A 144,179-nucleotide genomic window follows, 5' to 3' on the forward strand; every position below is an offset into this window, starting at 1 on the left:
TGTATTATTAGACTAAACCACAGCCTGACTATGATCTGTGTGATACATAAAGTCATCTGACATAGACCTAAAGATCAAGATACTGATCCTGATGGAGAATTCTGAAAATAATTTTAAAATTAAATTGGAAGGGAAGGACATGTGAGGGTTGTTTTAAAGTTTCTTTTCTTTTGTGTCTTACTCAGCTCTTGGTTTTAGTCCAAATATATTTGCTGAGGACTATCTTCTCTGGTCCTATTGATAACCAGTTGTGGTCATTCTTTATTAAACTGTGGTGGATGTAGGAATGTCTGCAAAGCCTATAAAGACCTGCACCTTGGAGCCAAGCTGACATGTCCTCATGGGCTCTCATCTACTTTCCTTCTGCTTCATAAACTTCAGTAGTACTGAAAAGCACTGAACTCAGGTCACAAAATTGCAGTTGGGCCAGACACAAATACCTCAAGCCCCTGCAAGACCTTCAGTGACTATCAGTCAATGCCATGGGTGTTTTGAATCTCTTGGTTACCTCTGCATGAAGTGCTCAGGAATGATTTGTGCTGCCACTGCCAACTGTTGTGGCTGGGAAACAGTTTGACCTAGTCATGCAGCCCAGCAGCTCCTTCTGCCTGTGCTGGCACCTGTGCATAAAACAGGTGTCTTTCTACCTAGAACCAGACTTTGCTGAGCTTTGCTGTATGTGTAACATTATTTGTGAAATTAAGCTTTCTATCTCTGAATTAACCTAAATCTTGGCATACCAGCTCCAACCCTAAAAAGGAGGGTTTTGATTTCCACACCCACCCTCCTCCCTATGATATGCCATTAACTTGTAAGTTCACTTTGTTGCAGGATCTTGTGGCCACCAAAAATTCATGGGGTTTGAGAGGATGAATTGGTGGAGTGGTGCCAAACACACATAAAGCCACTGCTGGCTAAATAATTCCCTGAGCTGCCAATAGAAGAGTCTGTAAAGCTTCCCTTTTTGGCCTGGATCTATACCTTCATATGCTGCAGCTAAGCCCTGTATTCTGGTGTGCTGCCAGAGTGGCAAGAGGCATGACTGGGGAGGTTGTTTCTGGGTTAATGTTTAGCCTAAGCTTGAGCATCTCGCCCAGGGTGAAGGTGAGAGCTAAGGGGCAAGGCATTTTTCCATGGGAGGATAGCAACAACACGCTGTAGCAGGAACTATACCACAGTGCTGAGGTTTCTTTTCCAGTCTGCAGGCTGGGCAACTTCCTGCCATCATCACAGACACAAGACCTTGGGCTTGCTCTCTTCCCATTTAAGAGCTCACTTGTGGCCTGAGATGATGCTGAGATTTCTCCAGCCATCTTCCAGTGCTAAGAGCTCCTTTACAAAATATTAGCTCTGGTTGGTCTATGGACATGCCAAGTGCAAGAAGACAAACCACTTTCCCATGGCCAAGCCAGTGCTGCAGCAGATATAATGCCATGCAAGATATTTTAACTTCTTTCCTAGAGTTCAGTCAGAGACTGGAGATGCTAAATCATGAGATTATCCATGTGCTTTCTGTTCAACCTCAGGAGCTCTCCCGAGGGGAAAACAGCACAGTGGTTGGTCAGTGGAAGAGAAGGTATTGCTAACCATGACACGTTTGGGGTGAGAGGTACCATACTCTGCTGCAGCTAGATGTTTGCTTTGGTCACATGGTCCACTACCTTTGAGATGAAGTCCTTATTTCTCCTTGTTATTAAATGACTGCTTCCTCTGAAGTACAAAGTCTGTCTTTGAGACTCCAGCTCTTGGATCAGTATCTGCTCTGGCTTTGAGCTTAATTTTTATGACACAGAACCTCTGGCACATTCTGGTGTCAAGCTGTTGGAAGCTTGGAGACTTGAAGCAATATCCAGGGTAAGCAGAATTAAATTTCAAGCCCCCTTGTAATACCAAAATTGTCCAGATTAAAACTTTCTAACACAGTTTTGAGTATTAGAAAGCAGCTTTCTTTATCACAGTGTTCTGGTCACTCAGAGAATTCTTCTTCTAAGTAAGTATGCCCTGGGCATTGGGTAAATGCTCAAAACTGAGTTTTTAATCATACACGCTGATGACACACTCGTTGGCTATCCCTGCTTACTTGATGTATGTGTGTTTATTTTACATAGTTGCACCCCTTATTGGATGTCCCTAAGCTCTTCAGGGTTTGTCTTCAATGTCCAGTATCCTCTTTAGGTGGCTGTTCCTCAACCCTCATTTTGAGTAAGTGCAATATTGTTGCTTTGCATAACTTCAGCTTTGTCAGCCTTGCAAAGCTAAGCTGGCATCTTATGTTTTGCATGAGTTTTTTTGTCTACTCCTCCAAGACTACATTGTTCCCTTTATTTAATAAGAGTAAAATGTTCTGGTCTACCGTCCTTATCATTTGGGAAAAAATAGTATTCAGCCCAACATTACAATTCCATGCTGAAAATAGCGCCTATATGTTCTTCTTTTACAAAATCATTTTGTTAATAGAAAAGTATTGTCTATGGGCAGCAATTTTGCAGGGAGGAAAAGTACCAAAACAAAATTAAAACCAATTTATATTTTTGCTGCATCTTCTAATAACATTTATCAACATCATAAAAACTCTTGCACCTTGATGGGAAATGCCAATGCCACAAACTCTGAAAAGGCTTCCAGTTTTGCTCTAACATTGCAATGGTGCTTTAAATCAGTCCCAAGCTGGGTGTTGTGCCCTCCATGCCCACCTGCAGCTGCGTACATGTGGCACAGTTAGTGATAGTGTGCTGCATGGGGCTGGAAATAATTACAGGAGGAAAAATAGGAACCAGTGAAGTTTATTTAAAGATTAAGCTAATTGGTCATAACTAATTAGCAGCTTCCTGCATGTGTCCATGCGGAACTACCAGAGACACGTCAGGACCCTTGTCCTCTGCAAGCAGGGATAAGTCAGAGTTTAGTGTTTGCTGCAGTGTCTCCAACTTCTGCTGCTGGATCTCAACAGAAAGCACAAACATGATGGCTGCTGGAGGCCCTTTACACAGCATAAGGGTTGTATGGGAGTACTCTTTCCCAGAAGCCACTTCTGTGGACACAGGCTGTCACCAGGGTCGCTCAGCCAGACTGTTGCTGCTGGATGACCAGTTGAGATATCTCAGGGAACACAACAGAGATAGCATTCACTCCAATCACCAAGGACACCCCAGTCTCAGCCACCCAGTTTAAGACTGCAAAGGGGACTGGGGAGTCCCAAACCATTCACTTTGTCAGCACCTAAAACAGCTCTCATGAATGGCATTTGCACATGTATAGCATAGCCAGATGCCTACAGTGGGCAGAGCTGTAGGTAGAAGAAATCTTTCCCCCCAAAGACCTTAAACAAATCTGTCTTTTTCTCCCTGTCAATCCTGCATGCAATTTTCTACAGCTTACTCAGGGCTGTAGCACAACATGTGTTAAAGGAAGCACTGGAAATCCTCTGTGTATCAGTACCTGACCTCTCAGTCTTGTACAACTCTATATAGGCAACATGTGAGCACACACTGCGAGGATCCTGAGGGCTACCAGAAGTCATCTCAATTCTCATAGGCAGGGCAGGCCTAGGACAGCTGCTGCACTAGCATCCACAATTCATGTCCGCAGAAATTCCTTCCTGTGCTCCATCCATGCACATTGCTTCTCAACAGTTGTCTGGTGTGGGACTCAGATTTAGTCAAAGAAAGAAAATGAGAGTTTCTAGCCTGGGAAAAAGCTGAAGAAAAATGTAAATAATTCTTTATCTCTCTTGTTTTTCACATTATTTATAGTTAAGTTCTATCACTGTATGTCAAGCACTTTGCATCAATGCTGTGGGTTGTTTTCACTTCAGAACCAATGGAGTTAGTCCTCACGAAGCTCTGTATAAAAGAGCAGTATATTTTGAATAAATCGGAGTTTTACTTTCAGCAACCTTCTAATCTAGTCAGAGTCTCTTCATTCCCATCCTTCCTCAACAGCAACAGTCTGGTGGTGTATCTGCTGAAGTGCCTCAGTCCCCTGGAATGTCCCAGGCTAGCACCTGGTGGCAAAGGATAAAGATCACTCTTAGTCGTTGCTGGTTCGTTCTGAAATCCTGCTCTGCACCCTTGAAGAATTCAGTGTATCTGGTCTTTTCACAGGCATAATTTTTCTTCTCCACAAGAACTTGAGATGTCCTGACAGGCATGCTAATGACATAATCACACATGCAATCTCCTCTTTTACTTGAGTTGGGGACTGTAGTGAGGAAGTGGTCACTGGGTTGGTGGTCATGATCTCCCCTTGATTGAATTACCTTTCAGCTAAGGACATACTTCCTGCTGCTCTCTCTTGGCATTGTCAGCAGTTCTTACTGTTCCAGTGATTTCAATCCTGCTATGTTGCCTGCTGTTGCTTTGTTTGAGAGTGTTTGAGACATTTTTTTGGAAGCGTTCATGAGGCCTTTACCCCTTCTGTCTTTGTCTACATCTGCTAAGGTTGATATACAGCTTCTTGATAAATAGTACTGTGCCTTGAGGAGTTAGTAATTGGCAACAGCATCCACGCTGTTGTTTGGGCATGTTTGCTTTTCTTTCTGTTCCCTTACGCTGATCTGCAGCATCTCACTTGTGAAGGACATTGAGTCTCAGTCTTGTCACAGCTCCTAGCTCAGCCCAGAGCTGCCTCTGCTAGCCAGTGAGTGATGGCAATAAGGTATATAGATGAGCTACCTGTCTCAGACCCTGATTAATCAGACAGGACCAGAGCAGTGTTAGCTGAGGAGGTGACCTGGCCAAAGAAACCTCCTCTGCTATTTAATCTTGGTTGCTGCTGTCTGCTTACTAAGTTCCTCATTCAGGGCACTGAGGAGGTTTGCAGTGCTGCCAAGCTACTAGCTGACCCCAAAGTCTGAGTGTGAGCTCTGTGAGAAGCTTCCTAAACCCATATGCCATCAGTAAAGGGCCTACAGCTTTGGGGCAGTGTCTCTCCATCTGCCAGGGACTGCCGAGACAGCCAGAGGCTGCCAGCTAAGCCTGTCACATTAAGGCTGTTGCAGGGGTGTGTGCGGTGTTCAGAATGAGCGGTACCTGGTGGGACACTGAGGAAATGGCACAGAGCGCTCAAAAGCTCTCTGAGCTTATTAATGCAAGGTCTGTGGTACTCGTTGCAAGTGACGGCAACGTTCTGGTGCCGGCAGGTCCATCTCGTAGGAGAATCACGCAACCACTTTTCACCTCCGGGCCTCCGGGCACATGGTCGGGGATCCACCTGCAGCGGTGATGGTGACGGCGAATGGCGCATGTCGGCCCGGGTGGGATGGCTCTAGGAGCCCAGGGTAGCGGAGAGACACTTGAGCACCTTGCTGTGTTTGCGGAGGGGCTCTCTCCTGCCATGGCACCAGGACAAACCCTCGCTGGCCACGGGAGGTTGCGCCCAGGGGCCGGGCACAGCCGCGGAGCTGATGGCCCCGGGCAGGCTCCTCGGAGCTCCACGGGGCAAGCGACAGCGCCCGGTGCCCGCCGGCACCTCCCGGCCGCGGGGCGCGGCGCGGGGGCGGGCCGGGGCGCGGCGCGGGGGCGGGCCGGGGCGGGGACGGCGGGCGGGCCGGGCCGGGCTGGCGCGGCGCGGCTCCCGTGCGCACGTCCAGAGCCCCGTCGCCAGCGGCAAGGTACGAGAGCGCGGGCAGCGGTGCGGGGCGTGGGGCCGGGACACGCGCGGGCAGGGCCGGCTCGGGCACCTGTCGCAGCCGGGGCCCGCGGAGCCCGGCGGTGCCGGGGAGCGGGGCGGGGAAGCTGCTCTGCCCGCTTCGCGCCGGGGGTGCCGCAGCTCCCTCCGGCCCCACCCCGCTTTGTGCGGAGCTGGGGCCGTCGCCGCGGCCGCCGGGGCACGGCCGGCCGGAGGATGCCTTGGCCGCCCGGTGCCCGGGCCTCGGGCATCCCCCGCGCCTGCGGGGGGAGCGGGGCGTTCCCGCTGGCCGCGGTCCGGGCAGCCGATGCTGGTCGCGCCCTCGGCGGGCAAGAGTCTCTCGCTCGCCGGTAGCGCCAGGGCTATTCCTGCAGGAATCTGCCGGCGGGATTTTCTGCGCGGGGTGTGGCGGACTGGCAGCTGGCCCGCGGTGAGAGCCCTCCGACCCGGGGTCTGCAGGCGGAGTTGCGTGGAGCAACAGGGCTTCTTGTCAACCCGAGCCATCCTGCTGCCTAGTCGGGAAGGCTGCGTCTCCTGTCAGCCCTGCTGGTTAGTGCCGCCGGTGGCACGATTTCCCATCTGAATAACTTCGCTTATATAGAAGCCTCACCTATGGCTGTGTGTGCGACGGGTTAAATTTGGCCTTTTTTGCTGGAGTTGTGGGGAATTCGGGTGCTTGATGTCAGGGTAGGTTACATCTTGCACAGAGCGTGATGACAGCCACTTCAGTGTCTCTCTGGCACCGGGATCCCCTGGTAACACTTCCCCCTGAAGGAGGAACTGGCACCCTGAATATTTTTAGGCAACACAGCTTTGAAGACTGCTTCTTCCGTGGGTCTGGCTTTGATGCCGCAGCTCTGTCAAAGGTCAAGACAGGCTGATGCAAAGGAATGTGTAACAGACAGCACTTTGCAGACCGACGGCCCGGTGATGCCAGCTATGTGCACTGGCCTCACCGGGCCAGTGAACACTTTGCAGGGAGTGGTGCTCTCCTTGTAGTGCTCTGGAGCATCCTGTCTGTTCCTGATTCCCACGCCACCCTGCCCCAGCCCTTTTCATTTATACTTTCTAAGAAGACACTGTGCTGCAGTCCTTGTAAAGGGTACTTACCTGGACAGGCTTAACGTCTTTTGGCCCCTTGGATGCTCAAGGGAAGTGATTTCTGCAGAGGATTTAGGGAACATTTGGGAGAAGGCTGACTGATGGTTGCCTTTAAGCTTCTCCAGTGCAGGCTTCCCAGTGGATTAACAAAGGAGCAGCCTGTGTAGCCCTGCCGTTCCCTTTGTTCTTCCTCTGGCTGGTTGTGCCCTCTTTGGAGAGCTCTAATCTCTCCTGGTTTGATCAGAGATAGGGAGTGACTGATGGAGACACAATGGAGTTCATGTTTTGGTTGTGAGCATTTCAGGAAGCTCTAGAGCTTTTGGAGGCAGAATAGGGAAGAGCTGGTTGCTTTTTAGAGACAGGAAAAATATAGGTGTTTTTATCTGTGCTGCTATTGTTTGGTGAATTAGCATTATGACATCTATTATTATAGCTTCGATGAGCTGTATTTCAGATTCATACAATCTGTTACTCTGTAGCAACGAATCACAGCCCATTATCTCAGTAGAGTTGCCTTAGACTGGAAACTTGAGACCCAGGTACTGGTGATGTTTGGACAAACAACCAGACAATTCTGCTTCCTGCACTCCCAACTCTGCCCTAATCTCCTCCTGGTCCCTCTTCCTCTGAGGCAAAGCACCTAAGCATGACTTTGCCTATTTTGCAAGTCCAGGGGTAAGGGAAACCACTGTGCCCTGTGTGGCAGCTGCGCCTGCCTGACCAGCAGCACTGATCACCTCCATTCCATTGATCCAACTGGCTCCTGGCTGTGTCTGTGCAGGAGGTGGATTTCCTGGTAGAGTTCAGAGTATCTCTGCATGTTGTATATTTCTCATTCTCCTTTTCGTCCTGGGTAATTTCTGCTTGTCTTTGAAGTATGTTGGTTTGTCCCTTCTGAGAAAATTTCTCACTCTGCAAATGCCAGTAATGGATAATATTTTCATGTTTCTGTGTCTGCTCCATTTGTTAGTAGCTGGATAATGAGTGGATTTTCTGTTGCCTAGGTCTGTGAGTCTCTTTCTAGGTGGGTTGGCACCGGGCAGGCTGCTGACTCTGGAACAGGTTTATGGTGCCTCTGCAAGGGCAATTCTCTCTTGCCTGTGGGCTGTCTGGACTACCGGATACCTAAATGTGATGTGAGCTGTGTTTTGGGGATGAATAGTTGAGTACAGAGGAGGTCCCTGTGCTGTAAGCTTCAGGTGCCCAAGCACTCACTGTTAAAGAGGCTTAGGGAGAGAACTGAAAGTTTTGGTAAATCCCAGAAAAAAGGTGATGCTTTGAGTGGGAGACAGTTGCCTTGAGGCAGGCTAAGCTAGATTGTATGCATGACCTTGCAGGCTACTCATAAATTGTGGTCAGTTTGCTGCCTCTGACTTTTTAGTATTCCTTGATCCACAGTGGCTGCATAGCATGAAGTCTTCATGCTACCTTATTAGGTCCTGAGTTCCCCAGCAGGGATTTTGATAGGAAAACTGTTGGGGAATAGGATGTGACAGAGTATGACAGAGACTCTGTGAAGAAACATTGTGGAGGGAAAGTGTCTCAGATCATTTCCCCACCATCCATTCTTGCCCGGTTCAAGGGGACTCAGCCGGTCCCTGACAGCCACACCCTGTTCTCCGTTCTCATAGGAAAGTTTGTTTGAAGTGTTTGCTTCAACAAAAAAGCCCCACAGAATGCCAGCACCTTATCTGAATGTTCCTGACTCCCAGTTATAAACACCAGTGATTTTACAGTTGGCCAGTGGGCTGTCTGGGTGGCTGCTGGACCTTGCTACTAAACTGCTACTCAGAGCCAAGGGCATCCCTGGTTAGGCTGGACAGCAGCTGTGCTTTGAAAGAATTGTTTCTGGCCATCTCTTGATGTGCAGCAGGAGCACAGACAGTCTGGTCTCTTGCTCCTGTGGCAAGAAGGCACCAGAGTGATGGTGTGGTGAGCTGTTTCACACGTAGTCATTACATGGCTTCCTGTAAGTGCATGTTTTTAAGCTGCTCTGGCTGCAGTGCTGACTGAGGCAAGCCTGCAGCACACTGCAATTATGCTGACGCTCCTCCTGCCTCTCCTGAGGAGAAACAGGAAAGACCTTTACATCATCGACGCGGCTGTATTGGCTGAGAGATTTTGATACTCGTAGGGTTATACTGGCTTGTAAGTAGAAGCTAGACTGGCCTAATATTTCCAGGGATTTCCCCTCTGTGGTATTACAGGCTTGCCAGCAATTCCTCATTTTGAAAATACACCCTGCAGGGCTCTATTAGTGCAATGCTGATGCTTATTATTTCTAAAGCACTTTGGAATTCAAAAATAGGACTTTCTGACCCTCAGCCAAGCAAAACCCTTTCTAAAGCTTGGAGACATACCACTGCCAAGAGTAGGACCAATGATAGTGTGCAGCTCCAAGCCCTGTTCTCTCTTCCCTTGTTGACCTATTCCCTGCTCTGCTTCACTCAGTTTCAAATTTTCTGGAGCAGTGCCCAAAGTTTGGTGTCTCTCTCACTCTTTCTTCTGAGCATCCTTCAGGGCTCTGATTTATTGAAGAGTTTTCTTCCAGTCTGGTGAATAACCTGCTCTTTATCTCTGTGCCAAGAAACATGGACCTACCTGCAGAGAGTGCAGATGACTGCACTGCCTCTCTCCCTCTGTGGGACGAAGTCACCTAGGAAAATGATAAGGAAGACAAAGTAGAAGAAAATCCCAGCAGTTGTGGTATTTTATATACCTGAGATTTTATATACCTGAGATTAAGACAAAGTTCATGAAAGTTGATAAGATAGCTTCCAGGAAAGCAGCAGAGGCCAAACTCCATCTTTTTCTTCCTTCTGCAGTTCTGGTAGCTGTGCAGGAGAGGAGGCAATGCTGGGGGAGAGCTCCTCCCAGAAAAAGATGACTGGGCAAGGCTATCCATGTCAGAGTTGCATTAATACAGGAAATAAGAACCTTGTGGCTTGAGCTTGTACATAAAGTTGAGCAGGGACAGTCAGAAAAAAAAAGGTGCAGGGAGTGGCCAAGGCAAATACTGGGTTTACTCCCAAGAGCTGAAATTAATCAGTCCTTGCTCTACAAATACCATGATTTAAGCTTGCCTTCTAGACCATATGTTAAAAGGGCTGAACTCCTCCTTGGTAAAGTCTGAAATTTCTGGATCTCATCTCAGGTTTTCTGGGAATCAATGTAGGATGCATGAGAAGTGCTTGGTGTACAAGTCCCTTTTTCTCAGACGTGGCTCACTCTGTGGGCTGGGATATGGACTGATACAGCAGGCAAAAAAGAACAAAGGTCTGGGAGCAGCAGATCTCTCTCCATACTGTCCTACTCCAGCCTCACCTGGATCTTGCTTAGCCATGGAGTGTTAGCATGTAGGACGTTTGCCAGTCTGCCAAAAGGGCTGTCCCTGAATGCCCCCCAGTGTCACACCATTGATCTGTGCTGAATCCTGTTGCACCACAGCTACTCTGTGCAGTTTTGTTTTCTGAGCTGCAGCAAATTTGACTCTGCCAGTGCTATTCAGCTCTCAGCCACCTTTCACATGGTTACACTGAGGTTATTCAAACCAGTTATTTAACTAGTGTTTCACAGTGTTTTCCCTAACCAAGAACACACAAATCTTGAAAAATACAAACAATATTGCCTTAGAAGAGCATAGCTACCATTTTGCCTGAATTGCTGGCACAGTTGCAGTGCTTGTTTCTAGGAAGCCTAACACTGAGGTTTTTAGGAACACCACCTGTAATGTGAATGATGCCAGGAAAGACCAATCTTCCTTGTCGCCCTTGGTTTCTTCTGTTCTGTCTTCTCCATAAAAGGATCCTGTGTTGGCAACAAAATTGTAGGGTAATAGGCACAGAGAATCCAGACAGCTCTTTAATTGCAAGAGAGAAGTAGAAGTAGTCAACGATTGTCTTGCTAACATCTACTTAAATGTAATTAATTCATATTATTTTTCTCTGCCATTTTCTCTAATTTAATTTGAATACCAAAATGCACATGTAGAGGAACAAAAACAAAATCAGAATAGCATTGCTCTAAGTTCCTGCTCTTGTAATGTTCAGGTTCTTCTACATACAGAGGCTCATTTCCTTGCAGTCAGGGAGGATCACACTCTGTCTTCTGACCCCTCCTGTCTGTGGTCATGGTTGCTTTGCTTTGAATTTGCAAAAGGCTTTATGTCAGTAACTGATGCTCGAGTCTTAATTGAAAAGATTGATTTTGCTAATGATAGTCTGGCATCTGACATGTTCCACAGAAATCAATTGGAATTCAGTGTCTCACAGTTTTAAAAAACATGCCATTTATTTAAAGGGTTAATAGGGATTGAAGGGTTTGACTCCATAGTCCCTTGCATCTATTTGAAGCTCGTGCTCCTACCATACATTAATCTTCTTGTGCAGTAGTTCTGGGTGTGATGCATCCTGCCAGGCAACACTAGTCTTGGAACAGAAAAACCCAACCCCTCTATGAGATTTTATAAGTAAAAGCTCAAGTATAAAGTTGACATTTTTTTTCTTTCTTGGTCTCCAGGTTGTATTTTGGTGAACTCTTGGTTTCTGTGGAATTGAAAAGATCAAAAATTGCTTCTGTCTTTATAGATAATGGATTATTCAGTTGGGCTGACAAACCACAATGAGAGCCAGTAGCTGGAAGCAGAAGTTATTACTTGGCAAGGTAATAAGGCAGTTTTGTTTTTAGTAGCAAAGAGGAGGAATTGTGGGAAGAGCTTCTCAGGATGATGCATAGCTAGAAACTTGAACAGGATGCTCACCTAAATAATGTCACTGAGTGCAAACAGCAGTGTTCTCTGGAGGTAGATAACATCTCTCAGTCTGCCATTAACCAAACAACAGCTACCTGACCTCCTGCAGAAATTTCTTTTGTCCAGCTTGTCACCCCTAAAACATCTCCTCTCACGGAGTAGACCATACTTGTCTCCTCTCCAAGCTCTCAGCATGTTCTGCTGGGCTTTGCCCTTAGGGTCCCAAGGTGGTATTCTTATTCCATAACACAACAATTAACTTCCTCTCTTGAGTTATCTTTTATTGTTGCTGGAGGGATGACAATTTGAAGGCAGGAGTCCTCTAAGCCAGTTTGAACATTGACCGTAAGTGGAGGAAGATTTTATTGTCTGTGTTGACTTGAGATCTGGAGTGGGTGGGGTAGGTAATTCATCCTCATGGAAGAAGAGCACTGTGTAGGACCAGTACCTGCTTTTGTAATTGGTTTGTAATGACTGACTGAGTTCACAATTATCCAGACACGGGCTTAGCAGGATGGTTTTCTTGCCTTTAGTACCTCCACCTCTAGAGATTTTCAGAATTCACATGAATGAGGCTGTGAAAAACCTGGCTTGACTTAAAAGCTGACCCTATTTTATCTAGAAGTTTGTGCTGTGGACCATCTGTGGTCTCTCCCAGCCTAAATTTGCTTGTGGTTTGGTCATGATACTGGAAATAAACTCCTGGTGATGATATTAGGAATAGATGTTTCCCTAAGTTAAAGCAAGGAAACCCACAGCCGAAATCCACTTGGAAAGTCTGTCTTGGTCCTTGTGTTCCATGTTTCTTTCCCAATGTTCATGATTCATGTTGGACTCTGATGAGTGGTTAAGAATTCCCAACTTTCTCTTCAGCACACATATCTGCTTAATAGATTGATGAAGAAAAAAAATGAAGAAAAAATATCAAAGGATATTCTTGAGTATCTTTTGGTCATCCTTGAGGTTGAAAAAAACCCTATTTCACTGAAGCTTATCTTGCTCTTATCTTGGGGGATCTCTTTGTTTTGCAACCTTTGATTTGGAGTCCAGTTGTCTGTGGGCTGTTACTAGAACAGGGCTTCTTAAGCCTGATAGAGTAAATGCATTTAATGTGTAAAGAGGGAACTGAAGTGACAATTTCTCTACCTTCTCTTTCCTTCAATTTTGAGAAACTAGTTGTTATTTTATGTATGATTTTGTATATTTCAGAAGAGTTTTACGATGTCTTACCTATACTTCCTTCCCTGACATAGCTTGCAACATGAACTTCTCTGTGACTTTGTGACAGCTTACCTTACATATATTAAAAAAAATAGCAGCATTCGTACTCTTATTTCTGTCTGTCTTGCAGTCAAGCTCAGTTGTGTGAATCTGGAAGATTAATATCACTAGAAGTGTTTTACACACCTTTTGTTGTTGTGGGGTTATGCTTCCACTGGTGCCACTGCCCACTGCTAGTACAGGCAGATGACCACACAGGGGTTTTACTCTATTAGTCTGGAAATCTGCAAGTGTCTTCAACTCCTGCAGAAAAACAAGACTTCCCCATGAAATCCAAACTTTTATTTTGAGCTGTTTCCAAACTAACCCTTTCTAAACTTTCATATCTATCTGTGTTATTACCTGCTGTCCTTCCTTCGCCTGGAGTTATCTGGCATGACAGTGTCATGCAGGGCAGGTGTAGCACTCACTTGCAGTCCTTGAGCCTGTTCAGGGAGCTCTCTGTCGGACTCATCCCACTTGCTGTTGTCTCTGGCTAAGCTAGGAGCAGTGTTGACTCTCCACTGGCTCTGACCAGTCTTCAGAAGTTTCCTGGAGCCTGAAGGCTATCTGGTACTCAAAAGCCTTAGATAGAAATATAATTTCATGAATGCATGTAAGATATCCACAGAAAACTGCATGTTCAGATAGCTGCAGTGAGGCCCACTGTGTCCTACCCAGTGCTTTATTTCTCACTCTTTTTCACACAGACAGTCTTTGTTTTTGCTGCCTAAGGCATGGAAATAGCATCCCAAGCTGCCTGGACTGCATCATGTCAGGAATTCAGAATTCTGCTTTAATTCGCATCCAGATTTTAAGGGTTGTGCTACCTTTTTGGTTTTTTTTAAATTTTTTTCCTCCTTCCTGCTGTACTGATTAAGAAAAAAAACCAAAACAACAACACAACTGTCTGGATACATTTATAATGCAACTGGATCTTCAATGACTTGTGCCAGACTAGCTTCCTGCATTGAGGACCTGGTAGTGCAGAAAGGAATGCAGACAAGGACAACTGTTTAGCTTGCAAAAGGTATTTCTGAAATGGGATATGACATAAAGCTTTTCACATATGATAGTATGATGGGATGAAGAGTTCAGATAGGGAGTGATTATTCCTCTGTTTATCATTGCCCAGGAACTACAGGATACAGATAAACAGTGGAATGCATTGACACAGGATGTTGGGGATGTGGTTCAAGAAAAGCCATTAGATGAATCTGCAGGCAGAAAATCCATTAGGGCTGGCTAAACAGACAGATAAGCCTTTGGTTCAAAAAGTCAGTGAGGCACAGATGCCCAGAGCTGCCTTAAAAGCATAGAAAAGATCAGTTTGTTGGCGTGTATATCAGCTATGCTGGAGAAATAGGCTGGTATAGAAAGCAGCAGTGGTAGAAAGAGAGAGAGCTTGTAGCAGGGAGGTCTGCTGGGAAATGGAGGCACTTCCAGGGGTGCTCCTGTGTGGAAGGGTTGAAGAGAAGGCTGGTGCATTGGGACAAAGTTGGAAGATGATCAAACTCATACTGGTGGAGATACGTGAAGAGGTTGGCAGGAATCAAGTATACTACAGTGAGGGAGGAGAGGCTGATCTTCATTCCTGGGAGGTGTGAAGATGGAGAGGTGTGAAGAATGAGACTGGTCACAGAGAAGAGCAGTGGTAATGAATCAAATGATCAGAGATTGAGCAGCACCTGTAAGCAATATAAGAGTGCAATACTTGGAGGAGAAAATAGTCTATATGAAGACAAGTGAGGCTGAAGGCCAAACAGAGAGGGATGTCTGCGCACAGTGACTCACCTGTCTACTAACTGTAACATCTATAGTTCAAGAAAAGCAGATCAGGAGTGTGAAAGAAGTGATACCAGGACATCATTTTATATCCACAGGCATTTTGGATGCTTTAATTTGACTCAGCTGGTTCCATAGCAGCTGGAGAATACTGGGTCCTGATCCTGGAATGATTTAATTTCAGCTGGAGGGAATCCTGTCTGCATGTTCCAAGATGGCTTTGCAATGCAAACTGTAGTGCAGTGAATGGCGGCAATAAAGAGATTGGCTCCAAACCCATGCTCCAAGTCTGAACCAAGCAATACTCTTGTACTTGTACTGATGGAATAGTTTCAGAGTGATGGCAGTGGTTTCCAGAAATTGTATATTTGCCAAGCCCAGTGGGTATGAATGAATTGGCACAGAATCTCTTTTCCCTGGCAGGGAAAGCATGGGTAGTCTTCCCACTTAGTCAGCATCAATCAAAACCAGACTAAAACCAAAAAGCAAAACTCAACCTGCTACTGATGCTCTAAATGATGAATTTTAAAATTTATGACATATAGGGTACCATACTCACAATGGGGTGACATCAAACTGGAGACCTGTCCTTAATGAGCTTCCACAGGGCTCCATCCTTGGCCCTTGGCTCTTCAACATCTTCATTAACAACTTGGGTGCAAGACTGAAAGGAATACTAAGCAAGTTTGCCAATGACACTAAATTTCAGGAACTGTTAATTCCCTTGAGGACAGAGAGGCCCTGTGGAGAAGCTCTGATAAAATAGAGGGCTGGGCAACCACCAACAGTATGAAGTTTAACAAGGGTAAGTGTTGGATTGTGCACTTAGGATGAGGCAGCCCTGGATGTGTGTGTACACAAGGCAAGGGGGACAAGAGACTGGAGAGCAGTTCCATGGAATGGGACCTGGAGTCCTGGTCAGTGGCAAGCTGAACACAAGTCAGCAGTGCCCTGGCAGCCAGGAGGGCCACCCGTGTCCTGGGGTGCATCAGGCACAGCATTACAGCCAGGCAAGGGAGGGGATTGTCCTGCTCTGCTCTGCCCTGGGGCTGACTCACCTTAGTGCTGGGTGCAGTTCTGGGTGACACAGTGGACAAAAGACATTGAGCTATTGGAGAGTGTCCAGAGGAGGCCAATGAAAAGGGTGAAGGGACTTAAGGGGAAGCTGTGTGAGGAGCAGCTGAGGTCACTTGGTCTGTCCAGCCTGGAGGAGACTGAGGGGAGATCTCACTGCAGCTACAACTGCCTTGTGAGGGGAAGAGGAGGGACAGGCACTGATCTCTTCACTCTTGTGTCTCACTTGTGGCCAGTAACAGGACTTGAGGAAAAGGCCTGAAACTGAATTAGGGAAGGTTTAGGTTGGGTATCAGGAAAAGGTTCTTCACGCTTGGTAGTTGGGCAGTGGAACAAGCTCCCCAGGGAAGTGGTTACAGCACTGTGTGACACCCCTTGGGGCCCCTGCATGGGAGACCCCTAATAAAAGGTTCTGTGCCAGGAGTGAGAATGGGACATTTCAGTATTCATGTTGCTGTTTATTTTTATCTTATCAGAAGTTCTGCATGCCATCTACAGCAGACTTAGTGCAGAAAGAGAAAAAAGCAAAAAAGGTCCCAAGATGTACAGTTTCAAGGTCTTTTAAAGCTGTTTTATCCAATTAACTCTTAAAATGTACCATATTTCTACTTATCTACCAATAACTAATTATTTGAATGCCATGCAACTTCTGCATTGCGGCTCTCCCAACTGATCACTCTGTGCCACCAACACAGCAGAAGATGGAGTAGATGAAGAAGAAGGAGACAAGACAATGCCCCAAATCTTCCATTTTGTCTTCTATCTACCTGCATGTGAGAAAGCCAAAACTCTAAATTTTTCACCCTGTGATAAACTATACTATTATCTATTTCACACAGTCATAGATCTCAATCCATCCCAAAGTTTTGAAAATCTTCTCCATGGACGAAGGTTAAAAGCACAACTTTCCAAGGCATTGTCCTGAGGAAGGCTGTGAGAAGATCAGAGAAAAGAATGATAAACAATTCTTATCTTCATTTGCTTGTTGTGAACATGTGTAATGTGTTATGGAGATTTGTTTACCAAAACGTATTTTGTTAATTGGCCAATGGTGATGGCATTTAGATTGATGGACCAATTGGGTCCACTTGTATTGTGACTGTCCATAGGGGCGAAGAGTTTCCTAATAAGTATAGTACAATAAAGTGATAGGTCAACCTTCTGAGAAACATAGAGTCAATGCTAATTATTACCCAGCTGGGGGCCTGTGACAACAGAGTTCAAGAAGTGTTTGGACAATGCTCTCACATGGAGTAACTCTTGGGGATATCCTATGCAGACACAGGAGTTGTATTTCAATAATCTGGATGGATCCCTTCCAACGCAGTATATTCTATGATTCTATGATATGGTGGAAGGAAGCATTGGCTGTTGTGCCTGTGACACCTGCATTTGCCACTCTCTTGCTGGCTTGTCATGCTTCATATAAGTGGCACCTGCTGTTAAAGAGCTCAAAAGTGTGTTGGAAGTTTTCTGGAAAACAAACAGATGTCAATTCTGACTTAATCAGCCACTCAAAGAGAAAAGTCTCAACTTGAATCATAATTCCACAGGCACTGCATGGGTATGGGAGAGTTTCCCACACTTCTCTTCTGTGTGGGCCCCTCACTATTTTTTGCATGCAGATGATGCTTTAAGGAAGGTGGAAGAGTTCTGCAGCTATGGGTTTCAGAGAATACCTCTGATGCTGCCTGCTGCCTTTCTTCAAGGAACAAGCTTTTTATTCCTTGTTCAAGGAACAAAGTCCTACTGTCATTGCCCTCAGAAGGACAGGGACCATTTCCCTCTACTTCTGGCTCAGGTCTGAGAAACTCTCAGATGGCTCTTCTCTGGTCTATGGTAGTAGGTATCTGTGTCCTTTGCTGCCAAACCCATTTGCTAACAGAAGGATACAACTTCTGGGAGGGCAGTTACAGAGCGAGACTCTCCTTGGCACTGACAATGCAATAAGAAGACCAAGAGTACAAGCAGCAGCTGGAGGGAAGTAGGTCAGACATTAGAGAAAACTTCATCCCCAGGAGGGCAGTGGGACCAGGCAGGTGGAGGCCATCATCCTTAGGGATTTTGAAGGCTCCACATCTGTCCTGTTTTAGAGCTATAGGTAGGTTGACTGTGAGGGTTTACTGGAGACCAGAGAGGTGGGGTCTCCTACACTGTGCCCTTGCATGGTTGTGCTTTCCTTTCCAGACAAATAGGAGCCTGGTTAGTGCCCCCCAAACTCTTTAGCAGTTTTCATTTCCCCAGGCAGTTTCAGAGCTGAGATACAGACTTGGTGTTACTGGCTGGGGTTTCATCACATTGAATCCTGTGTACACAGCTTCAGCCATGGGAGAGTGCAGTACATGACATTACATTAGATGTAAGGGCTGTATATTGAGATATTCAGGTGAAGAGTGTAACCTCCAAACCTTGACAGAACTCAGAAGAAACATCTGCTTGTATTTCCACTGTCTCACTGTCCTGCTGGACACCTCAGGTTTTCTCATGTATCTGTGTCCTGTCACAGCCACTGCTCAGGTAGGCAGAAGTTTGAGAGGAAATCTGGCTAGGCCAGCCCAATAGATCCCACTTGGACTCCTGTGGGCACATAACCAGGATTTTAGGATTCCCTGAAGATGAACAGTCTTGAACCCTTGAACCAGTGATGCTGAAGGAAAGCTTTTGCTGCAAGGAAAGCCTTCTGTACAGTAGCCTTTAGAAGAGACACCCACTCTGCCAGTTGTCTGCAGACCTCACAATAAATACAGGAGGGACCAAGTGTCCCTGTCTTCCCAAAGAACAGAGAAGGTTACTGAGAACCAGCTGCATCATTTTGTTGGGGAGCTGAACTTTGCTTTCAGAAACTCAGAAGCCAACTTGGCCTTGAATAGCAGGAAACTTCTTTCAGTGAAAAAGGAGAATGAAAGCATGGCATTCTGGTTTCAGGAGAAACTGCTGAGCTTTGCAGACTGTCTGATGATGAGTTTTTCAAGGTTGCCCTTCTGACAAGAAATGTGGCAATGTCCCTGAAAGTGTATAACTTCCTTTTTAAGCTCAGTTTTTGCAGGTGTGGGGTGGGGGGCAGAAAAGGCTTCCAGTTTTTATTTCTGTCTGAACCAGGATTGCTTTATTTGCTTTTCTTTTGTAATGAAGCAGGATCTTGCCAGCATATAAAAGGTCTCTAAGGTGGAATTTGCCCCTCTTGTTGAATTCAGAAGCACATTAGTACTCACAAGGAAGTTGATAAGCAATAATATTTTCTTTGCTGCCCAGGTAACCAGCAAAGTGAAAGAGGGTATTGTCTCTGGAGAATGCAGGCAGGTTAGCTTTATCTTTCTGTACACAGGCTATCTTGGAAAGCTAGAGGCAAATCGGAAGAAGGCGGGGCTTATCCTCCAGAGAGGCTGGCATTGCCCCATCCTATACTTCAGTAATACGGCCTCCTTCCCTTCCTGAGAGCTCTGATAAGTCTAATGAAACTGAGCTGAGATTTGGAGTTGTTTTGGCTTTTGCTAGTTTCCACACTCCCCTGATCCACTATGATATCTTGTAAAGGCCATGTTGACTGAAGGCATTTGTGTCCTCAACTCACCATGTTTCTTTCTGTCAGAACTTGCAGAGTATGGCACCACACGAGGCAGAAAAGGGAGTGGTAAACAGACAGGTAAAACTGCCAAAAAAGGTGTTACCACTGAGTGTGGAATCATCCCTGGGGTATTCCCCTGTGCCTTCTGGGATGTACAAACTGACTGAGCACAAGCGTCTTCACAACACTGAAGGGTGGTCTATATGCTTCAGCTTGATTTATAGCTGACATTGGCTTAAAACTATTAAGAAACTTTTCCTGTCACTGGGGGTGATTTGTGATGTTTTGCTCCCTGTGCCTGAGTGAGTGGTGTGAATCTTCAAGACGCAGAGTTCCAGGTGCTGATGACAGTGGAGTAAGAGTGATAGTGCCTCAGGCTCCCTTGCTCCAGGGTGAATCACTTTGGTTGCTTATGGGAAGAGTGATGCTTGTCAGGCCACTGCAGGGAAGTCCAATGACTGGCAACAGACCCTCCATGGGTACTTTCCAGCTCCTGGGCTTTCTGAGCATGCTGGAGGCTTCAGACTGCTTTATGCCTATAACAAAGGTAAAACCAACCCCCCATGAAATTTAATAAAGATAAAAGTCAAGTTCTGCCCCTGATATGCAGCCTCTCCCTGCACTAAAAGGAGTAGCTCTTGTGAAGGCTATGAGGGTCCTGGTGGGCAGCAAGTTTGACCAGAGTCATCGGGGTAACTGCAGGGCAACTGCAGCTTGTGCTTCTCCACAAGACTCCAGATAGGCATGTTTCCCAAGGAGGCCAATGGGATTTCCATCCTCATCAGTCTTTCAAACTCAGCTGGACAGTCTAAGTAACCTGACCTCCCTTTGTAGTGAACTTTGCTGTGGGCTGAGGACTGGACTGACTCAGGATGTCCAGAAGCGCCTTCTGGCCTGAGGTTTTAATGTGGGCCTGTGTGATTTAGTGTTGTAATTTCTCTTTGCTTCTCCCACTTGTCCCAGGGAGGCTCAAGTACACATTTGGTGTCAAGTACACGTTTGGAAGTGGCCACAGCAATAAAATAAAGAACAGGTGACATTCATCCAGTACTTAATGATGTGCACTTCAAAATGTTCTGGGGGGCTCTACCCAAAATACAGTCTTATAGTCACCAGATCAGGTTACAGGAGAGCTTGAGCCTCTTCAGAGCTACCGGAGGCTGTGGTCTCTGCCAGTTTTTCTCTTTGCTTTCTTCACCGTTCCTCCCCATTGTTGCTGACTGTGCTGAGATAAAAATAACCTGGCTGAGCTATTTTTATGAGGCACATGTACTCCCTTGTCCATCTCCCTGCTTTACCAGCATGGCAGAAGAGCACAGAAGAGAAGTACTGAGCAGTGGGGATGTGGCAATAACATGAACAGGTATCACCATGAGGGCATTATTATGCTGGATGCCATTTGGTGTTGCTGCCTGCCTTGGGGAGTGCACTGTGGTTTAAACCTGTGACTGAACACAAGTGTAGCTGGAAAACTCATCAAGGAAGGCCACAGAACCTTGTCTTGTGAAGAATGGTCATTTCATTCACTCCTGGCAGCCCTTGCGGCCCCTGGACATATGTGCTTAAAATTATTTTGAGGGCCACAACACTTGGTGTATCTCCTAAGGTAAAAAAATCTTCACAATATGCATTTTGCCAGGTCTGGGACCTTGGCATGAATTTGGCCGTAGTTGGGCAGCCTTGGTTTCCATCATTAGAAAGGTGCTCTGAGACAAGCAATGTGGTACCAGCTGGTGATGATGTTTGTGGGGTGCATGGCTGCAGTGGGTTTCTGGAATCTTTCTGTTCAGCACAAGCTGGGTCTCTACGCAATGTTTGCCTTCCCTGGCCTAGGCCCATCACTGGGGGAATGCAAAAGTATTGAAATGCCCTTTTGCTTACAGTCTGAGCAGAAGATGCCTGTATCAGCGGAGAAGCCACTGTCCCATATCTCCTGAAGCTTTGTCCATGCAGCACCCTCTGCATAAACTGTGACCTACTGCCAGTGTGGGGAATGGCTGGCATGTCTCCTGCAAGGACTCACATGAATCCTCAAGTCCTGCCCTGGCCAGTGTGCACCAAAAATAAGGGGCAAGAGGGGCTGCTGTGCGCTCTCAGAGAAATTCCTGTTTTGTGGATGAGAGAATCAACACATTTTTTTAGTTTTGAGTGGTTCCTTCACCTTCCTACTTCATGTCCTCCTTACTTGCGCAATGTTTAATCTAGAGCTGTTTGTTTTCCAAAACAATTTACCAGGGCACCATATTTAAGTACCTGTGCCATGCTGGAGAACTGCAAATATTTTGGAGTTATTTAGAGCTGGGTTTTCTGATGAGAGACAACATCTTTAGAATATATTGTTGTTTGAGATCTTGCTTGCTGCTGTGATTTTGTCCCTCACCACTTCTGTGGATCCTGGTCCATCTGCATTGGTGGCATGCCTTTCCTCAGGTAGCCAGTAGCCTGCATGATGTGCTGCTGCCCGTAGTGACAGAAGCAGTTCCCATAACTCCTAGTGGGCTTCCCAGAAGGGACCTTTGTGCTTCTGCAGAGGAGCAATGCTCAAACCAGCATTGGTGATGGACATAGACAAAAACACCTCTTTCCATCACCTGTTCTGCTTCTGAAAATACAAATTGGAGTATCTGACTGAAGCTTGGTTTGGTGAAGGCCCTTTGACCCTTCTTCATTCTGAGGCTGCTTTATAGTTCAGGAGAAGGATGTGGTGTGTATGTATGCTGTGTGTTCGGTGTGGCCGCCATGTCCCTCTTGGGAAGGGCTGGCTGCTTTTGGGATGAGACATGTGTCTATTTCTGAAAGCGGACTGAAACCTTAGTCTGAGCTCCCTTAAGCTGAGCCCCGGAATGGTGGGTGTGGATCCTTACTGAACAAAAGACAAAGAAAGGCAATTGATAAAATCGAGGCCCATCACAGGATGGCTGATTTAAAAGGCTGGTTCCCAGCTGGCCGATTTAAATGCTTCCAGCTTTAATCGCAGATAGGGTTGTTTTTCCAAGGATATGCCTCTGAGCGGCTGTAAAAAGGTTCTGCTGCCTGATTGAAAGGCGTGCTGAAAGGTTTTTATTTGCTACTGTGGATTGATTGGAGTACAGATGCTCTGGAAGATGTGCTGCATTATTCATCTGGTATATACCACATTGTTGCAAAAAGCTAATGTACAGTCTGGAGGCTGTGAGGAATGGTAGGGTCCTTTGTGTGGTTTTGTTGATTCTAGAGAGCCTGGACTGCTCTTAAGCTTTTTTTTGAACACTGAGATTGATAAAGCAAATCGAGGAATGTGACATCACTTAGTTAATGGTTCTCCACCTCCTTTCTTGTTTACAAAAACAATTTGCAGCTTTCTTTCTTTTTTATTTTTTTATTTTTTTTTTAATTTGGAATGCATTATTCATACAAAACTGCTTGCTAGGCTGGCCCTGTTTGCAAGACTTCATCAGTAACTCAGTTTTCTTGTGGCACCAGCTTAAACTGCTTCACTGTCCTGGCTCAAGTGTCTGCTGTAAGTGTGCCACTTTGGATTCTCCGTTAATGCAAAAAATAATAATGCCTTACCCATTAGATTCCCACTGCTGTACACACTGCTGGGTCACCCAGCAGCAGCAGGGCTATGGGACACAGGTCCTGTGTTTCTGCACACTGGCTGCAGTGGAAGACCTCAGGAAGAGTTCAGCATGCAGTGCTGTGATACATGGGCCCTGTTTTTTTGTGAAGAGGTGAAACTGCAGCACATGGGGGCAAAACTGCAGTGTGTGTGCTTGTGACTGACTGGACTGCCTGAGATCCTGTTCTGGAGACTCAATACACAGAAGCCGGCCTGGGACCGTGTGCTTTTCTGTAGCTCTCTTTGCTGACAGTTAACAGCTGGCTGTCAATTGACATGTTCAAGAGCATGGTCTGATGGTTAGGTTCTCCCTCTGGGGACTCTGAACTGATAAATCTCACCTCCAAGGCAACATTTGCTTCTCAAAGATTTTACTTCTCAGACCACAGTTGTGAAAGAGATATGGCCTCAATGCAGAATCCACCTGCCCTGCATTAGGTGCAACAAGTCATGAGCCAAGAGGTGAAAGCCACCAAATCAGTGTTGTTTTTTTCTCTTGTAACAATAAACCTGTAGCCTCCGAGCTTCTAGTGTTGTTTGAGATGACACGTGCAGATGGTATTTAAAGCTCTGGGTTGCTTTATAATCATATGGTCTGGTTGACCTTGGTTCCAAAGGAATTTATTACAGGTAATTTCCCCTTGATAGTGTTATATCACAGAAGTGGAATTTGGATGGCAAGGTCTATCTAGGGGTGTATCACCTACTGCATTGCAGATATGCCTAGGAGAGTGTCCGTGGCTTTGAGGGGAATCCAACTTAAGTGAGAGGCTCACAAACCATTTGGTGTGATAAGTTTGTGGAAAGCAAGTCCAGAAATGGTCTGTTCTTATTTGTCATCTGAGCCAGAAGGTGGTATCTGGTGATGAAATTCTGAGGGCTCTGATTTTGTCTTGAAGCAGCAACTCAACACATACTGTGATAAACCAGGAAAACTGTTTCTTATGTGTGTTTCTTACAAATGTTTGAAATTCTTCTTTGCCTTCAGGGTTGCTTTTTTAAGGGTGTACTTGTAGTCTGTCTTTGAAGGTGGAAACATGTGTGGGTGGATTTTGAAAAAAAAAAGCAAACTCAAAAATGTAAACCTGAGAGCATTAAATTAAATTAAAAATAGTGCCTGGATGAGGGTGGGAGCCAGCAAACTAATCTATAACATGGGGGTTGGAAATGGACACACCAGGGAAAGTGGATTGCCAGTGTATGGCACGGCTTCTGTGTGCTTACGGCTGTGCTCTGATTGTGCTGCTAAGTGCAGGGAAGTGACTGTCAAACATGCTGGACTTAGTGATTACTTGCAAAGATAATGCATAAATTTTCTGAAGAGTGTTCTCAGGGAACAATTCCCCACCCCTTTACTGGGCAGGAGAAGACAATTCCTATTTTGAAATTAAAGAGCTATAGGAAGAAGAAACAAAAATGGAAGTGATAGTGTTGTTTGCTCAGCTGTAAAATGGGAGCTATAGCTGGTCTCTGGATTTCTAGAGCTGTTGCTTTTCATGTACTGCAAAGGACAGACATCTTTGCTTATCTTGTTACTAGCACTGGGCTTTCCAGGCCTGTTTATGTGAGGAATACATTTTCAGTGCAAGCTAAAGCCTGTAATTATATTAATACAATCACATCAGTATTGCTGGTCCTCCTTGACATGCAGAAAGGCAGCATAGGACAAGTTTCTTGCAGGCAGTGTTGTGTAACAGGGATATCTCCCATCTTTTTCACACTGAATGAAAACAGAAAGTTCTGGTCTACTTTCACTGTACCAATTCAGGATCCTCACCCAAGAGATCAGTGGAGATTTCACAGGGTCACAGCATGGCTGAGGGTGGAGGTACCTCTGGACTTCACCTAGTCCAGCTGCCATCTCAGAGCAGGTTCAGGGCTTTGTCTAGTTGGGTTTTGAGTGTCTCTGAGACTCCACAGCCTGTCTCAGCAACCCATGTCTGAGACAGGCAGAGTGTGTGACCACCTTCAGAGAGTCTAAGACTTCCTTTTTACATTTAACTTTCTGATTAAGCTCAGGCTGAACAGCCTGTGGTTCCCTAGATCCTCTATCTTGCCCTTTTGAAAGTAAGGATAACATTTACAGTCTTCCAGTCCTCAGGGATGATACCCCATTGCCATAAGCTTTCAAAGAATTCCAGGAATGACCTTGCAGGAGCAAGGGCCAGCTTCCTCAGCTCTTGTGGGTCCATTCCATCAGGCTCTTGTCCATATTCAGTCTGTTTAAATGTTCTCTGACCTGATCTTCCTACAGCAAGGGTCAGTCTTCCTTGCTTTCGATTTGATGGATCTCTCAGGGCTCCAGGGTGCCTGAAGGCTGATCTCAGCAGTAAAGACGGAGGTGAAGAAGGCATTCAGTGCCTCAGTCTTTTCGGTGTCCCTGCTGCTTTTTCCTTTGCAACAAACTTCCTCATGTGTGCTTGGAACTGCTTTTGGAGACACAACAGTGTTACAGTGAGTATTTATACTATCTGCCTTCTCAGGGCAAAATAAAAGTTTCACATTTCCTTTAAGAAAGGAGCTGAATAGCTGGAGGTCTGTTGTGACACCTGCATATTCCTAGTGCATCAATGAGCAGTCTTCTTAGTACCAGAATACTGGAAGGTGGTCCATGGAGTACCATTGCCAGGTGATGGAACAGATAATTTGTTAAATGCTTGTCTCAAAGATCAGTTCTTTGTTCTCCATAGGGACAGCAGTGTATGTCACACAGCCTTACCCAAAAGCTTTCACAATCCAAGGAAAGGAATGCTTAAAATGAGAAGGGACAGCATGGCCCTTTCAACACAAAGTTTGGATGGCTGTATTGAGGGCTTGGCCTTGATTTGTTGTTGTACATTCTCATAGGAAGATCTCATTATAAACAAGTTGTCACTGAGCAGGAGAGGACAGGAGAGAGGAGCATTTGCCTTTATGATAAAGACCTTCCTCATGGGGAAGCAAGAGCTGCTAGTAGGTTGAGATGAGGGTTGTCTCAGACCAATGGAGCAAAAGCATGTCTTGTCAAAGCCTCCACCCACTCTTCTACCACCCTGGCAGTGCAGTAGTTCCCTTAGTATTTTGAGGGATCTCCTCTAGTTTCTTTGCAGGTTGAACCAGGGACTGCCTCTCCACTTGCCTGGTGGTGCATAGGAGTTGCTATGTTTGAGTACACCCATATAATTAGTAACTTTGTGCTTAAGAGAGTCACAAGCCCAACCTCACAATCCTCACTGGCTGCTGGTGGGTCCCCTCTGGAAGCAAGAGGCAGGTGCTCCTACAAGTACTCCCTGCTCTGCTGGTTCTCCAGGTCATGCATGGAGAACATGGGCAGAAGTCTGTGAGGGTAGGTCAACTTAAGAAAGGTGGTGCAGGGCACCAGGAGAGTGAGGGAGTATTCCTTCTGAGAATTTGCAAGGTGCCGCTGGAGTCAGCTGCAGCCATCCTGGCATGTCACTGAGGATGGCCTTTCTTTTAGCCAGAAAGTTAACTTGCATGTGTGATAAAGCTGTCCTTTACTGCTTGCTTCAGATGAAAGGAAGAAGAGGAGGATGGGATCATGATGAGGTCTGGTTGAATCGCCTTGGTCTTATACTGGTATGGGGATGAACAAATGATGACTGGCCTGTTCTGCAGTGGGCTGACTGCTCATGCCTGAGCCTGGTCCATGTTTGCACAGGTCTGTCCTGTCTTCTTGGGATGAGTGCATGCTACTGGAAAAAAACTACACCTTACTACCATACTTGATTTAGCAAGAGCGATGTGTTTCCCACTTTGCTGCTTCTAATTAAGCCCTTTTCATATCCATGCTAGCTGGTGGCAGATGAGGACACATGGGATGGGAAGTTGCACTGATTGCTTCCACTAAAAAGTGACACCATACTAGCCTAACAGACACCTTTCTCATTGCTTCCTTGCCTTGTGATCACTGTGCTTCTATCAGGGTTGCAGCCAGTAGCCCTTTCTCTGTGAAAGGCAAGAAGAAAGGGTGAGGAATGCATTTGGAGCTGTGTGAGGTTGAAGATATTAAAGCGGTCTGGAAGCAAGAAGTACCTCTGCACACTGTTTTTTCAATGCTTGTCTCTTTGAATTCTCTTGTTTAACCACAGGGACAGGGTTGCAGTACCAGGTCCTGGGGAGAGAAATCTTTGCCCTGTGAAAGAAGCATTAATAGCATAATTCAGAGTAAATACAATTATGCGATGTATTTGTGTTTGCCAAAACTGTCCCAGTCCAGCTGTGTGGACCTGGGACTTAGTCGTCTTAGTTGATTAGTTAGCTGCTAAAAGCAGACATATCTCAGTGAAGGTGCTTATATACGTCTTGCTAATCTGTCCCATGCAGGTGACAGGGCCTGCTGCAGGACTTGTAAAACTCATTAACCTTGCTGGCAGTAGGTATGTGCTGCACTGCACTACTTCCCTTATCAGAGCTGTGCCCTGTGCCCTGATGCCAGCTAGTAAAAGCAGAAAGTTTTAGACCAGCCTGCTTAGCAGATGTTCCTCTGCTGAAATTCATGAGGAAGCAAGATGCAGCAAGAATCACACCTCTCTGATCAGGAGAGGGGGCAATTGTCTACTTAAACCAGAGAGACACTGAAACCAGGACCCTCTGCCTGTGTGAAAAATGCAGAAGCCTGGTTTGGGAGCAAGTAGCACATATCTTCCTGCTTCAGCATGTCTCTTGTGGGGACAGTAGAGTGAGGAGAGGGGAATTACTTTCTATGGAACTCTCTTGTACAGTTTGCTCTGTATGGAGCCATGTAATGAAATTTGCAGTGCATGTAGCTGGGTCTCAGGCAGAAAACCAGCAGTATTTCATGTTATATTCATTATTTTATATAAAATGATGTGTTTAACTGTTTCCTTTCTACAAGTCCTGGGGTACTGGGACATAGCTTGGTGTTCACTGTGAGGCAGTACTGAAGCTGAATTCATGTACATATTTTTCTTGTCATCTGGATGTCATTGGCAGAGACAAGATAGCTGAAAGGGCTTTTTGAGTCTCCCAGAGTTACTCTTCTTACCTTTAGGCATCAAGTTACCTTATTCATTTTTGGAGAGGAATGAATGATTTTTGAGAGAACAAGTGGTGTGGAAGAAAAGTGGAGAGGAGGAGAGAGATTTTAGCAGAATAGGAGAAGGATAAGATGGATGAAACTGATGGACAATTTCAAGAAAGAAGGAGAGAAGGCACCAGAGAAAAGAATGGATCTATGCAGATTCTGAGAATGGCGATGATTCTTATTTCTGTTTGGTTTTATTACTTGGAGCTGAGTCCAGGTAAAGATTTTATTTCATGGACTGGTGGTACAGGACTGAGAAGAGGATGTGTGTCTTTTCAGGAGTTTTCTAGCTATATATCCTTGTGCCACTTTCCATCTGCTTTATTTGCATGAGGTTGGAAGTTTGAATCTCTTGCAGTTTCTCCTTGGGTGGTTGCAAACAGTTCTCTCAAGACTTGCAAGGCTGCCCCTAAGGGTTTTTCAGCCATAGAAACATCACTTAAAAATTATTAGGCTGAAAGGGAACAGGCATTACCAATACAATACAAGTTTAGCATTCCAAACGAGAAGGTAAAAAGGAAATGAAGTTTTAATGGCATTCGAGATTAATCATTGTAACTTTCAAAATCCTCTTTCTAGCATTTGCATTCCTTCTTTTCTCCCCTTTATCTCTCTTTTGACCGTGCATACAAGAGAAGGAATGAAGACAGAGTGTATTTTTTCTCTGTTGGTCTCTCTGCTTTTCAAATTACCTCTAACTTTCAAGGGATTGAGACCTCTGAAAAGGTCTTTTGATTTGATCAAATTCTCTTGATTCCCTGGGAGTAAGGACACAGGAGAAAGAGAGTCCAACCTGTCAGGCTAGATCACTTGAACATCTGAAGTGCTTTTTACAGTGGAAGGTAAGAGGTACAGGCAGAGTTTGGAAACCTACCTATGAACAGCAGAAACAGTACTTAAACTTTTTTTTTGGTAGTTGGTCATGTTCTTTCCCTGAGAGTGCACTGGGACTAGGTGTCCAGAGGTTTGGTTGGATTTCATCCTGTGTCTCCCAAAGGCAGGGCAACTTTTATGCAGGAACACCATACAGGCCATGTGGAGAACAGGTTTTGAAGAGAAGGGAGACCTCTTGCATGAAGCTGTGGGAACATATGCAGACAGAACCATTATTAATTCATTGGCATGTGTTTCTACTCTGCTCAGAGGTGTACAGCACAAGAGAACAGAAAACAATTGTTTGGCCTGAGACACGTACCATGTGCATGATGGATCTGTGCAATGGAACCATTGTGCATTATGAACTGGAAGGCTCTCAGCCCAGGTGTTCTGAGGAGTGTGAGCATAGCATTGTGGGTTTGGATGGGGAAGGGTACAAGTTTGTCTCTTCAGGAGATCCTGTGTCAGATTCCAGTCTCTTGAAGAGCTCTGTCTGTTCTTTGATTGCTGCAATAGTGTTTCACAGATTTCACAGTTGCAAGGCACCCACAAGGGTCATCAAATCCAGCTCTTTAGTGAACGGCCCATATGATCCAGAGATCAAGAGCAGACTGCCTGCAGTCTGTCCCCCTGTTGCTTACCTGAAGGCTGACAGAACGGGAGAGCTTTCTGTTAGAATTTACAAACTGTTATTTGGACTAAAAATACTGCATTGGCTTGAGTGCTGCTTCTGACATTCACACAGCTTTTTTGTGCCCTGCATCCATGCCAAGACTGTAATACAGTCTTGTGAGAGACACACAAGACTCATCTAATATGATGCTCTACAGGCAGCGATCTTGTGCTCGCACAGGCTTAGTTTGTATGAAACAAATGAAAAAAACTTTGAATATCTTACAGGTGATGTAGTAGAATACCTGTTTGTGTCACTTGCGTCAGCTGTGAACCTTCTCCCTTCACTGCCTTGAATCAGTGAAACAGTGGCAGGTGTTGGCATGGGGAACAGAAGGGGTTAAGGAATTGTGCCTGGATGGATGATGTGGGGTGGATGCATGCTAGGTGCGGCCAGGACCCTGCTGTGCAGGAGGTATGGAAAGAGTGTAGTTCATGTCTGGAGCTGGGTCCTTCAGGCGATGGGTGTTGGGATGGGCCATGGGAAGCTCTGGGCACCAAGAACAGCTCTCTGCAAACAGGAAAATGGTTTCCAGCCTGGTTAACTTGAAAGAGTTTCTGGTGCCAGAGACCTAAGGCACCTTCTTGAAGGAGCTTCACATGGCCTTGCCAAGAGCAGAAATTTCTTGTGCCTACTGGACTTGTTCAGCTGCTGTGAGTTCTCCAAGTGTCATTTTGTACCACTTTGAATGCTTTTATGTATCCATTTCCTTCCTTTATGTGTGATCTCTGCTTTTGAAAGTGCCACCCCTTTTCTTCACATTATCTTCAAGTCTGTATCTGGTTGGAGTGGTCTTGTCCCTCTACAAGTCCTTTTTTGCAGTCTCACAGAATTGATGAGATTAACCTCAAGGAAATAGGGCCCACTTGTTTTTACAATGCAGTGGAAAAGATTTCAGCTCAAACTGCATCAAACAAACAAACTGAAATTAAACTTTTGGCTTTCATCTACCATTATTCCACTCTTAACAGTAACTCTCAAGAGTGATATATTTGGAAGCAGCCACTCTGGCCAGTTAATGTTTGGAATCATGGCCACTGCTTAATCACTTTAAGTGCAACCCAGCTCTTTGTACCATAATGAAGCAGGTTGTTCTGAAGTAGCTATATCTGATTCAGCTACTTTGTCCCTGAATGTTGGAATTTGAAATTTTGTCATTCAGCTGCTTTGTCCCTGAATGTTAAAATTTAAATTTTGGCATTAAGTGCTGCAACTGAAAATTGCTTAAAATTTAGATACGGGGTGCACTTCTGAGCGAGTTAATGCAGCCAGGATGAGTGGGTGTGTAGCCCTGCCACACTCCGGACATAGCAGACTTATTGCATGTGAAATTAAAATTATGATCTGATTTCTCTCCAATCTCTGCTAGTCTGTTTTCTGTCCAAATCAGGAGCAGCTGTAGCTCTGTAATCATTGCTAGGCTTATTGAATCTTCCTGGGAAATGCCAGGAGAGATTAATGCCATTCTCTCTCCCACTGCTATGACTGATAAAAGTTTTACTGCTCCCTAATTGGAAACTCTTTGATACAGTTAAAACACATTGACTCTCTTGTCTCCCCAAGACTTTGAAAGCAGATGATTTATCCTCCTTGTACCAACTTGTTCTGTGTTTGAAGCCTACCATCATGGCTTCCCTCCTTCATCTCCGCCCCATAGCTTTTAGGATTTCTTAGCAGATCTCACACCTCTGATCACTGGTTCATCTACCTCTGCCCTGAATTCTCCTCTAACTCTCTGGCACGTCCTCAAGAGCAGTGCCCAGAGCTGATGTCTTTTGTCTAGTGTTCATGTTGCTGGTGATCGAAACACAAACTGAACAGAAATCCCAGTGCAGGTCAGTGTAGTGGAGTGTGAGCATGGAACATATATCATCCTTTTGTCTGCACACTTGTTTCATGTAGTTTCTCTCCTGGAAATAAAGACAACGCATGCCATGACTTGGTACTTCAGCACAAAGCCAGTCTACCTCATTTCTTGCTTGTATTTTCAGAATAGGGAATATGCCTGTAAGGAAAGAAAATACATGGAGAACATCCAGGTTGGTGAATGGTGGGATTGCTCAGCCTTTCCCCTTGTATAAAGTCACCAACAGAAATCGTCATCAACACTAAGCTCATGGTTGAATTGGGATGACACTCTTGGCATCAAAAGAGTCACGATGCTGAGCCCTTGGGGTTCATTTGGCAGGTAGGGTCCTGGTACCTGCTAGTCCTGCTCTGGGCACCTGGGAAGTAGAAAATGAGTCACCTTCCTGGCAGTCAGCAGCGGAATGCATGGAAGTTCTGGCTTCCATGTCTTCCGGTGCCATCATAGCTGGAGATGTTCACAGGTGAATGAGGAGAGCTCTTCTTCATAGGTGCTTCTTTCCTGGGGTGACACAGTCATGCTACCTGGTTGTGGTCCCCTGGGTGAGCAGAGTGAGAGATCTTATTGACTCCAATTCCCCTCCTTCCAGATTTGATGTGACCCCTGTAATTTGTGCTCTTTTTAACCCACATCAGATACTTACTATAATCTGATTCTGCTCAAGTGCCGATTCTGTTCTGGTTTTTGGATTGGTTTTGTGATTGGTTGTTATTGTGGTCTTTTGCTTGTTTGTTTGCTTGTGTTTTCATAATTCCCATCCTTTCACACATTAATTTTCTGCTCAGAGTAAGAGAAATCAGCTTGTGGATGGGGCTGAAGGTGCCAGATCACAAGCAGTCCAGGATTGTGTGCTGGAGAGGTCACTTCCTAGCAGTGTGTGGAGCCGCACCCAAGAACTGGCATTTGTAGGAGATAAGGTGCCCAACAATCTTCTTTCAGGCCTTTCCCAGGATGTAAGGAAAATAATTTCCTGGTTTGCTCCTGGTACTGCCAGGGATATCAAAAATACTAAGAATATCCAAGGTGAGAAATGGTAGAATAAAGCAATTACAAAGTTTTGAGTTTTTACACTATTGGGACTGACTCTGCTGCGGTGAGTCTTTCACAAAACACTGTGGCGCCAGAGTAGAGGGTACTCTTAATTTGATCTGGATTAAGCTACCATAGGTCTGTGTTTCTTCAAACATATTTAACTTCTTTCCATGTGGTTATTTTCTCCAAAACCAAGATAAATTCATCCAGAATTCACAAATATCATGCATGATTTGTAATGGGTTGACCCGGGGTAGATGCCATGCACTCACCAAAGCTAGGCACGCACTCCTCTCTGCACATGGACAGAAGAAAGAAAACTTAGTGAAGGTTTCTGGGTTGAGATTAAGGAATGGGAAGTGGTCATTCATCAAATAGTATAATGGGCAAAACAGGCTCAACTTAGAGACTTTAACTGAATTTATGAATTATGAAACTATTAATTATTAACAAACTCAGAGCAGGAAAAGAAGAAGAAAATAAACTATTAAAAACACCTTCTCCCCCACCCCTCCCTCCTTCCAGCTCTACCTCCTACCCCAGCAATAAAACAGGGAATGGGGTTATGGTCAGTTCATCATCTGAGGCTGCTTCCCCTGCTCAGGGAGAGGAGTTGCTCTCCTACTGCACCTGGGGGTCCCTCCCATGGGAGACAGTTCTCCATGAGCTTTTGACATGGCTCCATCTCATGGGCACCAGTCCCCCTCAGACTGCTGTGGCGTGGGTCACTCTTCCATGGGGTGCAGTCCTCCAAGGACAGGCTGCTCCAGCCTGGGGGCAGGGCCCCTCTCTCCACAGTCACAACCTCTTCCAGGCATCCACCTGCTCCAGTGTGCTCCATGGGGTGCAGATGGATTTCTGCATCCCTATGAATCCCCAGGGGCTGCAGGGGCACAGCTGCTTCACAATGGGCTGCACCACAGGCTGCAGGGGAATCTCAGCTCCAGTGCTTGGAGAAGCTCCTGCCCCTCCTTCTTCACTGACCTGGATGTCTGCAGAGTTGTTCTCACATGTTCTCTCTCTGCTCTTCTCTGGTTGCAATTACAACTCTGAAACCCCTTTTTGTTTTCAATTATTCTTAAATATGTTATCACAGAGGTATTACCATAATTTTTAATTGGCCCAGCCTTGGCCAGTGGCATCTTTGAAGCCAGGAATTAGCTCTGCTGGGCATGGAAAAAGTTTCCAGCAGCTTTTCACAGAAGCCTCCCCTCTAGCCCTTTGTTACCAAAACCAGGCCATGCAAAACCAATACAATGGTGCAGGCAAATCTGTAATCATAGGGTAAGTGGGATGTAATCAGAAAACTGGGAACATGCTGGCTGATGGTGAAGCATGTGTTCAGTTCAGTTGTACAGGCATATGCCTGTTCGGTTGTTCTGATATTTCCTCAGGACTAGTAAATATGCCACAGCATGGCTCTCCTAAGAATGTATTGAAGTGCTGCAGACATCCATAGGCTTCACAAGCCTTCTAGGAGCTCACTCCTTTGGCAAGGGCTAGGACATTTGCAGTCATGTTTTTCAGATGAGTAATGAAAAGGTAAGTTTTCATAAACAGCCATGTTAAAGAGTGAGAGCTAAAGCAGAGCAAAGTCACTTCAGTGCTACTGCATTGTATTTCTGAAGACAAGTGGTGGAACTGGAGTCTGTCTTTAATTGCCTATTCTCTTAGAGGTCCCACAGCCATTTTGACAGTCCTGTTTGGTAAGCACCAAAGAGCTGAGCGGGCTGTGCTTGAGGGTATCAAAATACCTCAGTGGTTTTCTAGGCACCCTTTCAGGTGCCAGAAAGAAAAGTCTCTCTGTTCTGAGTACTGGGCTGAGATTTGCTATGGCTTTGCTTTTTTATCTTGTAATTTCAGACCCAACTGCTGAGCTCTGTCTTAAAAAATAAAGAGATAACCAATCAGCAGATTCTTGGTTGATTCCCTTCTGCTCTTCCTTCCATAACCTGTTGCTGACTGTATTTGGTACATTAAGCTTTCATGAAGTTTACTTTGCTCTGTAGTTGAAACTCTTCTCACAATCAGATCTTCTTCTCAGAGCAGTAGTATTCTTCTGGTGTGAAGACCAAGCAATGCCTACAATGAGAGGCTACAGAAATAATTTTAAACTGTATCTTGCAGCTGTACCTTGCTGTATCTCTTATTATTTTGCTTATCTCTTGAATTATCCTATTTACCGAGGCAGAGGAGCTACTTCCTCTCTTCATGCCAGCTGTGAGGAATTCTGAAGCACATGGGTGTATTTTACTCTATTTTGTGTGAAGTACAACATATTATTTCATGAGATAGTGTTTCCAGTGCTAGTGATGCCTTGTGAAGGCTGACCTAGAACAGAGACTGATGAGCTAAAGCATAAAGTAGGTATTTATTAAAAGGCCTCCATAGATCCACCTTGGGCAGCACAACCCAAAATGGCCACAAAAATGGACGACTAGTCACGAGGTCATTTATAAATTCTGGTCCATCAGCATATTGGAGCTAATTGTCCAATTACAGCTCTAGCCCATGGAGTCATATCCTTGTTTTCTTTCTTCAGTCCACCGTTATTTATGCCCTTGGGCCTGAGATCTGGATTGGCTGTCCTTAGGTCCCTGGCTAGAAAAGGAACTGTTTTGTCTATGTATTCTGTGAAGAGAGCTTACTATCCCATAATATGAAGCCTAGACTTACACAGTAAAGCAGAACAGAATCTGAAAAATATAAAAGCTAAAACCTGAGGGATCACGAGGGTTGCACATCTCAATACTCTGGAAACGCTGTCCAGCTTGAAAAAGCTGGTATCCAACCTGTAAGCAGGGATCTGGGAAGTGCTTATAGGGATCTTTGTATCCTTCTCCAGGAATTCCTTCTCCAGGCAGCTTCAGGAAAAAAATCTACTTAGTGTTCTTTTCTGGGAGAGGTGGTAATGAATACCAGAAAGTCCCAGGATTTGTTCCCTGAGAGCTGAGTGAGAGGATACTGCTAACTGCAGTCAGGATACTGCTAACCATCAGCTGTATGGTTAGAAGTACATGAACTACCAGTACTGTAATCTGCACTGTCTTGCTCTATGCTCGCTCCATCCTGGTTCTCCCCTGCCCCACAGGGAGAATTAGTTAAAGATCAGTCTATGTGCTGGCACCAGAGGCCTGAGCAGCAAGTGAGGAACATTTTCTGCCTCTTTGACCAGAAAGAGGACCCAGACCTCAGTTCCAGCAGCCTCTTAAATCTGCTGTCCATGTGCGCTGCCCAATGTACACGGGTGGTCTGCATGCCCCTGCTGTGGCCACCCTGGCATCTTGCTGTCCCACAAGCAATGAAGTGAGCTGGGGATCCCTCAGGTCTGGCTTAAGGCCTTACCCAGTGCTGCACACACAGGATTTTCAGGTCCTTGGGCTCTGTCCATATGGGCTTACACAGCTCAAATATGGCTGTGCAAGGGAAGACCCTCTGCACTGGGGCTGATCCTTCAATGCAGGGAGAAAGCTCATGCTTTAGCTTTTTAGTCAAAAAACATCCACAGAAAGCATATTGTTAAGGGACTGGGCAAAACATTAAATTTTCAGACATTATAAAACACACAAATATGCCTTTTAATTATTCGGAGATGATAGTGCCTCTTATTGCAATGTAAAAGCAATCCTGTCTTACTAACAAAATATTGGTATATTTTTTGTCACTTCTTCCCCTTTCCCCCCCACCCCCTCATTCCTTATAGTTACTCTAAGTTACGTTTTCAACTGTTTTGAAAATGGTTGCCTGTCCAAACAGCAGTTTTTATGAATGAGGAAGAAATGTGTTGTCATCCTCTTCCTGTCAGAGGAACAGGTGAGAAAGCTGAGCCTGTAAGGCATACTTCAGGTTTATTTGTTTTATTGGGTTGAAAGTCTGCCTTGTATGGGTGTGCATCGTGGTATGTTGCCAGTGGCATTTTTAGGGCAGTACAAGAGAGATCCAGAGGCCCTAAAATCACAGGATCACAGAACAGTTGAAATTGGAAGTGATCCCTTGAGATGATCTCATCCAATCCTTCTTCTCAAAGCACGTTCAACTAGAAAAGTTGCCCAGGACCATTCCTCCAAGGATGAAGACTCCATAATGTTTTGGGTAACTGATGCCAGTGTTGGATAACCCTCACAGAGAAAAAGTGTTTTATTGCATATAAATGGAGTTTTCAGAGTTTCAGTTTGTACCCAGTGCTTCTTGTCCAGTTGCTGGGCACTGCTGAGGAGAGTCTGATTCTGTCTTCTCTACTACTGCTCTAATACTGAGGTATTAGTATGCATTGATAAGATCCTTCTGAGCTTCTCTAGCTGAAGAGTCCTGGCTTTCTCAATGATTACTCCTGTGTACTTGGTGAATCCTTTCTCCAGAAGGGGCTTGAAACTTCAGACCCACAGTCTCTCCCAGCTCGAAAGCAGTGTAGGTAGAATTACCTCGCAGCCAGGCAATTTAGTTCCTTTTGGAAAGATAATAGTCCTGCTGTAAGAAGTAACTGCTGCATACTGCTGCATCTGGGCAATATAGTGATTCCTCCCCCCATCCTGATGTGAGTAAACCTAACCACTAAAACTGTAATGAGCACTGAAATTGTTTGAGAACACTGCACCTCTGGGGCTGTTTGGGGAGTTGCATATAACCTCAACTTGCTTTCTGCCTGTGAACATCCCTTCTTCCTAGATCAGCTTTCAGGATTGCTGCTTTCTTTTTCAAATAACTTGCATTTCTTTGTTTTTGTTTGGCACTGGTAGCTCTTACTGTATAAAAAAACCTTTTGCATCTAATGTTTTCTGTGGAAGAGGTTTATTCAGCTAAAAATATGGATACATCAGAGTTAACATAGGTAAAACATGCTAAGGTAAAAGAGAGCAACAAAGATGACTATGAAAGCAACTGGTGATCTGCCAGGACTCTTACAGGAATGTGTATTTGTCCAAGGTGGGGTTAGCTCTGAGCTGTGTCAGCAGAACTGGGAGGAGGCAGGAAATATGATAGAACTTGTGTCCTAGAACTGTTCACAGCCCAAATCTTCCAGTGTGACACAGGATGTGAGCTTTGTGGAAACTTGGTATTGACCAGAGTTTGTAAAGCTCCAGTTTGACGGCCCAGCATCGAGCCATATGGTTCCTTAGCCTTTGATAGATATCTCAAGAGGATGCAGTATCATGCCAGCAACATGGACATTTTGGTTTAAAATTGTTTAGCTTGTCAGGTGATGATGCACTTGGCTTCCTGCCATTGAGTGCATGTATGCTTCCCTTAACCCTTCAACCATGTGAGTGAGCTGTCTAAGCCTTGCTGTAGCTCAGAAGCTCCTTGGTTGGGTTCCCTTGTCAAATTGGAGTATTGTTGATCCAGCATCACTGATAATACTGTTCACCAAATGCACATTAAAGCCATCAATATGGGGCAAAATCATGCCCTTTGCCAGTATTTGCCTATATTCCCAGCTGTTGTGTGAGGTGCTCTTCCACCCATAATCTTCCTGCCTTTCTTTTCATTTCTACATTTCTTTTCATTTGGGTAGTAGGATCTTCTCACTGCACTCACTGTATGCCTTTTACTCTCTAAATCTTGTGGGATCTGGATTTAATAGTCTTAGTTACCTTCTCTGACCAACTCTGCTAGTTTCCTATTTGAAAATAGCAAGTTGAAGGACAGGATTGTACCCCTCTGCTCTTGTGAGACCTCACCTGGAACAATGCATACAGTTTTGGTGCCCCCAGCATAATAATGACATGGAACTGCTGGAGCAAGTCTAGAGGAGGGCTGTGACATTGCTAAAAGGACTGGAGCACCTTCCCTATGAAGACAGGCTGATTAAATTCGGGCTGTTCAGCCTGGAGAAAAGAAGACTGCATGGGAACCTCAATAGCAATCTTCCAGTATCTGAAGATGGAGAAAGTGTCTTCATCAGGAAGTGCAGTGGAAGGACAAGGACTAATGCATACAAACTGAAAAAGGGGAAACTTAGATTAGATCTTAGGAAAAAAATCCTTTCCTGTGAGGGTGGTGAGATACTGGAACAGGTTGCACAGAAAAGCTGTGGATGCCCCATCCCTGACAGTGTTCGAGGCTGGTTTGGGTAAGTCCTTGAGAAATCTGGTGTCGCTGCCTGTGTCAGGGGGGTTGGTACTAGATGGTCTTCAAGGTCCATTCCAACCCAAACCATTCTATGACTCTGTGGCTCTATGATTTTATGAAATCAGTTAAATAAGTTCCATTAAACCTCACTGCTCTCTGTGAGAAGGGATTCTTGTGTTTAGCACACTTTGTGTGTTGCCAGAACCCCCGGCCTGGTTCAGGGGTTCTGTGTGGTGGTAATGTCTCTCCTCCAACCTGTGCTTCCAAAGGAAAACTCTGCAACCTCTTGTTGTTTGGTCTCAAGGCAGTTTATTGTTAGTTATCTAAAAGATTGTCTTCTCGGGCTGCGGCTGCTTGGTCAGCGGCCCAGGCAGAGGCACACACACACTGACATCCTCTCTGTCTGCTTCTCTCTCCCCACCCAGGGCTGCTGCTATCTTTTTATGCTGTATTATGTATTACATGTTTACAGCTTTTCCCCAATATCTACTACCTATGTTATAAGGTGCTTTTCTACTCTAAACCAATCCATAAATGCCAGCATCACCAAGAACATGGAGGCAAGGAAGAAGAAGAAGGAAGAACAGGATCGGCCACTTTCCTGCATCTTAAAATTTCTGACCCCCATGTACAAAGTAAAAAACCCCCTGTACAAAGTAAAAACCCCCCTGTACAATACTAAAAAATTTTCCCTCTGCTTTGTAACTACTTCTACTGTACTATCTAAGCCTTTGTGACTGCTTGTTCCACCTCCAAAGTTGGTAACTCATTCCATGGCTCAAACTCAAAATCACAGCTGTTTCCAGCTGCCTGCCAGGGTCTAAAATGCTTCTGACCAAGGCCTGGAACCTCCAAAAATGTCTGAGGGGCATTTTGAGTTCCAACAATGTGTCATTTAAACACCATTTAAAATGCTGTCTGTCAGAGGGCTGTAGTGCAGTTATAAACCAGACACGCAGAACATGATTGTCTGTGGAAAAAACATGAACAGGTGACTTTAACTATACCTATGATCTGTCCAACTTATTTTTTCTGCTCATGTAAGCAAAATTTAGATTTAGATTTAGACTGGCTTGTTCACTCACCATCTTTCCTGCTTTCTATGTGCAGGATGTTGTATTTTTCATGCTTTTTGAACTCTATCGTACCAGAATTCATCTCCTCTTAAACTTGCTGCCATGTGGCCCTGCCCCAGCGATAGAGACTGCTGGCACATACACAGTCCAGCTGGCTGGTGATGCTGAGAGCTGTCACTTCTTCCCTGCACTCTCCTTTCTCCATGAGAGATGTGCAACAGGGTTATGGCAAAGGGGCGAACACGTGTCTACAACTTGATGGCTGAGGTTTGGTGTGAGCAGCCCAAGTGGGGAGGGTGAGCCTGTGGTGGGAAGAGGGGAGTGGGGTTCTGCAAGCCTTGCTGGGATGGCCTGTCCTTATGCTTTGGGACGTTGTGTGTCCTTGCAGATGTCGTGGCACCCACAGTACCGCAGCTCCAAGTTCCGCCATGTATATGGCAAAGCTGCCAGCAAGGAGAAGTGCTACAACTGTGTGCCCATCACCCTCAACGTCCACGACAACCACTTCTGCGCTGTGAACCCCAGCTTCATCGCGGTGGTGACCGAGTGCGTGGGCGGTGGCGCCTTCCTCGTCATTCCCATCAAGCAGGTGAGCTCCCCAGGGCAAGCTGGCTTTTGAGAGTGCTTCAAGAGACTGGAGCAGGGACAGGCTTTCTAGGGAGCTAGATCGCAGAGGATAGTCAGTTAATGCTGTCGCTTGAGTTGCAAAATGATGGAAGAGGCCCCAGTTGCCCTAGCAGTTGACTCCTGTCATTTGTGTCTTTATATGTTTTTGCATTGCTGCTTGCAGATTTTTAACACGTTGCTTTATTTTACAACTCATTTGCCTTTCTTGAATAATCAGCAGAATATGTTGTTCAGATGTTTATCTCCTGTTCAGATTTTATCTTCAATTGCTCCCCCTGGGAGAAACTGCAAATCAAAAAGTATTTAGTGGATAAAGGGGGTGAAACCAGAAAGGTGTTTTAGTGACATGGATTTCACTGTGACCAAAGGAGAATATGGAATGTTTTGTTCTACCATATCCTTTGTGAAAGATGGAGACACAGTTATCAGGCATTGAAGGTCTCAAACTTCAAGCAGTGATGCTGTGAAGACTTTCCTTTCAGAAACAAATCTCATGTATATGAGTTTTCATGACCTAGGATCTGGTGAGAGGGAGCAGCTGGGCGTCTGATGTTTATTGCTTCAGTAAAATTAGGCATGCACTGTTGTGGATTAACTTCAGTATGAGATTATGATCTCTCTGGAATCAGGACAGAACAGATGAAAGGCAAGACTTCAGCCTTTAATTAAAAGTTAATTGATGGTGTTATTGCAATGCCACTTTTTCAATATATATTTGCTAAGGAAGAAAGTGAACTGGTTGTGCTTGAAGAACCTAGCACAGTTTCTGGACATTCTGGACTTTGTTAATTCATTCCTTCAATGCCAGTACCCTGTTTTTCTTGAATGGTTCACTTCTGCCCCAGAAATGATGGTCTGTTGAGGCTCAACAACCTGTCTTTATCACAGAACTTCATCTGTAGGCAGACAGCTGTTGACTGTGGGACGTGGTGTGGGACTAAGCTCTCGAAGTGCTGGCAAAAGTAGCTGAAGGTGTTTGTACTGCTTACTATTAATTTTTCTGTCTTCTCACCTCTTCTCAGCTTGGCTAGTCTTTGTAGTAATTTTTCCTTCTTACACCTGCTCAGATACTCCACCCAGTTTTGAAATATTGCTTGCAGAAATGAAAGGCACAGTAGAACTAAAAAAGATACAGAAAAGGATAATTAAAGTATGTCATTGAAAATGTGAAAGTACGTCATATGAGGAAAGACTTTGCAGGTCAGGTCTCAGTCAGTCTAGGAGAAAAAGCAAGATGTATAAAGCTGTGAGGAGAAGAAGTTTAAGAAGAAACTCTTTTTGATTTGTTTGGTGAAAGGGCCAGGGAGCAGACTTAACAGCAGATGTAAATGCTGCTGCAATTCAGATGTGGGGCTCACTGTTCTGGATGCTGATGAGTCTTGAAGAATTAATGACTTCAAAGTGGAGCTATGGACAGGAGTTGGTCCCTTGAGAGTTAACCTTTGGTTGTGAATCAGAGAAATTAGGTGCTTCTCACAGCTGTTCTCTGAATAGGGGTTCCTGACCTGTGCTGGCGGGTAAAGCAGCCTCAGCCTTCCAAAGAAAGGGATTCCATGAGTCAGGACCCGTGATACCAGCTATTTTGTTTCGTCTGATACACTTCCAAAGTGGTACCATCTGGTGCAAAGCAGAAACTTTTGACTTGTGCTTCTGATGGTGTATTTTTTTGTGACTGCCATCTCTTGCTGTGAAGGTGAGCGTGGCAGACAGTGCACTGGACACCTGGCTTGTGGCCTTGGCTGCCAGGGCACAAAGGCAGCCTGTTCTGGAGAGGTGTCTGGGACAGTATTGCCCTCTTAAAATGTACAGCTGACTGGTTATTTTTCACTGTATTCACGGGAAGCAGACATATCCCAAGTGGGACAAAGTGTGGAGGAAGAGCCCAAGAGACCAAGAGGCAGGATGACATTTGGTCAAAGCAAGAGATAGTAGCCAGGACAGGAAAAGCTACAATTGCTGAAGAGGATAAACAACCTGTTCAGGGAGCTGCTCTTGTCCCTCTCTCCAATGAATTTTTTAGTTCATTCTGCATGTGTTGCTGCTAGGGGGGCTGCCTGTCTAAGGATGACCTTGAATGAAGCCTCAGCTTTGCTCTGTTTGACTGCACCTCTGTGCTTGTTTGTTGTACTCCTCTCCTGTTGAGTCACAGACACCAAGGTCTCTCATCTCTCCTTGAATAAATACCACTTCTTTTCTTCTGTACCAGTCTTCTCCAAGAGCCTGGGGGTGGGGCAGGGCTAGGGACAGTGGCATTATGTAAAGAATGAGTTCTTGTCCCTAGATACTATCCTTTCAGCAGGCCTTTGCACTCAGCCTTATAAGAAATTAGTTGAATATTTGCCATCACTTTGGAAATGGTCTGTTACAGGGTGTGTCAGTGACATCCTGGTGAATATGTGCCTCTGAAACCAGGGTGGAAGGGCAGCACATCTCAGCAGAGAGGGAAGGGGCTGCCACAGTCAGGCTGACTGACTAAATCTTACATGTTCAAGGAGACATGAGCTCAGGGACTGTAATTGAGAGATCAGCTGCTTTCTGAGAGATCAACTGAGATATCACAGTGTGGCCTGGATGCAAGGGAAGTGCACACACAGCATACCAAGGAAAGATCTTGATTGGGAGGGAAATTTTGTGGCCTTCCTTTGAGAGACGAAGTCCTGCCTTTTTCCTTTCCCGATGACCAGACTCTGTTGAGGCCGCATCTGTCTCTCCTCTGCACCAAAAAAAACCAGTGAGAACGAGGTTCCAAGAGACAGGAGGCTATTTATGCCCAGGTCTGCAATCTCCATTCTTTCAGCGTGTCAGCACCAGATGTGAAAGGGAGGATATTTGTGGCTATGCAAGCTTCATAGACATAAACTCCCCTTTCTTTCTCATGGTCTGTAGAATGAAACTGATGATGACCCCTCTGGCCTTGGGTATCTGACACTTATGTGAGTGCTGTACTGGAGCCCTTTAGGGGAAGAGGTGGGGCTGGCCGACCTCACAGTAATCTACCCTGCACAAATCTGCTCGGAGAGTTTTGACACATGTTCCACTGGAAGTGATTTTTGTCAGCGAGCTCCAAGCTTTTCAGAAGTGCTATAATTTTAGAAAGGGCGTGGTTGAAAACTTATTAATTTTCAAGCTCTGCAGGCAACTGTGGAAGTCAGGAACCACTTCATGGAATGGCAACACATCTAGTTACTGAAATAATTTTTGAGCTGTGGGATGAAATTTCCTCCAGCAATGAAGATCTTCACTTCCACATGCAGATGTGCATCTGAGACCAGCAGCTCTAGCTTTATGTCATATATCTTTGTTGGCTCTTGGGAGGTTAATGTGTGGTGAGTCCTGCTCTTGTCCCAGGGTTTGCAATGGGGCAGGTGAGATTGGTGGCTGGGAGAACAAGGGGTCCTTTTCCAAAGCCTGCTGAGGAAGTGGGAGTGGGGTAAGAGAGCTTTGGAGGATGGGTCATGCAATCTGGGCTTAGGACAACCTGGTAGTCTCCCAAAATGGAGTGAGGAACAGACAGTCAGCTAGCTCTGGGAGGGGACAGAATTCCCTTAGGGATCAAGGGAACCCTGTGGATCCAGCTGTCCACCCCTTTCAGCTGTCATCTTAAAACCAAGCTCTGAAGCCTACTAAAGGACACTGTGGGTGGAGGAGTGCTTCTTATTAAAGGCCTTTTATCTTTCTTCTGCCTTCCCAAATCTCTTTGCATTGTCACTATTATAAAAGGGAATTGTTTCAGACTGTATTTTAAAAACCACAGTCTTTTACATTTCAAAGCCCTTTGGATGTTCAGTTTAAAGCAGGTTAGTCCCAGTTTATGCAACAAACTTTCCAGTGAAGCCAGAATAGTTACACGCTGGTGTCCTGTTCTGTTTTCAAAATTGCTAAAACCCTCCCAAATTTAAAAGCTGGGAAAATTATGTCCTATCCACAGCCTGGTTAGGGGCAGCAGTGATTCCCCTTGGCTCTTCTCTCCTAAGGCCCACCTCTGGAGAGGTCTAGGGAGTAGTACACCTACAGAAGTGTCTGCTTTCTAGGAGAGCACACATTTGGAATCATTTTGGTCTACAATTCTTCCAGGTAGGAAGCAGAATTTGGTAAGCACTGCCAGCTTGCCATCATGTCTCCCTTCTTAGGTGACTGACTTTTGCTTTTGAGCTGATGCCTGGGGTGGGTCAGGGGGCTCCCCAGACTTTTACTGCTTCTTACAGAGGGAAGCAAGCGTTACTTCACTGTTAATAAAATAACAACCACCCTTTCTACCACTTAAATATTCAGACTCTACAGCAGAGACCGTGCCGGCAGTGCGGGTTTATTCAATGCAATGCAGCCCCCATCTGGCACAAGGCTCTCAATACACCTTAGGGCACTTGGTGAGGGATTTGTGCGGATGCAGTGCACATGCCACCTAAACATGGCATGGTTTGGGGTTTTTTTTGGCAGTCCAGAATGCTGATTGAATTTAGTGGAGGGCTGAATTTGAACACCATCCGAGGGAAACAGCTTGCCGAACAAAAAATTTTGTAATTTGTAATTTGTGTCACAAATAGCAAATACCTTTTTGCTAAACACAAAACCTAAATAATTTATTTTTTTTTTTTTGCTGCTTGTAGGAAATGTCTTCTAAAGTTGAGTTTGCTGTTGTTTGTCCCCGTTCCACCCCTCTTCCCCCCCCCCCGCCCCCCCCCCCCCCCCCCCCCAATCCAAAGATCTTTAAAAAACATCAAAGATTTATCTCATTCATAGGTGTTTCTTCTTCGAATTACGCTTTGGTGTGTGAGCCTAATATTGTCTTCCAAATGTGTAGTCCTGCATGGAAATTTTTTCACAGCAGGCTGTTCTTAGGAAGGCCTGGCAGTCTTTCTTTCCTTTATGCTGGTATCATCAAGACTTGACTAGCAGAGACAAGGAAAACCCATCCTTAACAGACAGAGAGTACCCAGGGCATTTGGAAGACAACGTGTAGAAAGAAGTTTCTTTCTGGAGCTGCCTTGAAAATGTCCTGTAATTCCATGGCTCACCTTAGGTTTGATTATATTTTTTTTTCCAGACAGGCAAGCTTGACCCACATTATCCCAAAGTATGTGGTCACAAAGGAAATGTTCTGGACATCAAGTGGAATCCATTCAATGACTTTGTAATAGCTTCATGTTCAGAAGATGCCACAGTAAGTTTACCACCTTGTATTCTGTGTCAGTACCTGGTTAATATACTTTTTGGAGAATGAAGTTGAAAGAAATCAAAAGCTCATGAATGTGAAATGATGTGAAATGTGAAAGCATGCATAGTTTTATTTAAGCAGTCAGGAAAGAGTAAGATTCCTTTCCTTCTCCTGAGTTCAGACCTGTGTGATACCTTCCAGATAGTATACCAAATCAGTGTAATGAGGAAGATCTATTTTATGGGGACTTGTGCCTTTTTTTGGTGTGTTTGTGTGATGAAAACAAAATATGAGTTTAAAATGGAATGTCTATTAAAGATTAATCTCTTTGAAACTCTGTCTTTGCTCTAAAAAAACTTCAACACAACATTATCTGGACCAGCTCTTTCAGATTAGTTCTCCTCAGAGCAAGCTTGATCTTGTTCCTGCACTCAGTTGCTCTGTAAACTCATGCTGGATCAGTTGTGGAGAGGACTATGCATTATACAGTTCTGCAGTGGGTGCTTTGGCTGAAGTTAGAGTGATTAAGATGCAGACACTGTAGCAATTGAAAGATTCAAGTCATGTTGGTAAGGGACAATTTAGCTCATATGTCCCTACTGGAAGGTCACTTTCAAAAGGTCTTATAAGGGTATGATGTTGGCATCTTTGATAGTGAGGACATCTGACTGCATGCTTTTTGCCAGAGATCCCATGTAAGATCCCACTGGGTTTTTTCCACTCTGTCATAGAGCATCAGGGAGGTTTTTCCTATTATTTTCTCCAGCCCTGACTTGGTTCACATGCTCTGCCATTTTAGATCTGCCAAAAAGTCACTCTTGATTATAAGCTTTTTTGACTGTCTTTCCTGTTTAGTGACTTGCCTTTGCTTGTTTGGATATTCTGCTGGCTTTTTAAAATATATATGGTTTTTAAAGTCTTCTTTCCGTTTCTGAACTGATGGTAAAGATTTTGTTGTATCTTCCATCCTGTATGCCAGGTTTTCATGCTGTCTCAGGAAGTATGGCATGATATGACTTATTTGTGGCAGAGGGGACCACGTTGGTCACTCTTTTGAGCCTCATATGAGAAATGAATACAATCTTCAAAACATCCCACTGCATTTACAGAATCACAGAAATGTTTGTGTTGAAGGGGAGGTTTCTTTCACCACCCCTCTAGGGAGAGCACCTGTTCCTGTTCTTCACTCCTCCCATGGGGGAATTCTTTTCCTTCCAGTGTAGCTAATGACTGCTGTATCGTGTCCTCCTACTGTGCATTTCAAGACAGAGCCTGGCTCTATTTTCTCAGTAGTCTTGAAGTATTGAAGACTTTTATCAATTTACCTGGAAGCTGTCTCTTCTCCAGGCTGAGAAAGCCCATCTCCCCCAGCTTCTACTCACAGGGTAAAGTGCTGCAGACTCCTGAGCATCTTGGTGGGCCTCTAGCATCTTTCTTGCATTGGGGAGTGCAAAACTGGAGGCACTATCCCCAGCTTTCCTTTCTGGTTTTCTCCAGAAACTTGACACTGGATCATTCCAGAGTAAAGAATGGAAACACTGAACATGTCACAGGTCTCAGTACCAACAATTGTTCCAAGAAGTCTGTTTGTGACTGTACTCTCTTTTTACTACTCTCTGGCGCTCATCCTAGCACCAGGAAATGGTATCTTAGGGGTCCTCTGCACTGTGACATGGTGTAGAGACATTTTCCTGCCTGCTAAGTAGCAAGGACAGCAGACTGTGTTTCTTGGTGTGACTGTCTTTCTTGATGCCTTATAGCTGGACCTTGCATCTCACTTCGTCCACGCCCTACTCAAAGAATTGCATTGCTCCAAGCCTTGTTCAGATGAGTTGAGATCTCTAAGGCTATAGATCCTGTGGTCTCACTAGGTGTTTCTTCCAGGTGTTGAGTATCCTTCTAGGGAAAATGGGATGCCTCTGATCTCCAGGCATTGCCATATTGCCATATACGTCCATTACCTTTGATGGTCTCCTTGTGTACCTTTGAAGAGTTTGGCTCCATCTTCTCTGTGCCTTCATGCTATGCAGCTGAAGAGCAGCCAGAGCCTGAACAAGTTATTTTCTTTCAAGCTCTCCTCAGGTTTGCTGTGTTACTGCTTCCTCATCTCTTATCTGCTGTTGGACTTGTTCTGTGGGGTCAGCATCTTACTTAACCTGGCCTGTTTTGGAGAGCTCAGTTTGGACATACTGTTGAGACGTCTTCACAGCAATATTTACTCTGTTTTAAGAAAAGTTTGAGAAAGGTTTTTTGGGGGTCACAGAGGTGTCCACTGCTTCCACTGGGCTGAAAACAAGAGGGAAAGCCTTCCTTCAGGTCTGTTGTTAAAAGTCTTGTGGTTTCTTCCATGTCTGAGCATTAGTAAGCCACTGTGCAAGTAAGACTTGTGTGCAAGGATGCATCTAATTGCTTACTGGGCTGAGCCTTCCTTTGAGGAAGGCCTACAACTGCCTGAGTAGATAATGGAAATTTCACTTATCCCACATTTCTCAGACATTTCTTGACCATTAACCAGCCTTTCTGGAGCTTGCTTTGGTAGTACCACTGTTACCAAAAATCGGTAAAAATAAAAACTTCATAACACTAATGTAGCATTAGTAAGCAGACATTATTTCGCCAGGTGCATGAGGGGATATCTCCTCTGAAATATCATGCATGCTGACTACAAAAGAAGCTCCTGTTTAGATACTATATTTTGTGTACATATTCACTGTTTTTTTCCCTGAATAAACATACATATAATAATAATTTCCCTCAAATCAGTAACGTATTTTCTCTCTTTTTTATACATGTGTTCTTCTGTCCTGGGAATCTCTTTGGTCATCCCTGGTCATCCCTCTCAAAGTCATACTCAACCACCCAGTCAAGTGGTAGAAGTTGGCACAACTGGGCTGGTTGCTTTCCAGTTCTTCTTCTTACAGAATGGGCATTGTGCAGTTCCACAGGCCAGTGGTTTTAGAAGAATAGGCATTGTATTAGCCTGCCAGGTGCAGACAATTTTTAATCTGGCAGCACTACAGCTATCTTTTGTAGTGCATAGCTGGAGCTATGTAGAATGGTACTTTTGGGCATGGGAAGGATTGTATGTTCTCTGTGAACAACGAGTTCCAGTTCTCACTGCTGTTTCAGGCAAGCTTAGGGCTGAGGCCTATGCAAATACCCAGGGACTGAGAGTTTGAGCTTATCCTCTTACCCCTTCTGTTCTTCTTGGCAAATCATCAGACATGAAGAGTTTTGCTTGTTGAAGGCCTGCTGCCCTCTGGTTAGCGGGGCAACTCTGTGCCTTTTACTTCATTTTATCAGGTTTTCTTCAAGATGTAGCAGGGTAGACAGCTTGTTCATGCTTGGATTGTCCCTGCTTACTCTGCAGGCCTGAGTCCAAGACCAGCTTGTTCTGCACACTAAAGTACTTGCAATTTCTACTATTTAATACAGACTGAGATTTCAGCCAGGTGCTTTTCTGTGCTTTTATCACCAACCATTTTACAGCATGAGGAGTGGATGGTTCATTCTAGGCAGTTCTTGTCAGCATGAACACAACCTATTTTTCCCTGTTCTAGTCTCTCAGCCCCATTCCTTTAGTGACAGCTGTTGAAACTATAAGGAATCAGTCGGTCTGATTGGAAAGTGAGATGTTTTCTCTAACTACTGTAGAAGTTCATGGGGGTAGTGCTGGACTCTACAACCATTACTTTTCTGGTAGGCTTGATTCCTTATTGGAATAAACACTGTTGAGAAGGGTGCTTGTGATGTTTTCCAGGAGGTCCCAGAATTTGGGTCTGCTTCTTATTTGTCTTAGAAAGGAGTGATCCTCATCAACCAAACAGCAGGAGACTTGGGCAGCTGTGGCTGACTTCTACAAACTATATTCCAAAGAGCATTTCACTTTCACTTCATGCTAAGAAATAGAAAAATTATGACACAAGCATAGTAATTTTCATTGAGCCAAAGGATTAATCATCTAAATAATTGTGTTTCTAGGGTTAGCATGAGAAAAACTCCTTTTATACCCATGTAAATTCAGCCCCTCTTAGTGATTTCGGCTGTTGTTTTTTCCACCACAGGAGGACAGAGCATTTTTGTCCTCATGCAGCACCCTTCTAGAAGGACCCAGAGCTGTAGCTGGGCCTATTAACAAGACAGCATGCTCCCAGTGCTGAGTGGCTTCAGTGCAGTGCTGCCCAGTGTCTCTCCTCCTTCGAGGCCACCTGCTGGTGTTCTGTGAACTTTGACAAATGGCTGTGTCATTTGCAAAGCATTCAGCACCGGTGCAACTTTCTGTGACACACATTACTATAGCTGTCGCCTGACCAGAGGAGTTCTAAGTTCTTTTGCCAAATGACATTGAATGGATCCTCAGGACCAGGATGAGGAGGGCCAGTAGAGCAGGAGAGGATTGAGCTTGGATTAATCACTGCTATAATATCATAGAACCATAGAATTATAATACCTTTTGGGACTCAGATATGCTGGCTCCTGCTCAGAGTGTGTTAAGAGGCAAGGTCTATAGGATTTCTTCCCCTTGAGAATAACTTTTCAGAATTGTGCTGACAGGTCTAAATTTAAAGAAACCCTGGTAGGACTGCTGTCTGAGGATAGAACATAAAGAGGAGTCTTCAGGTCCACAGAATAGTAAAGATACAAATGACAAGAACAGGCATTCAAAAAAACCTGGTACATTCCTATTCACTACAAAGGGAGTAGTAATTGCAAGGCATTTAATAGCTATGGGTAAATTCTGAATTAGCTCCTTCTCAGGAATCTCACAAATATCTTTGCTGTGCCATTCAGGTTAAAATCTGGGACATCCCCAATCAGTTGCTAAAAAGAAACATTACCACTCCAAAGAAAGAACTTCTTGGGCATGCTCGAAGAGTCAGTCTGATTGAATGGCATCCCACAGCTGATAACATCCTCTTCAGCTCTGGCTATGACTACAAGGTGGGTCTCTGCTCCTAGAGCACCCTGTTTGGCTTGGTGTTTTGAAATTTGTTTTAATTTCAATATGCAAGATGGCACTAAAAAGTTTGGAGCTTTCTTCAGGGGGAAATTCCATGGTGACCCAAAGGCAAAAGGATATTGCTATAAGTTCAAGAAGACTGTCTAATTTTCCAATCTCCTGATGAACTTCAGTCTACTCTGCACTTCTCATTTACTGAATTTGGTACAGCATGCAATTCCATCCACTTTTCTTTGTGCTACTGCATATATATGCACTGTTGTTGTCTATTTTTATGTATAAAATGTGGTTTCAAAGGAAATTAAAATATTGGACATTCTTAGCTGACACTGATACATTGCTGTTAGTATCATGAATTATTTGAAGTGCTGGAGAGCAATCGCTTATGATGGTAAGACCTATACATGTAGAGAAAAGACAAAGAAGTGAATAAAGTGCACAAAATCCCTGGTGTGAGGCAGCAAAGGGCTGATTTTTTTTTTTTTTAATTATTTTTGCTTCAGATAATGATCTGGAACCTTGGTGTCACGGGCACTGTTCTTTCAAAGCCAGTGAAGATTCTTGATGCCCACAAAGATGTCGTCCTCTCCATGTCATTCAACACAGATGGCAGTCTCCTTGCCACTGCTTGCAGGGACAGAAAGATACGTGTGATAGACCCTCGTGCTGGAACAGTCCTACAGGTAGGTTGGGTTCAGAGGTTTATGGTCCATCTGATCTCATCTCTCGAAGTGTTTCCACTTCTGGGTGACTTCATTGCCATAAAAGATGATGCATCTGCATTGCCCAAGGCACCATATGGTGCTGTTTCCTTCTACTTTCCATTGTTGCTGTCATTGTTGAAAACAGGGATTTTGTATCTTGATACCACGTTCTGTGCTCCTTAAAACCTTACTTGGATTATATTGTTTTCATAGGTAACCTCCTTCAGCCCTCTGAGGGGCATCATGGGAGGGAATGTAGAGATCAGGTGGACAGATGGATGCAAGTGTACGTTTGTCCCAGTGACAAATGTCCCAATGATTGTTCTTGTTGCCTGGATTTTGTTGGCTATATGCAGCTGGCTGCATTTTGTAGCTATTTGCATAGATTTGTGTACACAGAAAGTCCTGCTTGGAACTAGTTAAAGACTGCTGTCTTGCAAATATGTGAATCAATAGTTAGGGAGGTGAGCTTGGCTAAGCTGGTCAGAGCGGGGTGCTGATAACACCAGGATTGTGGGTTTAATCCCCATAGGAGCCATTCACTTTAGAGTTGGACTTGATGATCTTTGTGTGTCCCTTTTAACTCAGAATATTCTATGATGTGTGGTTGAGCTTTTGGGAATAATTCTGTAGAGTTTAGTCCACTGTTTTCAGATGCCTGTGAAATCCTGCTCACCATTGTTCAGGTGGGCTGAGCAGATCTTTCAGATGTGAGTGAATGAGAGTTGGCAGGTAACAATGAAATGTCGCTATGCAACAGATGTTATCTTACTCATGCAGTGTCCTTTCTCATCTACAGGAAGGAAGCTACAAGTCTCACAAAGCCAATAAAGTGTTATTCCTTGGAAACATGAAAATGCTGTTTTCTACTGGAACATCTCGGTGGAATAATAGGCAAATTGCATTATGGGATCAAGTGAGTTGGACCAAAAATCTTAACCATACCAGCTTTAGTTTTCTCTCTTTTGCTGTCACTTTAACTTTCCACCTGCCACATACACAAGAATTGATTTATAGCAGCAATTCAGAAGTGATCTGTCAGATTCCTGAAGGATGATAGATTTTACTGCTGTGAGACACAACTGAGTTTCTGGAGAAGTTTTCAACATAGAAGCCTAAGATAACAAAGTGAATGCTGTGCCTATGTCCTGGGTTTGGCTGGGATAGAATTAATTTTCTTAGTAGTTGGCACAAGATTGTGTTTTGGATTTAGTGTTGAAAGCACACTGACATTTTGGGGTGTTGCTAAGTAGTGCTTACCCTAAGTCAAAGACTTTTCAGTGTCTCATGCTCTGCCAGTGTGCAGGTGCACGAGAAACCGGGAGGGAGGATATCCAGGACAGCTGATCTGAACTGGCCAAAGGGATATTCTATACCATAGAACGTCATGCTCAACTGGGGGGACTTGGCCAGGAGCCATGGATTGCTACTCAGGGACTGGTTGGGCATTGGTCAGCGAGTGGTGAGTGGTTGTGTTGTCCATCACTTATTTTTCTTGAGTTTTATCCTTCTCTCTCCCTTTTCTTTTCATTAGAGTTGTTATTGTTTTATATTTTGCTTTTTTTTCCAATTACTGAACTGTTTGTATCTCAACCATGGGTTTACCTTTTTCTGATTCTCTTCCCCATCCTACAAGGGGAAGTGAGCAAATGGCTGCATGGTACTTAGCTGCTGACTTGAGTTAAACCACAACAGCCCACTACAAAAAGAAATTGTTCAAAGGACCTTGTGGTTACTGTACCTCTGACTTAACATGGCTCTTACTGGTCTTACTGGCAAACTGGTCCTGGAAAGAGAAATGAGCTCTAGACACAGCATACTCAGATGAAGCCCTCAAAGAAGAAAAGTGTGTCGGGTGTTTTTGATTTCTGACGATTCCTGATGGTAGAGTACTGAGGTAGTGCTTAACTGGTCATTTCCAAGACATCTGATCTCCTGTCAGGATGGCTGCTAGCCTTATGAAACCCTGCTCTCATTTACCCTATCCTATGCAATGAGATGTTTTTACTTTGTCAGCATAAAAATATGTCTCTCTGCATCAACCACCATGCAGCAGAGTCTTTTGTCTCTTTGTAGTGCTGTTATGCTTTGTTACCAGACAAAGCTGGTAGGCCTATGATTTGCTATGTTTCAGCTGTGTTTGGACGTGGCTTCTTTGCACACGTGAGAGGCAAAGCACTATGCTGCTGTCCGAAGGATTTCCACAATGCTAAGGAGTGCTGTGACACTTCATTGGTGTCATGTCAGGGTTTGACATGTTTGGTTTAAGAACACAGTGAGAAGATCTGTGAAGCAAGGTATATAAAGCCTCCTTAGGAACAGGGATTGGTACAGAGCCTGCCCAGCAGGCCTCTTTCTCATGTCCACACCCATCTTTGCATCTAAACAGAAGCTCTGGCTTACTGCAGCCTGCAGCTGGTCAGTTCTGCAGGAGAAAATGCATGTTAGCCCTAATACAAGTTTATGTGAGAGTTGCCACATGGACAGCCACAGGACATCAGAATTTGCCCTGTCAGTCCTCCTAAAATCACTCCCTTCAGCAATGCAGAGATAGCTTTGTACAAGACATGCAAGCTTGTACATGTGGAGTGGTGTGCTGTGTCCTCCTACATGGCTTACCTGCAAAAGGCCAGTGGGAGGTTCTGTCCATGCAACAGGCACCTCCCTATTGTGCAATGCTGAGACTGCTTGGCTGATGCTCTTGTGGGTGGTGCATTGTGAAAGTATTGCCTAGACTAGTGATTTTGAGAGAACACGAATAAAATTCAGTGTGAATTTTATCCCCGTGTTGCAGGTGTACCCTGAAGGCCCCTTCATCTCCTGTGGTCTGGCCCATGTAGAGGCAGGCAGTGTTTCCTACCTGTCTATGCCATCAAATGCCTGAGGTGTTATAGTGGTAGGAACTTCAGTCAAGGCCTGGACAGGGCACCCATTTTACACCCACATAGCTTTGCAGCAGTCTGTGCATGGCCCCCTGCTCAGGGCTGTGGATCATTACAGAGCTGTGCTCACATGCCACTGCCAGATGGGGTTCAGGTGAGGTGTCCTGGACTTGAGGTGACTGACAGGTGATTGCAGCTGACTCTTTTTCCTGTGTCCTGCCCAGAATGACCTTTCTGTGCCTTTACTGGAGGAGGATCTGGATGGCTCCTCGGGTCTGCTGTTTCCCATCTATGACTCTGACACATGCATGCTTTATGTGGTGGGAAAGGTAAGTGCTTTCCAGATCAGCAAATCCAGGCCTGTTTGGTTCTGCTGTCAGCCTGTGTTGTGACAGACTGAGGTCAAAGATGCTCCTGAAGCATGTTAACCTAAGGATATGAGCAGATGGAGTGGGGCCAGAGGGCGCTTCGTCATCAGGCCACATTTACCACCTTTACAGATGTCCCCTGTTTTATTGTGGAGAGGTACACAGCTGGGTCCTCATTCCTGTATAGGAATTTAAGGATAAACATTTGGTTCATTGTTGATCCTGCATGGCTTCTTCGGGCCAGGAATTATTTTCAGACTGTCATGCTGAACAGCAGAGTCCGGCTGATGTAGATTTTCTTTGCCTTTAGGGTGATGGAAACATACGGTACTATGAGATAAGCCCTGAGAAACCATACCTGAACTACCTGATGGAATATCATTCTCCCTTACCACAGAAGGGAATTGGTGAGTGGCAGAATGTCTAATGTTATAAGAAGATTGTGGTTTCTTCATTTCAGAAGCTGCCAGAGTCTAGGACTATCCAAAATACTGTTTAGAAAAGATAATGGGTCAGATTCCTCCACACAGGTTTACAGGCACTTACAGTCAGCTTGCTGCAGCTCACCCAAATATGACAGGTGGTATTGGAAAGGGCCCTTCTGACCAGCATGGCTGGGCAGTTTTACTGTAGTCACTGCTACATGTTCTTTCACATACCTGGTCAAGGTGGAAAGGAGGATAGTCTGGATTTAAAGGTGGAGAATGCTCCTTGCCGTTTGCTAATCTGCTTCAAGATTTTTGTCTTTGAGCTCCACTTCCATCATTCCCACTCTGTAATTTCTCTGGTAACATCTGCTTCACAGCTTAATGCCTTCAGTCTTTATTGCTTGTCTACCTTCTTTTTTACTGACATTTCCTATTTAGAAATAGATCTCTGTGATTAGGTCACCTCTCCTCCCTTGGAGACCCTTGCCTATTAACTTGTTTGTGTACCCACTGTTTAACTAATTCAAGTCACAGAATTTAGCTTTCAGCTCTCAGACCTTATTGTTAACCCTTTCTGGAACCTTCTCTGGTCTACTCTGAGTCAAATTCCTCTACATGTTTTTGGGATAGTTAACACCGCTCTGCACTACCTGTGGTAACCCTCTGCTCTTGTGAGAACCCCGAGCTTCATCTGGGGTCTCATGTGGTGGTAAAGTCTCTCCTCCAACCCGTGCTTCTAAAGAAAAACTCTGCAGGCTTTTGCTGTTCGGTCTCAAGGCAGTTTATTGTTGGTTATCTAAAAGATTGTCTTCTCGGGCTGCAGCTGTTTGGTCAGCGGCCTGGGCAGAGGCACACACACACCCTGACATCCTCTCTGTCTGCTGTCTTCTTCTTCTCTCCCCTGCCCAGGGCTGCTGCTATCTTTTATATGATATATTACGTATTACATGTTTACATTTTTTCCCCAATACCTACTACCTATATTACAAAGTGCTTTTCTACTCTAAACCAATCCATAAATGCCAGCATCACCAAGAACATGGAGGCAAGGAAGAAGAAGAAGGAAGACAGGATCAGCCCACTTTCCTCCATCTTAGAACTTCTGACCCCCATGTACAAAGTAAAACCCCCCCGTACAGGTGCTAAAACCCCCCTGTACAATACTAAAAAATTTTCCCTCTACTTTGTAACTACTTTTACTATACTATCTAACCCTTTGTGACTGCTTGTTCCACCTCCAAATTTGGTAACTCATTCCATGGCTCAAACTCAAAATCACAGCTGTTTCCAGCTGTTTGCCAGGGTCTAAAATGCTTCTGACCAAGGCCTGGAACCTCTAAAAATGTCTGAGAGACATTTTGAGTTCCAACATGCTCTTAGAGAGCATTGGTATGGCTATTTGGCAGCACTTAATTTTGTGCCTGCAGGTTGCCTTAAAAAATAAATTAGAATGAATATATTATTTAAAACTTAACTGTAAGGATAGCCTCATTATTCAATTTTTATAATCCTTCTGGTACAACATCCTTATTTTTTGTTGTCATAGTCTCTTTAAAAATATTTTCATGCAAAGTAATTGTAGAGGTGTTTTTAAAAAGCCTATGTGAATCAAGTCTCCTTCCCTAACCTGCTTTGTTGAACTGATCAAGCATACTGCTAAGGTTATTGTACAAAAATTCCTTTTCCATATTACCAAAACAAAATACTGTGTGGAGGAGTGGAGTTTAGATTCACTTTTAGATTAATTCATAATGTAAAAAGCAATAGGCCTTCACGTAGAATCTACTGCTTAATGAAGTCACTGAGTATTAGTAGAAAGCTAAGCTTGGGTGCAATGAAGCAAGGTCTACAAGCACAGGGAATCTCTTTTTTAAAGGTAATTGATATGGATATAGCTTTGAACTCTACAAGCTGAGTGAGAAACCTACTGAGGTTATCAGGTACTTAGAGACCTTGTGTGGCTTAGCCAGTCTCTAAAACACAAATGGACAGAATTGATGTTCATACTCTTCTCATTCTTATTTCTGTTTTGGGACAGCACTGAGGGAGGATACTTACCTGGAAAATATTTCAGCCATAAATACCTCTTCTGGCATTGTTTAGGTGTCCTGAAATCACCTTCTTAGAGATCCTGATACTCAAATCCTGTGGCATTACCTGCCAGCTCTGCTCTTTTCTGTCTCTTTGGAGCCCATTAGAATGAATAAAGAACAGGAGGCTTAGCATGAAAACCACACATGTATGTAACAACATGATCTGACAGAAAATAAATTATTTAGTCTTGTCATTTGTGCCACTGAGCCAGTTTTGGATGCAGACCTCAAAGCATGCTGATGTGGTGCTGATGCTATGATTATTTCATTGTTTGATGACCCTTTTCACATGGCTGATGATATTAACTTTCCTAAGGAGATTTATAATCCATTTATTTCATGCTCTTCCCCCAGGAATGATGCCAAAGAGAGGTCTTGATGTGGCAGCTTGTGAAATTTTCCGTTTCTACAAACTGATTCCAACCAAAAGTCTGATTGAGCCCATTTCCATGATTGTGCCTCGACAGGTAAGTCAACCTCAGATCATGTTCTTATTGGAGGCAAATATCAGTGAAAAAATGAGGGCACTACCTCCTCTCTGTGATTCATGGGGACAGGAGAGTAGGTAGAACAAGAGATTTTCTGGCATGGGGGGATGTAGCTGGCCTGTTTCTGGAGCAGACCTGCCAATAAACCCTGTCTGGGTAATTCAAGAGTTACTCAGGAGTTAGGTCTCTGTCTAATGTCTGACTTTTAAGACATGCTGCCAGGTCTGCTAGCTATCTGTAAATTTCTTGAGTAGGATCTGTTTGATGTAATGACAGAAGAGGGAGAGGAGTTGGAGCTGGTGTTGGCTGGCATAACAATCTCCTTGTGGAAGGAAGAAGAATCACCCTGGTAAAACAGGAACTATGAATTTATGGTTCTCTACCCATTGGTTACAGACAGTTGTTCTGCAGCATGTAAGGGATGACCCATTGCACTGAGGGTGATGTAGAGTAAGTCTCAGAGCTTGTGTCATTAGAAAAAGAAATATACCTTGAATCTGCAGCTAGCTAAGGTATCTCCTGTGTGACTGTGTGGGCATGGGAAATGTACAGTACATGGGACATGTCAGTAATGTGCTTCCAGAAAGTAGAATATGAAAAGAAGTATGAGTTCCTTGAATTCAGAGACACAGGAGAACTAATGCTTATCGCAACTCCCAACCAGGTGTGTTCCTCCAGCTTTATTTCCTTGGCCAGTTTTTGTCAGTTGATAATCAGCTGATGCTTTGTGACTTGTCCATCCTTTGTATTCATGTATTCATACTCAGGATCATAATTTCATGGGAGTTGAGTTAGCCTATGTCAACCTCCCCCAGTCAGAAGACTTTACCAGCATGAATTAAATTAGGCCTCCAGATACAATTCCTCTGAACTGAGGGGAGGAGCAGAGAGGTCAAGAGCAGGTGAAAAGACTTTATGTCCATGCTGGTGAGTGCTTGTGGCACTCCATGTGCTGAAGGGAAATAAGTTCATTTCTCCACCACAATCCAATAAGACCTCTTTAAGCCAAAATCTCAATGGCATAGTTACTCTGGACTTTTGTTTGCTTCCAGTCTGAATCCTACCAGGCAGATATCTACCCCCTGACTGCAGCAGCCCAACCAACACTGACAGCAGAAGAATGGCTCACTGGGATTAACAAAGGTCAGTGCATGGAGAGCTCTCCAGCCCTTCAGCTCCCCTGTGGATGTGATAGCCTAGTCAGAGAGTGAGAAAACTAGATAAGTTTTCCCAGAATCAGCCTGGGAGGCTCTTTAGGGAGCTGGAGATAAACAGTGATAGCCAAATATTAAAAACAACCTGCAGGTGGTGTTTATCTATTATCTGTTTTCTTGTTTTTCTCAGAGGATTGTTTAAAAATTGGTGGCTTGTTAATTAGCAAATCAAATGAAATGTATTGATTAAATGACCAATCAGATCCAGTATAAAAAGAAGCGGTTCAGTAAAGATGAGTGGTGTTTATGCCAATTAGCCTTCTGACTACATATGTGATTTGTGACACTCTCCAGGGCTTGGGTAAGTTGCTGCCAGCTCTCTGGCCTATTACCTGCCAGAGAAAGAGGAAAGAAGGAAAAGGAGAGACATGGTAAATATGTCTGGAAGCTAAAATAATTTGTTGGTTGTAAATTCTGGAAGTTGCTCTAGTCAGATGCCTCCATGTTTATCTCTGAAAGAATTGGTTAAAGCTGGTTGTTAGAATTAATTGCTTACACCTGATTTTTGAGTGTGGTTTGCGAGTGCTCATTTATGTCCTCCCTCCCTAGAGCCTGTCTTGGAATCCTTAAGACCAGGCTCTGAAGCTGTGAAGTCCCTACCACAGTTTCTTGAGCCAGAGCCCTTCATGAAAGCTACTAACCTGAGCCAGCAACCAGAGGCACAAGGAAAGATGTCACTGGAGGACAAGCCAAAGCCAAGAGAGATTGAAAATGGCAGAAAAAGGCTGAAAGTGGAGGAGAGTCTGCCAGAAAATGAGCAAATATGCCTCTCCGATAGCTTCAACATATTTGAACGTCCACCACCAAAAACTGAAAATGAGGTATGAATGTCTAGGGTGAAGTTGGGACTACAGGGGAAGCTCAAAGCCAGATGATGAAAGAATGCCATTCACATGGTGGTGTTGGTTTCAGGGTGTCCTGTTGGGCCCTCCCTGGGGGTTCCCCTGTTGGGGGGAAACCCTCCTGGAGCAGTTCTGTATCAGGAAAAGGAGATGCACAGGACTTCTTCAGTCATCAGCTTCTTGTTTGTTACTGTCTTATCTAAGGTTTTGTGCACCATCTGTACTAGACTGCATGCTGGAAAAGCACCACAAAAATGGATAACGATCTCTTGTTACAAGGTCTCTTAAGACTAGATTATGTAACAATTAAGAAATGACACCTAGGTTATTTTCCCTTTTAACCCAATAACTGATCCCTCAAAGCCCACAATGCAGACTTTTCTGTCCAATTACAAGATATCACCCAAACCCATGAAGAAGGAAGAAGAAGGTGAAGAAGAATAACCTCCCTCCACCCTAAAACCTCCATCTTGTTCCCAGCTGCAACATACTAAAAATCCCCAAACCTAAATTTCTCACCCAAATGACATGCTATACTACTCTCTGTTTCATACTTTTGTGGACTGTAGTGTATCTCGAAGTCTTGGAAGCTTTCTCCATGAATGAGGGTCAAAGTCAGTGCTTCTCTGGAGGTTGGGACCCTTCAGAGCAGACAGAGAAATATTCCCTATGCCCTGGGTTCCTACATGGTGGCAATTACTTTGCAAGCCCGAGTCAGTGCAAGCTCTCTGTTCTTTGTGGCAAAAGGTCTGCCTGCCCCGACTGCCTCAAGGGAAGCAGAAATATGGCCCAGCAGCACCCCAGCTGAGGGGGTCTGGAAAAGAGGAGGCAGTCAGCATTCTCACTTCCTAGACATTCTTGTGACACAGACCTACCTGGTGACTGGCTGGACACAAGGAGGTCCTTGTGACCTCCAGGTTCTGGAGAAGAAAAGCCTGTCTTTGCTTCTACCTCCCCAATTCCCCATGATTTTAAAATTCTTTTACTATCAGTCCCAACTGGAAGAAGCAAAAGGACTTGTCCAAGGTCAGAGAAGGAGATGTGGCAGACACAGGAATTCATACTCCAAATACTTTCTGTGAAACACACACAGTCATAGCCCAGTCTAGTGGACAGCAGGAGCACAGCTGATGCTGTCTGCTAGTTGAAGGCCTCCTCCTTAGATAGTTCTCTCAGAAGTGATGTGACAATTCTGGTGGCATTGTCAGGTTAAGCCTATGTTTTCTTAGTGTAAAGTAAATGAAATGTGTGCTTTCTTACAGCTTTTGCAGATGTATTACCGGCAACGGGAAGAAATCCGTCGACTACATGAATTGATAATCCAGAAAGATGTCCAAATTAGACAACTGGAGCTGAAGCTCAGAAACCTCTGCATGGACACAGGCAATTACTGAGGTTACTGGCCTACAGCTCTTTGTACCCCTGGACACAGCGGGGGAGACTCCAGTTCTTGCAGATAACTCCTCCTAGGTTTTTTACTGGAGGTAAAATTGATATTTTAGGCAGCATGGACTTCCCTGGTTTGTGGTGGTCACATTTCCCTAATCATCACCAGAAAGCTTTTGGTGGACTTGCTGTGCTTCTTCAGGCTCCCCTTGCTTGCCTGCTCACCAACGTCGGAAACTTGTATATTAATGCTAGTGAGAGACTTTGGAAAATCTTGCTCTTCTGGTCCTGGAGAAGTTACATGCTAAGCTCTAGGAATGACCTGTTTTGCTGGCCCTCCACATGACAGGAAAATGGAAGACTGAAGGCAGCTACCAGCTCCTTTTCTTGCCCCGGGGCCCAGCAAGGTGGCTTCTGTGGCTGCTGTCCCCTTTGCAGGGAGTCCGCCCTGCTGCGCATCAGAGGCACCTCTCTAGCGCCACAGTGATCCTTACGCACCTCTCCACCTCACAGCGTGGCCCTGCCCACAGGTGGTTCAGGAAAGCTGTGGCTGCCCCGACCTGGTGCTGGGGGTAGTCCGGCTCTGGGGCTGCACTGGGGATGCCAAGGGCTCTTGTGGTAGGAAAAGACGAGCCAGCGGCTCTGCAAGAGGCCGGCGATGGAGCGGACCGCGGCCGCCAAAGGCGCCGCTGAGGGGGCGGGCGCGGTCGGAGAGAGGGGGAGCGGCCGGAGCCGGCGCCGAGGACGGGGGCAGCCTCTGTTGTGGCATATAGAAATAATGGAGTCAACTAAGTCCAGGGGATATGTCGAGGACACATCCTTGTCACCAGATGTGTTTTATTTGCTGCATTTTTTTGCTTATTTTTAATACAAAATAAATTATTTAAATTATTTCCAAAGTAAAGTAATTTTCCATGGGATTTTTACATCCTCTTGAGGCCTATTTCTTGTTCTATGACTGACTAGCATAGAGAATGGTTGGACACTATGGTTTTTATATTTGGGTTTTTTTGATTTCAGAATTTATGGAAAAGGTGCTTTGATTTAGGCTTTAATGAGACTATTTAATCAAAACTTCTTTTACAGAAAGTATGCCTGTAAAAGCCTGGACTGTGAAATATATTTAAATTTGGAGCTTAACTGCAACCACTAATCTTTCTGGAAAAAACCTTGAGGAAACCGAGTTACGTGTTCATGATCTGTGCCTAAATAGTATTGAGTGATCATTCTAACAGTTTCAAAACTCCTGAAAGCTTTGTAAAAAACTGTTGAACATGGGGATAAAAAACAAATCTGTGCAATGAAAAGCAAATATAACTGAATAATAAATATATTTAGAGATTTACATTTTTATACATGCAAGACTATTGTTTTATTACTGTATTTTTGAAGTGACTGAAACTTAAGCTCAGTCAAGGTCAGAAGGGAGTGTCACATATTGTCTCTTTTGCTTGTGTCAAGCTGTGGCCTTACATTAGTAAGTGGGTTGTACACAGAGTTATGCAGATGGCCCTTTTTTTTTTTACATCTTTCCCAGTTGCCCTTGATGCCACAAAGGGGTGGCCACTGCACGTTGTTCTGAATTGCTGTGTGTGCTGCCTTGAGTAATTCAGTCCTGTTGGAGATGCCTTCTTTGTGGTGAGGTGTTTGCTGCTGTCTTGCAGTCCTGGTTCTTCTCTTGTGCAGTACAACTCTGACCAGGATCTTTTAGATATTCCACATGAGGAGGGTTTAATGAGTTATTAGCAAATTTACTTATTTGAAGACAGGATTTTGACAGCACAGACAAAGCACAAGATAGCAGCTACTACCTCCAGCTAGGTCACAATACAAGCAAAATTCCCATTACACTTACTGTCATGATGCTGGGTATCTCCAGTCACCAGGAAAAAAATGTGTGGTCTGAAGCCAGCTCAATTCTGTAGCTCTCTTTAAAGCTCATTTCTATGTTTTTGTTTTGCTCTGATTCCCATGGGCATGGCAGCTGTGGTGAAAATCTGAAGAACCATCACCTGTGCTCATGTCCTTGGAGCTGTCAGTCACTGTAGCAGTTTGTTGATCTGTTACAGCTTTGGGCATGGAAATGCTCATGGCTGCATTTGTGATGTAATTTTAAATGTTTTTTTGTAGCATATTTTAGGCCAGTGTAAGGAGAAACAATGGTGGAATTTGCTGAAGGAAGACTGCTGAGAAATCAGTGCATCTGCCATGTCATCAGGACACTCTGACCTCCTGGTCTTGTAAGGAACCTTGTGCTGGGGAGAGTGCTTGGGCAGGCACTGTGGCCCTCCTCAGGAGTTGATACAGTCTCGCTCCTCAGACTAGAGCCTAGAAAAAGGCAGCAGCAGGCAGATTATTGTGGGAGGCAGAGGAAGAGCCTGCAGTGCCTTTGGAACCCAGGTGTTTTGGCTGTTTAACCTCAAAGACACAGTCCTGCAGTATTAGCTTGCCTGCTGGATTTGGAAACACAACACTTCACATCTTCACCCTCTACTCCAGGCCAGGTGTCAGCTGTAAAATAAAACATTGGCAGTAGTTGTCATTCTCATTTAATTTCTCTTCTTGGAAGGCTGTGCCCTTGGTGTGCTCAAGAAGCTTCGAGCAGAGGAGAACATGGAGATGATGCCCCCTCCTTTGCCCTGCAGTGGGAAGCAGCAGATCACCTTTGTTGTCTTGGACTGGGTAGCATCCATTCCTAGGACAGGGTGGCCATGAGCTGCCGGGGGGCACTGAAGTTACAGTATCAGTAATTGCCTCTTGGACATCCTGCAGCACTATTTGAGAGCAGGATCTCTGAGCTTGTGCTGGAGACACTGCAGTCTCTCTACAACTTGTCTTTGTTGGGGAGCCCAGGGTGGGACTTGGCACTCCTCACATGCACTGAGGGTACAGGAAGGACAAATTCCTCTGAGCTGCCCTTAATGTACTTCTAAATACAGCTGAGGATAGTGTTGGTCATTTTTGCAAGAGGCCGGCGCTTAACTCAACTTAAACTCAGCTTACTGTCCAGCAGGACCTCACAGAACTTCCCTGCAAAGCTGCTTGTCATCTTCAAAAGTCCCCAGCATGTGCAATGCATGGAGCTATTCCTCCTTACCTGCAGGATGATGCAAGTGCTGTGCTTTATCACATTTTTCCCTGTCCAGCTCTGCATTTCACCTGTTGAGTTTCCCCCAAAGTGCAGCACAGCTGTTTACTCCACCTTCCACGCCTTCCACTTTTATATGCTCTCTAAAGCTTGAGTCTTCACCGTCCTATTCTGCAGGTCACTAAGGGAGAGTTTCAACAGCTTTGGATTTGTTTTGTAAAGAGTTTTTGGTTTTCTGCTCAGAAATCTAGGCTGACTACTCCTGAGCACCTTCTGATTCTTCATGCCTTTAGAAATACTCTCCAAAAGGATTTTCTCCAGTGTCTTCCAAAGGATTGCATGAGGCTGTAGTTCATTAATCTTCCTTATATAGTTAGAAGACAGGGCTGAGAGTAATTTACAACTTTTCCCACCCAGCTCCACTTTTCAAAGAACACTGAGAGTGGCCTTGCAATGCCACTGGCCTTCATCTGCCTCAGCACACTTGGGTCAAACCCATCTGCCTCCACAAACCTGTGTACATACAGGATGTTGAAGCATTCCTTAACCTGCTCCTCCCTATTTTAAGCCTCCCTTATCTAGTATACACCAGGTATCTATTTATCTACCTCAACAATATCTGTTGTCCTCTGCCAGCTTTCCCTCTCCTTAGAACCTAGTTATGTTCTTTAGATTCTCACCATGGATGCTGTGCTTGTGCGAATCAAGTCTGCTATGAACAGCAGCTCTGCAACCAGTGGTTCATGCACAATTTCTGCTGAGTCCCCTTTGGGAACAGTGGAGAAAACTCCTTGGGTGCCCACACTGTTCAGCAGCACCCCTCTGGCCTGGTAGTTACACTTGATAATTCTCAGGTTGCCCCTGGTGGTGTCTTTGGTACACAGGTGAAAAGGCACTACTGCATAGTAGAAAGCCAGATGAGCCTTGGTAGGCTATGCACAACATTCTTAATGAAAGGCCCACACAAGCAGCAAACCTCCCTAAATGATAAATCTAATCAGCACATGTGGGGCTTCTGACCCCTGTAGTGGACAGCACTGTCCTCTAGCTATCACTTGTGACTTCCTTCCAGTTGTTTTAAGTGGCTCACATGCACCTAGGAAACTCCTTTCTGTTGGTCCTAACAAGGTGGGACTGAGACTACATGGTTAGAGCTACCATATTTAAAATTCTGCACCTCTGAGCTACTGGCAATTGCTGCTTCTGTCAGCAAAGTACTGTCTCATGAGTAAGTAGAGAATTAGAGGGAAAAAAATATGAGTTTAATTTTCTGTGTCATAACACAGCAAACATTATACCTAGTTCTCTCCAAATCCTTGTTTGTGAAAAAATGATGCACAATTATCTGTTTAAGGAAGTTCTTAAAATGAATGCATATGTAAATGAAGATTGTTTTTGCTTCTGATTCTCTCTCCTCTTGTTTTAGCATGCTTTATCTTCAGTAGACATGTGCACATCAAGTAACTCTGATCTCACCATAGACACCCCTTGAGGATTCTCAGAGGAAGGGGCTTAATAGCAGAAAGAGTTATCTGTGATGTTTTTTGTCATTCTCAGTGCTTAGTCATGAGATATGGATAGCATATATGAGGGGCATTAGAAGTGGATAGAGGCAGCATAATTTTATTTCCTTTAACAGTAGAGAGTTTGGACCTTCATCTGCTTTGAATGTTGCCTCTTCCCTCTGTATTAGAGTGAGCCACAGAGCTTCTGCTTTGTGTTGGATTTGATGCTTTATATTTTCACCATCTTTACTCACATGGGTATATTTGATCAGATCTTGCAAGGTCTATGGGAAAATACCATCAGTACCTTACCTCAGCTTCAGGTCTGTGTGTTTTACATGCCAAAGTTAAATCTTTGCACTGATTCCATATCTCTGTAGCACTTGATGTGAACAAATTTGAGCAAGGAACAAAAAATTCTGGTGAGTAAACCTGAGGGGTAGTCTGTAGGGTAGAAGCACCTAAAACTAGAGATGTGTTTTGAATCAAGCCTTACTTCCTACTGATAGGCATTACAGAACACATCAGCTTCTTTGACTTAATGCAATCTGGAAAGCTTAATTTCTAGGTCAGTTACAGTGCATCTGATTGTGATACAAAATGTTTAGATACATTTTTTGCCAGGGCCTGGGACTATGGATTCTTCAATTTTCTCAAAGGTGTTCCTACAGAATTTTTTCACATGAGTTTACCTGAGCCTTTTACAGAAAGTATGTTTAATACATCCATTGTGATTTGTGAGGCAGCTTCTTTGGGAAGATTCAAATGAAATTCTGCTCAAGCACTGTTTTCATGAACAAGGGCACAGGATGCTTTGTCTCAGATGGAAAAGTGGTAAAAGTAGCAACATTTACAGCAAGGTGCAAATTAAGGAACTGATTTTACTTCCTATTGCTGCTGAAAGTAGTTGAAAAGAGATTCAAGGGAGGGACTGCAAGTGTTTTCCTAAGGCTCAGTTACTCTGATTGAAGTGTGTCACATTTTTCTACACCCATAATTTTTTTCTGCTCATAAACCCACAAATTGCTTTTGCTGATGGTAAAGTTAGAAGTGCACTCCTTCTCAAGCCAAATACACATTTAAGGGAGGGAAGCACATTGAAAAAGAGAGGGGCAGATGAGAATGCTTGCCTTTTGTCTGAGAGGAGTGGTGAAAAGGGATATAATTGCCATATCACAGAATATGTTGAGTTGGAAGGGACCCACAAGGATCTCTGAGTCCAGCTCTTAAGTGTATGGCCCAGCTGGGGACCTTGTTTTTAGGGCCACAGAAGTGGATCATAGCAGTTCATACTCAGGTTCTTAGAGTGCTTTTGTCCCTGACCCTTATGCCTAGAGGGCTGTAACAATTCTTCAGGAAGCTTTGAAAGCTTCTGGAAGTGAAAAAAAAAAAAAAAAAATTTTTTTTCATCATCATAAAGATACAATGAAAATCAGATGCAGTCAGTGGAAGTGTCAATCATACAGAAAGAAGAAATCTTAGTTTTAGCTTTTACTGGAAGGAAGCAAATCACTGTTTTCATAGTTCATGAAAACATGGTTTATCTTACAGTCATGGATCCTGAGATCCTTTCATGAAAAGAACATACAAATAAACACCTGGCTCAAAATGTGCTTCTCTCCTCAATGGAAGGCAAATGTATCAGAATTGTTTGGCTATTCATTTGAATTCAATACCAGAAAGGCACAGGTCAGTATGCCAAATATTCAGCCCTTTCAGTTAACTAAAGATGACCATGTTGCTATAGAAGATGTTCTTCTCACAGGACTGTTTTAGCCTCAGGCTCCTTTGTATATTTGGAGAGGAGTTTTAATTACTTATTGCAAAAGCAAGCACTGGATTACTAATTTTGGGAGTATGTGGCTCTTGGAATAGTATATTTTGGACATTAGAGAAGAAAGGCCACCACCCAGTTCCCTGGTAAAATTCACTGTGGTTTTTTTGCAGTTAATTATTAACCCAATTGAGCACTGAAGAAATGGAAATTAAGCCTATTGGTCTTTTCTGCCTGTCTTAGTGAAGTATGCCCTTAACCACTTCCTGGTGGTTAAGACAGACTGATCTGTATTACACCTCTAGAGCTGGATTTGGGAATTACAGTTTTCACTCTCCCACCTCCATGTGAACCACTGCAAAGTCTCCCCCCTTTCAGGGTGGCTCTTTTTTCAAAAAGGGGATATTTTGAACAACTTCTATTCAGGGATATTTTGATCAAGACTAACAGTTGCCATGGGTCAAACACAGCCCCTGTCCTGCAGAGACCAAGAGTTTTTTCCCAGACTCTCCTTGGCAGACAAGGCAAGAGTCATGGAGGTCTGTGAAGCAAGGCTTGTGGTGTGAACTTCCTTGAAAGTGTTATTCCAGAGGAGAATTTGGTACCCTTTGTTCACAAGATTGTACCTGCCATTTTTCTCCATCTGCAGGTAACTCAGAGTGTTTCAGCTCTTCCATACTGGTACTTTGCTGCATTGGACTGCTTTGCACAGAAAAACCCTTGTGAGAGAACAAAAGTTAGTTTTATGTGCTTGTGCCCCTTCACGAATTTGCTTCCTGATGCTTTGTTCAAGGTGGGGATAACAATTGTCATCTTTGAGGGCATATTTTGTTCTGTGACTCTGGGACCTTCAGGTTTTTTTAACCTTACTTCCTCTATCCACTTTCTTCTTTAATTGGTGATTACTTTTTGAAATTTGGTATGTAGTACTTGGTCTTTGGTTATGTAATCAATGCTCCAGTCCAAAAGCATAAGACCTTGAATTAAACACTTGTTTAAAATAAATTCCTCCTTCCAGATCAGTGATTTGTACCACTTTTTAAAAAACCCTGTGAGTTTGGGAATCCAAGCATTCCAGAGAGTTTATGTTTCACTATTGAAATGCTGACAGATCCTTACTTACATCTATTGCAGTTATCAGTGCCTTTAGGTGAAATAGAATGCAAAGACCCACAATCCAATACTTCATTGATTTCTGCACTTCTCTTTCTCTATGTGCTTGACTTCTTTGTGTATAGACTACAGGGTTTTTCATTTTACTGTAAGGTTGTTCAATTAGGGAAGAAAACCCACACCTTCAGTGAACATTAATCGGAATTCCATTCTGCAGAGATTTCTCTGCCCTAAATGTAGCATTACCTCAGTCCAGAAGAGGGAACTATTGTTTCACATATTGTAAGTCCAAGCAAATAGTTTAGAGCATATTCCAATGTGAAGATGAAAAGATGAAAATGGTCTTCTCTAGCGACAATAAACAATGAAGTGTGAAAATTGAGATATTTAGAGACTTTAACAAAACAACAAAAATATCAGAGCATACAAATGCCATCTATCTTTGCTTTTGGAATATTTTTACAATGGTGATTTATATGAAAATGTGTAAGTATAATTGAACTGTTTACCATAGAATAGGAGCACCTGAGATCACACTCATTTTCTGACATAAGGAATAAATTATATTAATTGAGTTATTTTGGTAATGTACTTGGGTTTAATTTGATTTTATGTTAAGTGCATGTGCCTTTTTGGGGAACAATAAATGCCATAGTAAAAAATGGATTTCTTCATTTGCAGTTTTTTGCTATTAGCCATTGCCAGAAATCAGAAAGGAGGAGTGTTTTCCTTCCCACAAGAATTTACTTAAGTGAACACTCTGGCACTTCAAACTTAGGTGTTGTAAATACCTCAGTTTCTTTTAAAATCACTTATTGAGAGTAATTCTATAGTTATAGTTGTATTATTCAATTTTTGTAAATATGTGCTGAGATAATTTAACAGCTGGTGCCCTTGTAGCTAATATTTGTCTTTGGAGAAGAGGCTTCTTTCTTACATCTGCTCAGTGATGATGGTATGTTTCAGTTGTTAACTATATTGTTGTTAGCCTATATGCTCAACATTAAATAAAGCATTTGTATCCTAGCATATTGTACATGTTCTTGTTATCATGCATAAAATCATGCAAATGACTGTCAAGTAACAAGTGAAGGCACAACACGAAGTCATTGAACTTCTGTCATCTTTTTTGGACCCAAGACTGGTTATATAATTTAGGACTGAGAATGCAAGAGAATTGTACCTTAACTGTTGTCAGGATGATGTGTGCACAACATGTGTAGGTTTGGTCCCCTAACTTTAATACTTAGTACATGGAAGCAAGTCTACAGAACTGTTAGCACTGATGCTAGGTAGCATCTGTGATTAGGTTTGAATAGAAAGTGCAGAGCTACTATGAGCTGCCAATTAATGGTTTGTCAGCCAAACTACAGCAGTATTCTCACTGTTACTACTAAACAACAAGAGAATGTATGCAGACCAATAAAATCAGCCCTATGGCTTTGTCTTAGGCCTGCTGATGTGTTGTCTAATGACTTTCTCTGCTCTCTTACATAGCCATCACTGGTTCATCTTGCTGACAAAGGGCAAAACTGATGAAACATATTTAAGTATAGCTATCAGGGAGATGACACTGTAGAATGACTTGTGGTTATCACCAATAGGCTAAATGCATTTCTTAAGTGAATCCACATAAAATCAGCAGGACAGGGTTCATATGTTTTGTGTCAGCATTGCACTTTGCAGTAGAGATAAACCAGTTTTTAGCTTGAATCTGTGAGGAAATGCCAATTACAGTTTTTGCTAGTTACAATGCGTTTATTCTCACTTCCTGCATTTCCTAAGTGATGGAATCTATTTTGCATGGTTCCCTGTTGAGTTCTTCACCCTTCTTCATAATTCCTTGTATCTTCGCACTGTTTTTAAAATTTTCCTTAGGAGTATTGAGACAGTGGCAAGATAACTGTGGTGCTTTGCCCTATGAGCCATCAAAAACAAAACCCCACATTAAATTTCAGGTCTTGAGTCTTAATGATTGAAAATAATATTCCAAATTGTAAGAATACAGCTTATTTGCAGTTAAAGTCACACGACATTTCAATGACCATTTAGAATAGTTCAACTTTTTTCAACAAAAAAAGTAGATAGGACTCCAGATGATATCTTGGGGCTATATTATATTTCTTTACATATTACTTGTATTTGCATTTACAGCTGTATTTTGCCACCATGTGAAATGCTTTATAAGTTTTCTGTACAGAAGGGTTTTGCTATACAAGCATACAAAAGTATTCAAACACATCTGATCTGGAAATCACTGGGGAGAGCAAATGTGGTTGACTCCAGTGTTTCTTCCTTCTTAGCTGACTTTTGATTCCAGTTATGTATGGAGCCCAGTTGAAAGGATTAAAGGGGTCATCAGTCCGTGTCTCTGCCTGAGGCAGGATTAAGTGCACCCACACTATTCTGGCAGGTATTTGTCTGGCCTATTAAAACCTCCAGTTATGATACATGTCATCTTTGGGTAATCTGTGCCAATTCTTTTCCATCTTTACCCTCAACAGGATTTACATTAATGTCTTGTCTGGATTTTCCTTTCTGTACATTAAGGTTGTTATTTTTTGTCCTATTTTGTGGAGCTGTAGAGTACACTATTCCTTTTTATTCTGTGATAGCACTTTGCCTTCTTGGACACTAAGACCCTCAGTGAAATTACCCTTAGTTCATTCTCTTCTGATTCTTCTCACTGATCCTCTGGGTTCTTTTAAATGGTTCTATTCAAATCTTGTGATGCAACACTGTACACAGGCTCCCAGAGCAAAAGGGTGCATTCAAAGGTTATCATGGTTGTACCCATGTTTCTGAATAAAAATGTGCCTGAGGCGCAATACGAGGTCAGACTTCAAAATTGTGCCACTTAGAACTAGCAAGTGAATTCCTTTTTTTTTTTTTTTTTTTTTTTTTTTTTTTTTTTTCCTGGAAGTTGCAGTGCTGTGTTAAATTACAACTGGAAATTCAGCTGTCTTAATTACTGGAAATCAATAAACAGTTGTCCAGCTATTTTTGCTCAACTATTCATGAATCTGGGTGAGTACCTACCTGACTCAAACTTTACTTTCAATTGCTCCTCTTATGCTATTTATAAAATTATTAGATATCTTGATATCTTGTTCCCTGGAAAAGAGTATGAGAATGATCTAAGTACAGAGTTCCATAGGATGGGTTCTCTTCCTCATAATGAGGCCTCTTACTTGAATTTTCAGTATTGACAGAAAGTCTTCTATTTCCCTTTCACACATAAGTTTCCTGAAATTCACATAGTTGCATATAACAAAAGAAACCTATTAAATACATGCTACAAATATTAAAAAATGTTGGAAAAAAATTATGTGCTGACAGAAATTTAAGGTAGGAAGGAGCAGGATGGAATTGAGTCTTCCCTTTCAGTTCTAAAATACTGACACCTGAAGGACACTATCACAGAAAGGCTGTGGTGAATTCTTTGACCTGTGACATTATTGGATTATGAAAGAGTGCTTACTGGATAAAATTTTAGCCAAATGTGAGTTACAGTGTGTCTTGTAAAAATACCTGGGTGAAGTTTTTATGGGTTGGGTAATGTGGAAGATCAGAAAAAAAATTAGAAGTCCCTTCAGCCTTAAAATCATTGAGTGAGGAAAAGATCAGTGAGAATACTGTTAACAATACCAAGGGCAAGTAATGTTGAAGGGGAGCTAAAAAGGAACATAGAAGATGAGGGAAATTCAGTTCTAATAGGCAATGTGGCTTCTAAAGAGAGGAGAATTAATAACAAAGCAGAGGTTCAACTCCATCTGCTGGAGTTCAATGGAAGATTGCACTCTTAAAGTGTCTGTAACACATATGTAAACATAAGTATATATGCCAATACATGTATGCAAACAGAGCATACTTTAGTATTTGGAGTGTTTGTTTTGTTATAAATAATTTTGAAGGTATATTTGGGAGAACTTGAAAATGAAATTGTGTTCACCCATGAGAGAAAGACACTACTATGACTAACACAGTGCAAAATGTCAGTAATAGTTGGCTACATTCTGTGCAGTTGTGGCTTTCTTAAATATTAAATTAAGAAGCAACTCCTAAAAAAAATAAACACTATGTCATCATTTTTCAGAGAATAGATCTTAGATTTGGGACAGTGAAATCAAGAGATGTGTACTCCATTACTAAGAGAGCTTATGTCCTTTCTGGGGAGGGTATGTGAATTATTTCACTTGTGTACTTCCTGTTAGTAGGCAGAACCTTTCTATTGGCATAGAACAGAATATTTCAACTGAGCTGTCAGATGAAGGCACAAATATATCTTTCTAAAATGAGGAAAACAGGTTTCATAGAGCTTGATTTTCTTCTGACCTTTAAATTTGGGATGTGGGAAAAAAGAAGGGAAGGGAATGATTTTGGTGGCAATACTCCATTAAACATGTTCAGTGTTCTGGGTCAAAAGGAACATCCATCAATACCCAAAATACTCAGTGGAGCAGCTGTGTTGGTCCAGCATAGGCAGGTTTCAAACCACTGCTACGTATTAGCCATCTGGGAGCAATTGGAAACAACTGCCATTATCTGCCAGGGGCAGCAATTTGTAGGCGCTATGTTGCATTATGATGGATTAGCTCTGCAGCTGAAGGTGTCATGATCCATTTCTCTGCATCTTCTTTGGGATAACACTGGAAAGCAAAGGCTTTTATTTTTGCAGTTTCAGGGTAAGAAATCTAATTTGTAATGACGCTGTAGGGCAGAAGGGAAGAAAGGCTTAAATAGCCACTGTCCACTGTGCCTGTAAACAAAGCATGCTCTTCAGTTCAGCACTTGGCTGCCTTTGTGGTTACCTACTTCAGGGAATTCCTTATTCAGGAATTATTTACATACTTTCATAGATATTGGAGCTGAGCCATTAACACCAGTCTGGGGCTTGTTTGCCAGGATGCTTCTTCACAGATTGGTGATCTGCCCTCTCACTCCTATCCCTTCATCACCAACTTGCTATGCTCTGGCTGACCTTTGCCACTCCCATCAGCCTTAGGCTATTCTGGTAGTCCTTGGCAGCCCAGCTCCTTGCAATTCCTGCCTCAGGGAAGGCACTGAGTCTGTGGTACTCCTCTATGTGACACTGGCTTGGACACTTGTAGGGAGTATGAGTCCTCCATTGTCTTCACCCTTGTCTTGAGAACCTTTCTGAACAATCTCTCTGTCCCTCTTAGGTGCAGCTGATGAGGTAGCTCACTTCATCTCATCTCATCTCGTCTCATCTCATCTGTCTCATCTCAGTTTCCCTTTATCCTCATTCTGCTTCAATACAGCAGGTTATGCAATGGGTAACTAATCTGTACAAATATTGGCATGCAGATGTATTTTACTGTCATGATACTCACATGCACATGCACTAACACACACCACTGCTGATGTGTACATAGGTACTTCACCAGCAGACTTCTTTCAGTGTGCAGCAGATCATATTTACATTGTTTCTGAATCAGGCACCAACAGGAAGTTTTGTGGTTTTTTTATTTTTTTTTTCTTTTTATTTTGTTTTGCTTTATTTTGTTTTGTTCTTTCAAAAAAGCCTGGAAGCTATGCATTTTAATTTACTGTTCTTCAAAGCAGAATGACATCTGGTTGTGTGAATCCCAAATACTCTTTACTTCTGACTACTGCTCTGACCACTGTCCAGGCCTGTTTCCCTAGAACTTAAAGGGAAAATAAAATACCCTATTTGTTGGGCTAACTATTTAGACTGTTGCTGGCTGCTGGCTGATCTCCCATCTCAAGAAAATAACTGCAGCTGACCCTTTGATTAAAGATCTTCCAGGAAGGCTTAATTATGTTTAAGGAGGAACAGAAGGTTCCTACTCTTCTGTCCTCCTTTTGGCCAGGTGAGTGAGGGCTTTGTACAGAAATGTAGGGCATTTGTGAGGGAAAGGTGAATATTTTCTTAGTTTCAGAAATTCCTACATCTTCTGATAGGTTTTGTCTTTGTTCCAACAAGCAGAGAAAATGTGATTTCTACTTTCTGGGATCAAATAACTCTGACTCCTTTAACTGGAATTTGAATCCTGAACCTGAGCAGCAGTTAGTGTGCATGACTTTGCTCTAGAGCAAAACAAAATGGCTGAATTACGTCATAGCACCCATACTCTTTCATGTTGATATTAGTATCAGTGACTGCATGTCTTCAGCCCTCACTGATTTCCTCTGTAGCAATAGATATCTAGTACTGTGCAAGAATGATAGCAGGAACAACAAAAGAAGGGTCATTTTGATGGGGATGGGGACAGGGCTGACATAAGGGCCTTATGTCCAAATGATTCTGTAATATTCCACATAATATTCTTTTCTCTGTAAGACACAATAAACAGTCTTAAACTGCAGACTCCTTGTGATAAGATGATAGCTGTTATGTGGACTTTTTCTTTGGAATGTGAAGCATAATCTACTCTTGCAACAGTATTTATCCATTCCTATTCACTATCCATTCCTATTCACTAACCTTACAGTACTTTCACAAGCCCATTAAAAGATGACCATCAAAAGAAAAATAGGAAATGCAGTATAGATACCAATTACAACATTTATTTGTTACTCCTTAATGCTTCACACCTAGGTGAAGTTGTAAGATTAAGATGTGTGGTAAAGTGGGATACATAAGATGTTTTCTAAGTCATATTATTCAGGGGCTGGGAGATGAATATTGTGCTGTTGACATGAAGGGCTGAGTTACAGAGCAAGTATGAGTACACAGGATATAGGAGAAGACATGCAGGTAAAAGAGGCAGATCTGGCTATAATCTGCCTTAACTGCATGCTGTCCTGTGGAAACATGCTGTTTGTGTAAGCCAGTGGCAAGTAGCCACAGACAGATGGAGTCAGTGCAGTGCTGGAGAAAGACAACTCTTCTGTGGCTTTTTCTTCATGCTAAAAGGCTTGTACCTGTAGCCAGATTGTTTGACAAACTTCTGGTGTTCCTTTTACCACAGTTTTGGTTATGTATAGTGAAGAAAAGTGTGATTTAAATTTCAGTGAAAGTGCATGTACAGAACACTGAAAGGAATGTCAGCTCTCCTTGTTTTAAGCTCAGAAACTTTTTGTTGCCAACTTTTTGGTGAGAAATGAGAGAAGAAAACACATAATTGTGTGTTATATATAGGTTGTAATTAGTTTTCTCTTGTATACACAATAGCCTCTGTGCTCAGAGAAAACAATTGGATACTTTTATGGAGAGCTCCTAATGGAACAGCATAGCAAATTTTTTTCTGAAGTTCCATAAGAAAAATGCAGAAGAGGGTACCTGTTGGAGTATTATTAAATTATATAGTCTTGCCACACAAGATAATGGTGGATTGCATATTGCATATGAACTCTTGAAGAGGTTCCTCATATGTTACAGCTATTACTGCAAGCTTGGAAACTGCAAGTGTAAGGCAGATAAAATAATGAAAAAAAGGGAAGGAATAATCTTAAGTGGGAAAAGAAAAAATGTGCTAAGAATGTTCCTTTGGAAAGCACAGAATTCCTAACAGGTTTACAGACAAAATGTCAAGGGATGAGGCAGAAGAGGGTACAGTTGGCTCCTACTACTGCTGTGAAGGAGCACTGGGACAGGGACTGAATGCCAACATTCACACTGCAACCAGGGCAGAAGTTAGTGGCCTCAGGGAGGAGCTGTGAACATTTGTTCCTTGGCATCAGTGGAATAGACAGCACCTAAACAAGCTTGGGCTTATTTAGGAGTGGTAGTGGTGCTGGTAATTTTCAAACTGCCGTGGAGGTGATGACCACAGACCATAGACTCAAGCTGCGTGCCAGAAGAGAAAATAGTGCTTCTGACTGCCAACAGGTAGATGAGGTATACACAGTAACTGTCAGGCTCAGAACATTTAAAAAGGCACAGGGGCATTTAATATATCAGTGCCTGGAAAATTAGATAAACATTTCTTAGAAAAATGTTAATCTTCCACCTGTGGGGAGAGACCTTACAAGCCTCTCCTGCAGGTTTTATTCAGGAGAATTAGCAGAGTATTTGCTGAGGAGAAATGACAATGAATAAACAGTTTGGATCATGCCATATCACTGCTCTCTCTATTTTGCTGTCCCAATAGATGTGTGCTTTTGGGCCAGCATCTGGTATGGGGTTTCATCTTGTTTAGCTGGAGGCACTTGGTGTGCATACATTTGGCTCCAGACCAGACGCGTCAGCTATGCTGTCAGTGGAGGAGCAGCCTGCTTCTAAGGAAGGAGGATTTTGTCTTGGGTTGGAAAAGCTGTTTTTCCAAATGGTGAAATCTGTGCATAGTGTGAGGACCCTGAACATGTTGTCACAGTGATCCTGAGTGATTCATCAAAGGCATCACTTAGAGAGATCATTCTCGGCCTTAATGTGTCCAGAGTTTTAAAACTGGAGAAGTTTTCTTTCCATATCAAAAAGGAGGTTATTGAGGACAAAGACACAGTTGATGCTCAACCGCCAGAGTAAGGCACTGTATGTGCTTCAGGTTTGTAAAACCCTGTGAAAAGACATGTGCAGCACTAATTGGCTTTTGTGGTTTTCTTAGAACACCTTCTGGGTCATTCATTCCCGTGGCCTCATTTCAGCTTCATGGCAGGTATTCATCATTAGGGCTTCTTTGCCTGCTGCATAAGTTATTTTTCTCAGCATTATGAAAAGGCCTAATTTGTTGTCATAGGGATGACTCTGGAGAAGCTCTGGCAATTCCTGCAAGAGCTGTGTAAGGTCTAGTGACCCTTGGCTATCAGCAGCAGTTGCAGAGGTAGAAGAGCAGGTGAGTTTTCCATCTGCTTGCCCAGGGTCAGGGACAGGTAGACTAGAGCAACTTGAAACAAAGTGACACTGATCCTAGCCTGACCACAGCAGATCTCATGTACAGGTAGATCAGAGTTTTGGGTTTCTGGGTTGTATTTGCTATTGAGTCCATTTCATATCCTTCTGAAGATCAAAAAAATATTTTCCTTCCTCCATGAAGGATGGCCCCATACATCTTCCTGCTTCCAGCTACAAAGTTTGATTCTAGTTGGATGAGGACATAACTGTAGTCTGAATCAGGGCAGGAAGGAGTGACTTAGAGATATACCTGAGCAGGGGTAACTGTCACCCTCATGTCTCATCTCCAGAAAGAGAGACATTTTCCAACAAAGTATTCCGTACTGTGATACAGGGGAGCAGAAGTTCAACATATATCTCTTAAAAACCCCCAAACTGATGAGTAATGAAGGCTAGCTACTACTGTTATAATTTGATTATCTTCAGTACCAGAAAATCAAGCCTTCTGTTGATCAGTTTCCTCTTTTTCTGTTTTGCATATAACCATAGCAAAGACAAAATACATCACATTCTGTACTGTAATGGCAGCATCTGAAAGCAGCTGTGGGAGATCATAACAGTGGAATTAAGTGACCTGAGATCTACTATAGAGCTTTTAGGATTATGCAACAAAATATTACTCTGTAGTTGGAATGATATCACTAAATGATTTCAGTTTTATTTCTGAAGCTATTATTTATAAATGGAAGTAATAAATATATGCTTACTGTGCTTACCTGAACAAAATGTCGTAGGATCATAGAATCATTAAGGATGCAAAACTTCCAAGACAGTCAAGTCTAATGTTTCACCAAAAATCACCATTTCAAAAAAATCCATAGCACTAAGTGCCATATCCAGTCCTTTCTTGAACATTTTAAGGGATGGTAACTCCACTGCCTCTCTAGGCAGCCTTTTCCAATGCTTGACAACTCCTTCTGTGAAAACATTCAGGCATAACCTGAATATTTATGGCTTGGTGTGGTGTTCTTTTGTCCTATCACTGGCTATCTGGGAGAAGAGATCAACTTTCACCTGGCTACAGCCTCTTCTCGGGTAGCTGCATAGAGAAAAAAGGTCTTCGTGAGTCTCCTTTACTCTAGGCTGAACAAATCCCACTGTCTCCACTTGTTCTGTTAGCTTTTGCTCTCTTGACCCTTCTCCAGCTCAACTGCCCATCTCTGAACATGCTCCAGCATCTCCAGGTCTTTCCTGAATTGAGGGACCCAGAATTGCACTCAGAACTTGAGATGCATCCTTGCCAGCGCTGAGTGCAGGCAGACAATCCCTGCCCTGGTCCTGCTGGCCACACTATTGCTGATACAGGCCAGAATGCCACTGGACTTCTTGGCCACCAGGGCACTTTCCTGGCTTCTGTACAGGCATTGTTGACCAGCATTTCCAAGTCCTCTTTTCCAAGGCAGATTTTCAGCCACTCTGCCCCAGCCTGCAGCACTGTGTAGAGCTGTTGTGACCCAAGGGCAGGACCCAACACTTGGCCTTACTGAACCTCACACCTTTGCCCTTGGCCCATTGATCCAGCCTGTCCAGATCCCTCTGCAGAGCCTCCCTGCCCTCCAGCAGATCAACACTTCCAACACACCCAACTTAGTGTCACCTGTGAACTTAGTGAGATGCACTCAGCCTCCTCACCCAGACCATAAAGAAAAGGTATTGAGCAGGACAGGCCCCAGCACAGACCCCTGAGGAACACTAGTGACCAGCCCCCAGCTGGATGTGACACCATTCACCTCCATTCTCTGGGCCTGACTGTACAGCTGGTTTCCAACCCAGCAAAGAGCACTGCTGTTCAGGCTGTGGGCTGCCAGCTTTTCCAGCAAAATGCCATGGGAGAAGATGCTGAAGGGTTTGCTGAATGCCAGGTAGACAACACCACAGCCCTTCTTTCATTCTTTAGTGTCCCAAATTGAAAAGCAAGATGGATTCTCTATGCCATCTGTATGGCAGTTGTCTTGTGTTAAGTCAGCAGTTTTTCCTTATCTCTTCCATAATCAATCCTCCCTCTGGGGAGACACCTGCTGACAATGGGCCCGTGAGTGTCCCAGCATGACTGATAAGAACTATAACATCCCAATGGGAGATGCTCCACCCAGAGAGAGGAACCAAGTATTCCTACCTGCATATAGTCTTGAGATTCTGGCCCAACAGGATAGCTTTTTTCTGTGCTGGATTTTCCCAGAGGAGCAGCTGCCTCTTCCGCTGCCTCTTCAGAGGAAGACTGCACCCTTTTCTACAGGATCACTGCTCCAACAGAGCCACACCTGACACTCCAGGAGACTGCAGCCACAATTCCAATTGGACTGCAGCCAACATCCTGTCCAACAGGGTGTCAGGTTGTATTCTGACTGTCAGTGTGGTTTGGTTTACTGCACTGTTTATTTTTTTATTTTCTTTTCTAATAAAGAACTGTTATTCCTGCTCCCTTATTTTTGCCTGAGAGCTCCCCTTAATTTCAAATTTATAACAATTCAGAGGGAAGGGGGTCTATATTTTTCCATTTCAGGGGAGGCTCCTGCCTTCCTTAGCACACACCTGTCTTTCAGAACCTAGACATCTAGGTAGGTCACTTGGCCATAAAAGGAGATCAGGTTGGTCAGGCAGGACGTGCCTTTCCTAAACCCATGCTGCTTGGGTTTGATCCTCTGGTTTCTTATATTTGTCTTGCAAAAAACTTTCAGGGACAAGCATATGCAAAAAGTAATTTTATAAGACTTTTATTGTAAAAAATATTCTCTTTACATAAATTTGAAAAACTTCCGTATTTCAGCCATGCTAATTAGTGCATTATTTTGTCACTTGATAATACCATAAAACTGTAAAAGGATACACATATACCACACATGCTAGTATGTGAGTGGGCAGAGACACAGATAATTTTCTTTACTGGCTATAAAAATGGTCATGGTGAGCAAGACCAAAGATCTAAGGCAGGATTCTTTTTTCTGTTATAATCAAAACCAGGTGTATAGAGGAAATTAGGACCAGGGGAAAAACATATGTATAAGTTCCCTCAGGGTCAAATTATTTTCAGCTTGGAAACTCCCTTGTTTAGAACTGGGATAAGTGTATTCTTCCAGCTTGCTAAACATTCCACAACTGGACACAGGAGAGTAGTAGATGATAAGGTAGTGGGAAAGCTTTAAGCCTATCCTACTGCGCAAACAATAGGATAAGAAATTATTGAAATAGATACAATGATGAGGAGTTTAGAAAATCCAGTAATGGATATAATTCTGTAGTTAACATGTTTTGCAATGGAAGGTGCGATTACTGGGTAAAATAGAATATACTTTGCAATGACTAAAATGGCCAAGAATGTGATCTCTGATCATCTTTCTCTGTAGCTCAATGACTGTCAAAAAGGCTTATGTCTAACTTTCTTATCTACGTGCCACTCCCTGTACTTCTAAACATAAACTGTTTACTCCAAGAACCCCTCCAGCAAGTTCAAATAAACAAAGCAACTGGTAAAGTGGTAGCTGCGTGTGAGTGCCTGGGGAGAGGGATGTTATAAATGCTGACAATAGATGGGCTCAATATATTTTTTGAGAAAGTTGTAGCTGGTTGCCTCATTCATCATAGTGACAGCAATACTGACAGCTCTCTGCAGTCCTTCATCTGTGAAATGATGGATCAGCAATGAGGGCTGGCTGGCAGGAGGCACTTGAAACATCCAGGGCTTTCAAAGTCTACTTTCTTTTTAATGCTTTATTCCTGCTGCATAATGGAGAAGCATAGGCTCCATATATATATAATTCAGCTGTGCTGAATTATAGGCTTGAGCCTTGAGATGCAGTCTGGGGATAATTTTCCTAAATCTGCACAATTCTTTTCAGATGCACGCAATAGTAAAGCCTGTGGCAGAAGTGGGGAAGGTGAGACCTCTTCAGGCCTTGGCCACTCTGAGCTGTTTGAAGTCAGTGCAGAGATGCAGAGCAGTTACTTAGGACAGTGAGAGAGGCCAGACTTATCTGTGATTTACATGTGGAGTAGAGTTGACCTGGATGAAGATGCTGATGAGCAGAGATGATTTAAAACTATAAATCAGTCTGTGAACTGTATGCAGAGAGGCAAATTAATGATAACATAAATCTAATGGCTGGTGTAGCTCAAGGAGTAAGTGAAGTTACAGTGCCATGACAACAGCAGCAGTATTCAGAGAAGAGGTGAAACAGAGCTTAAAATCTGGCAAAGATAGGTTGAATAAAAGTAGTACGTGCAGGACATGAGTGAAATGCTCCCTGACAGCACCATGATACTTGGCTTTTTCTTCTTTATTGCTGTGAAGCTGATAGGAGACTTGTTAAGTCAGAGCAGTAGCAGCATCTAAAGCTGTATTTTAGTTAAGGGTCACTGTCAGTGCTTTCATTATAGAACTTGTTCCTCCAGATAATATAGCACTGCAATAAAAACATTCACTCTGGCCTGAAAGGTGCTGTATGACAGTTTGGTCCAGGAGCACAAACAAAGCAGTGAAACAGCCCAACTGTAAGTCTGCTGAAGTGGAGGGCAAGGCTTTTGTTTGCTTTCTGATCAGGCTCCACATAAGCTGAGTGGCTGTGAGATGAATTTGCAATACTGAATATCCAGAGTCAGCAGAGCATGAACAGTGAAAGCACAGGTTTCCTTTACAGGGACTATTGTCTGAGCACAGTAGTTTTATAAGAGGCACACTAAGTGAGCACATTTTCAAAACATGACACAGATCTTGGTCAATTAATAATTGTACCTTCCCCTTCCCTTAAAACATGTACCTATGGTGTGAACAGGGGCCAGTCAGCACAGCTTGCAGAGATAGCATATATGAGACCATTGTTTAGATCCATAACTCCTGACACTGGGAAAGGGGTCAAAATATCCAAATTAGGTCTGAAGTATTTATTTGCCCAGAAGTCAGTCCAAAGAGGAAGACAATTTCAAAGGTGAGCTGTGATTTGGAAGTGTATGGTTCCAAATTATTATCTCACCAGTGGCTGAGGTGAAGTATGGTTAGAGAGGAATTGCTAATAAGGCTCTAAACAGGCATTGTCCTGCTGAGGACCTTCCCAAGACTAGGTCCACCAGGGTGTCTTACTAGGGAGTCCAGCTGGAACAGGTCCAGGTACTCTGTGGAGGAAGTTTTCTTCACAGTTTTTGTGTTGAGTGGCTTGAGTTGTGTTTCAGCCTGTGGCTGACAAAAGAGCAATTTACAACTTCATGAATGTGAAAGATCCTCCAGCTGAAAGGGAGATTCCTGTGGTATAAGACATGAAAAATGGGAATTCTTCAGCAAGTCAAGTCTTCCTCATGAAGTTCCATCAGGTCAGTAAAAGCACTGTTTTTCAACCTTCTTCAGTTCTCAGACCCCCTAAAGTATAGGGCGATTGAAGATGTAGATAGCAGTATACTGAATTTACGATGACAAATATAGGCTTGTTCCTCTTAATTACCATTTTTTTTCAGGTGTGCTTAGTGTGCAGGCCTTATAGAGTGTGCAGACCACACTGCAATTTTTCTCGTATGTTATATTTTCTGATTTACATTGAAGTGAGTCTGAAATAAATGTCAGAATTTAAACTGGACATAACCCAGCAAGGTGTACTCGCAGCCCAGAATGCCAGCCACATTCTGGGCTGCAACAAAAAAAGGATGGCCAGGAGGTTCAAGGGGGAATTCTCCCCCTCTACTCTGCCCTTGTGAGACCCCCAGTCCTGAAGTGCTGTATCCAGCTCCGGGGCCCTCAGCACAAGAGAGATGTATATACTTTCTACTGTGCCCCAAGGAGGGAGACAAAAGTGATGAGAGGAATGCAATACTTCTTCTGTGTGGACAGGCTGAGAGAGTTGGGTTTGCTCAGCCTGGAAAAGAGGTCTCTCTTCTCTCTCTCTGGAGAGAGCTTGTTATGGTCTTTCAGTAAACTTAAAGTGGGCATATAGCAAAGAGAGAGACATACCTTTTAGCAGGGCCTGGTGGAACAAGGGGTAATGGCTCTAAACTAAAAGAGGATGGATCCAAACTAGATTTAAGGAAGAAATTTTTTATCATGAGGGTGGTGAAACATTGGCACATGTTGCCCAGGGAGGTGGTTGATGGTCAATGCTGTATCCTTGGAAGTGTTCAAGGCCAGTTGGGATGGGGCTCTGAACACCCTGATCTAGTTGACAGTCCCCCTCCTTATTGCAGGGATTTTGTATTAGATGACCTCTAAAGGTCCCTTCCAACACAAACTATTCTGTGATTCTGTGATCTGCTCTCTCCCAGATAACTGAAGCATGCAAAGAGTTATCTGGCTGTGAAGATCTGCATCATCTTTGGGCTGGGGTCTAGTTTTGCTGTTTTTTGAGAGCAGGAATTTAGATGTGAGTGTTCCAGAGCAGTGCAGTGTGTACCCTGTCCTGGAGCTTGTACAGAAGAGCTGTTCCATGACCTCTGGTGTGGTTCGTACTGCTCAGCTAGAGACCTCAGCCAGAACTTTGCTGTTGGAGAAGGGCTTCTCTCTTCGTGGTCTGATTTTAAGTCAGTACTTCATCTGAAGTAAGTCAAACTAATAGGGCTTTTAAAAAAAGCTACAGAGACTGGCTTTACTCACTGAAACCCTGTAAGTTGAACTGATATGGAGCTTAAATTGTGATATGCCTGTCAGAAGAGTCAGTAGTGCCCAGTAGGGGCATGTTTGTAATGTGGGGCATTTAACATGTATGAAAACTAGTTCTGTTTATGGTTTTATCATTTCTTTCTATGATAGTGAGTCTGGAAGCAGGGGTATACTTTCATTAATCTCTATTTTTTGGTGTTTTTTTTTTTTTTTTAATTTTGATTTATGAGACATAAAGAAGAAAAAAGTTAACCATGAGACATAATTTAGGATAGTCAGGTTTCCAACTTGAAAAGTTCTGTAAAACTAGTTATTTGATCTACAATCCCATTTTTAACTTTGTGTCCTGGCATTTTCAGAGCTACTATTAATTTGTGTATTCTAAAACAACTGATGCATTTTGTGGCACTGGATTTGTATATTTCTGCTACTTCTTTATTTTTATAAAAGAATAATTAATGTTATTTTTATCTTGCATTTTAATTTCTAGAGGACATTCATTTATCCAAACATCATTCAAGTATGGGGTTTGCTTACTGATTCATCATTCTAACAAGAATGGGAAAGAACATTAATCCAGTTTATCAAAAATTAATCCAGTTTATCATTTATCCAATCTGGTCACCCACCAGCCTGGTGAAGCCCTATGACATTTTCTTAAATGTGTTTAAGTATGTTCAGGATTACTCCAATATATAGAACTACTGGGAGGGGGATAGATTAGGAAATCTTAATATCATGCTTTGCATTCCAGATACACTGCTACCATTTTCTGTGTTGGCATTATGCAAACCTATTTGTTGGGATCATGCTTCTATTATCAACTCAGCAGAAATATGATAAGAAACTGATTGAAGAGAGGGACCTGCACACCTTTCGCTAATCTCTCTGGAGCTGAAATATGTCTTTTTCATCTCTACATGAAACTTGTGAATGAATGAGACAAAGCATATTATCTTTAAAGAGTACTGGTCTGGCACTACCTAAGAACTAGTGTATTTTTATGTTTGGTTCCATTAAATCAAAAGATAATTTAAATCATTCAAATATCATTTAAAATTTGCTTTTAGTTTTTTCTCCTTTAAATTAAGATCTTAGAGTGTATGAAGGTTTGCAATGCAATTAATAGAGACTTGGGTAATATTGTCTATTGTACAGTTACTTTAAGTGTACTGAATGACCTTATAATAATTCAGTTATTTTTTTTTTTCTACTATGTCCTTATGACACAGTAAACAGCAAAGCATACATCAAAAACATGCTTATCATTGATATAGCTAATTACATCTTACCTTCTATTCATTGTCTATGCAGCTGTATAAGTTGTAAATGTGGCAGCAGTATATGGTAATGCCAAAAGTTTTGTGCTGAAAGTGTCAGTTTCAGGAATAAAGAATTCAGAGAGATGAAAGAAGTCAGAAGCATCAGGACTTGTGGAACTTACATCCATTATTTATAAGTGTGCTTTTATCCTTACCAGAGACTCACTAAACACTCCTAACTTCTTGGAGTCATTGAAGTATGAGAACAGTGAGCAACTCTGGAAACAGTGCCTATCACTGACCATGAACTCTTCCTCATAACAAAACCTTAAGGCACTGGTTTTAACACTACAATACATGCATGCTCTTTGACAGAATCCTTGGAAAGGAAATCTCTTGTAGAGATGGACTTGTAGAGATGTCAGAAACCTGCTGTGTGGGGCATGGGTGGACCCAGCTCTCTGGGAGCAGGATGGTGATGCACCACCTGAGATGCACAACCACACCACAGGATAGCAGATGGTGAATGCAGATGTGGGCCAGCCCTGCACAGCTTGCAGATTCTTTCCCATGCACTGTATTATTATTATATTAGGCTGTGGGGTCAGCAGGATTCATAGTGCAGTACTGGGTGGTCAAAAACTCCCAGTTCCTTTGGAAACAGTGAGCACTGGGTTTAACTGCAGAGGCTGAAGCCCTGGAAGACCTTTTGGTGAAACCAAAAATTTCACCAGTACCACTGGTACTCTAGGGAGTACCAGTGCCAGGACACTTCTTCCATGGTGTCCATCTATGGAGATTCCTATCATGATTACGGGAGAGGTGAGAGGTAGGTGTCAACACTCTTGTTCACACCATGCCTTTGAGGACACTTTAACCCCAGTACTGTAGTAACTGGCACACATCCCCATATGGCTTTTGGAAACTCATGAGGAATGTTTTAGATTACATGCCTGTGTGTTTGCCATTACATCATTTGCAAAACCCACATAAAGTTACTTGGTCCCTACACACATATATTTTACATGCTGCAATACACAGGGAGTAGTAGAATCAGGCAGTAAGTTTGTGACCAAATGATGTTTCTCTGATGCATATTATTTCATGTTAATGTAGGGAAGGAGAAAAGACCAGGAGATACTGCCTCCCAAGAGCAGTGTAGTAAGTATGAAATACAGAGAATGTATTTATGTCCCTCATCTATCTCATTCTGAGCTATCTGACATGAAACATTCAGACAGAGTCCTGCATTTGGGACTTTTCCAAGCTTGGCCTGTGTCCCAGTCAAAGACATTCATACTTGAATTAGAAAACCTGAAAATCCAATTTAAAATAATGCATTTTAATGCATTTCTGTGTTTATAAGAAGATTCTGAATAGTTGCTATTCAGCAGGGGACCAAAATCCCTTTTCAAAACTGTGTATGCTACAGAATGGAATTGTTATCCAGAGGTCAGTTGTCCTCTATGCTTTTAATTACTTTTGGGATGATTATCAGTTACGGTAGGCTCAAGCCCTTGGGATGTGAAAACTGTAATTAAAGGAGTGAATTTTTATGATGAATGATGGACAGTAAATTGTACAACACAAAATCATTGCACAAGGCAATGGCATCTAAGCATGGCTACTCTAAGTATGATTCAAATTTTCTTTCCATTAAATAGGTCAAGCCATGAACTGAAACTTTAGAGGGTTTGCTAAGTTTTCAACAGGTTTGGCTCAGTTTACTAGATGTCTATGCCAGTTTCATCTCCATGAGTTTGGATTACCAATATCATTGATAGCATCATATGGCTTCAGCCCTCTGATGCTTGAAAAGGAGGAATGGTAGCAATAAGGAACTGAGTGCTGCAGTGTCCTCTGTCAGAGTATGTTTCTTATGCATATGTCTCCATTTCTGCCTTTTAGAGTGTCTCCTTTTGACACAAAGTCTTACCACGTGGACTTAGCTTGGCTCATGACTGCAAGGAGCAATTTAATTTATAACTTTTCCTAAAACAGCTGCTGTACTTTTAACTCCTTTAAATCAGAGGTTTCTGCGGCTGCATATTTCAGGGATGCAGAAGGCTGCTTGTGTTCTCAATATTTCATTTGATGTTAGGCAGTTCAGGATAAGGTAGAATTGTGAACACTCCTTGGGTTATAACTTGAATTTACAATCTTGACAGCTCTGTTCCAGCACAGTGCCAAAAAGCTCTTGATACATTTAAGCAATGATAGAACAAAGTGATATTGTCTCCTAAGGGACAACAGGAAACAACTTTGCCTTTCAGAAATGTTACATTGATGTGTTTTCCTAGGAACATCAAGTCTAAGTATGGTAATCTCCTGGTAAAACATCTCCAGGGATCTCAATTGAAAGAAAGGTATGATATGATAAAACTGCTGTATGAAACGAAAATAAGGAAAAAGAATGAAAATGGGAAAGCAGTTTTCTTTTAGATAAACTGTAAATCTGCAGGAATAATTTCTCTATAGGAAAATGGATTCTTTGTTCATTAAGAAACAGCTTGAAGGGACACTTCCATAATAATTTTTGTGTAATGTGAGCATATGATGGACTCTCAGTGTAATCTAGAACTTGTCATTGAGAGATAATACCAATGAATTTGTTGGGGTTTTTTTATTTTTACAGAAGTAATTTCTGTTTCATCTTGGGCAAAATGAATATCAAAACCCAATCTTGTAAGTCATGCCTGCCTCTCCATCAACAGTGAAAGGCTAAACAAGGAAAATGTGGGCTAAATGAGGCAGTCAGTTTTTATGAAAATAGTCATAGATAAAAACAGAGGTGCTCAAAACCCTTCTTCACTCTTTGCTGGTGGACTCCCCAGAGACAGAACTTAAGGAGGGTGAGAACAACCAGCAAGTGGAAGAAGGCTGAGTCAGAGATTACTTGCACAGACGCAATACCTACAAGGCTGTGGAACTTCAAAGGCTGCATCTAAGGCTGCTGAGAGAGCTGGCCTATGGCTGTGTAAGGCCACCTTTCAAGCATTTTTGTAAGGCTGTGGAGAGTTTGGGGAGAATCATAGCAACTGAAGAAAGGCAAATATACCTGTCTTCAAAAAAGGAGAGGAAAGATGATTTGGGGAACATCAGGGCAGTCAGGTCTTACATTGCTTCCTGAGCTAATCATGGCATGCATTCAGTTGGAGCATATCCCTTGCTGCATGAAAGAGAAGGTGATTGGGACCACCAGTGCCATTGATCAGGGGTAAATCAGGTCTGAGAGAGCTGGTTACCTTGTGTGATAAAGTGTTTGTGGACAAGGGAAGAGCATGAAGTATAACTCTGGCAAGATTTCCAACAGTATCCTACAAGGTCCTTGAATCCATGCTAGAGATTAGAGTCTGGGTGAATAAACACCTGCTTGACTGGCCAAGATGAGAGGTGGTGGTCACAGGGCCAAATCTGCCCAGAGGCTCATGCCCTATGGAGTCTTTCAGGATATTCTCTGGGGCCTTTTCTGGTTATTGTTTCCGGTGGTGAACAGGGGAAGTCACAAGAGCACTCTGTCAGGTTTGTAGGTGACACCAAGGCTGTGGGTCTGGGCTTAGTTCATCTGGAGTCTCAGGGCACCCAGCAGAACCTCAGTGCTGATGGAGAGGGAATCAATGAGACAGGGACAAGGTCCTCATTGTAGTTCTTGGCTGCATGCAAGAAACTACTTTTGCTTTCCAAAGATAACAGTCAAGCCCTGGAGGAACTGCCCTGCGTGCCCTGTGGTCTCCACTCTCGGAGGCTGCAAACCTAGAGCTGAGCTACTGCTCTGTGCAGGTGATGAATAAGGGGCCCTCTGGGACCCCCATTTCCAAACAGTGCTCTGGGAAGTGCTCTATGGCTTTACGAAGCAGAGAACAATAGAGCATTGTTTTTAAAAGTGCAATTGAAGGTATCACATCAACACAACTCTGATTATGCAGTAGGTGGAATTTTCACTCTTTGCTTTACTAAAACGTTTTATCATTTTAGGCAGTAAATGGGATGAATCAAATCCATGATCAAAATGCAGTGACTTTGCAGTAGGGAAGACAAGGGCAACCTGCTCCCTGCGGCCTGCATGTCAGGTGACATGGTCTCTGTTTAAAGTAATTTACACCTTTGTAATGCCATTGCAAAACTGTTACTGTCTTCATTGCTCAGTCCTTTCAATCTGCTTTGAGGGACTGGAAATCAATATATAAAACTGAAGTCCAACTTTTTTTTTCTGGCAACAGTGAAATTTTATCAATTTCTAGGAAAAAAATACCCTGTTGACTTTTTTTTCTTGTTTGTCCAAAACTGAAAGAAGTATGGGTGAATAAACTTTTGAATATATTTCTGAAACTAGCTACTCCCCTCCTTTGAGACTTTGACAAAGATGCAAGGGCTGTTATCTTGATTTCTGAGTAAATTCCATGGCAATATTTTTCATTCATATTTTGGTTTTGAACTATCAGTCTTGCTACATATCTTATTATTCAGCCTTATCTAGACAGACACTTTTTCACAGTGCAAGGTCTATCTGTTTTGGTATACCCAGGAGATTTTACAGTGCTAGCTATCATAGTAAGAAACAAGCAGGGCCAGCAGATTGATTTGCTGTGGCAATAGAGATGAGTCTGATATTGATAGGCCTAACTGAGGGCTCATGCTTCACCTAGTGGGCTTCATAAGGCTGCATGTTATTTCGTTTTTTGGCTTAGAAGAATGTGATAAATGACCTCTTGTCCTGCTTTGTGGCTCTTTTTGCTCCATTTATTTGTTGTCATCATGCTCCCATGAATATTTCATCATTATTTCTACAAAACATAGCCCAGCAGGTTACATGAACATTAGTGTCTGAGAAAACAGAATTTTTCAGTACCAAGCTTTTGAAGAGGTTTGCTATTTATTCATAGCAGAAGGGTGGAGAGGGTCATAAGAAGCTCACTGACTTAATGAAGAGATGAAAGAGGAGGTAGTGAAAGAAAATTGAGAGAACTGATAATTCTGCAAGCTGTTGTTGGCAATATAATATGTGTATTCACACCATTTCCTCCCCTTGCTTACTGTAATTGTGACACTGTTGTATCTTTGTAAGACACTTAGGAAAGACACTGCAGGTTCATTGCTTCATTGCCCATGACAAAAATAAAAAGATTATGGAAAGTAATAAGCAGAAAACATTGTGCATACAGCTTATTCAAGGCAGCTGTAAGAACTGTGCATTGTGTGGCAGAGCACTTCTAGAGGGAATGAAATACTGCAACAGTATGGGATCGTGGCTGTGTTAGTCTGGGAGAGGTCATCTGCACATACCTTTTACATTGTAGTGGCTGACTGCAAAATTTGGCCCCTAAGAATTCCCAGATATGCCATTTCCCAGCATTCATATAGCTAAGGTGGTTTAAAGGCTGAATAATAAAGTACATGACTAAGAGAAAGTATCTTGCGAGCTCAGTTCTATGCCTTGCAAAATATTTTCTCTGTATGTCATGAACTTCATGTATTCTGTGGAAATTCATATATTCTGTGGTTATAAACTGGTCAGGTCAGGGAGAGAAATTCTCATATAATGTGGGACAAAAAGAAGTGAGATTTTTATAAGAGGTAGGAAAAAGGAAGAATTTTGTGGGACTCCAGGGCATCCCTCTGGCTGGCCTGGAAGGCCTGGGACCCTGGCAGGGGGCCAGGAACCCCCCTGTACAGAGCTCCCAGAAACACTGTCTCTGATCTCTGTCCATGGAAAAGAGTTTTCAATATTACAGGATGAATTACCAATTCTGAGTGTTTGATATAAGTAATAATTAGTGTGGCACGGGTGCAAAAGTAAAATTTTAGGATTCTAGATTAGGGGTTCAAAGCGGACAAGACGGAGGAAATTGGGTGTGTCTTGTCTTTTTCTTCTTCTTCATGCCCTCCATGTTTCACTGTAGTGTTGGCATTTTTCTATTGGTTTAGGCTGGGGACACACTGTTCAACGTAGATGATAGATATTGGCACATTATTGTAAATACAGCACACGTAGTTTCTGGTATATAATGTTTGTAACATCCCACTGAGGGGCACAGCCCCGCACGCTGCCCTGCAGGACAGACCTGTGGCAGGGCAGCAGAACATGTTAGAGATGAGCAAGAATAAACAACCTTGAAAACCAGCACAGACAAATTATGACTTCTTCTTTGGCAGTGGGGCTGACAGAGACTTTCAACAATCTCAAAATCATCTCAATACCACAGATTCCAACAGAATTTGAGCTTTTGTTAGGCAAAGGAATTGAGAAACAGCTGCAGGTCAGTGTAGTGCTTTGAAACAGTTGCTGATTTTGAAATGGGTATGTTATTTTTGTGTTGCAGGGGTCAAAAAATTGTTCCTCAACAGCAGAAATTCCAGTCCTGCTTAAGTGCAGGAGTTTTTTATGTATTAAGTTGGAATGAGCCATAACTTTCCCCAAGCCTGCTCTCAACATATCATTGCTTTTTCCTAACACACCAGCTGGATTCTCTGCACGTCTACTGGATTAGCGACACCCCTGGAGCCTAGACTTCAGCCTCCTACAGTCTCCATTAAATACATGGAGTATGCATCTACTCATATTGCAAAGTGTCTGTGGGAACACCTCTATAAGCGTTGCTGTACTCAAGTACATACAGGCTTTGAATGCTAGGGGTCAGTAAAGAAGCCAAACCATGCACACAGTTGTGTCTAGATAAAGGGAACACAAAATTATTAGGCCAACTCAAGAAGAAGGTGAGTTCATAGGGTTGCTAGGGCCACTTGCAGAAAAGCTTTGCATGCCTAATGCTCTGCCAGTTCTGTTCCTTCAAATATCAGTCAGAGCCCAATATGTGGCACTTGATATTTTAGATGGGATAGTTGGGCTTTAAGGCAAAGATCCTGAATGCAATTTGCAACTTGTCTGTGGCTGAGAGATGAAGGCCTTTCCTGCCAGATTTGCTCTACATATTAAGCAAAGGAAATACTTGTCCCTACTTCATACTAAAAGCAGTCTGTCCATGCATTGGTGGTGAGAGCACTGTGCATGAAAAAGAGAGTGTCACCATGGAAAATTTTTTTCTCTGGGCGGTGCCATGTGTGACATGGAAACACAAGAAGTGGCAGCTGTGTTTCCTAGGGGTTTATGGCACGGGAGGGACTCCTCTCTCCCTCGATGGACTGAGTATTGGTTATCTGAAGGGTGGGAACCTGACTGGGGGTCCAAGTTGTCTTACTGTGGTTTGTTGGAATGGGTGCGGGGGGTGGGGGGGAGGAGGAGGAATGTGTTGAAAGGTTTTAATTTTTGATTTAGTGTTTTTTTTTTCCTTTCTTTTCCTTTTTATGGTAGTAGTTGTTTAATAAAGTTTATCCTTTGTTATTAAGCTTGGGCCTGCTCTGCTCTGTTCCTGATTGTATCACACAGCAAATCATTTGGGGGGGTTGTATTTTCATGGGGGCGCTGGCATTGTGCCAGTGTCAAACCATGTCAGATGGAATACCTGTGAATGGATGGAATGGCTAGAATACCTGTGCAGGTGGAAGATGCTGAATAAAATATAAAAAAAAAAAAAAAAGGAAAATAAAATTAGTATAAAAAGAAAAAAGAGAAAAAAAGTATAAAAAGAGTGGAATAAATCCTCCACTGGTACAAAATGTTGTAACACCATTTGAATGCAACTGACTTTCATCAAAAACATGCTCTTACAAAACAGATGACTCTGTTTCACAAAATACCTCTGTTCTGTATCCTTCATGATTAATGAGTAAATCCTCACAGTGAATCCACAAGAACAGAAGAAAATAATTTTTGGTTCCTGTTTGCACAGAGCATTATGTTCCACAAAAAATATAGCAGCAAAATACAATCCTGATGCACATTTTATGTTCTCCAGTTTTCCCAGTTTAGAGATATTGCCAGTGTTTGTCTCTTCAGCTGTGATAAACAGAGTGCTTTACTAATGCTGTAGAACCCTGCTGTATTTATTTCTGTCTTCTCTCCAGCACCTTATTTGTTCTCTCTTGGAGACAAGCAGAATATTAATGAAAAAAGTTTAACTAATTTACTTCTTTATTTCTTTTCCAGCAAAGAAGCATTGATTCACTAGCAGCATATCAGTAGAATGCAGAGTCTGAAGGTTCTGAGAAATGCAGCAAATCACCAGGGATCTATAACTTCTATTGGGGAAAGAGCTGAAATTTGTTGCCACATCCCTAACAGATCCATTTATGGATTAAGTAGGGACAATAAGAAAAGAGCAGATTCATATATCCATTCTTTAAGATCAAATCTATGACCAGGAAGTAATTTTGATTTATTGCAGAACAGTGGAAACCAGTTTCTGCAACCAGTACACCAGACTGGTGTACTCAAAGGGGTTAAGTCACTCACTACATCCCACTAAAATGTGTAAGTGTATATTTTAGATAGACTTTTACACAGTATTAATTACTGGTAGCGTTAAATGGGCATTACAGAGCATGTAACATCACTGCTTTATTGCTTTTGTTAGAACCCACATTGCAAAACCAAAAAATTGCTGCATCACATGTTGTCCAATTAGCCTCTTGAATTATTATCATTTTTATATTTCACATTTCTTGGAAATCTATCTAGGCTAATCTATCTCTGACCAGTTGGAGATCTAGGGTTAAAATTGGGCTGTTTTTAAATGATTTATAAAATACTCAAGTTTAAATAGGTAGATCAGTATGAATACATTTTAGTTTTATAATATTATATGAGTTGTTCTGAAATTCACTGAGGGGTGAAGCTGTAGTATTTTGTTTCTCTAGCAAGATTTTTGAAGAAGATGTAAAAGGCCACATGAGATGACTCCTTACCTGCACCTTCTGAAGCAGCAGAACTTAAAGTATTGTGGAAAGTCTCTTTATCATAGGTTTTTTGCAGACCATCTAATCTAGGGATGCTATAAGCTGTTAAAAAGGATGGTGGTGGTGGATCCTTGCTCTCCAAATTTCCATCTGGAGACTACAGCTGTGTAGCTGAAAGAGAAGACAAATAAGACTTCACAGAATGCACAAAATGACTAGGTTGGAAGAGACCTTCAAGATCATTGAGTCCAACCTGTTCCCTGACACCTCAACTAAACCATGGCACTGAGGGCTACATCCAGTCTTCTTAAACACATCCAGAAATGGTGGCTCCACCACCTCCCCGGGCAGACCATTCCAATACTTTATCACCCTTTCTGTAAAAAACTTTTTTCCTAATATCCAACCTATATTTCCCTTGGAATAACTTGATACTGTGACCTCTGGTTCTGTCAGTTGCTGCCTACAGCCACCTTTCAGGGAGTTGTAGAGAGTGATAAGGTCACCTCTGAGTCTCCTTTTCTCCAGGCTAAACACCCCCAGCTCCCTCAGCCGTGCCTCACAGGCTTTGTGTTCCAAGCCCCTCACCAGCCTCGTTGCCTCCTCTGGACGCGCTCAGGCGTCTCAGTGTCCTTCCCAAACTGAGGGGCCCAGAACTGGGCACAGCACTCGAGGTGTGGCCTCGCCAGTGCTGAGTACAGGGGGAGAATGACCTCCCTGCTCCTGCTGGCCACTCTGTTCCTGATAGAGGCCAGGACACCCTTGGCCTTCTTGGCCACCAGAGCACACTGCTGGCTCATGTTCAGCTGGCTGTTGACCAGAACCCCCAGGTCCCTTTCTGCCTGTGGTCCAGCCACACTGTCCCCAGCCTATAGCATAGCAGGGGATTATTGTGGCCAAAAAGCCACTTGGCATTTGGACTCATTAAACTTCATCCTGTTAGACTCTGCCCATCCATCCAACCATTCCAGGTCTCTCTGCAGAGCCCTCCTGCCTTCCAACAGATTGACACACACTCCCAGCTTAGTGTTGTCAGCAAATCTACTAATAAAAGACTCAATCCTCTCATCCATCTCATCAACAAAAATATCGAACAGGACTGGCCCCAGCACAGATCCCTGAGGGACACCACTGCTGACCAGCCCCCAGCTGGATGCAGCACTGTTCATCACCACTCTCTGGGCCTGGCCATGCAGCCAGTTCCTAACCCAGCACAGAGTGCTCCTGTCCAAGCCGTGGGCTGCCAGCTTTTCCAGGAGTGTGCTGTGGGAGATGTTCTCACTGCTCATGTTTCCCCATCTTATCTCAAAGGGATTGAACACCATATATTTAAAATTGAACAGAAAAATAGTCTCTTTTTGAAAGATAACTAACAAATGAAACCTTGTGAGTTCATAAACGTATAAGTTCTTAGAAAAATAAGACTTTTTTGGTTGTTATATTGATGATTTTTGGCAGTTTCTCTCTAGAAATTTCTGAAGTGTAGGAAGTGAGTTAAATTTAACTGGATGGGGTTAAAAGGCCTTTCCTTAGTGTAAAATTATTTTATCACAGTGTATGTTAGGAGTTTGATTCTTAGCATTCATCTGTATTGAGCAAGATATTGGTCTAAATATGCCTGAGGCCAAAGGCAGAATAACAACTTCCATAAAATTGTACTTTTGCTAAGCTGTCCTGAGATTGCAAGATGAGCATTTTCTCTTTTTAGGTGTTTGTTTTTCATTTCTGGATAAAAGAATCAGTTTAGAAATTCACTTGCACAGCAAAATTAAATGCATTTTTCTTGTGGCTGGTCTTTCCACTGATGTTATGAGGGAAGAGGACCATGTGATCTTGGTGGGGAGCAGTAACACTGAAAATTTTGTTCTCAGACAAAATAATTGCACTTCTCAAGTCATCATAAAAATACATCATGATAGCATGGTGTCAACAGTATTATTACCTATCTTTTGCAGGGAAATAAAAAAGCCAGAGACACAGGTTACAGATGTTATAGTAGTAAGATTCAAAAGAAAAATGTAATAGAGGCATGCTGAGACTAACATGGCTTTTCTTGTTTCTCAGGTTCCCAGCAGAGTTAAACATCCCAGATGGCAGATGTAGGTTTGAGCTTTGTCTGTAAATTAGCCACTATTCAAGCAGCATCTGAAGAGCATCCCATGCCTCTGAACTAAAATGTGTTTTAGAGTGGTAAGCTCATATTCTTACTCCAGTTTCTACCAACCCTTTAGTTTTGGGACCTGTCTTTCATAAATGTGTGTTCTTGAGCTCTGAACTGACAGGAATGGTATAATATTACAAATTAGAGGACATTATTATGGTTAGGTCCCTTTTATAGCCACTTTGTTGGTCTTTGGGATGGCCTTGTTTCCCCTAAGCCTAATGTTTGAGTCCTGTCTCCTGGGCTGTCTGTATGAACCTCAACATGCAATCCAGTAACTCCTTCTTACAGCTGTGCTAATGGACTTGTTTATAGAAAAGATGACATATAAACCAATTGCCAAAGACTTATAACACACCAGTCAGAGTGTCCTGTCTCAAAAAGCATGTGAGCACAGTAGGAAGGGAGAGATTTATGGAGCTTGATTGATCTCTTCTTCTTTGAATTGCAGTATTATTGAATGTCTTTCATTTCAGAGGTATTTTGCAGAACACTAACAGGCTCAGACAAGACTTCAAAATGGCTTCTCTGCATGCCTCTCTGTACTATTTGTCAGTTTATTTTGGGGAGATAATTACGTTGGTACTAAAGTGAGCAGTTGGAGAGGGATTGGAGGGATAAGGTCACAGAAAGAGGTGATGGTAAATCCTGAGGGAAGGCTACTAAAATGGAGGGATAAAAATGGAAAAAAAAAGAGGAAAAAAAAGAGATAATTATTATAAAAATCTACTGGCAATTTTTGCATACAATTTCAGCAAAGTGCTGGATTCTCATGCATTTCAGCTGATTCTTTTGACCTATGAAGCTTGTCCCTGAACCACCTCCTCAGCAGGAGTCTGCAGGATGTTTTGGGTAATGCCTGGGGCATGAAGTGTTCTTGTTTCTCCCAATATACATGTTCACTAATCATTTGCAAAGCCCACTCAAGATGATGGAAAAATATCTGTCCACTGATGTGAGGGACTGTTGACCCAGTTTTCACTGCATAAATTACTGATTTCATCCTAGAGCTTGGCAAAGACACTCCATATTTTCCATGCACAGCATACACTCTGCTTATTTATTCTGAATTGTTTTTGTGCTTTAAATGGGAAAGTGGTAGGGATAAAGAGAAAGGAAATGAAAAGGAGCAAACTCAGAATTCCTGCCAGCCAATACAGGATGGGCACCTTTCCAAAGCAGTATGTTACCAGAGAAAGCCATTGCCCCACTGGTTCTGAAGACATAGAAGGATTCAGGATCCAGAAAATGAAATTGTTATAGCTCCATAATTGCATCTTTCACAACTTTGGTATCATACTGAGTCTTGTGGACTTGGCATTGAGCCTAGCAGCAGATGTCTTGCACTGCATTGACATATAGTGCAATGAGACCCAGGACAGAAACATAATTTTGCAGCAGGCATGCAAAATAATATTTTTAGTAGTTATTTTATACAATCCTGAGGACTACATTTTGGAAGAAGGAACAGAGCTGCTTTGATACCTGTAAGCCTAAATGACTTTAGGTGAAGATCAGGGCTGGTTGTAACATCCTTCTGTGGTGCCCAAGACACACTGAGAGGTTCTTGGTTGAAGTGATGGCTGATACCAAGCCACACACTTGTTTCAAAAAACTCCTCTCTGTTTTATCCCCTCCCCTCCCCTCCCCTCCCCTCCCCTCCCCTCCCCTCCCCTCCCCTCCCCTCCCCTCCCCTCCCCTCCCCTCCCCTCCCCTCCCCTCCCCTCCCCTCCCCTCCCCTCCCCTCCCCTCCCCTCCCCTCCCCTCCCCTCCCCTCCCCTCCCCTCCCCTCCTCTCTTTAACAGTGTTGGGGAAAGTCTGTGAAAAGATAATTTTTGAAGGTACGTTTTTGTTTTAGGCACCTGTGCTTTTCTCACTATGCAGTCAGGAAGAAGAGATAAGTTATATGTCCTTTGTGTCCAAAGAAAATGTCAGGAAGTCTTTCTAGGCAGTACCCAAAGAGAAGTGACATGACAGAACATTTCACACATTAGGTGCATTTGGGAGCACAGACATTGGTTTGCTAAGAGCTTGGACATGTATTGCAGAAGGGCCATCATTAATTGCCTGTCTATTTCCAGTATAAGACAGCAGTTCTTAAATCTTATGTGCGTCATGGGCAAGATACAGAGTTCCTGCTTCTCTAGGGACAGGGCCATTATATTCTTTAATACAGTCTATAAGCAAGCTTCTTCCCATCCTGCATTATTTTCTTTTTCAATGTGAAAATACATCTAATATTACATCAGGTTTCATAAATGTTCATAAGGTAGTGCAAATAGCAAGAAAGGTGAGAAAGAGAGGAGCCTTTGGTAAGCATTTATTTATTTAATGTGATCATTCAGATGTTCATTAGGATAAAGTAAGACTTAACTTATCTGTACTGCTATTGGAAAATAAGTAATAATGTTAGTGAGTGACCTAATACTGTACTTGAGAATAATTGAGACCTCAAGGGAAAGAATGATGGAGAGATATGTGGTGGGTAATTACAGAATGAAAAAAATCTTAAATAAGATTGACAAGCAATAACATTTAATAATTTTTATGGGAAAAGTGAGAAATTACTTTAATACCATTTTAGAAAGAAAAAAAAACCAATCTAGTTTACACAGCTCAATCTCTTCAGGCAGGAATTTTACCTGCTAAAACAAGGATTTGAACTGATGGTTGTTGTGGCTTCCAGCAAAAGTCTTATTCTGATAAACCTAAATTAATGTTCCTTCTTGGTTGTTAATTTGATTTTACTGCTACTGAGCTGGCAAAATGTACATGTGGCTCTGCTGCATTCTCTGCAAAACAGCTGTGTATCTGCAGACAGAGATTTGTACAAGCTGCTGATGTATAATGGGTGCTTTACTGGAGGCAGGTAGCTGAGCTTGAGAGTCAAGTCCTGCACAAGCTCAAGAAGGGGTCCATAGGAACCCCATGAGGTTTAATAAGACCAAGTTTAAGGTGCTGCACCTGGGTCAGGACAACCCCAGTATCAGCACAGGCTGGGCATGAACAGATCAAGAGCAGCCCTGTGAGCAGGACTGGGGTTGCTGGTGGGTGAGAGGCTGGACATGACCCAGCCATGGGCACTCCCAGCCCAGAGAGCCAAACGTGTCCTGGGCTGCATCCAAAGCAGCGTGGGCAGCAGGGGAGGGAGGGGATTCTGCCCCTCTGCTCTGCTCTGGTGAGAGAGATCCCACCTGGAACCCTGCACCCAGCTCTGGGGTGCCAGCACAGGAAGGTCATGGACCTGCTGGAGTGAGTCCAGAGGAGGGACACCAAGAGGATCAGAAGGATAGAGCATCTCTCCTATGAGGGAAGAAAGAATTGCTTGTTGATTCCTGCAGCAGTTGGTTTCCACCAGGATGAATGAGATGAAACTGCTGCTGGTAAATATGGGATAGGACAGACAATTGTGTGGTGTTGCTGGAGCAGACACTTCCATTCACCTCCAGGCTCAGACAGCAGAAAGCAGTCTTTGGACTTGAGGCTTGTTTGTTTTGGACTGTCACAAATTATTTTTGATCTTTTAACATAAAGGCAATATGCCTTCAGTGGACCAGTGATAATGAAATATTTTAGTTTATAAGGAATAGGTGCAGAGTTTTGGTAATTATTTTGTTAATCTCCAAATATTCACTTAATTCACATCCTGCTATGCTGGCAGGTAAGCCTCAGGCTCTGCATGGTATCCTTCAGCCAGGGTGCATAGAGGAGAAGGGAGCCAGCTCCATTTCAGTCTTCTTTTTCGTGTGCATGTCCTGCTGTCTTTCTCTGTTGTTTGATTAATTTTGTAGAGATATATGTCCAGAAGGGAGGGTCTGGCAAGATGGAAGAAACACTTGAGGGACCTGTGAGTAATGCAACAACTTTCTCACAGTGATAATTGGTGAAGACATCACTGGAGAGTCAAATGAACCTGAAACCAGAGTCCCTTCAGTCTGAGCTGAGGAAACCAGCCCTACAGATTGGATTAGATTTGAGTTTCTGTGGGCTGGAAGAAAGGGACTTTGTGAGAAGCAAGTTACATGAGAGATTGTTGGGGTGTTCTTGTGGTGCTGAACTGTTACACAAAACTTTCCAAGAGAAGCTGGCTTCAATTGATTGTCTTCTCATAGAGGTACACACAGCATAGGGATGTACAAGCCTAGAAAGGTATTTTACCTTCAGCTGCACAGGGCTATGACACAGCCCCTAATAACAGGCTACACATCACCATAAAATCTCTTAACAAAGGAATTGTTTCTTAGGAAGAAAAATCCCACCCTCTTCATCTCTGGAACTTATATTTCTTTCTGAGTAAGTAGTGGTAATGAACAACCCTCTGGTCTGAGGTGCTGTTGAGTTACTGTGTGCAGCCAGGGTTACCTCCCTCCCTGGTGCCTGCTCCTGCCAAGGATTGTAAGCATAGGGCCAGTTATTTCGCAGTGAGATCTGGGTAGCAGCCCCAGGAAGTACATGCAGGCATAGATGGAGGAGTGGTTGAAGGATATGTAGCCCGAGTCACAGCCTGTGCCCAAGAGTGAAAGCCTGGCCAGAGCTAAGGCCAGCCACAGCCAACCTGTAGGGAAGTAAATAGTCTGCAAAGCATCACTGAGACCAAGAGAGAGGGGAAGCCCAGCACCCTCTGAGGGGCTGGTGAGAAGGAACCTCAGGCCATACAAGAACATAAGAATGCCCAAAACCTTGGGCAACAACCTACAAAGAAAAAACATAGAGCATAGCAAACTTCACTTTTGTTTTCATGCCTGCCTTTCCTGTAAAACCCATAAGTCCTCAAGGAGATTGAAAATTCTCTTAAGCTTAAGGACTTTCAAAGGATAGATGTGGTGAGCATTGATAAAGAGCACATTTATCTGATGCAGATGGAGGTGTGGACTTCTAGTCTGTAAAATATCTGGAAAACATGAAGGATTGATTATCACACAAACCCATTTTATTTCCTCATTTGTTTATTTGTATTTGCAGCTGTTAAAACACATTTTCCAATGCTGTACAACTATCCCCAAGAATTTCTTCCTTTCCCTTCCTCCACCCTCCTTTTCTTCTTCTTCTTTTTTTTTTTTATTTTTTTATTTTTATTTTTTAAAAATATATTTTTCTTTTGATCTAGACTTCCCCTGAAACTCTACTAAAGAGATAGCATCTTTGAGTCTGCTTCTGGCATTTTTGCTCCTTGCATTACTTCTCTATATCCTGAGGTGACTTTTGGGGATTGTTTGTCTATTTCAAGTGATAACTGCAGTGCAGAGAGGCCAAAATTGATAAGCTGTGGTCGCATAGTGTCAGTCTTTAAACATAAGCATGGTAATCCAGTGCAAACAGAAACATGCTAGAACTAAACAAAGACTACTGTCTTTGGAAGTTCCAGTGGGTATACATATGTCAGTTGCAGAAACCAAAGACTCATCTATCACTGTTTATTTCTAGAACTGATGTTTTTATGCACAAAACAGCTAAATATAGACTCTTCCAGCCTTTCTTCCACAACATACATGATAAGGGCATCAGCAGAGGCTTGCTTTTATGAAGTTACTGACTAAATTGAGTATGATTATTACTTCAGGTTGCATGGATATTTGTGAGGCATTTTAGTTGCAACTTGACAGAAAAAAACAGAATTGAGGAGTATTTTACCCAGATTGGTTCTACCCTATCTAGAGTAGTCCACCTCTGTCAGTATAAAAATACTCCTGGAGATACCTTGGAGGAAAAATAATCTTTTTGATTTCTAAACACCATTCTTTAACTATGCACAATGATACATAGAGAATAATTGTAGCCTACACACTAAATGTGCACATTCTAAATTCATTTCAGTGCAAAACTTAATGGGACTGTCTCTGGCAAAATATATTCCCAGAATCAGTTAAGTTGTACTGTATGTCAATTAATCTCAGATTCATTACTATCATTAACAAAAGTCCCTCCAGCCTAGCAGTGTCAAAGCTGGATGATGCAGGGGATTTTCTGTTGTGATTGTTACCAGGTGATAAGCAAGTACAGGTCTCAACACTGCATGTTTCCTCTGTAGGCAAGAAAAGATTACCAAAGAGAATTTTTGACCATGTATTTTGTGCTCCAATATTTTTCCTTATGTAGCAGAGCAGATTAAAGGAGCCAGGTTGCTTTCATGAAATGTAAGAGTTGGCTGCAGAGAAAACTTGTGAGGTCCCTCAGGACCTGTTCTTTGGTTCAGCTCCTTTGGAACTGAACCCCCATAGGGATGGAGATAAGTCAATACTATTCTTCTCTGTGTATAAGGAGCTCTCTTCTGTTTATAAGGAGCAGGCTCTGGAGCCATTTGCTCCAGCCTTCCTGCTCTGCATTTTCAAATCCACTTGTAGAAGGATCACAGGTTTACTCTCACTTGCAGGGAAATGAACTAAGTTCAATGCAATATCTTTTCTAAGGGGAGTATGGTATTTATTTACACAGTCTTTAAGTAAGTAAATTTTTATAATTTCACTCTCCAACACTCAGAAACTTATAAAGTTAATCCATGTGGTCTGGACAGTGAGGACAAGGAGCACTTACTGTAAAGTCCTCATCAGATTTTTGTGGTTGCTTTTGATAGGACACATCAAGCTTACTTTTGCATATTGCTTTTATATCCTTTACAAATCATCAGTTATTAAGAAACAATCCTTTGGTTCAGGTTCATGTTTACATCATCCTTCATAAATCCTACATCAAATTGCTGCTCATTGTCTATTTGTCCTTGTGTGAAATATGTTTGGGGTGTCTGTTCTTGCTAGACCTGTGATGTTCCACAGCTTTCTAGCCACCTTGCAGATGTGGTGATTGCAGGGTCTGTAGGCTCATCAGGACGACTAGGTTGGTGGTAGTGACAAAAATGTCTCTTTCCTTGATTTTGCTGTTGGAAGTAGGGTCCTGGAGAGATCTGTGTTTCCTCTGGTAGTCACATATGGAGTGTCACCTTCTATTAATTTTAATTGCCTTCTTTAATTTTTTTGCCATCAGTCTTGACAAACTTATGTATAACAGATGCTTATGTATAACTGAGATGTTTGTTGTGTTCTGTGAGATTTTAGTTCCGGATATATCTTTCAAACATAATTGCTTGTGATCGCTGAGGTCAAGAACCTAGGCAAAATATCGTTTGAGGCCCTTAGGAAGATGACTGCCAAAACTTTTATTGACTTTTCTGTATGCTAGTTCATTTCCAGAATCTAAAACAGTGCTCTCCTATGAAGTAAACAAGTCCTGAGGAGTGTGGCTAATCACAGGACAGGATGGGTAACGGATTATATTCAAATATAAGGTAAAGGAATGCAAAAGGTGCCCTGTACTACTGGATATGGAAAGTAAAGTTAAACTTTTCTCCCCAGCTGATCTGAGTAGCAATTAAACTACTTTTATCTGTACAGTTGTTTGAACAGAAAGGAACGGTGGTGGTGGGGGCGGGGGGGGGGGGGGTGTGGAAATCAATGATGAGGTTGTTCTGCATCATTATTAAGTTCATCTTAAAACATATCTAGAAAATCTCTAAAAATGGACTTTTCAAGATTATGAACCAGATAGATATTACTGGTAAGTACAATTATATGCTCAGAGGCTGCAACTGTGAATCTTTAAAGGGTCAGTATTGATTTTCTTATTCTTTGTTCCATGCTGCTAAAACCCATTCTTCCACTCTGCTGGGTGTCAGCAAGACAGCTGGGAAGTATGACTCAAAAAGAAAAAGGATGAGAATGAAGAAAAAGTCTTGCAAAAATTTGCTCACATTTATCTGGCCTTCCAACTGTTACAGCCTTACCTGATGCAGTTACTGTGCCTCTGGTCAGTTGTTTCAAAAATGAGCTTTCTAGTGTGAGCCAAAGTGTTTCTATTTGGCTGCAGAAGGAATAGATCAAGCTCCCTCACATATCTGACACAACACTTCCTTTCACAAAAGTGTACTGATAAAAACTCTGCAACGATTCTTGAGTGATAAGGGGTTATTCTCATCTTTCACCACTGAACAACACATATACCTGAGGTTAAGACTGCAGACTGTAATCTGGGCTGGATTCTTGACAATATGACTGAAATCTTCTGTGGCCTTCAGCAAATCTGGGTTCAGTCCCAGTGTCTGGGTTCTGTGCCAAGGATCATCATGGGTGTTGGTGTTCTGTCTAGCCCTATCTTCAGTGCTGGTATCTGCACATTCTGGTGTTGACTAGGTTTTCTGTTAGGCTGGTAGCACTGCTGAGCTAAGGCCAGAAGAGAGGTTTGTTAAGAGGGGTATACTTTGGTTTATGGAACTGGAAAATGCATATAAACTTACAGCCGAACTCAGCCTTTCTCAGTGCTTAGGGAGACATGAAAACTAAGAGATAAGAACCAGGAAAAGTAATTTCCTGTTTAACAACATTGGTTGCTCAAGAGGGAGGAAGTTACACCCACAAAAAAGGGAATTAGTAGTCAAAGAAGTGAAAAATTACCAGCTCCTAGAAAAGGCAAAGGATGAGAAAGTAAACATCTAAAGAATTGAGACATACCCTAAATTCAGTTATCTTATTTACTGGATAATTCTGTGATGATATTTCTCTTTTCCTACATTTTCCATTCATGGAATGAAGATAGTAAGGTCTTGGTAATGTACTATAAATAAAATAAACTGTAGAAGAAAAAATTGTTTTCTTCAATTATTAATTTGAGTATTGAAGATAGTAATTTTGATCTGTAAATCTGGGAATAGTGTGTAATGTCTGCCTGAAACACTGAGAACTTGGATCATTTTTATTGGAATAAACACACACCTTAATAGGGGGTTACCAAGAAGTGTTTCTAGTCTTTTGATCTGTTTTTTAATGTCAGGAATTTAATGCTTATGTTGCCAGATAAACTTGTGAGGGTCTGTGTGAGTTCAACCTCTTGAGAGTTTGTTTTTAATTTGAAGGGATAATTATTTTAAAAATGTCAGTTTTTAATTAGAATTTAACCAGGATAAAACTCAAGTTCACATGATTAAACACTCTTTTCTTTGTCCCTTTACTAAGTTTTGGAATTGCTTCTTCCCAAAATGATGCTTAAACTTGTCCAGGTAGGGGGTGGTTGCCACCAGAAAAAAAAAAAAGTGTCAGATAATGTTGTAATAGTTGAAGAATATCAATGTACATGTGCAATCCCTTGAGCCTATTCTCTGTTCCTCTTTAGGTTACAGGTACAGGTGTAGCCAAAGACACCAGATTCCTATAATTATAATAGTATTAAGCTAGTTTAGTAAATGGGAACCCATCATTGATCACCTTGTGAAAAGAAAAAAAAAGTATTTGAAACCAGGCACTACTATAGGCAAGACAAATACACTGGATATAAGCATGGGCCAATTGCCCAAGCTGCTAGGGCCTAATGGAAGAGCGGGGTTCAATCAAGAGCACATTCTCTGTATATTTCAGCTCAAACTGTCAGCTATAACAATCAAATCTGCTGGAAATCAGTTCCTGGGTTGCTCACAGGGCAATTTATTGTGTTATTGCCTATGTTTAGATGATTTACAGACTAGACTTGCTGGTGCACAGTGAGTGGTACTGTCTGTCCTCAGCAGCTTTGCTGAGGATGGTGTGGAGGTGCTGGAAGTCAAAGGTTAGACTGGTGTGGGTGTCTCATCCCTCATCTTTCTGCTGTTTAGGCTGTGCCTTTTGAGGTAGCCTGGCTGGATGTGACAGGTGGTGCAGTAACCTCCCAGCTCTGCTTAGCCACAAGAAGTCCTGTGAGTTTCCAGGCATCAGCACAAGGCCTTATCCATGCCAAATAATCCAGCTCTTCTGTCTCACTAGTAATTCCTGATCGCTGTGCTGGATAGGAGTTCTAAAGGACTAATCCAAGCCTTGCTCCTGCTAGTTCAAATGGCATTATCAAGGCTCAGAGAGAGACTATTTAATTCCATAATCAGTTTTGCAAATTACTTCTGACTCTATGATACAGGCAAGATTATTCCAGACCAAATAGATTTGGAGCAAACCCAGTTTTCTACAGCAACGTGTCATTTTCTCAGTATCCTCACACAGATTTTGGACTGTACACTGTCATGCTGTTTATTTGGCCAAGAACCAGAAGGCCACTACAATGACATTGACTGAAAACTACAATATAGGATATGGGATCAATTTCAATGTGACAAATAACCTCCAGAGTCAGATATGCAAATAAAACTATTGCAGCCTATAACAATTGCAATTAAAAAACCCCCACTATATCTTAGTCTAAGATAATTTCTAGCTTCTGCTCATGATGACCTCCATACATAGATGATATTCTAATAAAAGCTGAGATGGTATCATGAAGATATTCTCAGATGTCTTACATTAATTGTAAGATATCTTACATTTAATTGTAAGCATATAAAACATGCTTTCTTGAAGGAAAAGTTACTTTATCTGTCAAAGTTAGGCCCAGAGCTGTATTGTCTTTACACTACATGGAAAAGAGTTTATGTTATTTGCTTGGAATCTGTTAATTCTGATCCTCAGGACAACTCACGGGATTGCAGTAGACAGTCTGCATGTGACAAAGGTAAATTTACATTATATCAAATGTGCATTATATCTCATGTCACAACCCCTTACTTCTTCAAATCATAGATTTATGGAATCATTATGGTTGGAAACGATCCTCAAGGTCATGGAGTCCAACCTTTGGCCAAAACCCACCTTGACATCTAGACCATAATGTCATATCCAGTCATTCCTCAAACTCCTCCGGGAGTGATTCTACCACCTAACTGGGCAGTCCATTCCAATGCCTGACCATGCTTTTATTGAAGAAATTCTTCCTGAATGATGGAGAATACTAGCGCATAAAAGGATCTATGAAAACCATGCAAACCTTTAAAGAGTTGGAGGCTATTATTCTTTCTTAGTTATAGAATGAGCAGTAGCACCTGTAACTTTGTCAGAGTGTGCAACCTCAGAGAAGATCATAGTTGACCATATATTTACATGTAATTGTGTCGTGGTTTGACACGGAAAAAGAATTTTCTCGAAATGAAGAGGTCAGTTTGGATATTGACCAATTGAAGGTGGACACACCTCTGAGAACACAGAGGGGTTGAAAGCAGAATTCCCAGGAGAACTCGCTCTCTTTGGTTCCGCTCAGCGTGCAGTGCAGCCTCTCCCCTGCCTGGCCGTGGCTGGGTGGGGAGGGGAAAAGCCATGTGGGCTTCGGAGGTAGGCCAGGGGTGGAGGGACTGGAACTGGGCCTGGCCCCTTGCAGATGGAAGAATGGAGAGATCTGGGATGTCTCCATTCCCCCCCCACCCCAGAGTCTCTCTCTCTCTCTCTCAAGAGACAGCAGCAGTTTTTGTCAGCAGTTCACTGTGGGGAAGGAGAAGAGTGGGGGGGCCGCAAGGGTCCCAGCTGCATGTGGGAGCTGGAGCCCAGGCATTGAGCCATCCTGGAAGTCAGGACTTTTAACCCTTCCTTGAGAAATGAAAGCTTTGTGAAGTTTTTCTCCTCCTCGGTTTGAAAGAGAGGAAGAGAGACAGCTTGGACCCTGGGATGCTAGAAGGAGATATTTTAGGTGGGAGGAGATGATGGAGTGGCTTTTGGCTGGACTTTTTCTTGGTAGCCACAGACTGAACCAGTTTTGTCCTCCGAGAGAGACTGTATTTTAGGAGGATGCCAGTGAGCCAAAGAGACCATGCTTCAGCTGGGAAAAGACAGAAGTAGAGCAAACAGAAAAAAGTTAGGGAGGTTTGTGGTGGTGACCCCTGTCATCAGAGAAGAAGAAGAGAAGAAGGTCATTGTTCTTGGACCCTCAGCCCCAGGAGAAAGTTGGGGGGACTGTGGTCCCAAAAATGAAAAACTGAACTGTTGTTTTTTCCCCTCTTGGCCAGGGCATCCTTGAAAGGAAAAATCCTAAAAGCAGTCTGTCCATCCATGCATTGGTGGTGAGAGCACTGTGCATGGAAAGGAGAAGGGTCACCATGGCAATTTTTTTCTCCAGGTGGTGCCATGTGTGTCATGGAAACACAGGATGTGGCATCTGTGTTTCTTGGGGGTTCTGTGGCATGGGAGAGGCTCCTCTCTCCCTTGATGGACTGAGTATCGATTGTCTGGAGGGTGGAAACCTGATTGGGGTCCAGATTGTGTCTCACTGTGGTTTGTTGGAGTTGGGTGGTGGGAGGAGGAAGGCTGGGGCCTGCTTTGCTCTGTTCTCAATCACATTTCACAGCATTCAATTGAGAGATTGCATTTTCATGGGGGCACTGGCATTGTGCTAGCGTCAAACTATGACAAATGAGAACACTAAAATAAAATATCATATGCTTTAGGAGAAAAGGAAGTAATAGGAGAATCAGTGTCTGTCTAATAGTAAAACTTTAGGGGTTTTGGCAGAAGTTCAAAATAATGGTTATTTGAAGTTAGGGTGTTAGTTGAAATGTGAACTGTTTGGTTTCTGAGCAATTCAGAAACATGAACTACTTCAGGACCCTAATGTTAGTGTAAATATCCAACCAATATATCAGGTACAGTGTGAACCATGTTCAGTCGTGACAAGAAGCAAGAAAGGAATAAAACAAAATAAGACACTTTCATCTTTGGTTTTTGGATTTAGACTGCTTAATGCCAGATAATTCAGTCCTCCAAAAGAATATCAAGAGACTACATCTGGCCAATTACATTTAGTACCTTTTTTCCTTGGCTAACAAGGTCTGCAATGCTGTGTCCTCCATAAATTTCTCTCTATTATTATGTGACAGATTAGACTATATACTGTGAAACATAGGCTAGAATTTTTTCTATCTTGAAAGTTGCAATGACATGTTTTGAACCTGAGTTGTAATTAAATTTTAACTTGGTTTGCTATTTACATTGATACTGAGGCACTACATAAGCCAAGTTAGAAGAATGTAACTATCTGAGCTCAATAATGTAGTCATGGTCAACTGAATGAAATGTTGCAGAAAACACAATCTGTTAAAGCAGCAAGATCAAACAGAAATGGATGCATTTCCAGAATACCTGAGAGATAAAAAAATCTGTATGGAGAAGACTGGTGATGTATCAAATAATGAGTATACGAAATATTGAAAACAGGTAAGATTTTGACTCTTTTAAAAACTGACTCTTTCTAAGGATGTTTGCGTATTATAGCTCCTACTGCAAAAAAATTTAGTCTGACAGACAATTGGGCTAGGACCCATGTCCATTGTACTAAATCTCTTGCTATTGTTGTATCAGAAATCAGATTTAGATGCATGTTGGTAGCAGGTCTAATGAATACAGAAAGACACCCAGGAGAAAACAGATAGAGTTATCATTGTATCTAGTTTTTAATTTTGTTTTTCTTTGATTTCAAACAGAATTTGTCTGTTAAAAAATTAATTTTAATATTATGTATTTTTTCCCCCCCTGTGACTTGTTGGTAGGTGTATAGAGCTTGAACCACTATTTTGCTATTGGAGATAGCTGTAGAGGACCATACTCGGTAACTGAAGGTGATTCACTTATCATTCTTAAGGCACCTTTTACTAAAAGGGACAGTCTTAAGTGCTCTTGCTCCCATTTTGTCACATTTCTGCTGGTCAAGTCTTTTGTCTGCTTTTAGAAGGACTAATTTAGTCCTGATAATCACCTTTTCATTTTTAAGCTGCACTGCATTTTTCCTATCCATTTTCTTTCTGAACGTGGCAAAGCTTCAATTAATTTATTCATACAGGTGCCTTTGCATATAGCCTGCCAGAGATCATGTCAAAAGTCTCCAGAAACTTTTACAATTAACAGTAGTAGGTATTTAGTAACTATCATTAGTAGCCTCCCTGTTCAGGTTACTTAATTAGTTACAACCAATTACCAGTAGGTTCTTCTTTTCTGCTCAATTTGTAGTTTAGTGAAGCAGCTTTTCCCTCACCCATTTAAAAGTCTGTTGTAGGTTGTTGTGATTGAATGATTAATACCTATCTGGTAGGAGATCTGTAACAGGCACTTGATCCTGCTGTGACAGGACTTGCTAGCAATGTTTTCTCTAATGGTAGCACCAGCGCAATTCACTTTGCAGGCAGATCAGAGGGTGAGGCTCAGTATGGTGTACAGAGGCACTGGTGGGAGAGTCACCTTTTTCCCCTTGAACTGTGTGGATTTATGATAAAGCCGAGAGTTTTATCCTCCCATGCGTTTATAATAAAAACGACTTTAAACCAGCTCATTAAAATGTCATTGTGCTGCAACAGGAGCTCCATTTTTTCCTGGGCACATTCAAAAGATCAGACTTATCAGATTGGTGCAGGCAGTATAGAAAGAGGAAACTGATGCCTCTGGGGCATGCTCCTGCCTGCCTCAGAGAGCATATTAGAGTTTGGAAGAGAAGGCTCTAGGGAGAACTTAATTCTGCCTTTCAAAGGCACCTTACAAGTAAGATGGAGACAGACTTTCTGGCCTGTAGTGATAGAACAATGGGTAGTAAATTTATAATAATTTAAACTATATTTTAATGATAAATGTGGTAAAGCACTGGAGCTGATTTCCCAGAGAGGTACTAGATCCATTCCTGAACACATTCAAACAGATTGGACAGGGCTCTGAGCAACATGATCAAGCTGAAGATATCCCTGCTCACTGCAAGGGTTTTTGCCAAAATGACCTGTAAAAGTTCCTTCCAACTCAAACTCTTCTGTAATGCTACAATTCTATTATCTTCCCCTCTTCATCAGAAATGTTTCTGCTTCCTTGAGAAGTCTGCTGTGACCACAGAAGTCTTTTCCTAACAATGGCTACAGGACTTGCCAGCTTTATTTCTTGTAGGAGCCTGAAACTGAAATTCCCATAAGAGGATATCTGCCTGAAGATGCCTAGTTCCCATCAGCTAATTTGTATCACTGAACAAGCCTTTCTCTGTCTTGTGAAACACTAATTTCTTCAGAAAGCTGAAATTTTAGTGCTTTTATTTTAACTAGGTTTTCAGTGAATAAACTTAGAAAAGCATTTCGTAGTGTCAGAAATGTGTTATGGTAGGCGTTTGGTGAGATTTTGCAGACTCCAGGTCTTTTTCTAGGGAATGCTGCACAGTAATGAATACCAAACAGAAATTATTGAAGACAGGTAAATGATAATGAACAGCACTTGTGTGCTGAACATATGTAGAAAAAAGGTTTATTTATGAAAGCTCACCTGAGATTTGTTTGTGAAGGTTCACTTGAGAGTTGAACATCCCAATCTAAATTAACATTGCTGCTCCTGATATGTGCCACTTTGTCAAGATTTCTGAGCAGAGATGGGGAACAGGAAAAGAAGCTTCATTTAGCATAAAATACCAGTTTTATTAATACCCAATGAAACTGGTTGATCTTTAAAGGAAAGTGAAGCTTTGAAGAGTGAAGTGAAAAAATGGCAAATAATCACAGTAGTCTTTTAATATGCTATGCCTATAGAATGGCTGGATGGATACACTGATGGTTGTGCATGGCAGTCAGAACTTGACTAGAACTAAAGAAACATTGCATGAGGTAGATTTTATAGCCTGATAACTTGCTTCTTTGTGTTTCTCAGAATATTATTTATGTGGTATCTGCCTTACTTCAACTCATCATAGCAAAAGTTCACTTTGTACTCTGGATGTGACCCAATAATATGTGGTAAACTACATACAAAACAAATGATGATGTTATGATTAATTATTGAGACAAGAAGTCAAACAGTACACATGTATAACTATTTTCAGAGAAAATAGTCATGGTATGGATTACAGTTAAATTACCTTCCTTTTACGCATTTATTTAGATATAAAACAGATACAGTTTTCTGAAAGTATTCATTAAGTCTATTTTAGGCTCTTTTTGGAACAATTTTGGTACTGAATATAAACTGACGTCAGCACTTTCCATGCTCCCACTGTAAGTGCAGTAATAACAACAATTATGTGATGCTGTATATGAGTCAAGCTTGTAGTTTTTTTGAGTTATTCTCTAGCACAATAGGTGGCTCTGGGTAATGACATTTGTCTATATTTTCTCAAATGACACTTTTCAGACACATTTAGTTATAGCACTAAATCTATCTTTTATGAATTAATTAAGATGGTATTTGTGTTTCTGACTCCCTCAAGGGACAATGTAAATGAAGTATATTATGCTTAAAGTATTATTGTTGAGTTGGCTTGAAAATTTCAGTTTGAGATTCTGCATTTGCTAGTGCTGTCAAGAAATAGTATGTATCTGTAATCCCTTTCCTATTAAATACATACTCTATGTTTAAAAGAACTGACTGTAAATTTCTGTTACAGAAAAGAGTAAAATATTAGATAGAACATATATAATATTCCCTGTAAAAATATATGTATTTGAATAAATTTTATAGTTAAGCACAAAAAAAAAAAATCAGTAAATCTGAAAACTGTTGACTGTATAGCTGAAATCTTCACTTTGTATTATATGTGGAGGCAAATTCTTCCATTTGTCTTGGTGGACCTATAAAAATGATAGTGTTAAAGTGACATACACAGTACTTTAAACAGAAAACATGAGGCAGCACAGAAGTTGAGATGCCAAATAATTTGAACTACGTGTTGTTACATGACCCTTCATGCTATTCCTTTTTCTTCTATAGCTCAGAATATAGACTTTTAAGTTCTTAATTTCTGTGCATCTTCCGGCCATATAAAATAAAATGGGTAATGTTTATTGAAGAAGAGTCCATGCCATTTCTGGTCCTGGGTCATACAAGATGCTTGTCTGTTACTAGATTAAGAACTGTAATGAAAACAGCTCATTAGTCTTGATACTGTAACTAAATAAATTGTTTATAGATTTGAAAATGTGCTATCAATGAGTATCAAGGGATCAGTAGTACAGACCTCTGCACTTGCACTCTCTTCTTCAATGGAAGTGCTCAAACACTTCATGTGTGGATGAGTGTACTGTGGGTTTTAAAGAGGGAGAAATTAAGATGGGGGTGACTGGACAATCACAAGTAACTTGTGATTGTTCAAGATCCTATTCATTAGTCTTGTGCATAAGAGCCTCAGAAGGTCCTACAGCTTTACAAAACATCAGCCTTCTTGAAAATTCGAATGCTGAGAATGGTTGCATATCGAAAAGCACTCTTACAAATCTGGTTAAGGAATGGCCACCTGGATGTGGCAACAACTTATTAGCAAGACCCAATTGTTTCTGTGTCTCAGGCTCTGACTGAGACATGTCCAAAAAAGGCAATTATCTGCCTGTATATCCTATAGTGTCCTGTTTTCTGGTTTTTTTTTTTTTTTTTTTTTTTTTTTTTGTTTCCTTTTTTATTTTTTATTTTTTTTTAAGATTCAGAAATGCAATAATGTTTCTCTTTTAACTATGATTTAAGAAGGCTGAATTTTTCTATGACAGGCAATATCTTAGTCTGACCCAAATTCACTCTTTTTGGAACTGCTTTGCTGGAACTCGATGTACAAATGCCAATTATTGTTTTCTGTTTTCATGGGAATAAATGAGAGTGGATATATTTCCACCAATAAGATTTGGAGGTTGATGTGTAATGTTAACATGCAAATCAGGGGGAGATGATATTTCTGTCATGGGAAATAAAAACTCTTTCATTGATTTCCCTCATCATTCCTTTCATTTTCTGCATATAAGCTCCATGTAAAACTGTCAGGATGGTAATTAGGCAAATTATAGGGACCTTCTCATATGAAAACTAATGCAATTTCCAGAAAGAATTTCAAATGAAGGTGCCCATAAGGGAGGCAAAAGTCTGAGCTCATTTTCCTTTATTGAGACTGATTTATAAGTACACAGATTTATCACTGTCTAAACTTGACAGCAGCAAGAGGATCTAAAGGTGGGCTTTTTTGCAATGAATAGGTCTCTGAAAAATACTTGTCTTCCATAAAGTAACTTATTTAAATGCAATATAATTTTTTGGAAAATATTCCTGCTTATCTCTGGTAAAATTGTGCACGCTGTCTGCATATTGCATGATTTATATGAGAAGTCGTGAACTGGGGAACGTTTATCCAAAATCAGCACAGACTTGTAAAGATAGCAGCAATCTTTCTCAAAGGAGTGTTTGTGGGAAAAGCCAATTATAAACTAGGTTTCATAATTTGCTGCAAACTCTCTGTGCGTAGCTCTACAGAGAAACAAAATTTCTCATTTTTAAGAACATGGGGCAATAATTAAAAAATGTGATCATTAGCCTTTGTCCTTTTAAAAACAACAAATAACATTCAGTAAAAAGAGAAGAGGCTGGGGAAAATGTAGTAAGCTATGTAAGAAGGAGCCATGTCTCAAAACAATCAGGGGGAAGGTTTTGGGGTGGCAGAGTTAAAAAGGAATACAATATATGAAATAGACTAATTTTTACAGTCAGAAATACATTGACATAATATACTTATACTTCCTAAGACATTTTTTCTCACTCCTACATTATACCCATATAAAAAGATTAGCATTTCTCAAAATACATTGAATGAACTTAATTTAGAAGAAACTCATTGTAAAATTGAGCAAGTTAAACCCGTTGGCATGTTATCCAGTTGACCATTCCTGGTTGAGGTGTCCAGGGATTGGTTTATAGCCTATATTTAATACTTTTTCCCCAGTGATGCAGAAGGGGGAATGTCGCCTTCTTTGGTGAGTCTGTGATTCCTCTCCCTGACCCTGGGAATTTACCTGCTCCATTCCCACTGGGCTGGGATGCAAACTCTCCCCAGATCCTGCAACCCACTGTTTCTCGTCCCTCTTTAAAATTATTAAATCATAACTACCAAAATTTAAAGTTCACACTGAGGTCACATTTTAAGCCAGCAAGGGGCTTTACTAAGGCATATGGAGGATGTTTAAGAGCAGGGCCTTGCTGTCTATGTAATACAGTTTAAGTTTACTTTCTGAGCACACATAGGGTTGATCCAGTGTCTGGGACCTACCTCACCAGTAATACTGGGCAAGTGCCCAGAGACACTAGTGCTCCTCGCAGGGAAAAAGCTAGCCAAGGCTAATGTCCTGAGGAGGGCCATCCCTCAATCACACTGTCTTGGTGAAAGGACAACTAATTTAGGCATATAATCTATTTTCCTCAATCACATACTCTTCTTAGCCACTTTGGAAATGATCCCTCAAATCCTAATTTTACTTCTGCAAGTAGAGCTGATTATTTTCAGTCTACTTTTCTGTACATGTCTGATAACTGCCCCTTTGCTTCACAACCTTGTCATTATGAAGGGCAACCTGGAAATACAATCATCATCTCCCAAATACTAGTCCCTGTGATCAGTCTGAGAACATCTTTGGTATTGGGAGATGGATTGCCATTTATGCTTATTATATTTCAGTGAAAGGTTTTGAGGGCTGTTATGGAAACTAGGTAACCATTTCCTTATAAAACTGCTTGGAACAATTGCTGGAGATGAAGTGCACACACCGCAATTGTATGAATGAAATCAAACCATGTAGAAATAACCTAGGAAGGAGAAACACAGGCAATATACAGGAGAAGTGTTTAATTTTCTTCTAATCCTTTAATTAAGCTTCAAGCAAAATATCTAGGGACATCATGATTTCCCCATCCTAATTTCCTTATTGCTTGAAGGGTTAATCTCAGATATGTCTGCAGAGTGTACTGATGTTCAAGTGAAAGCTTTGAGGTGCAGGCAGGGATCAATGCATGAAGTGACGTTATCTAGAGGGTAACATTAGACAGATAAATGTTTCATTTTTAACATGGTGTAAACCTATGTGTTGTATAGCGGTATGCGCTCCCCTCGCCGCGATACCCCGAGCGGTGGCGTGCTGGGTGGCGAGAGGGAAGAGAACGGGCGGCTGCTCCCCCTGCGAAACTCTGCTGTCCCAGTTGGTAGTGCGGGAACAGACGGAGGCGACACGGGACTTGGGGGTGAACAGGATGGTTTCATTCAGTGAGCCCCAAGACCCCCTCGGGAGTGGGAGCAGAGGCTGTATACAAGAATTCAGGGAGACGGGTGTAAGAACAGCAACCAATGAGGGAATAGCAGGGGAGGAGTTTAGGGCAGAATTAACCCATCACAAACCTGTCAGGGGAAGCAGGGAAGTGGAATAACACAAAATAAGCAATAGGGTTTTGAGTCTCACTAAACAGACAGGGAATGCTCTGGAAGCAGAGGAGGGGGCTAGGAGGAATGACAGGGAAGGTTCCAGGGAAAGGGGCAGGGTAAAGGAGGATTGACAACTTGGAGATGAGGGAATTAGGGGGGGCACAGATACTGAACAAATATAAAATTAAAGAAAAGACACACCACCGCATCTCCCTCTTTTTACAAAAGGAAGGAGAATTCTGTGGTTTAAGCAAATTAATACAACATGCAAATAATATAAAATTATAGCATATAAATAATATAAACTTCATTAACAAAATACAGCAGGATCATATGATAGCATTGCAAAATACTTAAAGGACATGAAAGACACATCATTGCATTTATAAGGCTGGAAGAGTAGTAACATCTTTGTCTTTTCAAATGCCTCAAATACCTCAAACGGACCTGCTGCATACAGGTAGAAGTTAGGAATCCCATTTGACTCTATTTCTGCTATAGCTTAACTCTTAACCCAGAGCCAGTAGCTGGCAGGAGACTGGGTGGTTCTCGGGCCTGTGGCAGCAGAGGGCTGGAGGTGAGTGGCAATAGTGCCAGGAAGGGCACCAGGCTGTATGAAAGCTGGAGAGAATATTAGAAAGTGCCTGCAACTCTAGCTGGCTATACTGCTCCTAAATCAGAAACAAAACTGCACAAAAACTTGCTGCTTTGCTGCTCTGAGTAACAATCTAAAATAATGTAAATAATACTAGATGGAATAGTTAAGTGATTAAAAACAAGCAAAAATAAAATGTTGAAATTTAATTGAAACAATTAAAATAAAATATTTGAATTTAAATAAAACAATTATAATTAAATTAGTTGGAATTAAAATTGTGTAATTGCAATAAACAATTGTAACAAACAATTAATGATAATAAAGATAAGTAATGAATTAAAATAAAACAATTGAAATAAATAAATCTGAGAAACAATTAAATAAAACAAATAGAATTGAAAGCAGATTAACTAAGAATAATTAAAAATCAGCTGATTGAAATAGAATGAAATAATTAACAGAAATTAAACTAAATAATTGAATTAGAATGATTAAAATCACAACTATTAAATTTAAATAAAATAATTAATGGAATTATTGGAATTAAATAATTAAATTGGACAATTTTTTTCTAATACAATAAAAGATCAATGAAATATAACTAAAAAATTTTAAACCTCGCAGCAATGCAGCAAGTCTGAAGTGATACATGAGCATCTACATGATTCCTGTAGCAATGATGGTCACAAACACAGCCTTTAAGTCAAAAAATATCAGAAAAGAATAAATTAATTATAATTACAACAAAACAGCTTAATATAAAATTCCCTTTTGGGAAGGGCCTTTCTAGGCTAATGGGGACACAGGAGGAGTCAAAAGAAAGATTTTTTGATATGTTTTCCTACTCAAATAATAATTTTAAAAATAAAAATGATGTGTTAATAAAAAACACATGTGTTTTTTATTAACACATGTGTTAATAAAAAACATTTATGTGTTAATAAAAAACACATTACTAAAAAGGCGTAAATCGAAAGACATTAAAAAAGGATAAACTAATTATGATTACAACACATGAAACACATAAAAAGTTAACGTATACAAAATTGTATTAACTGAAACTCCAAATCAAGGGTAAAAAACACAGCAGAATTTGTAACTTGATCTGATTTAGAACTTGATTTGTCGTGGCGCTTGTGATGTTCAGCTTCTTAAAATTCTTAAAGCAGAGTCAGTGCATACGACGTGGTTTGTCCAATTTGAATATTTGTTTGAGAGGTAGGCATAATATCTTGGGTATTAATTAAATGGGATGATCTTTCTTTCTATAAAATATAACTCAACAAACAGATTATTCCAAAAATAATCAAAAGCAAAAAGAAGAATTTATAGTTAAATAAAAAGGAACATTGGGTAGGGTACATTAAGGAATAGGATAGGGGAATCAGACAATCACTTAATTATTGATTGTCATGAATAATAAGGGGGATCGGTAAGGAGTGGACCAGGATGCCGCCATCTTAGGGGGAGAACAAAATGACGGATCCCCAGTCCCGGGTTTCGACTCCATTTCCTTGGAAGAAGGTCCCTCCCGATCCTTCCTCCCGGAGGAAGAGCCAGAAGAAGGATTGGGGAATATCCAGCCCCATCTCCCCACAATAGGGACTAGCCCCATGCAGGGATGGTGCAGGGTCCTTGGGGGAGGGAAGGGGCTGGTGGGAAACCAGGGGCGGAAAAGAAGGGTCAAGGCGGGAAAGCGGGTTCCAAGCGGCGTGGCCAGCGCCATCTTGGGAGGGGGTGCCAGGTACACTGCACTTGGCCTGAGCAGTGTCCGGCAGGGCACTTGGGGCGGCTCGGCCACAGCAATCCCCAGGGGAGGATAGGAAAAGGTTTAGGAAAGTCCAAGGGGATGAGGGCATGGGGAGCTTCACAGAAGCCAAAAGAGGAAATTTATAGGAGAGGGGCCCGACGCAGCTGGATGTCGGCGCAATGCGTGGGTGTAAAGGGCCTCTTTTAATAACCCTCCCATAGTTAATGTGTCGCCTTTTAGATGTTCATCCCACTTGTGTCTTTTCTACCCCCTCCATCCAGCCCAGAATGGGGAGGGGAGGATAGAGAAGACAACTTTTCGAGGAGAAGAAAAAGCAATCCAGTATGGGTGCCCACAAAAGACTGGGTGAAGAGTATCACTCAGCGAAGAGTGCTAGCCCCCCACCAGAAAAGGAAAACCCACCCGCCTGCCAGGGACATGCAGGGATACAGCCCCAGTCTGGGTGTGGGTGAGGGTTAAAACACAAAAGGAAAAGCAGCAAACCCAGCCATCCGTCGGGGCGGTCCCCACCCCGTCTAGCCCACCTTACCCTCCGGGCCCGGGCGGTGATGACTTCAATCTTCTCCTCGACTCAATGGAAATGTCACGCTAAAACTGGGGATGTTCCTTCACGGTTTGGCCCTTCCAGAGGCTTAGGTGTTCCCGTTAAAACAAAGTTCGTCCCCGAAGCCTTGGGTTCGGCCACTATCTGCCTCTGGTGATCTCGCTGCAGATGCCTTGACCGAGGGATTCAAATGTGATTTTCCATAAAAGACCAAGCGAGGAATTATCATCTCCTCCTTGGAAAGGGAAAGAGAGCCTGCCTGTTTTAGCACGTGGCCGGCAGGTCCTGATAAAGCAGAAAAAAAAATAGGAAAGCCACTTCCCTTTTGGTCAGCCTTTCTTCAGGCTCAACCCCTGAGCCACTGCCAAACTGCACTCTTTGTCCTCAGGTAAGTCTACCCGCTTAAAGCCTCTGCAGCCTGGCTGCCCTCGTAGCGCGGCTGCTCCCGGGTGGGTAGAGAGCACAGTGGCGAGGGCAAAGAGGGTCCTGGAGCTTCAATCTTCTTGTTGCTCAGCGCTCAGCTCCTCTTAGCATCCGGCAGAGCTTCCACGGCCGTAGATGTCCCTCTTCCCTCCTTCTTCTTCTGTGAGGTGGGCGCCCCCACGAATTTGCCCGTTTTTTCTACAAGACGAAGGAGGGAACCATCTTCTGCTACCAAATGCTGTAGCGCGGCATGCGCTCCCCTTGCTGCGATTCCCTGAGCGGAAGCGTGCTGGGTGGCGAGAGGGAAGAGAACGGGCGGCCGCTCCCCCGGTGAAGCTCTGCTGTCCCAGTCGGTGGTGCGGGAACAGATGGAGGCGACACAGGACTTGGGGGTGAACAGGATGGTTTCATTCAGTGAGCCCCAAGACCCCCTCGGGAGCGGGAGCAGAGGTTTTATACAAGAATTCAGGGAGACAGGTGTAGGAACAGCAACCAATGAGGGAATAGCAGGGGAGGAGTTTAGGGCAGAATTAACCCATCACAAACCTGTCAGGGGAAGCAGGGAAGTGGAATAACACAAAATAAGCAATAGGGTTTTGAGTCTCACTAAACAGACAGGGAATGCTCTGGAAGCAGAGGAGGGGGCTAGGAGGAATGACAGGGAAGGTTCCAGGGAAAGGGGCAGGGAAAGGGAGGATTGACAACTTGGAGATGAGGGGGTTAGGGGAGAGCTAGGGAATACTGACAACTGGGGAGAGGAGGAGATTAGGGATGGGGGGGGGGGGAACAGATATTGAACAAATATCAAATTAAAGACACACCACCGCACCTATGCCTTTCACTAAACTGGAGTGATTTTATTTTGATGATTTGCATTTTGAACATTGGTTCAATGGTCTCCACCATTAATGAATGTATTTCTATTTTTGACAGCTGAGTCAATAAAATTAGGGTTTATAAAATATTATAGCTATGGCATTACATAGCATTTTCATTTTTAAATACTTGGGTTTGATAGTACTTGGATATAATGAAGTAGGATTTAATATCCACCTACAGGACGAAGAAAGTTCATATTTTTATATCTATACAGCTGCAAGGATATGATGCCCACCTCTGCTCACCTTTAAGTCTATCACCTTAACAGCCAAGTAGGAAAACCCTCTAAAATAGTAATTTTATAAGCCTTGTGTAGTAAAGTGCCAGTTTTCATATCACAGCTATACTGTCTTCTCTTGGTATTTTCATCCATTTAGTTGCTGAAGAGTCTTACTGCTTCATCACAGTTTTTCTGAGCATTCTCATAATTTCCAGGAGATCTGGATCAGTATTAATATGTTTTTATTACCAAATGGTCTTACCCAGCACAGGGTGCACATATTCTACTTAATATGTGAGTAGAAGAGCCAGATGTGCTGACAACAGATCACAGGTCTCCTTCCACAAGGACTAAGGGCACAGAGAAGTTTCTGCTGACATCACTGAGAGAAGGCACTAAGAGCATGGTTATCACCATCTTGCCTGAGATTATCACTGTAAATGATAGGCCATAGTTTTGGACCCTTGTGATAAAATGCACAAGGTATTTTTGAGATCGTAGTGATGCAAAAATGGGGTCCTTTTTTTAAGAGAAGAGGAACAGAAAAGGGCCGGTGAATAATTTTCTTTTGATGTCCTTTGTGTTTCTCTGGCCCCTTGGGCTCACAAGGTTGTCCATGTAAGAGTATTTTTTCTAACTAATTTTATAATTAAAACCAGAAATTATTTCCTACAGCTATGGAAGGTATTTACCATAGCATGCTCACCTGGGAGAAGCAAGACCCTTTTTAAAAATACCTAAGCCATCTCTTGCTCTGTCTCACTGTTTTGCTGGGTTGATTTTCAATTCAGAGGTGAAGCTCCCAGACTATGTTCCTTCAAACTGGATGCTCTGTCAATACCTGTAGCATGGTGACACTTTGTGGGCACTGTGAAGAATGGATGAGGAAAGGGTGAAGGTGCCAGGCAGCAGCGAGGTTGAGGTATAAGGCACACAGAATAATTCTTGTTGCTCCTGGATAATGTGCCTGTATACACAGTGTTAATTGGTGATCCATGCCTGTGTCTCATCCAGCTATTGAACTGACCTCCCTTCTCTCCCTGTTTATCTTCCAAATCCAAACAGGGAGCTTCCTCTGACTGTGGATGCTGCCATCCCCTGAGCTCCTTCAGCCCCCTCATGCTGCCTCTATTCTGTCAGTCACGGTCTGCATCCTCCAGGGTGAGCAACTTTGGAAAATAATCTTCAGTCAGGCCTTATCAGGGACAGTGAAGATGAGGACTCTCAGAATATCTGATCTATTGACACAATGCTTACTGGTGAATTGCTGGATTCTAGGCTGTGCTCAAGTTTTCACCCAAGAGCTAAATCATGCAAATTCAGCATCTATAGATGCATCGAAGTACTTTGTTTCATATGTAGAAACACTGTGAGTCAGGTGGGAAAGGAGAGAAAAAGTTAGCTTTTTTACCCTGCCGGTGGGTTTGGGAGGAATAAGAGAAATCTCTTGTAGCAGGATTTCTGAGAGAGAGAGGACTCCATTTATATTTAGAGTGGAGGTTGAGCTACCTGCAGCCTAGGCCTCAGATATGGGCCCTGGCAAGGCCTTTGGAGCCTCTGATGCAGTAAGAAATTAGTTGTGGTGCAGTTAGAAATTATGTTAAGGTGAACACAGAGCAATGGGCTTTCTGGGTGTGAATTGGTATAGGGCTGCAGTGTGAAACTTTAGCCACCTTAACACAAAGACAAACAATGCTTGCTGGCCAATGATAGTGTGCTCACAATTGTAAACTATATTGAAGTGTATATAAACTGCCATCTTACAAACAATAAACAGAGAATGTATGATTAACCATATTGGCTTGATCTGCATTTGTCCTGTTCAGCACTCCCTATTTTATAAGAAGTCCTTTGATTCTTTTGCTGCTTTAGATAATGAGACTTTTTTCTTATAAAGGTTTACCTTCTCACCTTTCATGTGTGCCTGGGATGGGGAACCCTCCCACAATCTGCAGTGACTAATTATTGAACTGTTTTCAGAAAAAGCTCTATCACCTGGCAATCAAATGGAAAAAAGAAATTATTACAAATGACACTGTAGGCTAGAGACAGTGGCAACAAGAATTCTTTAGAAATCCAAAACAAGACAAAGAATCACTTGGTAAATACATGTGACATAATTAATTATAGAATAATTATGTCTATTTTTCTTGTCTGTGTTGGTCTTCTAGACCTAAATATTTTGCTTAATTTAAAATATTTTATTTACTTGTATGGCTTGACACAGTTTTCTTCTTCTGATGTGCTTTCTTATCATACCATTGAAGAGAGCTGCCTTCACTCTCCCTTGTCCTCTTTTCCCTCCTGCTTGCTTTTGCATAATTTTAAAGGCATACTTGGTCTTTTTATTTAGAGCAGTACTTCAATATATTCAGACTGTGTTTGACTCCATGAACAATTTCTTTTGCCTCTGTGATTTCAGAGAGTCTGAATTTATAGCAGAATATCACACACACACACACACACACACACACACATATATATATATATGTATGTAAAAATTAAGATGGGAAACTGGAGGGACAAATGTCTTTGAACTGTCATGCTAATGTAATTTTATTTTAAAAATATATTTGGAGACCTGTTCTTCATAATTTTAGTGCATTAGCTTTGCATTTGCTGATCTGGCCTCGGAAGCAGAGGCATGGAGCAAGTTGGCCTACTTTTGGTGTCACAGCAGTTCTGCTCTGGAGTCTGCAGATCTACAAGCCAGGCCTAGAGATTACTCCAGGCAGGCTCAAATGGGAAGGGAGGGATTGCTTCTGGTTCATGTTGTCTGCTACCTAAGCTGAGAAAGCAATCCTGTAGCTGTCATTGACGGTGATCTCCAAACAGGTAATAATTAGCATGACTCCATGAGTCACAGAAGGCTGATCAATCATTATATGACATTATGTTACATTACATTACATTACATTACATTACATTATATTACATTACATTACATTAAATTACATTACATAACATTACATTACAATATATTATATTATATTATATTATATTATATTATATTATATTATATTATATTATATTATATTATATTATATTATATTATATTATATTATATCACATCACATCACATTACATTACATTACATTAATTATTAAAAAGCCCATTGCTTTTTTAGATACTTAAAATTCTGTTTTTAGTCTACTTAAAATACAGGTAGACCTAAATGGTCCTCCAGTCCAAACACCATCACCACTGGCCAACTGGTAAACAAATCTCCATAACACATTCCACATGTTCACAACAGATGCAGCAAGTGAAGATAAGAGTTGTTTATCATTATATTCTCTGATCTTCTCACAGCCTTTCCCAGAAAGGTCTGGGAAAATTATGTGCTGCTCTCTGTGGCCAGAGAGCTGCTGCCACGTGTAGTGGGTGTAATCCAGAGTAGCCTTTACTCAAGAGCATCTCTTCTATGATCAGCATGTCTGTGCCTCTGTGCTTGTGAGAATTAGATCAGGCTTGAATTCCTCCTCTTGGATCAAAGGAGGGTGGAAAATCTCTGACCCTTAAAAGTAAGGAGAGACTTACTTTAGAAAGGATGTGCAGCCCTTCCCTGGATGGAGACAGCCTTGGGAAAGCAAAAGGCTTTAAAATAAGGGAGTTCTGCTTCTTTTGGGGTTCTCTGTGTCTTTATATTTCTAGCAAGGCCAGGTTGTTGAACCTTTGGAACAACACAAGGATAAGAACCACACAGTTTTTGGTTGTGCCTGTGAGAAGAGTGATCAGTTACCCTGTGGATTGCCCAAGAGATCTGTGAAATGTTCTTTGTGCTGCCACAGAAATAAGATTGTAAAGCTTTTTCTTTCATTATTATTATGCTGCCTATCTCAACTCAAGTACTGGTTCAAGCACCTTTTAACATTTGCTCGACAACACTAGTTGACCTAATTTTCTGTTACAAAATTTTTAGTGTTCTAGATACAAATTTGAAAAGGAGTAAGGAGGCTAAAGATGTGGAAAGACTTTGAAATTTCTGAACTTTGAGAGAAGTCACCTGCCTGTGAATTGTATGTCTCATTGACATCAAAACTCTGAGGCTTTGTAGAACTAAACTTCAAAAGCAAGAGTTGAAAAGTTTATTTGGAATTTTCCATTTTTGAAAGAATGATTTTGCATAATTTTGAATGACTAGGGAGAATGAGAAAGCTGCAACTGTATAGCCTACAGAAGAGAAGTCTCAAGGAGGGATCTTTTTAATGGATGTAAGTACCTGAGGGGAGGATGCAAAAAAAGATGGAACCAGGCTCTGTCCAGCAGTACCCAGTGACAGGATAGAGGCAGTGGGCAGAACCTGAAATACAGGAGGCTCCCTCTGAACATTTTTCCACTGTGGGGTGACCAAGAACTGTCAAACATTGTCCCAAGAATTTATGCAGCCTCCATCCTTGGAGACTTTTGCAATATCCAGTTTTTTAAGTTTTCTGGACACTGTCCTTGGCAACATGTGTAGGTGTGTCCTGGATTGTAAGATAAGCTTGTATTCTATTTGCCATCTGTCGAAAGGTTGGGCAGGTTTGTTATCTTTTCCAAGAACCGGTTTTGCTCCTAAGAGGTAATGGTTTGCTAATGGGCCATTGACTGATTCAATGCAGGGCTGGTAACATAACACCATCCTATTGTGAGATGTTCCACCCAGAGGGGGAAGCCAAGCACTCTTTTATTGGATATAAGGGGGTACCTTTTTGGGGACAGAGCAGCTCTTTACTTTGGGGGATTGCCAGAGAAGCAGCTCTCTTCGGCGGCACTCGCAGCGAAGCAGCCGGAGCGTGGTGAGGCGACGGCGGCGGAGCTCAGAGGCAACCCCGGCGCAGAGGAAGACCGGCCCCACTGCCACCAGATCTTCAGAGGAAAACTATACCCTTCTAAAGATCACCACTGCAGCTGCAGTTCATCAGTCACTGCAAGGGAGCAATCGTCCCAGCAGGACTGCTACTGGCACCCCGAATCCTCAGGTTGTGGACTTTTTCACTGGTTTTGTTTGTACCGATTGCATTTGCCTTTTTAAATTGTTGTCTAGTTTTCTCCTAGTAAAGAATTGTTACTCCCATTCCCATATCTTTGCCTGAGAGCCTTTTAATTTAAAACTCCTAGTAATTCGGAGAGAAGGGGTTTACCTTCTCCATTGCACAGGAGGCTTTAGCCCTCCTTCACAGACTCCTGTCTTGTCGAACCAAGACAAGGTGATTCTTCTTTATCAGGAGGCTTGCCAAATGGCATCCAGTGGTCCCTTCCAAATTCAACCATTCTGTCATTGTATGATTGTCTGGTGCTGTTCACACACTAAGATGTCATTTATATTGGAACTTTATTAACATTGTTATTTAGCTTGTTGTTTCGGAGAACAACAATACTGCTTTTTCCAATTATTCATAAATATGTATCTCATTCTATTGCCTGTTTCAGTTTGAAACCATTTATATTTCAATGTTTTTCCATTAGTTTAAAAAGAATTTTGGCTCTTTGTCTCTAGTAATTCCCAATTTTCCAAGTAGCCTGAAGTTTCTACAACAATGCTATAATAGAAAACTAAAACCCAGTACTACTCACATTTTTCCCAGCAAGTTTAGTTTGTAAACCATTAAAACATCCTCCTTTGCTCGCAGATGGACAAATTTACCTTGAAGTTACAAAAGTAAATCTCTCTTCTATCAGATTTGTTTCATGGTAAGTAATTTTATTTCACTATATAAATTTGAGGCTGTTACAGTAGTAAATATAATTTGCCCTTTTCTTTTCTTGGATGTTACATTTTGGTGGCAAGGTGCCAGTAGGAAGACTTCAATGAAGTGATTGTCCGACTCTGCTCTGCACTGGGGCAGCCTCACCTTGACTGATGGGGGCAGTTCTGGATAGCACAATATAGAAAAGACATTAGCAATTAGAGAGTGTCCAAAGCAGGGCTAAGACAGTGGTGAAGGGCCCTGAGGGGAAACCTTGTGGGGAGCAGCTGAGGTCACTTGGTCTGTTCAGCCTGGAGGAGACTCTGGGGAGACCTTACTGCAGCTACAACTTCATCATGAGGGGAAGAGAAGGGGCAGGCACTGATCTCTTCTCTGGGATGACACTGACAGGACCTGAAGGAGTAGCCTGAAGTTGTGCCAGGGGAGGTTTCGGTTGGATATCAGAAAAAGGTTCTACACCCAGAGGGTGGCTTGAGCATTGGAACAGGCTCCTCAGGGAAGTAGTCACTGCACCAAGCCTGATGGAGCTCAAGAAGTGTTTGGACAATGCTCTTGGGCACATGCTGTGATTCTAGGGGATGGTGCTGTGCAGAGCCAGGAGCTGGACTTGATGATCCTTGTGGGTCACTTTCAACTCAGCATTTTCTGTGGTTCCTAGTTCCAGGGTACTCTGTATTCTCCCACATTGAACTAATCTAGATTGGTTCACATCTGGAATCATTGGCACTGAGGATGGTGAGGGATTCAGCAAGCAAAAAGCTGACACTAACTGGTGGGGTTAAACTTTGTACTAACCTACCCTAGAGAAAGAGACAAAAATGGGGCAGACCAGCAGAACCAAATTACAACAGTTAAAAAAATTCCCTGACCACTAGGCATGTAGGTAGCAAGACAGAAAATAAATGTTGTTAGGTCAGTAGTTTGTGCTATTCAATACTGGATGCAATGATTTCACATGATGCTTTTACACACAAAGAACTGTATTTAGTGTTTGCATCCCACAAAACAGCACGATATATATGTTCATTCCTTGCAATAGTGGAATCACCATGCTACAGACCAACTAATACTCTGCCTTGACTGCTACTAAAGGGAAATGTCTGAGTCACATAGAGCATAATAATGAGAGGATAAACTAAGATGATGTATTTCTTACCCATTACCTTCAGGCAATAGTATTTCTGTGCCTGGAAACCTTGAGGGCAAGCATCCCACAGCAACCCTGAGTTAAGAAAGTGGCAAGGTATTTTGGGGGTTAAACAGGAAGAGGGCTGCACCATCTTGAAAAGAAGTGTGGGGGCTGGACTTTGTCTGATGTTCCTGGGGAGTTCTGCTGAAGAGTAGCACTTTCAGGAATTTAGAAAAGGGAAGGAAAATAGTGTTTTGTTACAGGCAGTTGTCATGAAAATAAGTGAATTAAACCAACACGTGCACACTCTGAGGAGCAGATCTCGAGACCTATTTACTATTGTTGCTTATTTTTTTATCACACTGTAAGTCACCCTGGGGCTCTGAGGGAAATGTAAATGAGCAGCAGTCATGACCATAGCTGCTCTCTGAGCCACAGGTGCAAACTGTCCTGTGTTTCCACAGATATTTCAGCTGAGAGGGTTTAAATATGCTTTTGGATGTTGCACCAAAATAGGATGGCAGGAGAGAAGGAGTCTCTCACGGCTTCTGCTCTTACTCTCTGCATCTATCTCTGTCCATTATGAGGAATAGATAGAAAGAGAGGAATTGAGAAGAGTATCTGCTTTTGAGCCCTAAATAATACACAGATATGTATAGTTTCAGCTGATAACCCAAAGTGTGATTAGGGTGAAGAACAGGGCAGAAGGAGTGTGTTTGGTTTCTGGCAGTGCTGCAAAACAGACTGTTTCCTTGTGGTCCTGCTAGAAATTCCTGGCATTGGTTTCAGCAGAAACAGGATCTCACTTTAGAAGAAGAATATCTTCCTTCAAGAAGGATAAGGTTTCATGCCCCAGCACTTGGTAGAAGGTCCTTCATCGGCTGTTCCCGTTTCTTCACAGGAGTATGAGGTGGAAAAAAGGGTAATTAAAGTTATCATCATTGCTTTTGCTTGAATACAGGAGATAGGAAAAATCCTCATAGATTCAAAAGCATTTCTCTTCTTGCTTTAAAAGTAGATCTTGTCATATTAACCTCACTTAAAATATAAATTGCACATATTCTGAGGGAAACTGAGGGAAAGATAGCTGTAGAGTATCCCTGGATAGGTGTATTTTATCTGTTCTTTTTAAAGGCTGAAGAACAGCAATGGAAAGATGGTCATATTTCCTTGGCAGCTCCATAACCTACATTTTTTCAGCTTCTTCAAGTTACTATGACTATCACTAGTACTATCAAATTGAAATTCATGTGAAGGACCTGCTTTGTTTTCCCCTCTCTGCCCCCATCTCTTCCATTCCCCTCCCCTTTCCCCTTCCTTTTTGTCCCCCCATCTCTTTTTCTCCCCCTTTCCTCCTCCTCTCCCAGCTCTGCTCCTCCTCCACTTGCCTCTATTTCTTTCCCTTTTACTCTTTATCTTCTGGCCCCTCAATTCTTGCACTTTCTCTGTTCTACCTTTTCTCATAAGAAAATATGTTCGCTGGCAAGAATCTTCCTGGAGGGCTAATTCAAGAATAAAGGATAATATTTATCTGACCACAAGAGATTTTCTTTCATTCAATTTGAAATAATAAAACATAATTTATACAACATAAATAATGTTAGCTTTCAAAATTCTATGAGAGAATGGCAGTGTGTCTTTGCTGAGCACAATCTAAAAACCTCTTGTGTGAGCTGATCAAATTAAATAAAGCTCCTGTGCTGTCAAAGTTTGAAATCTACTGGTGTGCCAACATTCATTCTTCAGCTCCATGTTTAGCTTTGCAGGCAGACAAGGTCAGCTAGATCTGATTGATTCAGTTTCTGTCTTATAGCAATACCAGACAGTTGTTTCTCTAAGAAAAGGCTGTTTTACCCCATTTTTCTCCCACAGCAGAGTAGCTGATTTGGTCTCATTCCACCAGATGGCAAGCTTTAACCAAGGGAAAAAAAAAAGGTTTTTTGCAGCTATCCAGGAAAGGAGGAAGTGAGCTTTGCTTAGTAGTTATTTTTGTTGGTTTTTTTTTTCCTTTCTGTTTTGAAAAATATTTTTACTGTAAGAAGCTCACATCCATCTTCTGGCATGATCTGTAGTGTTAGAAAAATAAATCAATAGAAAAACATTTGCTGTCAGCTATTGAGTAACTGACAGGTGTCATCAAGGGAAGCAAAAAATGGTTTAGCATATATGATCCATCCCCAGATTTCACCTAACAGAGACAGAATCAGTGCTTCTAAACAGAAAAATGGGTATTGTGATTCCAGTAAGAAATGAGAAGATATTACTAATCTCTCAGTGCTGCATAACAGACTGAGTTTTGGTTATCCCCAAACCTCACATTAATCCCTACCTTTGACTCTCAGGAAGGAGCTGCTCTGCCCTGTATTTCTGCCCTTAATGCATGGACCATGCACAGAGCAGAGAACTCTGCTTGCTCTGTTCGAGCTACATTATCTCTTCAGTCCAGGGCAGTCTATGTCTCTCCATTACTCCTGGTAATGGAGTTAAAGTCTGCTTGTATTAATGCAGCAGATTTTATCTGCTGTGTTACAGGTGCTAATTTTCACTCCTTATGTTTTGTAGACTGGCTGTTCCAGCTTCACAGGGGAAGCAGTTGTGTTACCAGGTTTGTCTTGGCATTGGTGACCTGATGACCCAGCCATGGAGCATTACAATGATGTGTGAGGACCAACTCTCCCAAGTTCAGAAATCTGGCCCTGTGGAGATACTGCTCTGTCTCCAGCAACAACACCAGACACCAGGAGACTCTGCAGCCTTTGGTTTAAAAAATGTGGTACTGAAAAAATCACACTTGCAAGTTCCTGCATTACTTTTTTAATTTTCTATGGTTTGTGGTGTTTTTTTTTTTCTTTTCTTTTTGTTGTTGTTGTTTTTTGGTGTTGTGTTTTTTTTTTTTCTTTTTTTTTTTTTTAGCAGTTCTCTCTCCTCCTGAGGTCGCAGGTGTATCTCCTCTTGGTAACTGGGCTCCAGGTAAATAGCATGGTGGGGGCTCTAGCAACCCTGGGGGTTCCTGTCCCCATCCCTGCAAACAGAAAAGTAGTACCTAGTTGTTCAAGAGGACAGATATGATTGGCTAGCATCATGAAAGTCTTCAAAGGGTAGATGCAAAATCAAATCTACATTTCAGCTGCTGACATAATGATGGGAGAAAAAGAGTTCCCATTTTTTCCTGTGGGTTCTTTTCTTTTTCATCTCACTATAAACACCTTTACAAGTTTGAAAATAGCTTTACCTGTGTCTTTATACCTGTTTCTTAGCTCTTAGTAAAGAATAAATGTCTAAAAAGTAAATCAATGCCATAGACATTTGTAAGATTATGCCAGATGAACCTAAGGGAAATTTATGCAAAAAACACATTTATGTGGCAGTTTGTAGAGTAGTCAAAACTTGTGAGCTGCAGTTCTGAGACTGAAAAATAAATACATACATATTAGCTATTTTTGCATTTCCTGGTTCATGGTTTTAATTTTTTTCTCAACATCATGAGAGGTTGGAAGCCTTTGTTTTTCCAAAAGTGGGAAATCATTCTTCTATTCTGACTCCTAGAAGTGAGGCTTTACAAAAGGCTCAGGATTGATTATACTATGATGATTGAAGAACTGCAGCAGTGCAGACTGCAGTGAAATGGAACAGCTAAGGAGTAGAGGTGGCAGGCTGTGGGTGTCTGGCTCTATATTTATGCTATGAGGACTTAGCTTGTGCTTCATTTCTCTCAGGGAGAGGATTATGGGCTTTGGAGTTTCATACTGTGCCTGCAGTTTGTGTAGGTCTTAGATTTTCTTTTTTTCCTTTTGGATAAAGCACTGCAATTTCATGCCTCTTCCAGACAGAGCTCCAGGGGAAGTTGTGAATACCCTCTGTGACTTGGGCATCCCTGACACACAAATCTCCTCTTTCTGGAAACAAGCAATATCTCTCCAAAGCCATGCAGGGTTAACCAATGACTCATGTCACCTTGCTTTGCTGTCACCCATCTTAATATCCACTTACTTTTCTGAATTAAGGGAGCCTTTGAAAGCATCACACGAAGGTGATGGAAGTTAAGCCAGGTAGGAATTGTTTGGTGCTTCCAATGGAAATTTGTCCTCTGAGAGGCATGGGAACCCACCACCCTTCCCAGGCTGTTCTCAGCAGAGCAGTAGTGTGCCAGCTTGGCATGCCTCTAAGTGTAAGGACAGCAAGGTTATTTTTGTGCTGGGCCTCCCTTCTCTGCTGCTACTAAAAAATCCCCTGCAATGATACAGAGAGTTACAAGAAGATTTTTTTTTTAAATTTCTGCTCTTGCTGTGGGCTTTGGCTCTGTGAACTTTGCTTTGGTTTTCCCAGTGTGATTTAATTTAGAGATAATTTGTTTTTGTGACAGAATGCAAGGATGAGACCAGTGTGATGATTTTGGAACAAGACCACAAAAACCAGGCCAAAATTGCCCAGAAAGAGAAATATTTTTCCTTTGTTGCATCCATTTGAATACTGTACTAAAGTGAAAGTCCCCCAAAACCTTGAATGTATTAATGTCTTTTACTTGGTTTTAATTTTTTCTATTGCTCTCATATGTGAAACTGCTGAGTCTGAGTTTCACCTTTTGTTTTATAATTCAATTGTTGATATACAAACTAAAATAAAATCAGATTCCTTTTCCATATTCATAATGGCTCTGCAGTTCTGAAAGAACTTAACTGTAATAAACCAATGAAAATCAAAATTATTTTCTCTTCTGCTAAAAAAAAATCTGTAAAAATATTAATTCTGAAAAGTTTAAGTAAATGTAAAACATTGGACATAATACCTTTTCAAGGGTAGGAATGGATTTTGAAATCACGCATCTTAGTTAAAAAAAATGCTTTCAGGTCCTCTCTGAATGACATTTTGTAGTCTGTAGGTTTGTTTAAGTACTAATCTGCCAAACATGGAGAAAGAGGAGATCACTGGTCTAAGTAATTTGCAGAGAGGAGACAACCCTTCTACCTTAAATAAGTCTGAGCTTTCTTTGAAAGAACTGCTTGAATCAGAAGTACTGGGCTAGCAGGTGGCTGAAACCACACATAATATTTTGATCTCAGATGTGTGGAAATCAGGCCAACAAAGGTGTATAAAATATGTATCTACAGTAGGCTCAGAAAAATTCCAGTGCTGCAAATGAAGGTGTGGTTGAGTTTTCGAGGAAAGTGCTAGGTTACTTGCCTTGTGCTCAGTCTTTTCTGGGATTCAGCTTGCAGTTGGGCTGGAGTCAGGGTCCTGAAGTAGACGAACCTTTGGTATGAAATGTGTGGCTTCTTTCATGTTATGTTTGCAAATTCTTTCTATATTGTTATCTGTTGACAATATTCTGAAATCTCTTATTTTACTTACTGAGATAAACTTTTGCTACTCATGGCAGGCTCCTAGTCAGTCCTTCTTCTTCAAATAAATGTTGTTTTGTTGGTACTGCCTCTCTCTGCCACTGCTAAAATAAATCAGAATCCCCATCTCAATTTCCATAAAGACAGGAACATTTTATTTATAGCAATTTCCTTTTCTCTTCATGGTTTCCACTAAACAGAACATGCTGGGTTTCAACCTGCATTTGCATTTATGCTAAACTACAAGCAGAACAATCAATACAAGTCCCAGCTCATGCTGCCCACAGATGAACAGAAGCAAAAAAAGAAAACTGCCAAGGAAATCTTTCTGACCCAGCCATTGTTTCTTGTTAATTTACTTTAGCAGATGGCATTTAGTCATCTATTTACTTATCACGGTGGTCTTGGAGCACCTTCCAAGAGATGTGGAGATGAAAAGAGTAGCTTATCCTTAGACACCTTGTGATGGCAGTAAGGCAGACCCAGACAGCCACTTCTCAGGGCAGGTCAGGACAGGCAGAGAGGGTGTCTGGGCAGTATCTCCTCTTTGAGTGCCCAAAGGGATGAAGACAGGACCTCCATTTACACAGGACTGATACTGGTGGGACCTCCACTGGAGTGGTTATTGCAAGCACTCATGCCTGACAACTGCAGTCCTCCTTGGTGTGTGCATGCCTGCTCTCCACCTCAGGGACCAAGTGAGCAGACCCAAGGTGACTGGTTACAGGAGTGATCTTAGTGCTGGCAGGCTGCTGACACTGCATTCTGCCATGACCATTCCAGCCCCAGAGTGACATCCCCTCTGTCCTGTCACCCACCTGCTGAGCTGCTACTCATGTGGCTCAAGGCCCTGCTAGATCTCTGTGCAGCCCTCCTCACAGAGCACACGTGGGAAGGTGTTTGCAGCTTTTGCCTTGGAACCCGTGCTGAACTTAAAACAAGCAGAAGAGCATCTCTGTGATCCTGCAGATAGCAGACATATCCTGCAGAGCAGCAGAGACTGACTGAATTGACAGTATTAATGTGACTCCAGGGAGTGTCCCTGCAGCTAATCAGAAGATGCTGGCCCTATTGAATGAAGCACAGTGGAGACAACTCCTAAGCTAAAGGCAATGAATGTCCCCTTTATTGTATTTACAGTGCTAGTGATTAACACATTATTCTGTGGGATGCAGCTGACTCTCAAGCTAATTCTTGAGTTCAAGCAGGAACAGCTTATAAAATGTCAGCTGCAAATGTAACAGCAATCACTGCTCAGGACATTTGTATTTTTTGATCAAGGCTTGTGCTGTAATTGATGCAGGTTTTGGGGACTATGACTCCAGCTCCTACTTGTCTCCCATGCAGCTTCTACTCAGAGCCTGCTCCACGTCTCAGAAACAAGTAGGTTCAAGAGAAATGAGAAGAATTAATCATTGCCCCTCCATAAATGGATGCTTATAATCCTGGCTGTGATTTCCAGTTATGTCTTCCCTTCTGCAGAGAACTTTATTCCCTACTGAGATGAGATAAAATGAACCAAACCATTCTCAAAACAATTCAAAGGGGTCTGCTCCTTTGAGCAGAGGGATGAGCTCTATAGCCTACTTTGCCTGTTAAATCCTCAAACTGCTGAAGAAACAGATGCAGGAAAAATGATAGTGTATCTAATACTATATATTAAATTTAAGTGGTATATTGGTTTTATTGGTAACACAACATGGTATACAATACACCTCTCTGTCCTGGGATATGCCTTGCCTTAGAATGAATCAAAATCTCTGTGTACTTATAAATTATTGCCCAGTATCCAAATGAGCTACTGAATAAACATGCATGAAATATCACATAAAAGACACACAAAAAATAGCAGCTGTTAAGAATGGGCCCTCAGTCTCTGTTCAGTCACACAGTTAGATCAGTTAGTTAAACCAATGCCAATCACACTAAAGGTGCAGCATAGCTTTCCTGAAGGCATCAGCTTGGGGTTCTCTGGTCTGATGGCACAAAATGTTTGTGGGCAGGTTTGGGACAGAGTCCCTCATAATACACCTTGAAGTAGTGGTTAGCCAACCAGCCAAGGTCCTTGGTCAAACAGCAGTCTCAAGGTTGCTGAATTATGTATGTATGTAAGACCAGTAAAATTTGTTTATTTTGCATGTAAAGGCTTTTCTTTTTTTTGAGAAAGAAATTATTAAATTGTAGCTTCTTACAGAGCTCTCTTATCAGCTCCCATTCATCTTTCCCCAAAAAAACTGGAAGTCCATGGAGGAATAGAAAAATCTATATTTACATTTCACTTTTGAAAAAGGCTAAATATGATAATGGTTAAGAATGCATTTTTAGCAGGGAATAAAATATTATTATTCATCCTGTCCTTAGCAAAACCTACTTTTCTTTTTTCTTACATTTCTAGAGTTTCTTTCACCCATGATCTATGTTATGCTAATTAGTTCCTAACTTCTACTTTTTCCCTCTCTCCTAATTAACATGGTGGATGTTTCTTTTGTCTTATGGCTACAATGAACAAGGCTCCTGTGAAACAATTTTTTTTTTGAAACCTTTTTAATTGAAATGGCATGAATTCAAAGATTGTCAGGCAGTTTGACTAATTTTGTCACATGAATGTTGCTTTGGAGACTCTTCCCCCAAAGCACATTTAAAACCCCCCAAACCAGCTTTTTGCTTAGGCAGCAACTGTTGTGCAAGTGAACATAAAAAAAGGCAAGATGTTAAAGAATAATTAAATATTTTCTAAATTTTGGCAGCTGTACATAGAATGTTGCATTCAAGTATGGATGCACTCTAATTCACACAAATATCCTTCCTCTATGGTAGAAAATAAGCCTGAGATACAGCCTATTTTTTAAAGATTGGTGCTAGTTTCCTGTCCATGGTGTATTTCCATATGAGGTTTCTGTAACTTCTTTTCCCCATGCAATGAAATCCTTCTCCTCAGCAAGTGGGCTCTAGATATTTTGCTTCTGCAGGTCAAAGCACTATCCTAGTTACCAGATGAGGAGGTGCTGGGGCGAGCAACCTCTCCAAACCTGCTGAAGCTGGATTACTCATCCATGTGGGAAGCAAACCACAGGCTGCAGAGGACAGCAGAAAAATGACAACCAGAGCTCAGCCAAGAGGGGGTGGACACTGATTTGTTGCTCTGCTGCTTTGTTATTATGGCTCCTGTGATTGCTTACCCACCTCATTTCAACTGAAATTTCCATGGCTTTGCTATGTGCCTGTATCAGATGCTTTGTTCCCAAAGGCTGCTCCTGCTTCTGTTGTGTTTTTAGTTTGTTCACAGAGCCTTCCTGAGCATGTGTAGTGCACTGCAGTGCTGAGGCCCTGTGGGGCATGACGTTCATGCAGAGTGTGGCTGTCATTCCACAAAGTATATTTATCTGTTTGGCCCCATGTTGGGCCCCTCCCTGGGGGCTGCCCTAATGGGGGAAGCCCTCCTGGAGCAGTTCTGTTTCAGGAAAAGGAGATGTACAGGACATTTTCGGTCTTCAGCTTCTTGTTTTATTGTTATCAAAACTTCAGCATGCCGTCTGCACCAGACCTTGCATGCAAGAAAACAGCACAAAAATGGCCCCAGATGTACAGTTTCAAGGTCTTTTAAGGTTGAACTAAAACTAAACTACTCAATTAAGAAGTGACTCCTAGATTATTTTCTCCTTTAACCCAACATCTTATCCCTTAAGACCTGCAATGCGGACTTTTCTGCCCAATTACAAGATACCACCCACACCCGTGAAGCAGAAGGAAGAAGAAGGTGAAAAAGAACAACATGCCTCCACCCTAAAACCTCCATCTTGCTTAATATTTATTACTATATTCTAAAAACCTAAACTCTAAGTTTTCCATCCTGTGATGTTACACACTTGTAACCAACTACAGACATTTAATCCCAGTGCTTTTAATCAATTTGGGAAGTTTTTTCCACAGCCTCAGGTCAAATGCAGTGCTTTTTTGCAAGTCTGTGCCTTTCAGCACAGAAAGTTTAAAATTCTCAGCATCCAAGGTTCCAGCACACATTAACAATTTTTATTTAAGCTTTCAGTGAAAAATGAGCAGGTTGCAGTAAGATATTTTACAACAGCTTGTAGCAGATGCTTTATTTATTTATTTATTTATTTTCTCTAGCACCCCATAAACAGCTCAAAAACTCATTTAGACATCTTCTGCTTTAAGTGTTACCTAGCGCAGGGTGCCAGCTGCAGTGCGGAGTACCAAACACAAGAGATTAAATGCTGCAGTATGTTTCCCTCCACTTCTGCTGCTAAAGCAGATGGGATTTGTTGTGAAAGAGAGCCAGGGTGAATCTTCTCAAACTGAGCTATGGGCCATAACTGCAGAGCTTCATTGATGCTAAAGAGTCCGATTTCAGATAATGAAGTAGTGCTGCCTTGGCCAAAAGCACCAACAGTCAGCCTCATTTCCCCTTTCCAAAATCCAGGCTTGTAATGCATAAATCTCCTGGGTCCTGGTGGTGATACTTTTGTAATAGAACAATAACAGAGGACAGAACTAAATCAAGGCCGAAGTCCAGTCATTATCACAGTTACTCACATTCTGAAAAAGTATAACATCATGAATATCTATAGTGATTTTTATCACAGAAAAAACCACAGAATTTTTCATCTACAGAGATGCTTTGTAGTAAGTCTAAGATCTGTTCCAGACTTGTTTTACTGCAGACATGCTCTGCAGACTTAACTTCATTTGATTCACTAATAGTCATGCCAGTTATAAAGTGGAGGCATTTAATTACAGTGCCTGCAGCTAGTGAGTCTTGATTCAAAGCCCACCAAAGTTAAAGGATGCTTTAAAGCTGAATGAAAGGAGTTTGAAAGACAGCAAAGATCCCAAAGTAAGCTGTGACTACAGAATCAAGGTTGGAAGAGACCACTAAGATTATACAGTCCAACTGTTTACCTTGCACTGCCACTGTAAGCCCTGAACCATAAAACTACATCACCCAGCACCACAACCAGATGCCTCTTAAACATCTCCAAGCATGGGGACTCCATCACCTCCCTGGGCAACCTATTCCAATGGCTATACATTTTCCAAAACAGGAAAAAGTTTCTGTTAAGTAGTGCTTAAGGTAGAAATTGTACTTCTAATAATTTCTATTTAATGGGCTTTTCCTTCCTTGACATAATTTTTTTGTATTACAATATTTATTTCTTCATCTGATATTTTAGTACCTTTAATTTATTCAATAGTGAGAGTGCTCACAAATATTCTGCACTGGGTATTGGAATTTCTTGCAAGTTGCTTTTAGGAACTGAAAATTTAATGTAATGTATATTCTGATTGAGTTATGCCTACTTAGCAGTGGAATGCAATGCTTATTTGCCTTCTGTTCTATGTTTTTATATTTTATATTTTATGTTTTTTTTTTTGCTCCAGGTTATCATGTTTCAATAATACAATATGATCATAGAGCAGATCGTACTTTGCTCTTTTGAACAGATGGCCAGAATGTGGGTTAGTGTTTATCAGTGCAAACCCAGTGGAACCACTGGGAAAAGAGCATTTTATAGAAACACTTTCTAAATATCTCAGAACTGTGAGATGTGATAAGGCTGGACACTGTTCTTGGTTGCTAACCCCACCTTCTATAAGCACTTATACTTGAGGAAAGAGGATGCAGGATTTCTGCAGGATGCTGCCATTCTGATTGGGTGGAATGTTTACTCTGCTTCTTTTAAAGACAGTGGCCCAACCACAAAGTGTCATGGAGCAGACTAGTTTTGACAGAAAAATACTGTGATTCTGTTCAATTTTCCTTATTGGTAAATGGGATAACAACGTGTAAAATGGCAGTGGGAGTGGCAAATCTTAGTTTTGACCTTTGCACATAGAGCAGCGACCCATAACTAGAACTAGGTGTGTGCAGAGTTGGGTGGTGTAACTCTGAAAAGATTGGTTTTACCCAAGGTTGGTGTGGCTCCCCATAATGCTGGAGTTGCTCCTTAATGGGCAGTTTTTGTAGAAATGGGATTGATCAGCATTCCTTTTGCCCACTGAAGGAGCTGCGGGAGGAGTCTTCATGGTTTCCACATTAGAGGTCTCTAGTTTTTTCCTAGTCTGACTACTGTGGTATCCTCAACATTTCTGCAGTACTATTAATGCTCCTGACATTCATTGAGCTATGTATTGAGTTATTGCTAATCAGATAGAGGTACAGAATTCATCAAATAACCCAAGTTTCTTTAAAAAGTGATGCTAATTGTTAATGCAACAGCAATAAAGAACTACTGTACCTTGGACTCAACCTTGAAGGTATGAAGAACCTCCTTTAATGTTGGAAGCCAGGACATCCACTTAACTGAAGTTTTTGTCATTTTGGTAATTATTTACCTGCAGGTTATTAATATTAAGTAAGTTTCTGCTGATTATTTAAGAATTTGTGCTCTTACGATGTCTCTTTAAACAAGTTTTCACTTGGGCTTACACAATTAAAGCTTATACTTTGATTTGTGCAATTAAATTCTGCAGTCCCAAAAGGTTGGAAAAACTTTTGTATCTAGTACCTCTTTACTCCATGAGCTGATCTTCCTGTGTTCTCTGGATGGGGAAGAGGAACTTGGAAAATCAGGAGCCATGTCTATAGACCATCACCACGTATTTAATTAGTGTACTCTTCTGGAGTGGAAGTGCTTCATGAAGCTAAATTTGCTAAATTTAATTTGAAAGTTGTCATGTTTGTACAAGTTATTTGCATTTTCCATGTTCTGAAGTAGTTCTGCTGTCTTTCATACCTAAAGCCTTAGCAACCGTGCTATGTTTGAGTCCTGTAACTTAAATAATGACAGAGATACTGGGAATTATCACCTATTTTGCAAGGATTGCAGTCAGAATTTTTTTATAGATAAATAAAGTAAAATTTAATCTATATTTGTCTGTAATGATATATTTTAGATAGTCTGTTTCTTAGGCATTTGGGCAGATTGCATATGGTAGTTACTGTGGCCCAGTTCCTTGCAGTGTCAAGACATGTACTTAGCATGAATGAGGTAATGGAGCTATCAACTTTCACATCAAACTGTGAACTTACAGCAATTTTTTTTTCAATACTGCCTGCCAAGGCTGAGCCAAAGTTCACTGATTTACATTGAGTCTGGTATCAATAAAGCTGTATTTTTTTCAGAGATGCACCTGTTCCTGTAGCCCTTTTTGGAAGTGGGAGCATGAAAAAGTTGTGCTCTGCTTGATTTCATCAAAACACCATTTGATTGAGGGTTGGACCTCACACTGTTTTGATAGGTGTCACTTCAGCTGAGACAATCTGGCTGTGGAGGGATCAGAGCTGTGAAATTAGATTCTGCCTTTTGATTGAGATTGTTCTGGATGCCACCAACACTATGAATTCTCTAACATGGAAAGCCATGTTTCCCTTTTGTGAAAAAAGGGAACTAGCATTGCTTTCAAATTTTTAATAATTATTGATTTTTCAAATATTCATATCATTGATTTACAGGATGGATTGTAAAGAAGGAAGAAGCATTTTAAAAGAGACTACTTCAATGTAATGAAGAGCAACTAAGAATTGCAGAAGCCTTAGACTATAACTTCATACCTATTTTCTGCTACAAGAAAGATAAGAAATTATGAAAAGATAGGGCAATATTGCAGTACAGCTTGACTGAGTTATTGAAGTGTTCCTTTTCATTTAGAAGTTGAATGAAATGATAAGGATTAATGTAGCTTCAGCTGTAATTAACTTGACGCTATTTTATAAACATTCTTGGAATATCTTCTCTGTGATCCATTAATGTATGGACTGGAATTAACTGATGTTTGGGCATGTAATAAAAACAAAATATTTTTATCTCAGTTATATGTTGAGGTGATTTTAAGCAGACAATTATTATATTGTGTCTGCTACATGAGCTGTAAGAGCACAGGTTTGATTGTTCTAAGAAAGAAATTGAGTGAAACTCAACAAAATGGGATAACTGCAATCTAATAAGCTCCCTGTAAAATCAGAACTGCATTCAGTCAGGCAAAGTAAGCAATGACATCTTCATAAAAACACTCATATCCAAACTGATGTTAGAAAGCTGAGTATCTATATCCTCTTTCATGAACCAGACTGTTGCAGTGAAGCAACAATGCAGAAGCATGTCTTTGGTGTTCTTCAAGTTCTTACATCTGTCCTCGAGCAAGACAAGTCCCATTACAATTTTTTTCCTGCTAGGTTATTTCACTTTATTGGAGTTATTTTATTGGAATGTTGAATGATATCTAGGAGCAGAGCATTAGTAAAAGATGTGCTGTTCACACTTTCATCTCCACAGGTCCATGTTCGCAGTAACCAAAGAGAACTTTTAAAATATAATTTCTCATGTAGTCTTGTCATGGTTTGACACTGGCACAATGCCAGTGCCCCCATGAAAATGTGATCCCTACCTTGAATGCTGTGAAGTGGAATCTAGAATAGAGCAAAGCAGGCCCAAGCTTAATAACAGGAAAAAAACTTTATTAAACTACCACTACAAAAGAAAAGAGAAAACTAAAGAAGGGAAAAAAAAAAACCACACAAAGATCAAATGAAAACCTTGCAAGACATTCCTCCCCCCCCACCACCCAACTCCAACAAACCACAGTGAGACACAATCTGGACCCCAATCAGGTTGCCACCCTCCAAACAATCGACACTCAGTCCATCGAGGGAACAGAGTCTCTCCTGTGCCACAGACCCCCCAAGAAACACAGCTCCACATCCTGTGTTTCCATGTCACACATGGCACCGCCCGGAGAAAAAGTTTGCCATGGTGACCCTTCTCCTTTCCATGCACAGTGCTCTCACCACCAATGCATGGATGGTCAGACTGCCTTTAGGATTTTTCCTTTCAAGGATGCCCTGCCAAGAGGGGAGAAAACAACAGTTCAGTTTTTCATTGTTTGGGACCACAGTCCCCCCCATTTTCCCCTGGGGCCGAGGGCTCAAGAACAGAGATCTTCTTCTCTTCTCTTTCCTTTCCAGGGCAAGGGGGCGCCACCACAAACCCCCTAACCTTCCTAACCTTTTCTCTGTTCACTCCACTTTTGTCTTTTTCCCAGCTGAAGCAGGTCTCTTGACTCACTGGCATCCTCCCAAAACACAGTCCCTCTTGACGGAGAAGATTTGGTTCAGGTTGTGGCTAACACGGAAAAGTCCAGCCAAAAGCCACTCCTTGTCCCCCTCCCATCCAGAATTCCTCCTTCCAACATCCCATCCCAGGGTCCAAGGTGTCCCTCTTCCTCTCTTTCAAACCGAGGAGGGGAAAGGAAAATTCACAAAGCTTTCATTTCTCAAGAAAGGGTTAAAAGTCCAAACTCCCAGGATGGCTCGATGCCCGGACATCCAGCAACTCCCACACAACTGGGCACCTTGGAGCTCCCCCCGCTCCTCCTTCCTTGCGGCTTTCTCTCTCCCTCTCGGGAGAGGAACTCTGGGGGGACGGGAAATGGAGACATCCCACATTTCTTCCACCCTTCCATCTGCAGGGGCCAGCCTGGTTCCAGTCCTTTCACCACCCTTGGGGCTTTCGGCCTACCTTTCTCAGGCCATGGGCTTCCCCTCCCCCACCCAGCTCGTGGCTGGGCAGGGGAGGTCTGCACTGCACGCTGACCGGAACCAAAGAGAGCGAGTTCCCCTGGGAATTCTGCTTTCAACCCCTCTGTGTTCTCAGAGGCGTGTCTACTTTCAATTGGTCAATATCTAAATTGACCTCTTCCTTCCGGGAAAAATTATCTTTCCGTGTCAAACAACGACAAGTCTGTTCATGCAAGAAATGACAGATGGTCTTGGTCGCTAAGAGGAAAAAAAGGGAATTGTGAGGAAACGTGCATGCAGAGAGGTCAGGCTTACTATGATGTATGGCAGCTGTGTCCGAACCAGTACATCTGGAGAGGAGATCTGGAGAGTGAAAGGAGAAAAAGGCCATCATGAATGGACATTTATTGACCCCAAAGTCAGAAGCAGGAGTTATGAAGGTGATGATCTAAGCTGGGACTTCCCCTGCTCACAACAGAGCATGCTTGTATCAACTCCACTTGTCACCACAACTGATGGCAAATCAAGGCCTCTGAAGAGAGCAAAGATGAGAAAGAGAGCTGCTGCTTGAAAGTCTAATTTGAGGACTCATTACATGTGTTTTTCACAACACTAGGAAAGAAAAACTTTTGTGCTAAAATTAGCTAAACACAAAGGAAAGATCTGTACTAGTTTGTGTGTAGTAAGAAATCATATATGTCAGCTTGGTATCACTGTGCCATGCCTGGCTAGCACAAACTTATCAGAGTCAGGGAGTTTAGGGGTTCTTTGTTTGCTTCCTCTCTGCTCCCTGATGCAAAGCAGCACCTCCACATCATAATGAGCCATACTGCTTGACTGGCCACCAAGTCCTGAGGGAAGTGGTGCCTGGTTCATCAACAGAGTGGCATTTCCCTTGAAAATTTCCGAACTTAAGTCATACTGCAATTTTTTGGCAAAGTACTATTTGCTAATGCATTGAACTCAAGAAGAAAAAAAACCTGGCTTTTCCTACAAGCAGCTCACTGTCTGTGGAGCTCTTTTGGAAAACTGCCTTGATGAAGGGTGTGAAAATCTGGCTCAGTCCCCTCTGTCATTAATGCAAAAAGCAAATTTCTTTCATGTACCTAGTTGTCACAGAGACCAATGACAAATGTTGTGCTTACTCAGACATCCTAGGTTAGATCTCTTCAACTGTGCACAGCTGTCTTCTGTCTCCCCTGAATCTGACAAACTGCAGTGATAAGACACCTCATTTCTTCCTTGTTGATGTAAGGCTGAAAGGTTAAACTGGGCTAAATGCACAACCAGCCCCATGACCTAATAGTAGCTTCACATATTTTAGGGTGAATGTATATGGATGGGATTTGTTTGCTCAGGGAAAGCACTCAGAGGTTTCAGCCTATGGACTCAGATAGACTGGAATGGGAATTTCCATGAGTAGAAACAGCTGGATCAAACTCTCTGTAAGTAATTAACACACAGGAGAGACAGTTGTGCATGCACTTTATCAAGCCTCTTGGTAAGACTATGTACTCCAGATAATTAATCATTACATTTCCCTATACACATAATTACCTCTACTTTCTTGCTCTCCCACCTCCACAAATATAAACAATTCATATGCATGTATTTACAGAGTAATTACAGAGTACATATGCTGTGATTAAAGGCAATATAAACTGTGTATCCCCTAATTACAAGAAAAAAACAACAACAACAAAATACCCAAACAAATGAAAGCTCAAGCAGGAAACATTACTTCTTTAATTGGATCAAATCACTTTCTCTCCAGACTAATAGAAAGAAAAAAAGAAACTCAAATATTCTGTGTTATGAGCCTGGCAAAAAGATGAGTGTCAGCCAGTCCAGCAGGTCCCTTGGTTGTAAATTATTTAATATACGGGACATAAATCAGAAAGCAATGATACTTGGGACAAGATGAAAAAAATTCTGCATCTCACAGTTAAAACATGATTTGGGTTTAGTTCCCTTCCACCAGATAAGAGAAGATCTTGCAGGTATAGCTTTGGTGGAAAACACCTGTATCCTACATGAAGTGAATAACAGGTATGTTTGCCTTCTGAAATCTCTTGCTGGCTTTGTTTACACAAGGTGATCTGATGTGGCTCTCATAAAACGAGTAGCACTGTTCTCTCCTGCTGAAGTCTCACATTCCTCCATGATAATTTGACATATGACCTGTGTGTTTTCCATGGCAGGCTGCTCTGATGCTTTCCATCAGAGATTTTGGGCCCAAAGGACTCCAGACTACTGGAGTCAAAGGAAGTAATGAAGTAATGGCAAGTGAAGTAATTCTGGGACACAGGGAGAGCAGGATTAAATGGAGTAATTCTGCATTTTCTTGGAAAATACTCTTCGCACCTGGTGTGACTCTTGAGGATGATCTTGCTGAGGGTCAGGACTTGGACTTG

At 42.3% G+C, this 144,179-nt stretch overlaps 2 protein-coding genes and 1 long non-coding RNA gene across 4 annotated transcripts in view; 2 read left to right on the top strand and 1 right to left on the bottom strand.

The window, feature by feature from the left end:
* TBC1D2 (TBC1 domain family member 2) overlaps positions 1–244 on the top strand; it is a 21,533-nt gene extending 21,289 nt beyond the window's left edge. For both annotated transcript variants that reach the window (XM_021537110.2, XM_021537108.2), the window contains exon 14: positions 1–244. This exon is cut by the window's left edge and continues 2,291 nt beyond it. The gene's annotated coding sequence lies outside the window, so the exon portion shown is untranslated.
* A 5,298-nt stretch (positions 245–5,542) lies between these two features.
* CORO2A (coronin 2A) lies at positions 5,543–61,051 on the top strand. The gene is made up of 12 exons (XM_021537106.2): positions 5,543–5,611; positions 39,790–39,990; positions 45,073–45,189; positions 49,975–50,124; positions 50,647–50,826; positions 51,647–51,763; positions 53,954–54,058; positions 54,408–54,504; positions 56,973–57,085; positions 58,159–58,249; positions 58,870–59,141; positions 60,425–61,051. Exons 2-12 carry the CDS (start codon positions 39,790–39,792, stop codon positions 60,554–60,556), a joined length of 1,575 nt encoding a protein of 524 aa, XP_021392781.1. The 5' UTR covers positions 5,543–5,611; the 3' UTR covers positions 60,557–61,051.
* A 79,638-nt stretch (positions 61,052–140,689) lies between these two features.
* Positions 140,690–141,965, bottom strand: LOC144248253 (uncharacterized). Its single transcript, XR_013341636.1, has 3 exons — positions 141,767–141,965; positions 141,254–141,661; positions 140,690–141,090 (listed from the first exon to the last, which is right to left on the bottom strand). It is a non-coding gene; the product is annotated as an uncharacterized LOC144248253 (long non-coding RNA).
* Positions 141,966–144,179: the final 2,214 nt, after the last annotated feature.

This window comes from Lonchura striata, chromosome Z (assembly GCF_046129695.1).
Source record: "Lonchura striata isolate bLonStr1 chromosome Z, bLonStr1.mat, whole genome shotgun sequence".
Classification (NCBI taxonomy): Eukaryota; Metazoa; Chordata; class Aves; order Passeriformes; family Estrildidae; genus Lonchura; species Lonchura striata.

Bases quoted from the DNA above. Each gene is read 5' to 3' on its own strand.
- CORO2A (XM_021537106.2), top strand. From the start codon at position 39,790: ATGTCGTGGCACCCACAGTACCGCAGCTCCAAGTTCCGCCATGTATAT. The intron at 39,991-45,072 runs GTGAGCTCCCCA...TTTTTTTTCCAG, and splicing joins TCGTCATTCCCATCAAGCAG to ACAGGCAAGCTTGACCCACA. The intron at 59,142-60,424 runs GTATGAATGTCT...GCTTTCTTACAG, and splicing joins CACCAAAAACTGAAAATGAG to CTTTTGCAGATGTATTACCG.